Source organism: Pipistrellus hanaki (assembly GCF_964339955.1).
Source record: "Pipistrellus hanaki genome assembly, chromosome: X".
Lineage (NCBI taxonomy): Eukaryota > Metazoa > Chordata > Mammalia > Chiroptera > Vespertilionidae > Pipistrellus > Pipistrellus hanaki.
Window position 1 is genome coordinate 11,240,689 of NC_140524.1, and position 143,802 is coordinate 11,384,490.

The 143,802-nt window shown below is 46.8% G+C and overlaps 5 protein-coding genes and 1 long non-coding RNA gene across 9 annotated transcripts; 3 read left to right on the forward strand and 3 right to left on the reverse strand.

The window, feature by feature from the left end:
* Positions 1-2,599: 2,599 nt before the first annotated feature.
* On the reverse strand, positions 2,600-13,746 carry ZFP92 (ZFP92 zinc finger protein). Of its 2 annotated transcripts, XM_084870949.1 has the most exons (6): positions 13,608-13,746; positions 9,295-9,382; positions 9,092-9,142; positions 8,729-8,855; positions 7,104-7,205; positions 2,600-6,624 (listed from the first exon to the last, which is right to left on the reverse strand). In XM_084870949.1, exons 3-6 carry the CDS (start codon positions 9,122-9,124, stop codon positions 5,465-5,467), a joined length of 1,422 nt encoding a protein of 473 aa, XP_084727075.1. In that variant the 5' UTR covers positions 9,125-9,142; positions 9,295-9,382; positions 13,608-13,746; the 3' UTR covers positions 2,600-5,464. The 2 variants fall into 2 exon arrangements, with proteins under 2 accessions (XP_084727075.1, XP_084727076.1); XM_084870950.1 differs by lacking the exon at positions 13,608-13,746 and having other exon boundaries at positions 9,295-9,537.
* Positions 13,747-25,729: 11,983 nt separating this feature from the next.
* Positions 25,730-27,467, forward strand: PNMA6E (PNMA family member 6E; the record flags this gene model as incomplete). The annotated part of the gene is made up of 3 exons (XM_084870823.1): positions 25,730-25,879; positions 26,819-27,313; positions 27,423-27,467. 3 exons carry the CDS (start codon positions 25,730-25,732, stop codon positions 27,465-27,467), a joined length of 690 nt encoding a protein of 229 aa, XP_084726949.1.
* Positions 27,468-27,862: 395 nt separating this feature from the next.
* LOC311615759 lies at positions 27,863-111,726 on the forward strand. The gene is made up of 2 exons (XR_014793800.1): positions 27,863-28,372; positions 110,586-111,726. It is a non-coding gene; the product is annotated as an uncharacterized lncRNA (long non-coding RNA).
* ZNF275 (zinc finger protein 275) lies at positions 80,999-98,704 on the reverse strand. 2 transcript variants are annotated; one of them, XM_084871119.1, is made up of 4 exons: positions 98,555-98,704; positions 88,369-88,446; positions 87,599-87,695; positions 80,999-86,973 (listed from the first exon to the last, which is right to left on the reverse strand). In XM_084871119.1, the coding sequence occupies exon 4, from the start codon at positions 86,942-86,944 to the stop codon at positions 85,817-85,819; it is 1,128 nt and encodes a 375-aa protein (XP_084727245.1). In that variant the 5' UTR covers positions 86,945-86,973; positions 87,599-87,695; positions 88,369-88,446; positions 98,555-98,704; the 3' UTR covers positions 80,999-85,816. The 2 variants fall into 2 exon arrangements, with proteins under 2 accessions (XP_084727245.1, XP_084727244.1); XM_084871118.1 differs by having other exon boundaries at positions 88,365-88,446.
* Positions 98,831-111,726, forward strand: LOC311615671 (paraneoplastic antigen Ma6E-like). 2 transcript variants are annotated; one of them, XM_084871054.1, is made up of 2 exons: positions 98,831-98,961; positions 107,755-111,726. In XM_084871054.1, exon 2 carries the CDS (start codon positions 107,835-107,837, stop codon positions 110,415-110,417), a length of 2,583 nt encoding a protein of 860 aa, XP_084727180.1. In that variant the 5' UTR covers positions 98,831-98,961; positions 107,755-107,834; the 3' UTR covers positions 110,418-111,726. The 2 variants fall into 2 exon arrangements, with proteins under 2 accessions (XP_084727180.1, XP_084727179.1); XM_084871053.1 differs by lacking the exon at positions 98,831-98,961 and adding an exon at positions 106,793-107,031.
* Positions 111,727-133,015: 21,289 nt separating this feature from the next.
* LOC311615386 (PWWP domain-containing DNA repair factor 3B-like) lies at positions 133,016-135,019 on the reverse strand (the record flags this gene model as incomplete). The annotated part of the gene is made up of 1 exon (XM_084870824.1): positions 133,016-135,019. The coding sequence occupies one exon, from the start codon at positions 135,017-135,019 to the stop codon at positions 133,016-133,018; it is 2,004 nt and encodes a 667-aa protein (XP_084726950.1).
* Positions 135,020-143,802: the final 8,783 nt, after the last annotated feature.

Below are 143,802 nucleotides of genomic sequence, written 5' to 3' on the forward strand. Positions count from 1 at the left end.
AATTTAATCCATAATATTACGCAATATCCATTCCAACCTTCTTCTCTGGAGATAAGACTCCCAATTTTGTTCAGCGCCTCCATGGGCTTACCCTCAGGTAACAGGTTAAGACAATTCTGTCCTCTGCTTTCCTAGCCTTTCTTACAGGTAAAGGTGGCCATCTGACCCAGTTCTGGCTGAGACTTAAGTGAAAGTCTGCTGGGTAAGCTTCTGGGATTTGGTTGCTTTCTTGATAAAAGGGAACTGATGTGAAACAATTGCTCTTGCTCCTTGCTGCTTCAGTGCTTGGATGCGTATGTGATGACTGGAGCTTTGGCAACCCTTTTGTGATCAAGAAGCAAAACGAAGCTAGTTAGAGAGATGCCAGTGCTCTCTCTAACCAGTGCCAGCAAGCTACCTCCAGCTTTCTTATGTGAGAAAATTAAACCATATTTAATCCACCATAGTCAGGCTTTCTATTACTTGTGGCCACTTTCCTAGCTAATACTCTATTTGTTGATTCCTCTATTCTGTCCCCACAACCTGAGGAGATAACCGAGGTGTCTTCCACCCAAGTGTGCAAGCATTGCACAGCTATCTTTCCTCTTTTCTCCTTTGTCCTTCTCTCCTCACCCCTTCTCTGCCTACTGGCTTGCTCTCCATCTAACTCCTTTCACCTCTTTCCCACGTTAACTAGCCAGAATATGGAAGGAAAGTACATTATATATTATGTGAGGAATATTCTGGAAAAAAATACAATTACTTTACTCTCTACTTCCTTATTTCAATTTAATTTTATTTTTCTGTTAAAAATTCTTTGCTAGATGCCCTAACCCAGTGGTTGGCAAAATGCGGCTCACGTGCCACATGCAGCTCAAGAGCCAGGGTTTGCCACTATGTTGGACTAATGAGTTTGCCGACCACTACTAAAGCATTACCCTTACCCAGAAGTTTTGACTTCAGGTTAAAGACATGAGCACATTATTAAAATGATTTTTAAGTGTTTTTGCCTAGCAGTGGTTGGCAAACTCATGTGGCTTGTGAGCCGCAGATTGCTAACCACTGCCCTAATTGGTTTGGCTCAGTGGATAGAGTGTCGGCCTGTGGACTGGGGGATCCCAAGTTCAATTCTGGTCAAGGGTATGTACTTGGTTGCGAGCACAGTGGGGGATGTGCAGGAGGCAGCTGATCGATGTTTCTCTCTCATCGATGTTTCTAACTATCCCTCTCCCTTTCTGTAAAAAATCAATAAAGTATACACTGAGTGGCCAGGTTATGATCTCTGAATGCATAATAATTTGGCCTCTCTCTCTCTCTCTCTCTCTCTCTCTCTCTCTCTCTCTATATATATATATATATATATATATATACACTATATATATACTATATATATATATATATATATATATATATATATATATATATATATATATATATATATAATTTGTTTAATTAGAGGCCCAGTGTATGAATTTGTGCATGGGTGGGGTCCGGCCAGCCTGGCCAGGGGGAGGGGACATGGGCAGTTGGCCGGCCTGCCTGCTGGTCGAACTCCTGGTCGAGGGGACAATTTACATATTAGCCTTTTATTATATAGGATATACACTGAGTGGCCAGATTATTATGTGTTCAGAGATCATAATAATCTGACCACTCACTGTATACTGTATAAAAGAAATCTTTGCCAAAAAAAGTTTAAAAAATATATTTATTTATTGACTTGAGAAAGAGCGAGAGAGAGCGAGAGCGAGAGCGAGAGCGAGAGAGAGAGAGAGATATGTTTGTTCCATATATTCATGCATTCATTGTCTTGTATGTGCCCTGACTGGGGATTGGACCACAACCTTGGCATATCAGGACAATTCTCTGACCAACTGAGCTACCCGACCATGGCAAGACAAAAGTTTTTTAAAAATCTTGGAACAGCGGTAAGTTTTCAGAATAATGAACAAAGGCCTCATAGCAACAGATAGAAGCTCCTGATTGTGAATGGAGGCAAGATATATGCCTTACTTACTCTCACATCCCAGCACGCACTTAAATGTGCAGTGTGTGTGTCTGGGAAGCAAGGACTGCAGGGCAACCAAGGATGATCGAAGCAATAAGATCCAAATCCATCACTGACCCAGCAACTCCCCACCCAGGCATATGTATACCCAAGAGAAGCGATCACATATGTCCACACAGACACTGGTACACAAATGTGCATAGGAGCTTTATTAGTCATGGCCAACACCTGGAAACAACACAAGTACTGTGGTCCGTGCATACAGTGGCACAATACTCAGCAAAGAAAACGAAGGCCTGCTACAACTACCTGGATGCACTTCAAGATCATTATGCAGAGTAAAAGAGGCCAGACAAGGAAGAGTGCACACAGCAGGGTTCCATTTACATAGAACTGCAGGAAATACAAAGTGATGAACAGTGACAGAAAGTAGACCATTGGTTGTGAGTTGGGGGGGAGGGAGGGACAAAAAGGTAGCTTATCCAGTAGAATCAATGGGATGACATTATCCTGGGAGGAGGCAACTCTTTCTTTTATTTTCTTCTCTCTTTTCTTTTCTTTTCTTTTCTTTTCTTTTCTTTTCTTTTTTCTTTTCTTTTCTCTTTTCCCTTCCCTCCCTCTCTCCCTCCTTCCCTCCCTTCCTTCCTTCCTTCTTTCCTGTTAGTTCTCATCTGAGGATATTTTTCCCCATTGATTTTTAGAGGGAGTGCAAGGGATCAGAACAGACACACAGAGAGAAACATCGATGTGAGAGATGCATTGACCCATTGCCTCCCATATGCACCAGAATGAAACCTGTGACCCTTCAGTCCGTGGGCCGATGCTCTATCCACGGAGCCAAAACGGCTAGGGTCCAGCTCTTCTTTATTAAAAGCTGGTTACTGACAGGCCTGTAAGAGCTAAACTGTTCGCTTACACCACGATTCCCACCACGTGACAGCTGTTGCCCCAATCCTGGTCAGGCCATGGTTAAAGGCGACTGGAGCCCAAGCACAAGGCCACTGGCCACTGTCCCCTGCACTGTGTGGGGATTGGGTTCTTGAATCCAAAAATTGCCTGCATCTCAGAAAAAACACACATCTCCCAAGGACTTCTCCATGGACTCTAGACACTGTTCCTAATCCTTATTTTTCTACAGGAAAACCCAAAAGTTGCAGAAACTTTCAACCACCTCCAGGCTATGCTGGGGCTGACTGTGGTCTAGAACCTGGGTTCAATGTGCTAAGGGGGCCGATATTCATTTCACAAGCATTTACTGTTAGGTTTGATCAAGCAATTGAATTGCTACTCCTCCCCCTAGGAGCTGGATTTCCAGGTCATTTCACTATGGACATTCCCTTTTCTGAGACCACATTTCACTTGCTGTCACCACATTCCATTCTCTCCCCTCAGGGAATGCATAAAGAAGTCTCATCCCAGAAAAAAGCCCGCCAAAAGTCCTTTGAAAGCCGCTGACTCCAGTCACTGGGTGCTGGAGCCACCCAGGCTCAGCCACCTGGTGTGCGGATGATCGAATAAATTCAAAATCCTTTGGCGGACCTAATATTTACTAAGTGCCAAGCCCAGCGCTGGGGCACAATGATGAATGTGATGCGCAGAGCAGGAGGAGGTTATGAGATAAGAGCAAGTTACAAGCACTTTCCATAAGTCAAAGATGAGTAAAATCTTTTAAATAAATCTCTATAAAACATCTACAGCTACATCTACACCTACATCTACACCTATACCTATATTTCTCACTCCTGGAGTCGTCCTAGCAATTGCAGTCCTAAACAGCACGTGCAGAAGGAATCCTGGACTTCCAGGTCCTCCCACACTCTCCTGATGGGTCTTTGACCCTCCCCTGTCTTGCAGGGAAAGCGCATGCTCCTTGGAGGCCCAGAGGGGGACTCCGGCATATCCACCACCTGCCTGCCCCCAGGTGCTCTGTGTGACCCACCCGAGCCCCTGGGAGTGAAGGGGGCTGCAAGGAGGTGGCAAGCGAATCAGGGTGCTGAGCTGAGAGCATCAAGGGGCATAACTCCTGGGCCCAGCTCTGGGAACAGCATAGGTGGCACAGGACAGAGCCAGCCAGCAGCTGACCCCCTGGCCAGCACGAGCTTGAGATCCTCGCCTGGCCTGCAATAAAGTGCCATTTGCAGGGTCTGCCCTGTTTCCACGGGGCTGAGGGGGAGGAGGGAAAAGAGTAGCCAGGCTTGCTACCACATGCCAGGGCTGGGGGCGGGGGGAGAGGGGGAACCCTTTCTCCTGCCTGAGTACTTCTCAGAGGGCTGGAGGTGGGGTGGGATTCTTATTTCAGGGGCGAGTCCCTGACACTCTCATATGGCAGAAATCTCCAACTTCACCTTACATTGTCCTGAACGCAAAAACATTCAAAGCAACCGAGCCGCCAATATTTTCAGAAATGTCCTATGAAGACAGATCTGACGAGAGAACCACGGCTGGGTACCCTCTGTGCAAATTCCTAACCCGTCTGGCTTTCCTCCTGATGTGTGCAAACCACAGGGGTGCTGATTGGGTGTGGGGAGTGGGGGCAGCTTTAGGCACTGAGGGTGGGGAGGAGGGACAGAGAAGCCAGGGTGGCCTTTGCTGGCAGGCTCTGCCGGGGGGTGGGGGGTGGGGGGGGCAGAAAAGCAGCAAAGGGGGCAAACTTGAGGGCCTGATTGGGCAGGGAGGAGACCAAAGGTAGCAGGGCAGCTGGTGGCAAATATTGCCATACTGCCATGTCTTGCCTGGAGCCTTCTGCTTCGAGGGACCAATGCAAAAAGGCTACTCTCTGGCGGAGGAGAAGCTGAGCCCTCGGGCCTCATCCTCTCCATGGGGCCCTGGCCCTCCAATTCCCCAGAGTTCCCCCTTCCCCCAAGCTCTGAGCTCTCAGAAGATGGCGCCTGGCGCTGCTCCTCTGAGAAGAGGCAGCTGGAAACAGCCGTCGAAGGCTGCAGTCTTCAGGCACCAAGACAAATGGCCTGGAAAAAGGACAGGTCAGCACCGTAGCAGAGTGTCCAGTGCCTTCCCACGGAGCCGAGGCTGCCAATGCAGGCACGGGCAGTGTGTAAGAGCATCTGCCTGTGTCCATTTTCAGACCATTTCTTGATGAATTCGGGAGGATGTCACAATCAAGCCACAGCCTACTTACAGAGCTCAAGAGTTTTAACGTCCTCAAGTCCCTTCCATATATAAGCTCTTCAAGGATTAAAGTGCTTTTTGTGTTTTCTACCTGGAAACACTAACAAGTCTTGGGGTCCAGTGAATGACCCGATGAGAGAAAATAGACCATCTTTACTGAACTCAAGGTTCCTGTGCCCTGGGGGTGGCCCCATAAACAGGTGTCTTCCTACAGCACACAATCCCGATAGGTGTGCAAGAGCTCACATCCACTCCACACATACACACACACACACACACACACACACACACACACACACACTCCTGTGCTCACACATGGCACCCTGTCATCAGCCCAGGGCTCAGGCTGCATCAACGACAGGATGGAAGGGAGCAGGACGCTAAGCCCTCCGGAGACAACCCTGTCATGTGGGCAGCCTTGCATTCAGAGTCTGTCTCCTGTTTCTCATCCTCAGGGGGGCTTTTGAGGGCCAAGGAGGCTGGCTTTTTTTCATCGTCGCTGTCCTCCAAAGTCTTCTTTCCATGGCGAGTTTTCTGCAATTTCCCCTTAAAGGCCTTGTCACATTTGCCACACTCACCACATGTGCAAGGCTTCTCATCGCTCTTGCTGCGGGCCTTCCGGCATGCGTGCGCCTGCCGGTGCTCCAGGAGGTCTAAGCTGCCCCGGAACACCTTCTTACAGTCCTGACACTGGTGGGGCCTCTCCTCCCTGTGAACCACCTGGTGCTTGAAGAGGTTGGATCGTCGGCCGAAGGTCTTCCCACAGTCGCTGCATTCGTAGGGCTTCTCACCACTGTGCACCCGGCGATGCTGACTGAGGCCCGAACGACCCCGGAAGGCCTTCCCACACTCCTTGCACTGGAATGACTTGTCCCTGCTGTGGATGCGCTGGTGGTGAATGAGCTGGGAGATGCCCTTGAAAGCTTTTGGACACTTGCTGCACTTGTAGGGCTTCTCGCCACTGTGGGTCCGCTGGTGCTCGATGAGGTTAGAGCTCCTGCTGAAGGACTTTCCGCACTCATTGCACTCGTAGGGCCTCTCGCCACTGTGGATGCGTTCATGCTCCAGGAGGGCAAAGTTGCGCCGGAAGAGTTTCCCGCACTCTGAGCACTTGAAGGGCTTCTCCCCGCTGTGGATAATTTGGTGCTTGATGAGGTTGGAGCTGCGCGTAAAGGTCTTCCCGCACTCATTGCACTCAAAGGGCTTCTCGCCACTGTGTATGCGCTGGTGCTCCAGGAGGGCGAAGCTGCGCCGGAAGAGTTTCCCGCACTCCGAGCACTCGTAGGGCTTCTCCCCGCTATGGATGATGCGGTGTTTGATGAGGTTGGAGCTCCGGCTGAAGGATTTCCCACACTGTTGACACAGGAAGCGCTTCTCTGTGCCTTTGGAACTCTGTGGCCTTGGCACTGAATCCTGCCTGATGCTGTGGTTCTTTCTCTGCACCGGCTCTCTTCTCTCTCCAGAGGAGCTGCCGTGGCCTTTCTCCCTGTGATGGTCATCCCTGCTGGAACCTGTCTCAGGAGAATAAACAGAATAAACATGTTTCTGTGTCTGCTCAGGTGTCTCCTCCAGCAGCCTGGTTCCCTGGCCCTTGCTGCCACCTGTGCATTCTTTTGGACAATGTTTGTGCTTGAAACTCAATGTCTTGCTCTTGATCCTTTTATCTGTAAAGACAGAGGGCACCAAGCGGTATTGCTCCTTCCCTAGGTCTCTATTGAGGGTTTTTTCTTCACCCTCACCCTCATGCCAAGGCTGAGAGGAGATGAACCAGGAGATGATCTTGGGCAGACAGGAGAGTGAGAAGGGAGGAAGTGGGGTGAGATAGAAGGAGGTGCTCCCTTTATCTGGTGCCTCCATGGAGGGGGGCACCTTGGGGTATTTAAATCTACCACAAAAGAGAGTTCCCCACCCAAAGTGACTGTGTCACCCTCCACTGACGGCTGCTCTATGCGAATAGCTCAGGCAAGCTGTCCAAGCACCTTTTACTCACCTGCCTGTGTTCCTACGGCAGCCCTTGTCTGGCTGTCTGCTACCCAGGGCCACTTCCCTTTCTCCAGCAGGGAGACCAGGTGGGGCTTGGAGGATGAAAATCCTGTGCACGGAAATGAAGTGAATCAGTATCTTCAGGAACAGAGAACAAAGAACTCTCCAAAAATTGCTACTGGAAGGGTCCAGAGAAAAGGGCAAAGTCCCTCTCACGAAGCAAGGGGCTCTAACCCTACAGGGGCCAGGTAGGCCCAGGGGATCTGTAGTAGATAGCGATTTGGGCCACGAGGATAAAGATGCTATTATTTGGCCACTTGGAAGGCAGCAAGCTTGTGGGATACCCCGAGGCATAGCCAAAGGGCTAGAGCAGGGATCCACTGGGGGCAAGGCAGTAGGGAGTATCAGGAAGTGAACAGAGCTGAGGGGCTGCCTGCACCCCAAAAGCCGAAGACCTCTGAATCACCAGCACACAGAGCAGCTGTCTCAGTTGTGCCTTATGCCAAACTCAGCCTAGGATTCCTGGACTCCCCTGGGAAACCCATATCTTCCTGGGGAGGGTCAGAAAGAACCCAGGGGAAGTAGCTAGTCTTTCTCAATGCGGGGGTGGGGGTGGGGTAAAATCACAGAGATGAAATCTGTTGACTCTAAAAGGAAAATTGGAGCAAGAGGGTCCACTGCAGCCCCCAAAGGCAGCGGGATGTAGCACGGGAGTTTGCCCCAGCTCCCATCCGGCTTCTGCCTGCCTTGGCCTGGGCCTCCATGACCTGGGCCCTCTGTGGCTTGATGCTGTTAAATTCTAACAAGAAACAAATGTGAAATGCAGCCTTGGTAAAAGTGAATTAAGTCTCCAATAGGGCATAGAGTATTTGCACTATCTTTTGGGTAGCAGAAGTTTCGTTAACCTATGAGTTTATATTGCAAAATACGTTTGCTGAGGGAGGGCACACATTTACCTAAAACATTTACAGGTCCAAACCACTGAGCTAAAAACTGCCCTGTTGAGACAAAAGCTGGGCTGCAATGGATCTACTGGGGAAACGCCTTTATTCTTGGCCTTCCAGTAACCAACCAGCAAAGGAACTCACAAATAAACTGAGTTCAGCCTGGCTGGCATGTTTGGTCATGGTTCAATTCCAGGTCAGGGCAGATGCCCGGGTTGCGGGCTCGATTCCCAGTGTGGGGCATGCAGGAGGCAGCAGACCAATAATTCTCTCTCATCATTGATGTTTCTATCTCTCTCCCTCTACCTTCCTCTCTGAAATCAATTAAAATATGCTGAAAGAAAGAAAGAGCCGAAACCGGTTTGGCTCAGTGGATAGAGCATCAGCCTGTGGACTGAAAGGTCCCGGGTTTGATTCCGGTCAAGGGCATGTACCTTGGTTGTGGGCACATCCCCAGTAGGAGCTGGGCAAGAGGCAGCTGATCAATGATTCTCTCTCATCGATGTTTCTAACTCTCTATCCATCTCTCTTCCTCTCTGTAAAAAAAAAAAATCAATAAAATGTATCTTTAAAAAAAGAAGGAAAGAAAGAGAAAGAAAGAGAAAGAAAGAAAGGAAGAAAGAAAGAAAGAAAGAAAGAAAAGAGTTGAGATTGAGTAGGAGGCACTGGGTGTGTGTGGGGTCCTTACCCAGTGACACTAAATGGCGGTAGTTCTCCAGCATCACTTGCTTGTAGAGGATCCTTTGATTGAGATCCAGAAGCTTCCATTCTGACTTGCTGAAGTTCACAGACACGTCCTCAAAAGATACTGGCACCTAAAACGAGCCATTCCTGTGACTGCAGGAAAATTCACCCTCTTGGGCCCCAAGATGAGGTAGGTGGGGGCAACTAAAGATGGGGCAAGGGCCGTACTGGGGAGCACAGCAGCCAGGGGAGGCTCGGAGTTGCAACAGTTGTGAGGCTGGGACACAAGGGGGGGGGGTGGCAGGTGGAGACCATTAAGGGGAGATGCTGAGGCGAGGGGCAGCCCGTAGCTGGGAGTCCCACTCACCTTGGCTCTGGTCTTTAGGAGAATGGCTGCCATGGCAGAGGCACGGAGAAGCTAAGGGAAGTGGAAAGAGGCAGGTGTGACAGGAGCCCCACTCTACTCCAGTACAGCCCATCCATTCACAGCCCCTGGGGACAAGACTTTTTAGGGGACACAATTCAACCCATAACACTTAACCAAACGGAGTTTCTGTCCCCTCTCCTCACCTGTGCAGTGAGACCAAGGACACAGGTTTACTCCCTCCTCTTGCCAGCAGCACCTAACAGGCTTTCAAGGAAGTGTGTTTCTTCTTTCCTGTTTTTTTTTTTTAAATATATATTTTATTGATTTTCTATAGAGAGGAAGAGAGAGGGATAGAGAGTTAGAAACATCGATGAGAGAGAATCATTGATCAGTTGCCTCTTGCACACCCCCTACTGGGGATGTGCCCGCAACCAAGGTACATGCCCTTGACCGGAATCGAACCTGAGACCTTTCGGTCCGACGCTGTATCCACTGAGCCAAACCGGTTTCGGCTCTTCCCTGTTTTTTTTTTTTTTTTTAAATTTTAAAAATATACTTTGATTTTTTATAGAGAAGAAGGGAGAGGGTGAGAGAGAGCCAGAAACTTCAATGAGAGAGAAACATCAATCAGCTGCCTCCTGCACACTCCCCACTGGGTATATGCCTGCAACCAAGGTACATGCCCTTGATCAGAATCAAACCTGGGACCCGCAAGCCGACGCTCTATCCACTGAGCCAAACCAGTCAGGGCTAAAAAGAAATATATTTTTATTGATTTCAGAGAGGGAGAGGGGGAGAGAGATAGAAACATCAATAATGAGAGAGATTCACTGATGGGATGCCTCCTGCACACTCCCTACTGGGGATCAAACCCCCAAACCGGGCATGTGCCCTGATTGGGAATTGAACCCTGATCTCCTGGTTCATAGGTTGACACTCAACCACTGGGCAATGCCAGCTGGGCTCTTCTTTCCTTTCTTATTCTCATTTCCTTCTTCTCTTGGCCCTTTTCTCATGTGGGCAGTACCCATGACCCCAACTTTCCAGCCATCCCTAGAAGTTCCGTTGCCAGCCCCCTTTCCCCTCAGGTAAGGGTTCTTACAAAAAACAAACAACAACATAAAAACCAAAAAAAAAACACCCCACAACAACTCTAAACATACCGACTCCACCTGCAAACAGACTTTCTCTCAAGGGGAAGAGAAAGACCAGGCTGGTGAGCTGCACAATGAAGGGACCCACGATGGGGGGGTGGGGGGGAGAGGAGGAAAGGAGGGTACTTTCTGAAGAAGTAACATTTAGGCCAAGAAATGAAGGTTGGAGGTAAGGAGAGCAGCAGACCAAGATCATGGCCCATGTCCAGCCCTCAGATAGGCCTGAGTGCAGCGTTCATGGTGCTGAAAACTGGCTGGCTGGCAGAGGGGAGGGGGTGGCCGGGGGTGGGGGAAAGGGACAAGGGGGAGGAGTTTGCAGAAGGTGAGGCCATGCTGGGGGTCCTTTCTCCCCCCCCCCCCCAGGACAGGAAGAAACCCCAGGCTCACATTAAGGGCAGGAAGAGCGTGTCACTGACAAAGTGGACAGAACCAGATTTCCTTCTCCACAGCAGTTCTCAAAGCCAGAAGAAGGAAGTTTGCTCTAAGGATGTTTTCACCCAACTGGAGACTGACAGGGGGCAAGTCCTGGGTGGAGCAGGGGAGGAACAAGGCTGCATATGGTGGGTGGGCCTGCACCCGGAGTGTTTCTTATGCTGCTGTGGGCAAGCACGGTGTGTTTGCGCAACAGGAGAGAGGGCAAAGGGACAGGGTCCCCAGAGCATTGAAATTGGCCCCACGTCCCTTATCACCTATGATAAATTGTCAATCTACACTGGCCCTGAATAAATAAACTCAAATGTCTTTCGAAGAAGTTTCTATGAACCAGAGAGAGAATCCCTAAGGTCGAGTGGATGCTGAAAACCATTAGATGGCCCTAGCCAGTTTGGCTCAGTGGACAGAGCGTGGGCTTGCAGACCAAAGGGTCCCGGGTTTGATTCCGGTCAAGGGCACGTACCTAGGTTGCAGGCTCCTCCCTGGCCCAGGCCGGGTTGGGACTTGTGCAGGAGGCAACCAATCGATGTGTTTCTCTCACTTCGATGTTTCTCTCTGTCTTTCCCTCTGTCTTCCACTTTCCCTAAAAAAATCAGTGGAAAAATATCGTCGGGTGAAGATTAACAAACAAACAGAAAAAAGAGATCCACATTAAAGCATTTTGGGAGAAAAGGGCCTGTAAACTTAATTTAAAATGCTGGGAAGGGAACCGAAGGGAAGGGAAGGAAAGGGCAAAGTAGGAAATAAGGGGAGCTGGAGGGCACTGCCTGGGACAGTGGTCGGCAAACTCATTAGTCAACAGAGCCAAACATCAACAGAACGACGACTGAAATTTCTCTTGAGAGCCAGATTTTTTAAACCTAAACTTCTTCTAACGCCACTTCTTCAAAATTATCTCACCCAGGCCGTGGTATTTTGTGGAAGAGCCACACTCAAGGGGCTAAAGAGCCACATGTGGCTCGCGAGCCACAGTTTGCCGACCACAGGCCTGGAAGGCTGGTATCTGGGTTTCATGACACTAATCTCTCTACGTGTCTGTTGGCTCGACGGTGTTCCAAATTAAAAGGGAAAACAGTTTGATGGTTCCTCAGTAAGTAAACATAGTTATCGCATGACCCAGCCATTCCACTCCTGGACACATACTCAACAGAACTGCAAACAGGTGTGCAAATAAAAGCCTGTACATGAGTGTTCCCAGCAGCGTGATTCACCAGAGCAGAAACAGGTGGAAACAAGCCAATGTTCAGCGTCTGAAGAATGGAACCGATGAACTAAACGTGGTCCGTATACACGCACTGAAATATTACTTGGCCGGAAAGAGGAATGAGATGCCGATACATGCTACAATGCGGGCGAACCTTGGAGACGGTATGCTCAGTGACAAAAGCCAAACACACAATAGGCCACAGATGGAATGATTTCATTTAGATGAGGTAATACAATATTTCTCAAGAGCTGTCTCGACCGAGTTTGGAACTTATGACTGAAAACCCCCCTTTCTCTGCTCTTCATGGGCAGTTTGTTGAGCTCTCATCCCAGCTACCTTCCTCATCAGGGGCCGTTTCTCTGGGGCCACTAAACGTGTCCTCAACCCCCCTATTGGGCTCTCACACCCAGGGGTCAGTACAAGAAAACTAGGGAAAGCCCCTGTGCCCAGAGGAACCCTGAAGAAACTAGCACGCTACCCGGGTGCGCCCCCACATGGCAGCCTTCTCTCCTTTGAATTGTTAGAAAGAGTTCTGCCTTTCATCTCTCGACGTGTCACTGTCCTGTGACCTGCCATCAAAAAATAATCTCCTCTTTAAAAATATTACATGACCAGGGCAGCTGTGGCTCAATTGGCTGAGCACCGAAGAGTCACCCGTCCAATTTCAGGTCAGGGCACATGCCCAGGTTTCAGGATCAATTCCCGGTCTGGGTGCATAGTGGAGACAGCTGATTGATGATTCTCTCTCACATCGATGTTTTTCTCTCTTTAAAAAAAGATCAATAAAAACATATTTTAAAAAAAAACAATATAGGACACCCTAAATGGTTTGGCTCAGTGGATAGAGCATCAGCCTGTGGACTCAAGGGTCCCAGGTTTGATTCCGGTCAAGGGCATGTACCTTGGTTGTGAGCACATCCCCAGTAGGGAGTGTGCAGGAAGCAGCTGATTAATGTTTCTCGCTCATCGATGTTTCTAACTCTCTATCCCTCTCCCTTCCTCTCTGTAAAAAAAAAATCAATAAAATATATATTTAAAAAACACACACACCAATATATGACATGTCCAGAATAGGAAAATCCAGAGAGTCAGAGAGCAGATCGGCAGGCATGAAGTGTGAGGGTGTGTGTGTGGGGGGGAGGGAGGAACCTTGTGTGCATGTGCGTGTGCATGTGTGTGTGTATGTGTGTGCGTGCCCGCACATGTGACTGCTTTGTGTTTATAGGGTTTTCTCCATAGGTGATGAAAATATTCTGTAACAAGACAGCAGTGATGGTTGCACAGCATTGTTAATGTACTTAATGCAGCTGAATTATTCACTCTAAAATGGTTAATTTGATTTTGTGTGAATCTCATCTCAATAAAAAGGGGGGGGGGTCAAGAGGTGTGCCTATCGAGTATCATGCTGATGTCCACACGTCACATTTCACTCTGATGCCCCGTCAGTCACTGGGGGACATAACGGGATAAAGGTGCAAAGTAGAGACTAATAAGAACATCCAGGCTTTCCAGACCAGCAGCATTGTTTTGAACAGCTCGTGCCTCTTTTCTCTCTCCTACGGCTGTAACGCCAGGTCATGGTCCATAATGGAAAACAGAAAAGTCTAAAGGAAGAGGCTTTATCTACGGTCCCCCACTCCAAGACATACTGGGGTCCAAGCCCCCAGTGGAGAAGCAGTCATTGAGCTGTGACCGCCTGAGGGAAATAGCATAACAGGCTCACCTGTAGATAGAGACCAACACTCAAGTTCAACACCACTAGGCGCAGTGGGAGGTGCCAGCCACGATCAGTGGTCGCACGCAACAGTATCTGTGCTTGAGACCTAGTCCCCTTATGTCAGGACACTTCCAAATCCTGGAAGGAAAGATATGGCAAGCCCTTTCCTCATAGACTATAACTCCTAGTAACCCTCCAGGTGGAATGGGAAGACACTCCCTAGCACGTGCATAAAGAACAATCTAGAAGGAGCCTGTCAAGCTGGTCAGCAGCTTCACCTAAGACCCTTTGACCTTGGGCAACCAGAATAGAGAAATTGAAAGATGATTCTGGACCCCGAAGCTCAGCTTTCCTGAAACCCGGCACTGGGATGCAGGAGAGGGTCCATGGGACAGCAGTGCCCGGGCCAGAAGCCAGGGAGGCTCTGCCAGCCTCCTCCTGGGCTGGTTTGCACCCAAGAAGGGGGCAGACTCCCACCCCTTCTCTGATCCTGGCAGAGAGAAAGCTGAGAACCAGGAGCCACCAGCCCATCCCGCTGGGGGGGGGAGGGGGGGGGAGGAGTGCAGGGGGCTAAGTGAAGCAGGCTCCAAAGCCCAAAGCGGGAGGGGCGGCCAGTGGGCTTGGGCGCTGATGCCTTCGGAAGACCACGAGATGGGGCTATTTCCCCAGAAAAAAAAAGGAAACAGAAAACAAACAAACAACTGGCAAGGCAGTCAGCAGTCCCCCCCCACTCAGGCTGGATCAGGAACTGGGGGGGTAAGGGGGAGGTCATCCACAGGGAAGGTCTTCTTCTGTGCTGGTGGGACTTCCTCTGGGGTGTAGTGATTCAAGACCCAACAGCCTTCCTTGGCCCCAGCAGCCTTTCCACCTGCCTCCCACCTGCCACCCACCTGCGGGGAAAGCTGGAAGACCCAGGGCGGGGTCGGGGGTGGGGGGGTGGGGCAGCCTCAGTCGGAACCCAGGTCTAGGCTGAAAGCTGCCACAGGTCAGCCCCGGGGCCACCAGGCAGCCTGGCCCAGCAAAGCCCTCTGAGGAACAAGCGTGCAACTGGTGTCTCCAGGACCCTGGCCTCAGGGACAGAGGCTGGGCTGGACAGAAAGAGAGCCGCTTCCTAGTGAGTTTCTGCCCTTCCCTGTTTAGCACCGTCCCCTGAAGTGCCCGTGTCACTCAGAGTAAACCCGTGGCCCTTGCTGACCTCTCCCTCTCCTCCTCCCACCCCGTTGCTCCTCGCGCTCCACTCACACGGGGCCTCTGAACTCTTCCTCCTACTCACCCGGGACCCGCCTGCCTCAGGGCCTTTGCACTGGCTGTTGCCTCTGCGTGGTAGGCTCGCTCATCTCCTTTAAGTTTTTCAGAAATGTCGCCTTCTAACCACACTACTTAAACATGCAATCCCACACCTCCCCTCCCTTCCCCTGCTCTATTTTTTTCCCTTGGCACTTCCCACCATTTAGCATACTTTATAATGCTTCATTTGAAACCTTTACCTTTCATTGTGCCCTGCCACTAGAACTGGACCCACCGAGCAGGGGTTAAGCCAATTCGCTCCCAGATGTACCCCCAATGCCCGCAGCAACCTGGCCCCCCATGGGAGCTCCGGGGAATTTGAGAGAATTGGTCCTGCAGGGCAGCCCCGCACAATTCCCGCACAGTCCCCGCCGCTCAGTTCCGTCCCTCTCCTGTCCTTGCGGGGGGCCTTCTACCCTGCGGGGGCGAGGGGCTGCGCGTCGCCGCCAACCCCCAACCCCCCACTCCACCAAAGGGCACAACCCTCAGCCCCATGCCTGCAGACGCTTCGCTGGGTGCCCAGGGCAGGAGTGCTGCGACCAGGGTCGCTGTGCCAGCCTGCCCGGTGCTCCCACATGAAGAGGCGAACAGTCCAAACTTACCACCCGGCTGGGAGACTGGATGCGCTCTTGCCGGCCCCCGGATCGGTGGCGAACCGCAGGCAGTGGACACACAACTGGGAAACCCGGCTGCCTTTCTTGGGCGCCCAGGAAGGGATAGCCCCGAGGGCCGGCCGCCAGCTCTCAGAATTCGCTGCCTCCCGGGGCTTCCCGACGGCCGCCACCGCTGCAGCAGCAGCAGCTCCCTCACCCCCTCGCCACCTGCGGAGACGGGGCCCCGCCCCTACCTGGCGCCCCAGCGGGACCGAAGCCGAGGCCGCCGCCTCCGAGAAGCCCTCCGGGGCAGTCCCCAAGAGGCGGCGGGGCTCCGGGAAGGTTTGGGGCCTCGTCCTCCGTCACCGCTCCGGAGGTGCGTTCTGCACTGGCGTCATCCCTCTGTCTGTCTGTCCGTCCAGCACCAACGTTAGAACGGGTTGGGCGGGGGCGGTGGCGGCGTGGGAAAAGGGGGGGCACGGAGCATGCGCGGCGCGGCAGGAGGGCGGCCCGGCCAGCGCCCGCCCCTGCGCGCCCCGCCGGGGTTCTGTCTTAGCTCCCCGCGGACCCTGAAGCACCTCTGCTCAGAGTCCGGTCCCCATGCTTTTAGGGCTCAGGTCTCAGTGGTCGATCCACCACAGTCCCCCAAGGGGACAGGAGGGGCAACATTGGGCTTTACGTCCATCCAGTCATCAACCCTTCCATTTACCGACTCTCCCCCTCCCCTCCGCCCCACCTTGCAGGGCAGCTAGCGGCAGAGGGACCAGGGAGGGCAGAGATGAGAAAGTGAAGGGCAGTGAGAGGTTTAGGGGAGGGCCGTGTGCAGGCACGTGGAGGGGAGAGAGGATGAGAGCAGGGAGTGAAGAGCGCTGGGTTCAACTTTTTTTTCTCTCAGGTTCCCCATGTGACCCGCCAGCCTTCAAGCTGGTCTGTAGAGTAGGCATTTGGGTCCCTATTTCCCCAAAGGTCACCACCCACGCGGCAGAACTGACTAGGGACACGTGCTGTCTTGGCAATGATGAGTTCCCCGAAAGTTGGGAATCGGAAAAAGGGTGTCAGAGAAAAGCAACCAGAAATAAAAACAAACAAACAACAACAACAACAAAAAACACCAGGCACCCTGCATGGTCCGCCCCTCCCCCAGCCCCAGGCCACTGGGAACTGAGCAGGAGCTGGGCGCCTCTCATCACAAAACCAGGAGCGCCTGGGCCTCAGGGAGAAGCCTTCAGCAGCCCCCCTCGCTTAGGGGGAGATGGGAGACACCCACTTAGAGTGCTTCTAGCTGTGGGGAGCAGGGCCTGAGCGTTTCCCTAGAGTAGAGGTAGGCAGACCCCTGTGGCTCTGGGCTGTGGACCCTGCTGCCCAGTCTTGTCTTCTCACTGGGGGGCTGGCTGGGCTCTCAAAGTGTAGTGGGGAGAATGGTGGCCCCTCAGAAAATACTTGTGCACCCTAGCCCCCAAAACCTGTGAATATGACCTTTTTCAGAAAAAGAGTCTTTGCAGATGTGATGAAGTTAAGAATCTCGAGATGAAGTCATGCTGGGATTACCCAGGTGGGTCCTAAATACAATGACAAATGTCTTTAAAAGAAAGACACAGAAGAACCTGGCAGGGGTAGCTCAGTGGTTAGCGTTGACCTATGAACCTGGAGGTCACAGCTCCATTCTCGGTCAGGGCACATTCCCGGGTTGCGGGGCTTGATCCCCAGTGGGGGGTGTGCAGGAGGCAACCCGTCAATGATTCTCTCTCATCATTGATGTTTTTCTCTCTCCCTCTCCCTTTCTCTCCGAAATCAATAAAAATATATTTTAAAAAGTAAAAGAGAAGAAAGTCATAGACACGGGAGAAAGCTATGTGAAGGTGGCACCGGAAATGAGAGTGACGCGGCCACAAGCCCTGATCAGGAAGCCTGGAGCCCCAGGAAACTGGAAGAGGCAAAGAACGATCCTTTTCTGGAGCCATCGGAGGTAGTGCAGCCCTGCTGACACCTTCATTTTGGGCTTCTGGCTTCCAGAGCTGTGAGAAAATAAATTCCTGTTGTGTTAAGCTATCTGGTTTTTGGTAACTTATTGTAGCAGTCCGAGGAAACTCCTACAAGAGGGAACGGGCTGAGCTCAGATCCCTCCCAAGTTAATTTCTAGAAAGGGGCTAGGCCAGCTGTCGGCAACCTATGGCTCCAGAGCCGTATGCGGCTCTTTTGAAGCTTTACCGCGGCTCCGACAACTTGCAAGCCTGTGTGAAAATGAAGGTAACGTCTTACAGCCCTGATGTGCTGACACTGTGCACTGAGGTTCAGGAGCAAAAATCCCATTAACCAGGTAAATTAAATATTTTAATTAGCTATTAATTTGCAAAAACATATTTTACATTGTTAAGTGAAAAAGTCCTTTTTTTCTTCAGATTGACAGCTAACTGCACGATCCGGTATATAGCATTAAGGTAAGAAACAATATATGCAGTGTTATATTTGTTTTAAATGTCGCAGTGGTTTTGCGGCTCCCAGGTGTTTTTTTTTTTCCTTCGGAAACGGGTCCGAGTGGCTCTTTATGTCTTAAAGGTTGCCGACCCCTGGCCTAGGCCTTTCTAGTAATTGGATGTGTGCTGGGAGCGACCTTGGGTGAGGCAGCTCCTTTGGCCTTGGGCAATTTCTCGATAGCATTGGCATCCAAGCTTCACCAAAGGAGGGGAGTGAGAGCAGGCTGGGAGGGGTGCTCCGAAAGTGAACTCCACTTCTACTGCAGTGGGAGTGACTGTGGTTTTTTTTTTTTTTCTTTTTTTTAAAAAAAATATATTTTATTGTTTTTTTACATAGAGGAAGAGAGATAGAGAGTTAGAAACATCGATGAGAGAGAATCATCGATCAGCTGCCTCTTGCACAACCCCTACTGGGGATGTGCCCTTGACCGGAATTGAACCCGGGACCTTTCAGTCCCCAATCCGACGCTTATCCACTGAGCCAAACCGGTTTCGGCCATTTTATTTTATATATATATATATATATATATATATATATATATATATATATATTGGTTCGAGAGCCAGAAACATCGATGAGAGAGAAACATCGATCAGCTGCCTCTTGCACACCCCCTACTGGGGATGTGCCCTTGACCGGAATTGAACCCGGGACCTTTCAGTCCCCAATCCGACGCTTATCCACTGAGCCAAACCGGTTTCGGCCTTTTTTTTAAAAAAAAAAAAAAAAAAAAAAAAAAATATATATATATATATATATATATATATATATATATATATATATATATATATATATATATATGTATAGGTTAGAGAGCCAGAAACATCGATGAGAGAGAAACATCGACCAGCTGCCTCCTGCACACCTACTCCTGCACAAGCCCTTGACCAGAATTGAACCTGGGACCTTTCAGTCCATAGGCCGATGCTCTATCCACTGAGCCAAACCGGTTTCGGCGACTGTGTGCTTTGAATATGCAGTTGTATAAGGGCTATAAAAATAGAGGCAGGGAGACAGTGCATAATTGTCTTAACCGTTTGGTGGTTACCCTATGGCTGGTGGGAGCATTACTACAGTCAGCCAAAATGATAGACTGATGAAGAAATACTGACTAATCAATCCACAATTGGATCGGGAGAGAAATTTCCCTACTGGATTGCTTTCAATATTTTATTAAAAAGAATTTCAAACACATGTCCAGCCAGCCTAGACAGAGTAATATAACAGGAGTCTCGGACAAACCAGTCAGCTGCTATTCACACAGAGCCATCTCTCCCTCATCCACCTCCCTTTATTGTGGCAGAAGGCTCAGGACTTTCTTTGAGAAAAGTGGCCTCATGCTGAAGTCAGGGTCGGCTCCCTGAGGGCAGTGAGCCCAGATTCAGGCAATCTGCAGCAGGTACACCGGACCCCAGTGGAGAAAGGGCCTGGAGGAGGGGTTCCGGGACAAGCAAGCTCCTTGCTCAGGAGGGAAGCATCTGAGCCAAGTCCTTTATTGGCTCCTCTTAGCCCGTGGTCGGCAAACTGCGGCTCGCAAGCCACATGCGGCTTTTTGGCCCCTTGAGTGTGGCTCTTCCACAAAATACCACGGCCTGGGCAAGTCTATTTTAAAGAAATGGCGTTAGAAGAAGAGAAGAAGTTTAAGTTTAAAAAATGTGGCTCTCAAAAGAAATTTCAATCATTGTACTATTGATATTTGGCTCTGTTAACTAATGAGTTTGCCGACTTAGTCCATTCTGTTAACGTTAGTGTTTCTTAATAGTATGAATATTAGAGGCTTCTTACTACTTAGTGAAAGATCTATCAATCGAAATGATCCATTCTGAGAAACTGAGAGGAAAAAAGATTTCAGAACAACCAACAGAACAGAATCCCGGTGAGTTGTGGGACAATATAAAAAGGTCTGACACATGTATTGGGGATCCCAGGAGGAAAAAGAAAAACAAAAACCACACACACTAGTAATCTTGCTGACCTAAATAAATATTACATATCTACAACTCTAGTCTACATATTTAAATGCAAGAATCACCACTGGTAAACAATGTCCATCTGGGGAATGATTACCACGTAATCCCACTGCATCTCCAGCGGTAATTGGTTCTGTTGTTGATGGTGTGACTTTCTGCAGCAGTTTTAACTGGTGTGGGCCGATGTTCGGACCTGTGCTAAGCTAAGCCCCAGCTGTGTGCGTTTATTCGCTCTCGGTGACTGGTGAATGCAGGCATCTATGTACTGGACCTATTCAATATAAACGTAAAATTACAGTAATAGATATAGGAATTTTTTTGTGATATTAAACTTTTCATAAATAATTTTAATTACACAAACGTGCCTGCATAAGTAAAAACAGGTGAACAAATTTGTCAAATTTTTAACATACGCATTCGGAAAACCTACTTTATTATATAACGGACTTTCAGCTTTAATGGACACCCCGTCGCCTGAATTAATCCATTATATGGAGGTTTTACTGTATTTTGTTATAGCTGCCTATATGGACAAAGACAGTAAAAGGGTAAACCTAAATTTAACCATATGAAAATCACACTCAATGTTAATGGGTCATGAACTCCAATTAAAAGGTACAGATTGTCAGCGTGAGGAAGAGAGCAAGGATTTGGCTGTCTACAAGAGCTGCAATTTAAAAATAAAGACTCGGATGAGCTGATAGTAAGAGGATCTAAAATGATATACCTTGCAAAAAGTAAGCATAAGAAAGTGGAAATGGCTACATCAATACTAGGCAAAAGAAATTTAAAGACAAAAACTATTAAGGTAATGGGGGGGGGGGGGATGAAGGCAGGATTCCCAGTTAGGAGTCCACTTTATTTATTTATTTATTTTTATTTAAAAAAAAATATATATTTTATTGATTTTTTTACAGAGAGGAAGAGAGAGGGATAGAAAGTTAGAAACATCAATGAGAGAGAAACATCGATCAGCTGCCTTGGGGATGTGCCCGCAACCAGGGTACATCATGCCCTTGATAGGAATCGAACCCGGGACCTTTCAGTCCGCAGGCCGACGCTCTATCCGGAGCTAAACCGGTTTCAGCCGGGGTCCACTTTAAAAGGTAATAATGACATACGTATTAATCAGGAACATATCGAGTTTATAAACGTATTTGTGCTTTATAGTAATAAGCTTAAAATATATAAAATAAAAGTTCGAACCAACTAAACAAGAAGCCGGTAAAACTATGTCTTATGACATTTTCAACCACAATAGAAAACAAGCTATAACGAAAAATTTCCCCGTTCGCCACAATGGGCTCTCCACTGGCAAGCTTACGACGCTAGCTCCTCCATCTTGTTCGTAGGCCATTTTGTCCACCGAGGGCCAATGGGTGTGCTTGTTTTTAGAATCTCAATACTTGGTACCTCGTGCTTCATCCCCCCCCCCCCCCCCAACCGCCAATATGTTACTGTTATGTAAACTGTAACATATTGCCAACTCACGTGTCTCTCGGATCCAATCATTTGCTTGGAATCAGACATCTAGAACTTTCTTGGAAGCTCTCGAGGTCTTAAGTTGGGAGAACTTCCGAGATTCCGCCCTTTGGCTCCTGGCTGCCCAGGAGAGGTGAGCTCTCGAGCTCCGGAGTCGTCCATCGAGGCCTAGAGGGTAAGGCCCCCCTGAGGCAGGGAGTTCGTGGGGACTCCTCAGCTGAAACTGGGGGGTGGGCCCCTGGAAAAGGCGGTCAGGGAGAAGGGGTGCAGGAGCCAGGAGCCGCCGTAGGGCGGGCTACCGACTGAGGGGGTCCACAGGGTGGGTGCCGCAGGCTTCAAGGCGGGTAGGTGGCGGCTCTCTCGTGTGGGACGGCGGTGAGTTGGAGGACGGGGTGTGGAAGGAAGGCCTCCCCAATGTTGGGGTGGGGGGAATGACCGTGCTTTGAGGACTATGGAGTGGAGCGACTGTTGGGGGTCGGCCGTTGGGGTCTCTACCGAAGAAGGGCTGCTGGCTGCGGACGGGTGGGTGTGGGGCAGGCACATGGCTCCCGGCGCCCCGACGTGAAGGAAAGGCTAAAGGGGTGAAGAGAGAACCAAGGTGGGGCAATGGGGGGGGGGGGACATTGCGAGTGGCGGTGAAGAGAGGGCTAGTAGCCAAGGTGGGACAATGGGGTGGAACTTTGCGAGTGGGGAGCTTCCACGGTGCGTGTGAGAAGGGCAGAAGGGAGAACAATGGCCGCCTCGTGGCGAGAGCTGATCCTGCCCTCGGTGTAGAGAGCTGCCGCGGGCGGGCGGGCTTCCAGCCCCATCGCATGTAGGTGGGAAGCGGGGTGGGGGAGGGGGCGCTCCACGCTTCAGCGTGGCGAGGCGGGGAGGGTGGGGCTCCCTGGTGAGGGGAGGCTAGACGGGGCCGCGTGTCCTAGCAGGTGTAGGCCCGGATGTCGTGAACGCACATGGCGCACTGCTTCTGGGACCGCAGGAGAGGAGGACTGGCTGCCGGTATGGAGAATATGGGGGGCACGGGGACCAGTGTGAGGGCTCCCCGTCGTGAGGAGGCCAGAGGGGGAAGGCTAACGTCTAAGAAAGTGGGGGCGCTCTGCTGCTAAAGGCGAGCGCCATCACGCTGCTCCGGGCGGGGCGGGGCACAGCTTAGCTGGGCGGGAGATAGTGGCGCCCCCTACGTCCAGGGAGGGAATAGGCCGCAAGGTAGAGCCACTGGCTGAGGGCGGGAGCGGAGCCCGCTGGCTGGTGGGTTGGATATTGAAAATGGAGTCGTTGTCGGCAATGGCGGTGGGGTGGGGGGAGGGGAGCGGCTCGGAGTGGAGCTGTACGGTTGGAATCTGAAAGACCATGAGGGGGATTGCAGTGTGGAGAGGGACACTGCCTTGGCTTCCATAGAAAATGTAGATGCTTTACAAGGTTGCTTTGTACATTTACCCACATACACGGTACACCGGGCCGTAAAAGTGTCCGTAAATTTAAAAAGATTTGTGTTTTTACTTAATACATTCTCTTATTTTATTTGAAGATAATTTTATTTGAAATAATTTTGAATTTTATTTGAAATTAATTATGATAACACATCTAAATATTTGGAAATAAATATTTGGGTCAAAGACAATCATAAAGGAACTTAGAAAATATTTCATGCCTACCCTAGCCGGTTTGGCTCAGTGGATAGAGCGGGGGTCCTGCAGACTGAAGGGTCCCGGGTTCGATTTCTATCAAGGGACATGGTCCGGGCTCGTGCAGGAGGCAACCAATCAATGTGTTTCCCTCACATCTATATTTCTGTCTTTCCCTCTTTCTTCCAGTCTTTCTAAAAATAAATGGAAAATGTTCTTGGTTGAGGATTAAAAAAAAAAAAAAAAAGAAAATATTTCATGCCCAGGCAGAGAATTAATTTATATGCATATATGGTAATCCATGGACACACACAATACTGGGGTGAAAGCCTGAGGTGGAGCAGGACCAGGTTGAGGGGGGCAATGGAGGAAAACGAGGGATATCTGTCATACCATCAATAATAAAGACAAATAAATTTTAAAAATACTCAAATGCAACAGAGAAGTCAGAAACAGAGAAGGGAGAACAAAAATATGTGAGACAAATAGTAAGATGGTAAATTAAAACCAATCAACTGCATTAAATGTAAAAAGGTTAAATGACCCAGTTAAAAGACAGAGATTAATAGATTTAATAAAACCCCAATAAGAAAAAAAAACACACCTATTTTGTGCATCTTTTTGATGATTAGTGACATTGCGCATTTTTTCTTATGTTTATTGGCCTTCTGTATGTCCACTATGGAAACATATCTATTCAGATCCTTTGCCCATTTTTTTAATTGGACTGTTTGTCTTCCTGGTGTTGAGTTAGTTGTATGAATTCTTTATATATTTTGGAAATTGAACACTTATCAGATATATCATTGCTGAATATGTTGTCCCATAAATGGATTCCCTTTTCATTTGGTTGATGGCTTCTTTGGCTGTGCAGAAGCTTTTTAGTTTGATGTAGTCCCATTTGTTATTTTTTCCTTTGTTTCTCTTGCCCTAGGAGATGCATTGCTGAAAAAACTGCTATATGAGATTTTGCTGCCTATGTTTTCTTCTAGGATTTTTATGGTTTTACCCATTTTTAAAAATTTTATTGTTCAAGGTACAAATAGTAGTACATATGTCTCTTTCCCCCCCACTGACTTCCCCCTGGCCTCCCCTACCCCACCCCCCCCAGCCCTCTTCCCCCCCGCCACCAGTGTTTTGAGTGTTGGTTCTGCTTATATGCATGCATACTAGTCTTACCGACCCCCCCCCTTCCTCCCCTAACTTCCTGCTGTAGTTTAACAGTGTTTTTGATGCTTCTTGGTTTTATCCATTTTGAATATATTATTTTTAAATTATTTGTTTAATTTTTTATTGATTAAGGTTTTGCATATGTGTCCTTATCCCCCAATTAGATTTTTGAATATATTCTTGCGTATGGTGTAAGTTGGTGGTCTAATTTCAAAAAAATTTTTTTTGCATGTGCTTGTCCAATTTTCCCAGCACCATTTATTTATTTTATTTTTTAAATTTTAATTTATTTATTGATTAAGGTGTTACATATGTGTCCTTATTCCCCCATTACCCCCCAAGCCCCCCACTTATGCCCTTACCACCCTGTTGTCTGTGTCCATTGGTTAGGCTTATATGCATGTATACAAGTCCTTTGGTTGCTCTCTCCCTCTTACCCCCACCCTCCCCTACCTTCCCTCTGAGGTTTGATGGTCTGATCAATGTTTCTCTGTCTCTAGACTCTTTTTGTTCATCAGTTTATGTTCATTATATTACATAAATGAGTGAGATCATGTGATATTTATCTTTCTCTGGCTGGTTTGTTTCACTTAGCATAATGCTGTCCAGATCCATCCATGCTGTTGCAAATGGTAGGAATTCATTCTTTTTTAGCGCAGCATAGTATTTCATTGCCCAGCACCATTTATTGAAGAGGCTTTCTTGCTTCCTTTGTCAAATATTAACTTTCCATATTGGCATGGGTTGATTTCTGGGTCCTCTGTTCTGTTCCATTCATCTATATACTTGTTTTTGTGCCAGTAGTAGGCTGTTTTGATTATAATGGTTTTGCTCTAGGATTTTTATGGTTTTATCCATTTTTAAAAATTTTTATTAAGGTATTATAAAGAGTAGTACATATGTTTCTTTTCCCCCCACTGACCTCCCCCTGGCCTCCCCTAGTTGATATCCAGTATTGTGATCCTTTCAGCTTTGTTCTTCTTTCTCATTGTTGCTGAGGCTATTCGGGTTTTGGAGTATTTGTTCTAGATCTGCGAAATATGCTGCTGGTATTTTAATAGGGACTGTGTTGAATCTATAAATTGCATTGGGTAGCGTGCACAGTTTAATGATGTTAATTCTTCCAACCCATGAGCACGATATATGCTTTCTCTTGTTTGTGTCTACTGTCCTTTAGCTGAGATCCACGTCCTCTGGCATTCATCTCCAGCTCGCTCTGTGAAGAGCCTCTGAGCTCCGCTACAGTCAGCCAGCCCACCCCACTGCTCAATTTCATTTCTGGGGTACGACGAGGATTGTATCTTGTAAGTTTGTTGATTTTTTAAAAATGTTCCTTAAAATCTACAAATAGAACAGGGAGGGGAGGTGCTCTAGGTCTCCGCTGGGCGGCGCACAGGGCAGTGGGGTGGGCTGTGTAGCACAAACGTGATTCTCTTCCCTTTGACCCCGGACAAAGACCCATTGCCACATCCTGCACACTTTTGATCAGTCACTTTTCCCCACCCTTCAGATCCTCAATGCTGTCGATGGCGCTGACCATCCTGCGGGACTGGTGTGGCCTGATGGCCGTGAACGCACAGCGTTCTCTGCTCATCCTGGGCATCCCAGAGGACTGTGAGGAGGAGGAATTCCAGGAGGCGGTGGGGGCTGCACTGAGCCCCCTGGGCAGGTACCGAGTGCTGGGCAAGATCTTCAGAAGGGAGCTCCGGTCTAGAGTGGCCTTGGTTGAGTTCACTGAGTATTTAAACAGAAGTTTGATCCCCCGACAAATACCAGGCAGGGGGGGACCCTGGACTGTGGTCTTCCTGCCACAGGTTCCTGATGCTGACTCACAGGATAGACCAGATTTTCCTGCACAGCCCCCGAGGCCAGCAGTGGCTGCCAGGGCAGATGGGGCAAGAGCTGCAGTTGAGGAAGGAGATGCAGGCGAGGAAGGAGCTGCTGGTGAGGGAGAAGCTGCAGGCGAGGAAGGAGCTGCAGGTGATAAAGAAATTGCAGGCGAGGAAGGAGGTGCAGGTGATAAAGAAATTGCAGGCGAGGAAGGAGCTGCAGGTGAGGATGTGGCTGCACATGAGAATGTAGCTGTAGGTGAGGATATACCTGCAGGTGAGGATGTAGCTTCAGGTGAGGATATGGCTGTATATGAGGATGCAGCTGTAGGTGAGGATATACTTGCAGGTGACGACATGGATGCACGTGAGGATATACCTGCAGGTGAGGATGTAGCTGTAGATGAGGATATACCTGCAGGTGAGCATGTAGTTTCATGTGCGGAAATGGCTGCACGAGAGGATGTAGCTGCAGGGGAGCTTAGACATGCAGGTCATGATATAGCTGTAGGTGAGGATATAGCTATCGGTGAGCTAGGAGATGATGATGATGAAGAGGAAGATTCAGATGAAGAAGGAGCTTCAGGTGACACAGGAATTGCAGGCATGGCAGGATCTGTGAGTATGGCAGGAGCCGCAGGCGAGGCAGGGTCTTCAGATGAGGAAGCTGTAGGCATGGCAGGAGCCCCAGGACAGGCAGGAGCCTGGAATGAGCAATGGAGGCAGGCCCTGCAGCCTCTGCTGGAAAATATGGCCTACCAGGAACTGAGATCCTTTTCGGGCATGGAAGAGCCAGGCCATGAGCAGGAGTCCTTCGAGAATTGGCTGGACCACGCCAACGACATGCTGTACCTGTGGCGCCACATATCGGAAAGGGAGCGGCGGCGGCGGCTGGTGGAGAGCCTGCAAGGGCCCGCACTGGATCTCGTGAGTAGACTCATAGATGAAAATCCCGACATTGCCGTGCAGGACTGCCTGGCGACACTGATTCAGGTGTTCGGGAACAAGGACACTCGAACAACCGCGAGACTGAGATTCATGACTTGTGCCCAGCGGCCCCAGGAAACTCTCTTTGCCTACGTGATGCGCCTGGAAGGCCTGCTGCAGGCGGCCATGGAGAAGGGGGCCATCCAACCCTCCACCGCAGACCAGGTGCGTGCCAGGCAGGTGCTGATGCGGGCCCGTCCCAACGAGACTCTCTGGAACAAGCTGAGAAGAATGCGCCTGGAAAGGAGACCACCTGGCTTCCTGGGGATGCTCCGGCTCATTCGGGAGTCAGAGGCATGGGAGGCCACTCCGACTACTAGCCGGCAGCAGTTTCCAGTGGAAGAAGGGTCCTGGATAGACATTGGAGATTTGTCTGCTCCTGAGGCCGCTCTATCCTGTGAAGATGCTCAGGCCGCTCGAGCCTGTGAAGAAGCCCATGCTGCTCTAGCCCTGGGAGGTGCCCATGTCTGTCCAGTCTGTGGACGTGCCCCGGCCGCTGTAGCCTATGGAGGTGACCAGTACTTTCTAGCCTATGACGATGCCGAGGCCGCTCTTGCCCATGAACGTGCCCAGATCGCTCTAGCCTGTCAACGTGCCCAGGCCGCTCTAGCCCGTGAAGATGCCCAGGCCTCTCTAGCCTGTGGAGGTGCCCACGCGCCTCTAGCCGGTGAATATGTCCATACCTGTGTAGCCTGTGAACTTGCCCACGCCGCTGTAATCCGTGAACGTGCCCAGGCCTCTCTAGCCTGTGAAGATGACCAGGACTCTGTAGCTTTTGAAGATGTTAGCCAGGCCTCTGCAGATGCCTCCCTGACTGACATTCTCGAGGAAGATGCAGTGGCCATTGAGGCGGATCCTGCCACTGCCGATCCTGATGAGGCTGCTCCTGAAACCGGTGATGACACCGGGGCAGACCCTGCCCCTGAGGCCTCCCTTGCCGTTCAGGGAGATGAGAATGCTCTGGCTCCTGCAGGTCTAGGTCAGGCAGGGCCCTCCCTTGCCCACATGGGCATTGCTTTGGGGGTGGGCTCAGGCGGTCCTGGCTGTGACCCAGAGGGCCTGCTCCAGGAAGAAGATGAGGAGGCTGAGAAGCCTCGCCAGGAGGGGCTCATGCCCATCCCAGAGGAGTCAGGAAGTGAGGACGGGTCTGGGGAGATGAGTTCCCCCGAGCCCTCCTTCGAGTAAGCGTGGAGGGCCCGGTGGCCTCCTGTTCTCTGGGGCAGCAGAGCCCTGGAGGCAGAGGAAGGCCACCTCACCCCTCATGGGGAGCAAGGCCCAGGGAAGGGTCTGCCTTGCCCCCTGGCCCCCCCACTACTCCCAAGGGGCCCTGACCACCACCACCAGCCCTTCCAAGTCACCAAGATGACCATTTGTGATACCAAAGAGACGGGGAGAGGTGCCCCCGCATAGTATTACCACATCCAGCCCCAAACGCTGCCCACTTGGACACCTCTGGGCAGCCATCCCAGTCCAAGTAAGGGGCACTGAATACGTCTGACACCTGCACTGGACTGGGAAACGTTAGGAGCCATTAAAAGGGTGCTAGCCTCTGGTACCCCCATCTGCCATCCCCCAGGCAGCCCTCACCCTGTTTCTCTGTAGGCCCTATAGTGACCCCCCAACACACACACCAGTCATGGTGCCTGTGCAAAACCACCAGGTGTGTGTCAACCCAGGTTGGTATCCTGGCCTACCTCCCGGGGCAGCCACCCCTCAGCCCCTGCACGTGCTGTGAGCCCCACTGCCAGCCAAGGCTCTGCCAGCTCTCGTCCAGTGTCGTGAGCTCAGCCTCTGCTTTCTCAGTATAGATTTAGGCCAAACGCTGCTTGTGCTTGTGGAAATGTGTGTGTTCTTCTCTGAGCAGTTTTTCCCTCCCCACTGCCAACATCACCCACCTCGGAGACCCTGTGCCCAGGCCCAGGAGAAGGCGGGAAGGATCGGCGAAGGTGCGGCCAGTGCTCACCCAGTGACCCCTGGAAGAAGCGAACCAGGGAGTGAAGGTGGCTGCTGGAGGCTCCACGGACACTGCGCTCTGATTCTTTGTGACTCAGTTTCCTCAGCATGGTGGAGTGTCCCTTGCTGTGTTTCGCAGTGTCCTGTGTCTGTCCTGTGCTGGTCATAGGGCAGAGCTAGGCCCCAGCATGTCATCCAGAGGAGGGAGGGAGCCCTGCAGTGAGTGGACAACACCAGCGTCCATTATCCTGCAAAGACCGATCCATCGTGGGGGCCCTCAGGAAGGGAGACTGTGGTGGGAGGGCCGTGTGTGGGAGAAGCTGAGGCACCTCATCCGGGACACCAGGAGGAGGGCATGTGAACTATGTACTCTAGTGGCTGTTCGAAGTTCCCCTTTGTTATCATCCTCTTTATTCAATGGTTTCAACAAATATTTCTTTTTTTCAATAAATGTTACTCAAACTTTCATCTGAGTTTTGCTGAGGTCAGTGAGGGAAGGGTCTGCTGGGGGTGGGCTTGGGGGCCAGGAAAGGATTCCTGCTGAGCACCCTTGGGAAACCCAGGGAGAGGGGAGGGTGGGTACTTAGACTGTCAGCCTGGGACAGTGGTCGGCAAACTCGTTAGTCAACAGTACAACGATTGAAATTTCTTTTTTGAGAGGCAAATTTTTTATTTTATTTTATTTTATTTTTTAAAATATATTTTATTGATTTTATACAGAGAGGAAGGGAGAGAGATAGAGTTAGAAACATCGATGAGAGAGAGTCATCGATCAGCTGCCTCTTGCACACCCCCTACTGGGGATATGCCCGCAACCAAGGTACATGCCCTTGACCGGAATCGAACCCGGGACCCTTCAGTCCTCAAGCTGACACTCTATCCATTGAGCCAAACCGGTCCTGGCGAGAGGCAAATTTTTAAACTTAAACTTCTAACGCCACTTCTTCAGAATAGACTCACCCAGGCAGTGGTATTTGGTGGAAGAGCCACACTCAAGGGGCCAAAGAGCCACATGTGGCTCAAGAGCCGCAGTTTGCCGACCACAGGCCTAGGGTGAATTATAAAGTTTTGGGTTTCCACCCACTCATCCTTGTCTTGGGATGGTCCTGACCCTTTTGTCTGTTGAAAATGGGTACGGGAGGGAAGGAACCACTGGCCTCGAGTGCCTGGGATTCAGGGCTGCTAAGTAAGTGTGTGTGATGTGTGAGGTAGGGCCACAGAATGAAGAACTCATTCCCCATAGCATACTTGCTGAGAAACCAGGATTAGACTGCTAAGACTTTTGTAAACGCCCCAAGTGCATTTTAATTTGTACTATCCTAAAATGTGAAAATATCACCACGGAACAAAAATGATGGCACTTGCTGAGCAACTCGGAAACTCCAGACACCTTTGAGGTTTCTGGGAGAGGGGGTACTACCTTATCCATAGCACTTCCACCTGCAAAAAGACTTGCTCTGCCCGGCTGGTGTGGCTCAGTGGTTGAGCATTGACCTATGAACCAGGAGGTCACAGGTTCAATTCCTGGTCAGGGCACATGTGGGTTGTGGGTTTGATCCCCAGTGGGGGATGTGCAGGAGGCAGCTGATTCATGATTCTCATTTTTAAAAAATATATTTTATTGACTTTTTTACAGAGAGGAAGCTAGAAACATCGATGAGAGAGAAACATCGACCAGCTGCCTCCTGCACACCCTCTACCGGGGATGTGCCTATAACCAATGTACATGCCCTTGACCGGAATCGGACCTGGGACCTTTCAGTCCACAGGCCGACGCTCTATCCACTGAGCCAAAAAAGGTTTCGGCACTCTCATCATTGATGCTTCTATCTCTCCCTTCCTGAATATATATATATATATATTTTTTTTTTTAAAGAATTGCTCCCAAGGACAAGAAAAGACTAGGTTAGTGAGCTGCATAGTGGAGGGTACCCGGGAAAGGCTGCTCTCTGAAGGGGCAACATTCAGGGGAGGGAGGTCAGGGTTCATGTTAAAGGCAGTGGGAAGCTGCTGGAACATTTAGGCGTGCCCAGTGGACACTCCTTCCTTCTGGCTCCAGAAGTTGCCACTTTATGAGGTTGAACCCCACCTCCCATGAGAGGAGCAGAAAAGGCTGGGTCTGTGTTCTCCCATCTTTTCTTGCAGCTAGGACGTGGGCACGTGACCAGGTACGTCAATCAAATGCACTTGCTGCCCACTGGCCCAGAGGCCCAGAGATAGGAAGAGGCAGGACCTCCCAGGTTCCACTGGGTGGTGACTGACAGCAGGGGCAGTGAGGCTTGTTACCTGGGGAGCAGTGATAGCCACGGTTCTCCTGGCAGCACCCGAGTCCCACATTGGCGATGCAAAGCACAGTGTCTGTGTGTGTGTGCCAGTCAGGGGAGGGAGCCTGCCCAGCATTTTGCCATGATGCAGACCCTGTTCTCTAAGCCTGGCTCTCCAGCGTCCCTAAACACCCACGAGCCACCCACCATCCTTCAGCTGATTTCCCTCTGAGCTTCCAGCAGCCACAGTGAGATGTGATGGCTGAAGACTGGGGCGGTACAAGAGCGTCCCAGTAACACCTGCCAAAAGAACACATTCATACACATAAGCCCCCCAAACACGCCATACACATAAGCCTCCCCCACGCCCCTACACATAAGCCACACATACACACACACATACATAAGCGACACACATACATACACATAAGCCCCACACACACCCATATACATAAGCCACACACACACATGCATACACATAAACTCCCCCACACCATACACACAAGCCTGGGATTCGGGAATGCCGTGCCTAGTGCCTGCAGGGCAGGTCTGAGGGAAAGCAGGTCCCGGGAATGTCAGGTGTGGGGCCCTCGGGGGACAGGGTCAGGGTGGGTAGGACTTTGCCTGTTTTCTCTTGGGACTGGGTTGGAGGGGTAGCTCATCTGGTGGAGAGAGGGGAGCTCCCACTCTGGGGTGAGCAGCAGGGTACACCCTCTGCCTGAGAAGCCCTCCCAGGCACAGATAAAGTTGGTCCCTCCCTGCAGACTCCTGTGGGCTGGGTGCTCCCGGTCAGGGGGAGAGAGGAACCTGTGAGAGGGCAGGGGAGGCCCTGGGATAGGGGGAGGGTGGGTCAGGACAAAGCTTCAGTGTGTGTGTGTGTGTGTGTGTGTGTGTGTGTGGCTTATGTGTATGGGTGTGTGTGTATGTGGCTTATGTGTATGTGTGTGTGTGTGGCTTATGTGTATGCATGTGTGTGTGTCTTAACATGTATGGGTGTGTGTAGCTTATATGTATGCCTAAGTGTGTGTATGTGTCTTATGTGTATGTGTGTGTGTGTGGGGTTTATGTGTATGCCTAAGTGTGTGTGTGTGTCTTATGTGTATGGGTGTGTGTGTGTGGGCTTATGTGTATGCATGTGTGTGGCTTGTGTGTGTGTATGTGTGTGGCTTATGTGTATGCATATGTGTGTGTCTTAACGTGTACGGGTGTGTGGTGTTTATGTGTATGCATGTGTGTGTGTGTGGCTTATGTGTATGTGTGTGTGTGTGTGTGCCTTACGTGTATGGCTGTGTGTGTGTGGCTTATGTGTATGTGTGTGTGTGTGTGTGTGCGTGGCTTATGTGTATGCCTAAGTGTGTGTGTGTAGCGCGTGTGTGTGTGTGTGTGTGTGTGTGTGTGTGGCTTATGTGTATGGGTGTGTGTGTGTGTAGGGAGCTTATGTGTATGCATATGTGTGTAGCTTATGTGTGTGTGTGTGTGGCTTATGTGTATGGGTGTGTGTGTAGGGAGCTTATGTGTATGCATATGTGTGTGTAGCTTGTGTGTGTGTGTGTGTGTGTGTGTGTGGCTTGTGTGCGTGTGTGGCTTATGTGTATGCATGTGTGTGTCTTAACGTGTACAGGTGTGTGGGGTTTATGTGTATGCATGTGTGTGTGTGTGGCTTATGTGTATGTGTGTGTGTGTGTGCGTGTCTTATGTGTATGGCTGTGTGTGTGTGGCTTATGTGTGTGTGTAGCTTATGTGTATGCCTAAGTGTGTGTGTGTGGCTTATGTGTATGGGTGTGTGTGTAGGGAGCTTATGTGTATGCATATGTGTGTGTAGCTTGTGTGTGTGTGTGTGTGTGTGTGTGTGTGTGTGTGTGGCTTGTGTGCGTGTGTGGCTTATGTGTATGCATGTGTGTGTGTCTTAACGTGTACAGGTGTGTGGGGTTTATGTGTATGCATGTGTGTGTGTGGCTTATGTGTATGTGTGTGTGTGTGTGTGTGCGTGTCTTATGTGTATGGCTGTGTGTGTGTGGCTTATGTGTGTGTGTAGCTTATGTGTATGCCTAAGTGTGTGTGTGTGGCTTATGTGTATGGGTGTATGTGTGTGTGTAGGGAGCTTATGTGTATGCATATGTGTGTGTGACTTATGTGTATGTGTGTGTGTGTGACTTATATGTATGCATGTGTGCGTGTGTGGCTTGTGTGTGTATGTGTGTGTGTGTGGCTTATGTATATGTGTGAATGTGTATGTTAGAGAGGAAGTTGGGCAAGGTGGTTTCTCTCTCAGTCTGTATCTCCTCTGATCAGAGCTTGAGACCCCCAGGAGTTTCCTTCTCCCCCATGAACTGAGGAAGAGCATATACCCTGACGCTGACCAACTCGGGGGGCCGAGCAGACTGGTTGCTGGGGGAGCCGCTGTCCCGACTTTTCTCCTTGTCCCCACTCCCCGAAGCTTATGTCCCAGATGGGATGGTCAGGGACGTCCAACAGGCCTTGACGGTGCCTTTCACCTTTCCTTCTCATTCTTCCTCTTGTGTCCTCCTTCCTGCTTGCAGCCCAAGTGCACGTCACTCTAGGCCCTCCCTGTCCCTGCCTGTAGCCCAGGGCAGCTGGCAGAGCCCCGAGGAGTGGGAACCCTTCCACCCCACTTGCCATATCTTTTCCAGCCCGTGGGACCAGATTCCCAGCTGGCACAGGGAGTGGTGGCTGGGCAGGTGCATGGACCTCCCTGAAGCCTAGTGCAGATTCTGCTGGCGCCCCATCCCAGCCCCATGCCCATTCCCATCCCAGCCCAGCTCCCATCTTCAGAGGGGGACACAGTATTCACCAAATGACCGCTGGGATCCTGCTACATAGTGGCCCCTGGGAAATGAAAGGCATAAACTGATGAACAAAAATAGATCAGACAGAGACAGAGAAGCCACGAACAGACCATCAAACCTCAGAGGGAAGGCGGGGGAGTGGCGGGGGTAGGGAGGGGTAAGAGAGAAACCAAAGGATTTGTATGCATGCATATAAGCATAACCAATGGACACAGACACTAGGGGGGTAAGGGCATGCGCTGGGAGGTGGGGGTGGCTGGGGAGAGATCAATGGGAGAAAAAGGAGACATATATAATATTATATGTAAGACTTTAAACAATAAAGAATTTTTTAAAAAAGAAAAAGAAAGCAAGGCCTGTTGGCTGCTGGAGGTGGTGACACGGTGCCTGCCCCTTAGGAGGCATTGGGATTTGGCCTTCAATACTCCCCCCACAAGCACTTGCAAAGTCTTAATTCTGAGAACACATTCCATTCCAGTGCCCACACTGGACTTTGGAGGACAAGTCCCCCAGAGCAGGCTCCAGACACTCTCTCAGCTGCCAGGTCCCCAGGGAGCCAATGCCTTCTGGGTGAGCGGGGATTCGCGCTCACGTGGCCTTGAGAGAGAGTTTGGTGAACCTGTGCCCCAGTGGCCACCTCGCGGGCCCCAGAGCCCAGTCCTTCTGAAGGTTTAGGGCTGGAGAGGCAGCACAAACCCACTCACGCGATGGGCAACTTGCATAATCATTGTGTAAGTTGTCTCTTTTTCCAACTGGAGCATTCTAGACTCCTGGGACCCCGGCAGATCCTGCCAACGGGGCTGCATCAGGAGCTCGTGTTCAGCTACTGCCAATGCTGTTGCAGGGGCAGTGATGCCTGGCCATGCTCTCCAAGCTGCCAGCCTGAGAAGTTCCCCTCAGCCCTGCCTGCCAGTGCCTGGCCCTTACCTCCAGTACCCACCAGGCTGCGGGGGACTCGGGGAGCTGAGGGTACATGTGCACTTTTGAAGCGTAAGGTGAATGTCCTTATGTGCACACAGAGGGGTAGTGAGGTAGGGTGGAGGAAGCTGAGAGGCATCCCCAGATGAAGGATGGCGCATGTCAAGTGTATTGTGTCCACTGGGTTAAGCTGCAACTACTTATCCCAGAATTCCCCGCTCTTTACAATTCCAGGCTAAGGTTGATCACAGGGCAAATTTGCATGAAATTTGGAAGGGAGAAATGAAGCAGGGTCTTTATAAACTTATTTATTTATTTTTAAAAATATATATTTATTTTAGAGAGGAAGGGAGAGGAATAGAGAGAAACATCAATGATGAGAGAGAATTGTTGATCAGCTGCCTCCTGCACATTCCCTACTGGGGATCGAGCCTGCAACCCAGGCGCATGCCCTTGGCTGGAATTGAACCTGGGACCATTCAGTCCGCAGGCAGACTCTCTATCCACTAAGCCAAACCGGCTAGGGCTAAAATTATTTATTAAAAAAAAATTTTTTTTTTTATTGATTTCAGAGAGGAAGGGGGAGAAAGAGAGAGAGATAGGAACATCAAAGATTTTTAGAGAATTATTGATCAGCTGCCTCCTGCACACCCCCCACTGGGGATTGAGCCCACAACCTGGGTATGTGCCCTGACTAGGAATTGAACCCATGACCTCCTGGTTCATAGGTCAACACTCAACCACTGAGCCACTTCCTCCTGTTGTCTCCAAGTTCTGGGACTGCTCAAGTACACCTCCGAGAAGATGGACTCCCACATCCTGCAGGCCACTGCATCACCCAGATTTGAGGTGTGGGACATACATGTGGCTCCCAGTTCGTCCTTACTCACCGCTCCACTTCTTGGTGGTCTCTGCATCCCTTGCACCAGCCCTGCTGACTACAGACCCAGAAGCAGCAATTGCCCCGATCGACTGAGAGTCTGAGGGTGTCATCCCCATGGTGTGCATCGTCTACACTGAGTGGCCAGATTATTATGATCTCTGAATGCAGTGTGTGTGTGTGTGTGTGTGTGTGTGTGTGTGTGTGTGTTAGAGACCCAGTGCATGAATTCATGCATGGGTAGGGTCCGGCTAGCCTGACCAGGGGGAGGGGACATGGGCAGTTGGCCAGCCTGCCTGCTGGTCGAACTCCTGGTAGAGGGGACAATTTGCATATTAGCCTTTTATTATATAGGATATACACTGAGTGGCCAGATTATTATGTGTTCAGAGATCATTAAAATCTGGCCACTCAGTGTATATTATTCAGGGAGTGGGTTCTGCTTTGAAAGGAACCGCAATTAGCAGGCACACCACAGCCTGTGCCTGTCTTCCTCCCCACAGAGCAGCTCTCAGCTCAGATGGGCCAGGCCTTCCCAGCCTAGCCCTTGTCTGGGGTGGCCTCCCAAGCTGGGGCCCCTTTCCAGTCCCAAGCTCCCCAGTGATTGGCTTTGCCCGGGAGCAGGTGGAACTGGGGTACTCTGTGCTCTTGCTTAAATCCTAGCTGCCTGAGAAAGATACTGACTTTGAGAAATTCCTTCCAGGCCTGGAGCTCTTTTCCTCTCTCGTTATACAGAGAAACGATGGGCTGGACTGCTTTCAAACACCGCTTCAAAGAGAAAAACAGCATTGGAAACAGCTAGAACCCCAAACCACAAATTAGTTAGCTTTCCAGTCAAATGCCTCCCTGTTTGCACTGGGGTGGGGGGCCAGCCAGGGCAGCGATGCCTCCTCAGAACTGAAGCACGAATCAGACCTCCCCAAAGCCAAGGGCCACAGTCTGGAAAGCCAGAGAAAAATACAAAACAAAAAGGACACAGGCCCTGGGGGCAGTGGAATGTCACGCGGGAGGCCAGTCAGATAGTGTGGAAGTGGGAGACTCAGTGGGTAAATTGGCGAAATTAACAACTCAGTGTGGGTCCCACACACAAATTGGCAACAGTTAAACAAATGATACGATAGGGAGAAAAGAGAGGCAAACGGCAGATGAAAAGCACATTGCTAGGGGAATTAAACAGAAATACAGGAAGGCAATAGACCAGAAACAAAGCAAAACAAATAAACAAAAAAACCCTCCACAGACATGAGGAAATTCCAGAAAACACGATTTCTCAAAACAAAAGAGAATTTAAAGAAGAGATGTAGAGTTAAAAGAAGGGATTATTTTTTAAAATATATTTTATTGATTTTTTACAGAGAGGAAGAGAGAGGGATAGAGAGTTAGAAACATCGATGAGAGAGAGACATTGATCAGCTGCCTCCTGCACACCCCCCACCGGGGATGTGCCTGCAACCAATGTACATGCCCTTGACCGGAATCAAACCCAGGACCCCTCAGGCCGACGCTCCATCCACCGAGCCAAACCGGTTTCAGCAGGGATTATTTTTTTTAATAATCAGTGATCAGCCCGTGGACTGAAGGGCCCTGTGTTCAATTCCTGTCAAGGGCACATACCTTAGTTGCAGGCTCAATCCTGGCCCCAGCCAGGGCGCGTGCAGGAGGCAACTAATGGATATGTCTCTTTCACATCATTGTTTCTCTCTCTCTATCTTTCCCCCTCCCTTCCACTCTCTCTAAAAATCTATGGGGGAAAAATATACTCAGGTGAGAATTAACAAAAAAATAAAAATAAAACCCAGAAGAAAATGAACTGGAGGTAGTTGAACTCAGAAAAGAATTGGAAGAGAGAAATAAACATCACTGAGATGACAGCATCGTTTGTCGTTTCATTCTTTAACTTTTGTGGATCTTTTAGGAACTAATACCTCTTGGGAAGAAACATTTATTACTCATTCAACAATTGTGAAAGTTTTCTTCCAGTTTCTTTTTCTTTGTCAGAATCAAATAAAATGAGTGCCATACTCCAGATTAAACACAATGTATACATAATGATCCATTTTTTTTCCTGAGGTATAATGCACATACCATAAAATTCACCTTTTTAAGGTACAATTTGGTGTGTTTGGTATATTCACTGAGTTGTACAATTATTATAACTACCTCCTCCTGTGACTTTTTCATTAATTTATTTATTTATCCTTATCCTAGGATATTTTTTCCATTGACTTATTATTACTATTATTATTATTATTATTATTATTATCATTTTTAGAGAGAATGGAAGAGAGGAATGAGGATGGGGGAGAGAGAGAAACATCAATGTGAGAGACATATTGATTGGTTGCCTCCCATTCGTACCTGACCAGGAGATGGAGCCTGCAACTGAGGTATGAGCTCTTGACCGGGAATTGAACCTGCAACCTTTTGGTCTGCAAGCTGATCCCTGACCACTGAGAAAAACCGGCCAGGGCTCCTAGGACATTTTTATTGCTCCAAAAGAAGATCTCATGGCCATCTGTAGTCACTCCCCATCCTTCCTTCCCTAGCCCCTGGCAACGGTTGATCTGTTTCTGTGTCAGGATTTGCCCATTCTGCACATTTCATATGAATACACCCATAGGCTATCTAGCCTTTTGAGTCTGGCTTTTTCATGAATATACGGGATGATCCAATTTTGGAGAAATAGTTTCATCTCACGTACCCATTCCTGACTGTCTATACTTTCTATCTTCTCCCACCTAGGTTTGGGGCAATGTCAACAATGGTGGTTTCTGGGTGCTGGGATATGGGGTGGATTTAATCTTGTCTCTGGTCTTTTTTGGAATACTTGACTCACTTCCATGTGCATATATCCTCTCTTCTACTTGCTAGTTCCCTCATGGCAACCTCTCTCTCTCTCTCTCTCTCTCTCTCTCTCTCTCTCTCTCTCTCTCTCTCTCATTTATTTGAGAAGTATTTCCCATACCCCTCCTATCCTTCCACAGATAGCTGTTTAAATAGAGTGAGGGCGGGGCCTGGCCAGCAAGTAGCAGCAGGGAGAATGGAGAGGGGTGGGTGGCTAGATTCAGGTGCACTGAGAGGTTGAAATAATGAGAGTTCCTGACAGGCTGGCAAGGGGTGCGAGCTTGTGGTTGAGGAAGAGAGGGAATCAAAGATGATGTGCAGGTTTGCAGCCTGGGCAACTGGATGGGGTAGTGGATCAGGAGATGTGCCCATCCGGGGCTGCAAGACGTGCTCTGAATGTGGGCTGTTGTCGGGTTGTAAGAGGGAAGGGCCCTGGTCCATGGAGATGATGAAACCAATGGACAGGAAGTCAATGCAAGCTCGGGCCTCACTCGGTGTGCCCTGTTGGAAGCTGCCTCCCCCCGCCCCACTCTGGCATCTGGGGCCACAGGCTTGTAGGACCCCTCCTGGCTGACGCCTTCCTAGGCCAAGGCTGCTTTCATGCTGATCTGGGAAGCCCAATTGGAGGGTACACAAGATTTATGTGGCGAAGAGGTAGACCCGAACCCCAACGAACTGCTCTCGTGTCAATCTGCACTTAGTGGGTGTGTGAGAGGGAGGGAGTGCTGGGGGGAGCTTTTCATAGATGGAGCCAGGAACCCTTTTTGAGAAGACACCATTTCCCAGAGCCTGTGGGCCCTCCCCCAGGGCCACCCCCCAGCTTCCCCAGCATTGGAACTGCATTGGGTGAAAGGGACCGGGCAGGAGGCCAGTGTTGTCCTCTTCACCGCAGCCTCCCAGTCAGAAATGGGAGAGGGCGCTGCAAGCCCCTCTGCTTCCGGACAACAGCTGCAGAAGCTAGTCTGGCTTTGAAACCCCCCCCACCCTAGGGGTGCTAATGTCCCCCCCCCCCTTCTGTCTGTCTCTGTCTCCCCCCGCCTTGGTGTGTCACACACATAAACTTGAGCCGAAGCTGAGAGGCCCCTGAGGAAAGCTGAGACCCTGCCGGGTACAAGGTAAGCCTGTGTGGCTTCCAGGCAAAGCCAAGAATGATCCAGCCCTTCCTGTTCTCAGAACTGTGCTGTTGCCTAGACAACGCGTTTTGTGTAATCATGGTCAAGGCAACGTACATTTCTGCTCAGAATCAAGGTCACAGTATAATACCAATTCACCACGGCAACAGCAGACGACTCCTCTGACATGGGAGATGGGATTTGTGAGAAAAAGCACATGCCGAAGGCTCGTGCCTAGCCTGCCCAGCTCACCTTTCTGTTATTATTATTATTATTATTTTTAAAACAACCCAACTGGTTTTATTGATTTCAGAGAGGAAGGGAGAGGGAGAGAGATATAGAAACATGAATGATGAGAGAGGATCATTGATCGGCCACCTCCTGCACACCCCACACTGGAGATTGAGCCCCCAGCTCAGGCACGTGCCATGACCGTGAATTGAACTGTGACTTCCTGGTTCATAGGTCGATGCTCAATCACTGAGTCACACCAGGTGGCTCCAACTCACCTCCCCCCACCCCGCCCTTATTTTTTCACCTCACTTTTCTTGATTGAGAGGCATGGTGGTTTCTGAGCCATCAAATAGGGGGGAATCTAGTTTCCAGTCCTTAAAAGGCACCAAATCCCCCGTAAGATCAGCATAATTTTCAAGATAGAGACAGCCAGGCAGATGTTGCCCCAGGTAAATCCACATGTTACTTAGGAGCCATCTGCCTGACCTGGCTTCAGGGGTTTAATTTCAGTCTGCAAATCCATCTGAGTCATCTTGCCTTTTGTAAACAGGCCCTGAGCTGATCCAAGTGAAGCTAAGGATTTGATGAACTGTCACTGGCTCTCTCTGGGACAAAGGCCGGCGCCATTCCGGCGCCATTCCTCTTGCGGGTCTCAGACCAATGAGCTCTGATGAACAGTGCTTCTAGAACAAAACCCTGTAGCTTAAAATTTGAAAGTGTTCTGTCTTGGCTGGGGTGCTAAGTGGTTAGAGAGTTGGCCCTGAGACCGAAGGATTATGGATTCGATTCCTGACCAAATTCGTCCCTTTTTCTGACTTGAGGGATGCAGCCAATAGATGTGTGCGTCTTTTTCTCTTTCCCCCTCCTCTCTCTCCCTTCTCCTCTCTCTCTCTCTCTCTCTCTCTCTCTCTCTCTCTCTCTCTCTCTCTCTCTCTCTCTCTCAAAAAAAAAAATCAATGGAAAAAATATCCTCTGGTGCAGATTAAAAAAAAATTGATCATGTTCCTAATTCCTTGGCCCAAGGCCAATTGTCAGTCACCTCCTCTCTGGCACCTAAAATCAGTGCCCCTCTGTTTTGGGAAGTGTGGGCCTGCGGCTATTTTGCAGCCTGTGGGTCTGAGCACCATGTGGGTTTATGCCCTTCTGTGAACATCACCTGGAATGGTCTCCTCTGCATTTTCCCCACCCCCACCCCCACCCTAGTGAGGAGGCTGCAGTGGGAAAGGACAGAAAGACAAGACAAGCAGGAAGAAGGGCAAGAGGCTGCCCCAGAGAGGTCCTGAGCATGAATATGGCCACGTGAAGGAATGGCTCAGACACCGGGGTTGATGTGTGCAAGTGTGTTGTATGTTAGGCAGGCTGATGGGCATAGGGAGTGGACTTCGCACATTCTTATCGTTGTCGTTGAGATCGGAACTAAGCATGGACACTCCATGTCACTTCTGGTGTCTGTCCCAAGGTGGCATTTGAACTTGGGTAATGGAGTCCCAAAGCAGGGCCATTGCTTTTTAAAGACTTCTAGGACAAAAGGAAAGATGGGTTTTTAACATCCAGTCCAGGGTGGCTCCCCTCATCCATCTCGGCCAATGAGAATGCTAAGGTGGCCATGTCAGGTTAGTAGACCCTCAAAAATCCATGCCCAGTCCAGCCAGTGTGGCTCAGTGGTTGAGCTTTGACTTATGAACCAGGAGGTCACGTTTGATTCCCAGTCAGGGCACATGCCCGGGTTGTGGGCTAGCAAGAGACAGCTGATAAATGATCCTCTTTCATCATTGATGTTTCTAGCTCTCTCCCTTCCTCTATGATGTCAATAAAATATATATATGAAAAATGCATGCCCAGGACAGGACAACTCACAAGTGTCAGGGTGGGCCTCCTTCTGACTTGAATCAGGATGTACGGTTGGAGGGAGCTGTTTCCATGGTGCCTAAAGCATGACAGCTCCTTGAAAGCACAGACCTCATGAAGTAAGACCCAGAGGGTGGCCGGACCCCATGTTGCAATGCCCGGCAAAGCGGGGCTGTGGGAGGAGTTCTGGGCTCCTGAGGCTCTGGGTCCTACCTGAGGCCTTGAGAGCCAGTTTCAAGTCCCCCTCCTAGGGGAGGGAAGGTGATAGGGTCTCTGAGCGACTCACGGGGGCAGAAAAGTAGTGAGAAGTGCGACTGCCTTCTATGTGTGTTCCTCCTGAGTGTCCCAGTTGGGAAGAAGGGGGCCCAGAGAGACTAGGTGACATATTTTTGTAACCGGACAATCAGTGGGTCCGGTCTGCCTGTCACTGCTCTCCCAATTCGGCAGAGACAGGGGTGAATCATACATGAGCATTTATTCCAATACTGCCGGCAGTAGGGGAGAGCAGCAGGTCACCCACAAAAACCTGCTCTGTCCCCCATAAGCCAGCTGCTTATATTGGGTACAAGGATGAAGGTTACATGGGGAAGCAGGGAAAAGGGCAAATGGGCAGTTTACAGGTAAAGCAGGCTGGGAATTTCCACAGGCCTGCGGGTATACAGAGGGCTGGAGGCTCTGGTTTCTACATCAAGGCTGTTGATCTTTCCATGATAACAGGCAGCTCTCGGGTGGGGAGGATGGGCTCTGAGGCCCCGCATGCAGCTCTCAGCCAGGTTAGAATGTGCCTTCTTTCTTTATTTTTTTAAAAAGTATATTTTATTTATTAATTTATTTTTTTTACAGAGAGAAAGGGAGAAGGATATTCAGAAACATCGATGAAAGAGAAATATGGATCAGCTGCCTCCTGCACACCCTACTGGGGATGTGTCTGCAAACCAAGGTACATGCCCTTGACTGGAATTGAATCTGAGACCTTTCAGTCCGCAGGCAGATGCTCTATCCACTGAGCCAAACCGGTTAGGGCAGAATGTGCCTTCTTTAATCAGAACAAAACCATCACGGTTCACAGAGTATGATTCATATTTCTTATACTTCTAGCTGGTCCCCAATAGTCTATCTCTGCCCCTAACATTTTGTCAAAAGAATCAAATAACCCAACATGCCAGCACCCCCACTGGCTACCTTTGCTTTTCCCAGGTTTGAGGCCTTTAACTTTGAGACATTCAGACCGAGAGCCCCTCCTGCCACAGGCACCATCTCCAGGGTGACAATCCGCCACTCCAAGGGCCACCTTTGTCTCACCCGCTGGCCTGAGAGCCTCCCAGAGCCTGGCTGACCCCTTTTCCACTGAAAGGCACCATTTCCAGAACCTCCTGCCTTGGTGGCTTCTGTTTTCTTTTTTTGTTTGGTTTGTTAATCTTCACCCGAGGATATTTTTTTTCCATTGATTTAAAAAAATATATTTTATTGATTTTTTACAGAGAGGAGGAGAGAGGGATAGAGAGCTAGAAACATCGATGAGAGAGAAACATCAACCAGCTGCCTCCTGCACACCCCCTACCGGGGATGTGCCTGCAACCAAGGTACATATCCTTGACCAGAATCGAACCTGGGACCCTTCAGTCCACAGACTGACGCTCTATCCACGAGCCAAACCAGTTTGGGCTCCATTGATTTTTTATTTATTTTTTATTTTTAAAGAGAGTTGAAGGGAGAGGGACACACACACACACACACACACACACACACACACACACACACCAATTGGTTGGCTTTTGCATGCGCCCCAACCTGGGCTGGGGATCGAGCCTGCAACCGAGGTATGTGCCCTTGACCAGGAATCAAACCCAGGATCCTTTAGACTGTGGGCCGATGCTCTATCTACTGAGCCAAACTGGCTGGGGCAGTGGCTTCTATTTCAAAGCCCCAAGGCCTCACGGGTGAGAACTGGCCCTCAGTCAGCTAGTGCTGCTCCAAGAACAGGGGCTGGAGGGGCAGCCAGTGTGACAAGATCTGTCCTCGATCGGCAGCTTGGCTGATGGGAGCATGTGTTCTAACTTAGAGAGTTCCGTGACTAGGCCAGGGTCTCCCAAGAAGGGCTGGGGGCCATCTCCACAGCCACATGATCAAGTGGTTAAAGCCATCCTGCCAGGAAATGCTCTCAATTCCACCGCGTTGGTTACCAACTTTCCGAAACTTACATTCCATTCAGACCTCACGGTACAAAGAGATGCCAAGAGCACTTTGTTAGCAGATGCCGCTCTGGGCACTTTCCCACAGCTCACCTTGTTTCTTCTTCGTCACTCCTCCCTTCGCTCATTCTGCCCACGGATGTTGAGGCCTAGCCCCAGAATGGAGAAGATCCCGCCTACAAGTTAGAAAACCATGAATTGGGAGAAGTGCTCACAGATAGAGATTCACAGACGTGGGCTCAGGGAAGGGGCTCTGAGCAGGTGACCTTGACTGTGAAACCTGAAGGATGAGCAGCAGGGGCAGGAGAATGTTTCATAGAAGTGGCACATGTGCGTGCCAAAGCCTCATGTGGCACTCATGCCTGAAACTGCTGAACCCTTTAGGAAACTGAGGCTCACATTGGTGAATGGTGTGGCTAAGATGGTGCCACGAGAGAGTGGCTCTGCTGTGTTGAATTTTGTGACCAGAGTCATGCTCTGATCAGCGCTCCTGTCACCATTATTGTGAATAATGATGCTCCTGCCAGCATCATTACTTCACAATCTCGATTCTTTCCAGGTGAGAGATGCCCATTTCTCTTTATTGCAAAGGCAGGGAACCAGGGGTTGCCTGAGGCACCTTCAGATCCTAGCCCGCTGCCTGCACATAGTAGTTATCGTTCAAGAACACGGACATTCATGGAGCTCCCACTCTGGCTAGCCTGGGCTAGGGGTCCGGACCACAGACATGGAGCTCAGAGTTTGGTGAGGGAAAGGGAAGTCTCCCTGCAGCCCCTCACCCTTTCCACCTGGGGCCCTGAGAGAAAAGGGATTAGAAATAAATCAACACCTGTACCTGATGAGAATTCTTATTAAGCAAAGCCTAGAGCCAGGCCGGTGGGGCTCAGTGGTTAAGCATCGACCTATGAACCAGGAGGTTACAGTTCGATTCTGGTTCAGGGTTGCAGGCTCGATCCCCGGTGTGGGGTGTGCAGGAGGCAGCCTGTCAGGGATTCTTTCTCATCATTGATGTTTCTATCTCTCTCCCTTCCTCTCTGAAATAAAAAATATATATATTTAAAAAGGTAAAACAAAGAGTAGAAGACAACTTCTGTAACCTAATGGAGATTAGCTACCAAAAGCCCTCTAGCAGCCACCGGAATTGAGTCAGGACCCATTACCTCTGCCTGCTACCACCACCACTGCTGGCCTCTCTTTGGAAGGACGAACCAATGCAAAAGGAAATGAGCAGAATGGCGATTACAAAAAGGAGACCGAATGATCACCACTTGAGGATGATTGGATTATGCATTCTATATTACAAAAAAGAGGAGAATCAATGAGCAACTTAATAAAATTAATAAAAAGTGCACCAAGATAGCCAGAGAAATGATCTCAAAAAATGTATACACGCTGTCACAGCTGATACTCAATTTTGAAAGTGACATGTATTTTAGTAAACACTGCCTTTATGATTATTCAATTTGAAAATGAAATGTATTTTTAATAAACGCTGCCTTTATAATTATTCAATTTGAAAATTAAATGTATCTTAATAAATGCTTCTTTTATAATTAAATTTGAAAATGAAATGTATTTTAATAAACACTGCCTTTAAAATTATTCAATTTAAACATGAAATGTATTTTAATAAACACTGCCTTTAAAATTATTCAATTTAAACATGAAATGTATTTTAATAAACACTGCCTCTATAATTATTCAAAGTGTGAGCATACATTTTTTGGGACACCTGTATAAATCACTAGTATCCTTATCAATCACCAAATAGAATATGAGTTGGAGACAAAGGAGATATAATTCACTAGAATAATGACAATGAAAAGGTGTCTGGGAGTAAAACTAACAAAAATGTGCAACACCTTATGGAGATAATTATCACATTTAAGTGAAGGATATGAAGATGATATACTCTGAAAGGAGAAAAATCATTTCCAGAGGTCTTACATATGTAAATGTGAAAACAAAATTCAAATACCATGAAAATTAAATATAAGACCAATGACCTTGTAGTAGGAAATTTTCTGAAACTTTCTTAAATAAGGCACAAATGCGTAAAGACAAAGCTATATTTCACTACATCAAAATTTAAAACTACGGAGTATTATACAGCCTTGAAAAAGATTGAGACAGTTCTCTGTGAACTGATGTAGCATGATTTACAGGAGTTATTGTTAAGTAGAAAAAGCAAAGTGCAAAGAGAATATACAGTGTGGTTGGCACTTTTGAATAACGAAGAAGGGAAAATCCTATATAATAAAAGCCCAGCGACTGAATTGGCAGAATGACCAGATCAGTCGACCAGTCGCTGTGATGCGCACTAACCACCAGGGGCCAGATGCTCAACTCAGGAGCTGCCCCCTGGTGGTTAGTGCACTACCACAGTGGGAATGCAGCTTGGCTGACTAGGACGAGCGGTTGCTCCAGCTGCAAACCCGGGGCCGATAGGCAGAAACCCGGGCTGTGATCATCACCTCCTCACCCAAGGCTCCTCCTCATTCTCTGCTGACTCCTGCAGACACCCACAGGCCGTGCAGTGCCACTGCTGGGCTTGCAGAGCTGACCCTGGAGGCTGGGAGGTGGGTTCGTGGCCATTGCAAGACTGAGGTCTATTCCGTTGCCTCTCAGGGCTATTGTCCCTGGGCCCAGCCCTGGCTAGGTCCCCTGGAGAGGCGAGTGCTCTGGCTCCAGGGAAGATGCCAGACCAGGGAGCAGTCACTCAGAGGGAAGGTCCACAGCAGCTAAGTTGACTGGGATGAGTGCCTCTCCCTCAGTTGCCTCATCCCTGCAGGCCATGGTCCCCACCAGTGCACAAATCCTGTGCACCAGGCCTCTAGCCTATATAATAAAAGCCTAAGTGACTGCTAGGGCAGAATGATCAGAACAATTAGTCACTATGATATACACTGACCACCAGGGGGCAGATGCTCAACATAGGAGCTGGCCCAGGTGGTCAGTCCACTCCCACAGAGAGTGCCGTTCAGCCAGATGCCAGGCTCAAGACAGGAGCCTCTTCCACCTTTATGGTAGCGCTAAGGAGCAGCGAGTTGAGTGGTAAGGAGCAGCGAGCAGGCAGGTGGCAAGGAGCAAGGGGTCCTGGACTGTGAGAGGGTGCAGGGTGGGCTGAGGGACCCCTTCCCAGTGTATGAATTTCATGCACTGAGCCTCTACTAGGAAAATAGATGCACATGTGCTAAGCATTACAAAAAGAAACAGGAGAAGGATAACCTGGAAAACAAAGAAGCTGGCTTCCTCCAAGGAGAGAGACATTGAGCAGAAGGGGATCAGGAGGGAGCTGTATTTCTCTGAGTATTCCTTTCTGATTAGTTTAGACTTTTGGGATCAATGTCCTTCATATTCAGAAAATAAAATCAATAAGAACGGGAATGGGAAAACCTAATACTGAAAGCAAATGAGCCTAACTTTATATCAACTAAGTACCTTAACCACACTGAGGGGAAAATAAAACACCAAAGAGATCATAAACATTTTAAAAATTATTATTATTTTAATAGTAGGGGCCCAGTGCATGAATTCGTGCACCTTGAAAGGAACTGTGGGCCATGAGACTGTGGTGGGTACAGGGGTGGGTCTCTGGCCATCCTCTGTGCTCCCACCCAGACCCTTCCACCTCGCCCCCAGTTCCCTGTTTGCTGGCATCCCTGCTCCTGCCACCGCCATTCTGATGTGCTGATGGTCCAGAGTGATTGGGCAAGCGCCAGGTGCAAGAGGCGGCTGCCGGCCAGAATGCTCCTTAGGAGGAGGAGGAGGTGGAGAACCCCTGAGGGGTAATCAGGGCCCGGGCAGGGATGGCAGCAGGTGCAAGTGCTAGGCCAGACTGCGGCTCGTGGGAACAAAGAATTTTCAGTAACCAGCAGAGGCTTGCCCCGAAGACAACGAACAGCGCCCTGCCTTGGTCTGGTGCCCCCTCTCACCTGCTCCACCATCCCACTGCTGCCAACACCCCCCATGTTCCATGCTCTGCCACCTGCTGCCGATGCCCACCATGTTCTGAGCATGCCTCCTGGTGGTCAGCGCACATGATGGGTTGTTCGGTTGTTGGGTTGTTCCACTGTTCAGTCTATTTGCATATTAGGGTTTTATATACATATAGATATTTTTATTGATTTTAGAGAGGAAGAGGGAAACATCAATGATGAGAAAGAATCATTGATCGGCTGCCTCCTACATGCCCCACACTGGGTATCAAGCCCACAACCCAGGCATGTGCCCTGACCAGGAATTGAAATGTGATTTCTTGTCCATAGGTTGATGTTCAACCACTGAGCCATGCCGCCTGGGCTAAAAAGAATACATATATATATATATATATATATATATATATATATATATATATATATGCTTATTTGATTACCTAACTTCAGTCTTGGGGAAGGTTGCTGGGGGCAAGGGGCCTACCAAGAAATACCAAGCTCTTAGGTTTGTTTTTGGGAGTGGGAAGTGGGAAGCAATTTTGAAACGATCTTTGATGAACTATAGGACTGGGCCAATGAGAAAGACAAGGCCCTCACTGTGGAGGAGGGGAAGCACAAATATGGGATGGAAGAGACAAAAAAAGCCTGTGGAATGGAGGTAGAATAAAGGTATAGATGTGTATGGAGGTATATGTGCACATGGACATATGTGTGTAAATATGTATGTGTGCATACACGCCAGTACGTGCATGTATTTCTCAGCTTCTTCCACTGGAAAATCCTAGTAGCAACAAGTACATCCAGCACCCAGATCTTCGTCCATAATATCATTCCTCACTATAAGAAACCAGGTGATCTCAGAACTGGGCAGGAAGTGAGGAATGATGGTGACATGTCCAAAAGACCCTGGAGCCAGCCTGAAAGAGCTTACACTGGCCAAATCTGGGACAATTTGAGCACCAAATAGCTAAGGACAGTAGTGAATTATAAACCAATAAAAAACCCAGAAATCTGTGAATCCAAACAAAAGATAAACAATTGGGGGAGAAGAGAAGCTTGCTTCCAGCAGCAAATGGGGCAAAATGTTAATAACAGTTAAATCTGGTTCAAGTGTATAGGGATGGTGTTTGTACTATTCTTGTTCCTTTTCTGTAACTTTGAAATTATTTCCAAATGAAAACGATAAAACATTTCATTTATATCAGCATCAAGGATTATAAATATATTTTTAAATATATTTTATTGATTTTTTACAGAGAGGAAGGGAGAGGGATAGAGAGTTAGAAACATTGATGAGAGAGAATCATCGATCAGCTGCCTCCTGCACACCCCCTACTGGGTATGTGCCCGCAACCAAGGTACATTCTCTAGACCGGAATCGAACCTGGGACTCTTGAGTCTGCAGGCTGACGCTCTATCCATTGAGCCAAACTGGTTAGGGCAGATTATAAAATATTTTGATACGGCTCTCTAAAAGACAGACTCTTCATTAGCATAACTACAATGCTATTATCACACTAAATATTAATAGTAATTCTTTAGCATCAACAAATATTCAGTTAGTGTTCAAATTCTCAATTGCCACATTTTTTTTTTCTTTATAGTTTGTTTGAATTAGGCACCAATTGAGGTCCATACATAGAATGATATATTACTAAGTGTCTTTTCATCTTCCGGTTCTCCCCTTGCCCACCCCGTCCCACCCCGCCGCCTCTTGCAATTTATCGGTTGAGCACACTGTGTTGTTTGTACTAGAGCTCCTGCAGTCTGGATGCTGATGATTGCATCTCTGTGGGGTAGTTTTAATAAGCTCCTCTGAACTTCATATTTCCTGTAAATTGGTAGTTGGATCTGAAGGGCTAATGAGATTTGGATTTGAAAAAAAATTTTTTTTAGCACAAAACTAATTCACATGTGGAGTTGGGAGACAAACATACTTCTCTCGGTTTTAGGCAGATCAAGCAGACAAAACACCAGTGAAGATACAGGTCTGGGTGCGTGTAGAACATCAGCCGCAGACTGCACATTCTTTGGGGGCCACATGAAACCTTTACAACAAATGACCACATACTGGTTCTAGCGAGTTTGGCTCAGTGGATAGAGTGTCAGCCTGCTGACCAAAGGGCCCCAAGTTCTATTCCCAGTCAGGGCATAGGCCCAGGTTGGGGTCTTGATCCCCAGTGGGGGGGTGTGTGCAGGAGGCAGCCAATCAATGATTCTTTCTCATTATTGATGTTTCTGTCTCTCTCACCATTCCTCTATGAAATCAATACAAAAATATTTTTAGCCGAAACCGGTTTGGCTCAGTGGATAGAGCATTGGTCTGCGGACTGAAAGGTCCCAGGTTCAATTCTGGTCAAGGGCATGTACATTGGTTGCGGGCACATCCCCAGAAGGGGTTGTGTAGGAGGCAGCTGATCGGTGTTTCTCTCATCATCGATGTTTCTAGCTCTCTATCCCTCTCCCTTCCTCTCTGTAAAAAATCAATAAAACATATTAAAAAATATTTTTAAAGTCATGACCACAGCCCTAGCCGGCTTGGCTCAGTGGATAGAGCGTCAGCCTGTGGACCGAAGGGTCCCGGGTTCGATTCGGGTCAAGAGCATGCACCTCAGTTGCAGGCTCCTCCCCAGCCTGAAACCTGGTCAGGGGGTTGTGCAGGAGGCAACCAATAATGTGTTTCTCTCTCATCAATATTTCTCCTGTCTTTCCCTCTCTCTTCCACTTTCTCTAAAAATCAATGGAAAAATATCCTAGGGTGAGGATTAAAAAACACACCAAAAAAAACATAAACCAGAACCTAAAATAAGTCTTCACAGGTTTCAAGGGATCAGAATTATTCAGAGCATGATCTCTGACCACAGGGTAATTAAGCTAGAAACCCACGAGAAAGGATAAAAAAAAGAATGAAGCAGCAGCCCTTGGCATCTGCAAGCTGGCCTGGCGCTCACAGCTAGGCCATGATGTTCTTTTCCTGGACATAAACATTGTCACAGAACACCAACCTCAGACAAGGTTACTGTGAGACCAAGATCAAATGAAACAAAGCAAGGCCACTTCTTGATTTTTTATCTTTTTTTTTTTAAAGCAAGATAAAACCAAAGGCAATGTGTAACCTGCAAATACTAAACTAAACAGCCTTCTCTTGCTTGCCAGCCATAGCTTTAGCCTAGCAGCAGACTGCCCTCTCTCCAGAGAAGATAGATTGAGACCCTCAATCAGAGAATTGCCCTTGCTTTCTGACAGCATCTATAGCAAACCCTCACTTCCTTGGATTCTCTCCAAGATCACCCAACCACAGCCCAAATGTTACAATAAGTTCTTTCTAATTGTCTTTCTGAGGTGCTCCTTTGCTTCCCACGTATTAGTGCCAATTTTTTAAAAATATATTTTATTGATTTTTTACAGAGAGGAAGGGAGAGGAGAGAGATAGAGAGCTAGAAACATCGATGAGAGAGAGACATCGACCAGCTGCCTCCTGCACACCCCCTACTGGGGATGTGCCTGCAACCAATGTACATGCCCTTGACTGGAATCGAACCTGGGACCTTTCAGTCTGCAGACCGACGCTCTATCCATTGAGCCAAACCGGTTTCGGCTATTAGTGCCAATTTGTTCACCTACAGATGTCTTTCTGGGGGCCTTTCTTTTAAAAAAAATAATTAATTTATTTATTTAAAATATATTTTTAAATTGATTTTTTACAGAAAGGAAGGGAAAGAGATAGAGAGTTAGAAACATCAGTCAGCTGCCTCCTGCACTGGAGATATGCCCGCAACCAAGGTACATGCCCTTGACCGGGTTCAAACCCGGGACCCTTCAGTCCGAAGGCTGATGCTCTATCCACTGAACCAAACCGGTTTTGGCTTCCTGGGGGCCTTTGGCAGAAGGGTATTAACACTCACTTATAACAAAAAGATGACTAGAGAAATCTCTACATATTTAGAAATGATGAAATACACATTTAAATAACCCCTGGTTCAAAGACAATAATATGATAGAAATTGGGAAATGTTTTATTGAACGATTAAAAAAAATACTACGCATCTCAATCAGTCAGTAGGCTGACAGGAAACAGATGGTGCATGCAAACTAAGTAATTTGAGGAGAGTTAAATAAAGCCATTGACACGGCTTTGTAATATGTCAATTTAGCTAGCCTGAACTACACTTCCAGAATTCTCTTTTTTTATAGGTTTTACGTAGGGTGGACCACCTGAGAGATTCTGATGGGAGATTTGGAGAAGAGAAAGGAAACACATCCAACCAAAAATGTTCTTGTAACTAGAAAAAGGAACAAAACAACAAGCAACGGACAAATGACACAATAGAAAACTAGGCCAAAGCCTTGAACAGACAAATGGTCCACAAACATCTGAAAACACTCAATGTCACGAGATACCATTACACACCCACCAGATTGGCAGAAACCAAAAAGTGTGATGAGTCTAAGAGTTGGCAAAGCGGTGGAGCAATTGAAAAATTTAATATACCACTTATGGGGTGTGTTAGAAAACAGGTTGGCATTCTGTAGGAACATTGAAGGCATACTTCCCCTGTGGCCCAGGATTCCACTGCCAAGTATATAAACTATGGAGAAACCAGTGTAAATGGTTGCAACGTGTTCAACAGTGGTTCCTCAAATGATATGTGCACATCCTGACCCCAAGACCCTGTGAATGTGACTTTATTTGGAAAAGGGGTCTTTGCAGATGTGAATCTTGAGATGACATCATCCTGGGTGGGCCCTAAAACTAATGACAAGTGTCTGTATAAGAGACCAGCAGAGGGAGATTTGAGACCGACAGAAGAGGAGAAGGCCACGTGATCATAGAGGCAGAGTGATGTAGCCACAAGCTGGAAGAAGCAAGGTAAGATTCTCCCCCCAGAACCTTCAAAGCAAGTGTGGCCACACTGACATCTTGATCTTGAACTTCTGGCCTTCAAATTTCTGTTGTAAGCCTTCAGGTTTGTGGTTCTTCCTGATGGCAGCCACAGGACACTCATACAATGCTTCATTGCAGCATTTGGGTGCTGAAAACAAACCAGACATCCAGCAGGGATACAATAGCGAAATGCTCTGTGGTAACGTTATACAGTGGAATATCTACCAAAATAAAAAGGAATAAATGATATCTGCTACAGCATGGATGGATTTTTAAAGACATAGAGTGAAAGAATCCAAACACAGAAGAATGCATAAATTATACTTCAATCTATATAAAGTTTAAAAACAGGCAAAACTAAATCATATTATTTATGGATGGAGGGTTATTTAGGTGGTAAAACACTGATGAAAAGCAAGAAAATGATTTCCATAGAAATTAGGGAGGCATGGAGGGACGAGGAGAGCATTATGCTAAGCGAAATAAGCCAGTCAGAGAAAGACAAGTATCACATGATCTCACTCATATGTAGAACTAATGAACAAAATAAACTAATGAACAACATAGATCCAGAGACAACGAAGTAAGAACCAGGCTGACAAATCTCAGAGGGAAGGTGGGGTTGGGAGGGTGGGTGGGGAGAGATTAGTGAGGGAACTTATATGCATATAGGCATAACCCATGGATACAGACCATAGTGTGCCAAAGGCCTGGGAGGGAGGGTGTGGGTGAGGGGGTCAGTGGGGTGGGGGTGGGGCTAAAGGGGGCACATATGTAATACTTTCAACAATAAAATAAATTTTAAAAATTAGGAAGGGAGAAGGGGGTGATTGTGGGGAGCCATACGGGGGCCAAGGGGCCAGGTTCTAGCTCTTGACCTGGGGTGGTTTCAAGAGTACATTCACTTTATATAAAGTGCAGAAAATGCCTGTAAAACATATATAATTTATATCTTTCTCTGCATCTGTGCTGTATGTCACAATTTGCCAAGTTAAAACATTAGAAAGCAGAATTAAAATGGTGGCTATTTGCAGATGCTATGGCTGTATATCTGGAAAATCCAAAAGCATCTACTTCTAAAAATGTCGTGAAGAGTAGGAGAACCCAGTAAATTGACTGGGTGCAAAATCATTTAGACAAACAAGTTAGAAGACATCAGAAAAGACTTACCCTAGCTGATTTGGCTCAATGGATAGAGTGTTGGCCTGCAGACTGAAGGGTCCCATGTTCGATTCCGGCCAAGGGCATATGCCTGGGTTGTGGGCTCAATCCCCAGTGTGGGGCGTGCAGGAGGCAGCCAATTAATGATTCTCTGCCATCATTGATGTTTCTATCTTTCTTTCTCTCTCCCTTACTCTCTAAAATCAATAAAATATATTTTAAAAAAGACTCCATTGAATAAAAAGATAAAATATCTAGAAATAAACTTTATAAGAAATATCCAAGACCTGTGTAAAGAAACCTTAAAATGTTCCTCAGGGACATTAAAAAGGCCTGAATGGCCTGGTCGGTGTGGTTCAGTGGTTGAGTATTGACCTATGAACCAGGAGGTCAGGATTTGATTCCTGGTCAGGGCACATGGTTGGGTTGTCGGCTCAGTCCCCAGTGGGAAGCATGTGGGAGGCAGCTGATCAATAATTCTCTCTCATCATTGATGTTTCTATCTTTCTCCCTCTCCCTTCCTCTCTGAAATCAATAAAAATATATTTTAAAAGGACTCTCTCCCAGGCATGTCTCATTATGTAAAGGGAGCAAATTTCAGAATAAACATATGATGAGAAACTCTCCAGGGTATGTGTACATATGTGCATGTAATTGTGCAGAAAATGTTTATACATTTAAAAAAAATGCAACCCAGGATAATAATCTTAGTGGTTTGGAATATGGACCTGGCATTTATAGCATTATGTAAAAGCACTTTAACAATGGAATAGTATTTAATTGTTTGATTCCACGTAGGTTGTGTTTTCAGAAAAAACCTCCTACGGGGAAGTCTCATTTTGCAAGAATGAAATGAAACAGAACCTCCAGGAGGAAAATCTCCAAAGTTGGATGCAATTGTGTCTTTTACTTTTTGTTAATCCTCACCTGAGGCTATTTTTTCATTGATTTTTTTTAGAGAGAATGAATGGGAGGGGGAGGAATAGAGAGAGAGAAACATCGATGTGAGAGAGACACATGATTGGTTTCCTCCCGCGTGTGCCCCCACCAGGGCCTAGTGCCTGGACGGAGCTTGCAATTGAGGTACTAAAAAGTGCTTTTGACCAGAATCAAACCTGGGACTCTTCCATCTGTGTGTCAATGCTCTATCCACTGAGCCAATCTGGATAGGACACAACTGTGTCTTTTAGAAGTCATTTCTTATCATGAAATAATAATGTGAACATCTGAAGAAACGAGTCAAGTTTCAGAGAAAAGTGAGGTTCTAAAAACACATTTTGATCTCCCCTAAACTAACCTCAAACCGGACTTTACAAACTGCTTTAGGAAAACAGTTGCTGAGAAATGCAAAGGAAATCCTCACAGGGAACACTATAGTGCCCATGTGTTTTCAGAAACAGAGGACAAAGGGGTTTTGTGAGCTGACCAAGCTGTGAATCCGGGGTACAAAGTTCCTTCTGGACAACCAGCTACTGAAACCTTTCTTCAGAAATACAGTGGGCTTCCTGCAGAGCCTCAATCTTTCTCACACGGCACCTGTGAAATGGGAGTGAGCAGCACAGGGGCCCAGGGACCCAGGGAGTCAGCTGCAGGCTGAGACCACGGGTCCTGCCCCAGAAGGCCAGCCCTGAGTGGGGGGGTGACAGTGGAAAACAAAATTATAATAACAATGGGATTTACGCTTTGGCCCTGATGTCTAGCACTGGCCATATGTGTCTTCCGTGCTCTTCGTTGCCATTCAGCTGCTGGCTTGGTGCTGTGAAGCTTCTTGAAGTTCAGGGTCAACAGCCCCCACCCATCAGGCCCCTCCCAGGCAGCCGCCCAGTGTGTAGGCAGCTCCTGGCCTTGTGGGGCCTTGTGAGTCCAGGTTGCTGCTGCACCCCATCCTCCAGGCACCTGCCACCTCCAACCAGGAGATCCTGCCACTGCCACCCAAGTGGCTCTCCGGGAACACACAGAGGCCTGAAAGCACTTGAGTCTGGATTTCCTGCTCTCCGCCTTGCCTGGCAGCCTCCCTCCTGCCCCCCTGCCCTTGGCTCCACCCAGTTCCCTGGACCCTCCACCTTCCTGGGGGTCTTGGGGCTCACCTCTCCCTGGCAAAGCTCTGAGTCTCCCTAACTGTGAAGGGGACCAGCAGTGCCCAGGTGGAGTGTGGTGTGGGCAGAGGAGGAGCATGAAGGGTGGGGTGGCAGTGACCCTATCCTCCAGCGCCCAGGCCCCGTCTGGCAGCTGGCATCAGCCTCCAGTCCCACACGGTTGCCCTCCGAGGCCGGGGCCCCTGGGAGCCAGGGCCGGCCCAAGTCCTGCTGGATCTTTCCGCACCCAGTGTATGATCTGATCCATCATCTCCATGGCTTTGCTCTGGGTGAGGGGAGGCCCAGGCTGAGGCTGCATCCCATCCAGCCCACCAATCACAGGCCACCTTTCTCCACCAGGGCCCGCCCCGGGCCTGGCCCCTCATTGTGTGGATCTGCCCCACCCTGACTCAGAGGTCCCAGTGGGGGGCATAGGAGGAGGGAGAGGCCTCCTCCTAGCCAGGGCAGAGCATGGTGGTCCTTGGCATGTAAACTTAGCAGGACCTGGGCATGGAGGGAGGGGGATTGGTTTGCTAGAGTTGTGTGTGTTTGGCTCTGTAGTTTTAAAATAAAGTGTAACCGGCACCCACTAAAGTGCACCAATCATAGGGGTCCAACTTGGTGAGAATGTAGGTCCCACTGTTGGTGACATTTTCACCACTTATCTGCCTTGCTCTGGCATTCTGTGCTTGAGGGCAAGGATTATGTCAAATTTTTTTGGTGCTTGGCATACACCAGGTACTCAATAAATGTTTGTGGAGCATGGCATACAGAAAGTAATACATGAATTCTTATGAGCCTGGCATATAGCAGGTAGTCAATAAATGCCTATGCAGTTTGGCATATACCAGGTACTTAATAAAAGCTTGTGGCATACTTAGCATACAGCAGGTACTCATTATATGCTTGTGGAGCTTGGCATATAGCAGGGCGTCAATAAATACTTGGGGAGCATGGCATACAGAAGTTAATAAATAAATGATTGTGGATCTTGGCATAAAACAGGTACTCAATAAATGCTTGTGGAGCTTGTCAATAAGCATGTACTCAATAAATGCTTTTGGGACTGGCAATACTAAATGTACTCTATAATGCTTATGGATCTTGGCAGGTACTTAATAAATGCTTGTGTAGCTAGGCCTATAGCAGTTAATCAATAAATGTTTTTGGAGCATGGCATACAGTAGGTAAAAATAATTGCTTGTCCAGCTGAGCATTCAGCAGGTATTCAATAAATGGCATACATCAGGTACTCAATAAATCTTTGTGGAGTTTGGCATACAGCAGCACTCCATAAATGTTTGTGGAGCTTCACGTACCAAGTACTCAATAAATGTTTGTGGATCTGGTCATATTAAAGGTACTCAATAATGCTTATGGAGCTAGGCATTCAGCAGGTACTCAATATATGCTTGTGGAGCTTGGCATACAGCAAGTGCTGAATATATGCTATGGAGCATGGCATACAGCAGTTACTCAATAGATTCTTTTGGAGCTTGGCATACAGCAAGGGCTGAATATATGCTTATGGAGCATGGCTTACAGCAGGTAATAAATGATTGCAGAGTTTTGCATACAGCTGGTACTCAATAAAAGCTTGTGGAGCATGGCATACAGAAGGTAATAAATGAAAGGTTGTGGAGATTGGCATACAACAGGTACTTAATAAATGCTTGAGGAGCTTGGCATACAGCAGGTACTCAAAAATGCTCGTGGAGCTGGTCATATAGCAGGTACTCAATAAAGTGTATAGAGCTAGGTATACAGCCAGTACTCAATAAATGCTTGTGGAGCTTGGTATTCATCAGTTACTCTATAAAAACTTGTGGAGTAAGGCATACAGCAGGCACTCAATATATACTTGTGGAGCATGGCATACAGCAGGTAATAAATAAATGCTTGTGAGCTTGGCACATAGCAGGTAGTCAATAAGTGCTCATGCAGTTTGGCATATAATACGTACTCAATAAAAGATTATGGAACTTGGCATAAAGCAGATACCCAATAAATGCTTGTGGAGCTTGGCATATATGAGTTACTCAATAAATGCTTGTCAGCCTGGCATATAGCAGGTACTCAATAAAAGCTGTGGATCTTGGCATACAGCAGGTACTCAATAAATGCTTGTGGAGCTAGGCATATAGCAATAATCAATAAATGTATGTGGAGCTTACAGCAGGTAATAAATGCATGTTTGTACAACATGGCATATAGGAGCTAGTCAATAAAGACTTGTGGAGCTTGGCATACATTTGGTACTCAATAAATCTTTGTGGAATTTGGCATATAGCAGGTACTGAATAAATGCTTGAGGAGCTTGCCTTACAGCAGATACTCAATATATGCTTGTGGAGCTGGCCATACTGAATTTAGTCAATAAAGCTTATCGAGGTAGGCATACATCAGGCACTCAGTAAATGCTTGTGGAGCTTGGCATATTGCAGGTACTCAGTAAATGCTTGTGTAACATGGTATTCAATAGTTACTCTATAAGTGCTCTTGGTGTTTGCTGTTGGGAGCCAGCAGAGTTGAGGCAAGCAACTCAGTCTTAAGAAAATAGAATTAAGTTCCTTCTAGCAGAAGTTATGCGGTGCCCTGAGGGCTTGGCATACTGCACGTCCTCAATAAATGCTTGTGGAGCTTGGCATACTGCAGGTGCTCAATAAATGCTTGTGGAGCTTGACATTCAGCACTTACTTTATAAATGGTTGTGGTGTTTGGTGAATAGAAGGTATTCAAAAATGGTTGTGGAGCTGGGCATACTGCAGGTAGTCAATAAATGCCTGTGGAATTCTGCATACAACTGGTACTCAATAAATGCTTGTGCAGTTTGGCATACAGGATGTAGTCAATAAATGCTTGTGGAGCTGGTAGTACTGAAGGTCCTCAATAATGCTATGTATCTTGTCATACAGCAGGTAACCAATAAATGGTGGTGGAGCTTTGCATACAGCAAGCACTGAGTAAATGCTTATGGACCTTGGCCTACAGCAGGTATGCAGTATTTCCTAGTGGAGTTTGGCATTCAGCAGGTACTCAGTTAATGCTTGTGTAGCTTGGCATACAGCAGGTACTCAATAAAAGTTTGTGGATATTGCCTTACAGCAGCTACTCAATATATGCATGCCTGTAGAACTGGCTATATTGAATTCTTGTGGAGTTTGCATACAGCAGGTACTCAGTAAGTGCTTGTGGAGCTGGCCATACTGAATGTACTCCATAAAGCTTATGGAGCTTGAAACATAGCAGGTACTCAATTAATGCTTGTGGAGCGGGCCTTACTGAATATACTCAATAAAGATTCTGGATCTAGGCATATAGCAGGTAAACAATAAATGCTTGTGGAGCTTGGCATACTGCAGGTGCTCAATAAGTGTTTGTGGAGCTTGACATTCAGCTGCTACTTTATGAATGCTTGTGGTGTTTGGTGAATAGCAGGTACTCAAAAAATGGTTGTCAAGAAATGCTTGTGGAGTTCCGTATACAACTGATACTCAGTAAATGCTTATGTATCTTGTCATACAGCAGGTACTCAATAAATGCTTGTGGAGCTTGGAATTCAGAAGTTACTTTATAAATGCTTGTGGTGTTTGGCATATAGTAGGTACTCAAAAAATGGTTGCGGAGATGGCTATACTGCAGGTAGTCAATAAATACTTATGGAGTCAGTATACAGCAGATACTCAATAAATGCTTTTGGGGCTTGGCTTACAGGAGGTAATTAATAAATGCTTGTGAGCTTGGCATACAGCCTTTGCATTTTGGACATACCAGGTACTCAATATGTGCTTGAGGAGCTTGGTATAAAGGAGGTATCAATAAATGCTTTTGGAGCTTAACATATAGCAGGTACTCAATAAATGCTTGTGGAGCTTAAATACAGCAGGTAATAAATGCTTGTGTAGCTTGGCATACAGCAAGTACTCAATAAATGCTTGTGGAACTGGTAATACTGAAGGTACTCAATAATGTTGATGGATCTTGTCATACAGCAGGTGCTCAATAAATGCTTGTGGAGGTAGATAGAGCAGGAGACAATAATTGCTTGTGGTGCTTGGCATATATCAGGTACTCAATAAATGCTTATGCAGCTGGCAATACTGAAGGTAATCAATAATGCTTATGGATCTTGTCATACAGGTGGTACTCAATAAATGCTTATGGAGCTAGTCATATAGCAGGTAATCAATAAATGTTTGTGAAGCATGGCATACAGCAGTTAATAAATAAATGCTTGCACAGCTTGGCATACTGGAGATATTTAATAAATACCTGTGGATCTTTGCATACAGCCGGTACTCAATAAATATTTGTAGAGTTTGGCGTACAACAGCACTCAATGAATTCTTGTGGATCTTCACGTACAGCAGATACTCAATAAATGCTCTTGAAGCTGGCCATACAGAAGGTACTCAATATTGCTTATGGGCTTAGGCATAGAGCAGGTACTGAATATATGCTTGTGGAATTGGCATACTGCAGGTAACAAATAAATGCTTGCAAAAATTTGCTTACAGCAGGTACTCAATAATTGCTTATGGACCTTGGCCTAAAGCAGGTACTCAGGATATCCTGGTTCAGTTTGGCACACAGCAGGTACTCTTTAAATGCTTGTGGAGTTTGGCACACAGCAGGTACTTAATAAATGTTTGTAGTGATTGCCTTATTGCAGTTACTCAATATATGCTTGTGGATCTGGCCACGCTGAACGTACTCAATAAAGCTTATGGAGCTTGGCACATAGCAGGTACTCAATAAATTCTTGTGGAGCTTGGCATACAGCAGGTATTAAAAAATGCTTGTGGAGCTGGCCATACTGAAAGTACTCAATAAAGCTTATGGAGATAGGAATACAGCAGGTAATCAATAAATGCCTGTGGAGCTTGGCATATGTTAAGTACTCAATAAATGCTTGTGGATCTGGTAATAATGAAGGTACTCAATAATACTAATGAATCTTGTCATACAGCAGGTAATCAATAAATGCTTGTTGAACTAGGTATACAGCAGGTACTCAATAAATGCTTGTGGAGCTTGCTATACTGGAGATATTCAATAAATACTTGAGGGGCTTTGCATATAGCAGGTACTCAATAAACTTTTGTGGAGTTTGGCATACAGCAGCACTCAATAAATGCTTGTGGAGCTTCATGTACAGCAGATACTCAATAAATGCTTGTGAAGCTGGTCATACTGAAGAGACTCAATAATGCTTATGGAGCTAGGCATACAGCACGTACTGAGTATATGCTTGTGGAGTTTGGCTTACAACAGGTACTCAATAACTGTTTGTGGAGCTTGGTATTCAGCAGTTACTCTGTAAATGCTTGGTGTGTTTGGCATATAGCAGGTAATCAAAAAATGGTTGTGAAACTGGTTATACTCCAGGTAGTCAATAAACACTTCTGGAGTTTGGCATATAGCAGGTACTCAATAAATGCTTATGGAGCTTGGCATACAGCTAGTAAAAAATAAATGCTTGTGAGCTTGGCATACAGCTGGTAGTCTAAAAATGACTGTGCAGTTTGGTATATACCAGGTTCTTAATAAATGCTTGTGAAGCTTGGCATAAAACAGGTACTCAATAAATGTTAGTGGTGCTTGATATATAGCAGGTACTCAATAAATGCTTGTGGAGATTTGTGTATAGCCCAATACTTAATAATTGCAAGAGGAGCTTGCCATACTGAAGGTACTCAATATTGCTTATGGAGCTAGGCATACAACAAGTACTCAATGAATGCTTGTGGAGCTTGGCATACAGCAGATATTGAATAAATGTTTGTGGAGCTTGCCATACAACTGGTATTGAATATATGCTTGTGGAGCTTGGCATACAGTAGGTAATAAATAAATGCTTTCAGATCTTTGCATACAGCAGGTAATATATAAATGCTTATGAAGCTTGGCATATATCAGGCAATCAATATATCCTATTGGAGTTTGGCATAGAGCAGGTATTCAGTAAATTCTTGTGGATCTTGGCCTAGAGCAGGTAATAAATAAATGTTTGTGGAGTTTGGGTTACAGCAGGTACTCAATATATGCTTGTGGAGTTGGCCATACTGAATATACTCAATAAAGCTTATGGAGTTAGGCATAAAGCTGGTACTCAATAAATCTTTTTTGAGCTTTGCATACTGCAGGTACTCAATATATGCTTGTGGAGTTTGGCATTCAGCAGTTACTCTATAAATGCTTGGGTGTTTGGCATATAGCAGGTACTCAAAAATTGGTTGTTGAGCTGGCCATAGAGCAGGTTGTCAATAAATGCTTGTGGAGTTCAGCATACAGCAGGTAGTCAATAAATACTTTTGGAAGTGGCATGCAGAAAATACTTAATATATGCTTGTGGAGCTTGGCATACAGCAGGTAATAGATAAATGCTTATGGAGCTTGGGATACATCAGGTAATCAATATATTTTAGTGGAGTTTGGCATACAGCAGGTACTCAATAAATACTTGTGGAGCTTGGCATAGAGCAGGTAATAAATGTTTGTGGAGTTTGGGTTACAACAGGTACTCAATATATGGCCATATTGAATATACTCAATAAAGCTTATGGGGCTAGGCATACAGCAGGCACTCAGTAAATCCTTGTTGAGCCTGGCATACTATAGGTTCTCAATATAAGAACATATAAGAATCATTTATTATCTGCTGTATGCCAACCTCCACAAGCATTTATTGACTACCTGCCATATGCCAAGCTCAGAAGCATTTATTTATAACCTGTATGCCATGCTACACAAGCATTTATTGTGTACCTACTGTATACATAGCTCCATAAGCATGTTGATTACATTCAGTATGGCCAGCTCCACAAGAATTTTTTCAGTACCTGCTGTACACGAAACTCCAAATTATTTATTCAGTGCTGGTATATTCCAACCTCCACAAAGATTTATTGAGTACCTACTGTATGCCTAGCTCCACAAGCATTTATTGAATACCTCCAGTATGCCAAGATCCACAAGCATTTATTTGTTATCTGCTGTTTGCCATGCTTCACAAACATTTATTGAGTATCTGCTTTTATGCCAACATCCATAAGCATTTATTATGTACCTGCTGTATGCCAAGATTGATAAGCATTATTTAGTATCTTCAGTATTGCTAGCTCCACAAGCATTTATTGAGTACTTGCTGTATACCAAGCTGCACAATAATTTATTTTTACCTGCAGTATGCCATGTTCCACAAGCATTTATTGACTTCCTACTATATGCAAAGATCCATAGCATATATTGACTACCTGCTATATGCCAAGCACACGAACATTCTTTATTACATGCTGTATGCCATGCTGCACCAGCATTTAACTAGTACCTGCTATATGCCAAGCTCTACAAGCATTTATTGAGTACCTGCTGTATGCCAATATCCATTATCATTATTGAGTACCTTCAGTATTGCCAGCTTCACAAGCATTTATTGAGTACCTGCTGTATGCCAACATCCATTATCGAGTACATTCAGTATTGCCAGCTTCACAAGCTTGTTGACTTCACAAGCTGGTGTCTGGCAAGCTCCTCAAACATTTATTGACTACCTGCTGAATTTTAAGCACCACAATAATTTATTTATTATCTGCTGTATGCCAACCTCCATAAGCATTTATTGACTATCTGCTATATGGCAATTTCACAAGTATTTATTTATAACCTGTTGTATGCCATGCTCCACAAGTATTTATTGTGTACCTGCTATATGCCTAGCTCCATAAGCATTGTTGATTAGATTCAATATGGCCAGCTCCACAAGCATTTATGGAATACCTCCAGTATGCAAAGATCCACAAACATTTGTTACCTGCTCTTTGCGAAGCTCCACAAACATATATTGAGTATCTGCTATATGCCAACATCGATAAGCATTAATTGCATACCTGCAGTATGCCAAGATCCATAAGCTTTATTAATTACCTTCAGTATTGCCAATTCACAAGCATTTATTGAGTACTTGCTGTAAGAAACAGTCCGCAAGCATGTATTGACTACCTGTAGTATGGCCAACTCCACAACCAGTTTTTGAGTACCTGCTATATGCCAAGCATGACAAGTATTTATAAAGTATTTGCTAAATGACAAGCTCCACAAGAATTTATTGAGTACCTACAGCAGGCCAAGCTCCACAAGCGCCTATTGAGAACCTGCTGTACGTGAAACTCCAGAGTATTTATTTAGTGTTGCTGTATATTATAACAACCTCCACAAAAAAATCTTTAGTACCCACAGTATGCCTAGCTCCAAAAGCATTTATTGAATACCTCCAGTATGCCCAAATCCACAAGCATTCATTTGTTACCTGCTGCATTTCATGGTCCACAAACATTTATTGCCTACCTGTTATATGCCAAGATCCATAGCTTTATTAATTACCTTCATTATTGCCAGCTCCACAAGCATTTATTGAGTACTTGCTGTATGCCAAGCTGCACAATACTTAATTTTTACATGCAGCATGCCACGTTCCACAAGCATTTATTGGCTCCCTACTATATACAAAGATCCATAGCATTTATTGACTACCTGCTATATGCCAAGCACACAAATATTCTTTATTATGGGTTGTATGCCATGCTCCACCAGCATTTTTTGAGTACCTGCTGTATGCCAAAATCTACAAGCATTTATTGAGTACCTGCTGTATGCCAAGATCCATAAGCTTTATTGAGTACATTCAGTATTGCCAGCTCCACAAGCATTTATTGAGTACCTGCTGTATGCCAAGCTGAACAATAATTTATTTTCCCTGAAGTATGCGATGTTCTACAAGCATTTATTGGCTCCCTACTATATACAAAGATCCATAGCATTTAGTGACTGACTGCCATATGCAAAGCACACAAACATCATTTATTACATGCTGTATGCCATGCTTCACCAGCATTTATTGAGTACCTGCTGTATGCAAAGCTCCGCAAGCATTTATGAGTGTTGCTCTATGCCAAACTACAGAAAGATTTATTGAGTACCTGTTTTATGCCAAACTCCACAAGCACTTATTGAGTACCTGCTGTATGCCAAGATCCATAAGCATTATTTAGTACCTTCAGTATTATTAGATTCAAAAGAATTTATTGAGTACCTTCTGTATACCAAACACCGCAAGCATTTATTGAGTACCAGCTGTATGCCAAGCTCTGCAATCATTTATTCATTACCTGCTGTATTCCATGCTCCACAGCATTTATTGAGTGCTGCTTTATGCTAAACTACTCAAAGATTTATTGAGTACCTACTATATGGCAAACTCCACAAGCATTTACTGAGTACCTGCTGTATGCCAAGATACATAAGCATTTATTGAGTATCTGCTGTATGCCAAGATACATAAGCATTATTGAGTACCTTCAGTATTGCCAGTTTCAAAAGAATTTATTGAGTACCTGCTTTCTGGCAAGCTCCTCAAGCATTTATTGACTACCTGCTGAATTTATGCTCCACAATCATTTATTTATTATCTGCTATATGCCAACCTCCACCAGCATTTATTGACTCCCTGACAAATGCCAAGTTCACAAGCATTTATTTATAACCTGCTGTATTCCATGATCCACAGGCATTTATTTTGCCCCTGCTGTATGCCTAGCTCCATAAGCATTATTGATTACCTTCAGTATGGCCAGCTTCACATGCATTTTGCGTGCTTGTGTACGCAAAACTCTAAAGTATTTATTTAGTGCTGCTGTACAACAACCTCCACAAAAAAATCTTTAGTCCCTACTGTATGCCTAGCTCCACAAGCATTTATTGAATACCTCCAGTATGCCCAAATCCACAAGCATTCATTTGTTACCTGCCGTATTTCATGGACCATAAACATTTATTGCCTACCTGCTGTATGCCAAGATCCATAAGCTTTATTGAGTACATTCAGTATTGCCAGTTCCACAGGCATTTATTGAGTACCTGCTGTATGCCAAGCTGCACAATAATTTATTTTTACCTGCAGTACGCCATGTTCCACTAGGATTTATTGACTCCCTACTATATTCCAAGATTCATAAGCATTTATTGACTACCTGATATATGCCAAGAAAACAAACATTATTTATTATGGGTTGTATGCCATGCTCCACCAGCATTTATTGAGTACAAGCTGTATGCCAAGCTCTACAAGCATTTATTCAGTACCTGTTGTGTGCCTAGCTCCATAAGTTTTACTGAGTACATTCAGTATGAACAGCTCCACAAGCATATATTGAGTACCTGCTGAAAGCCAAGCTCCACTAACATTTATTGAGTACCTGCTGTATGCATACGCCACAAGCATTTATGCATACTGCTGCATGTCAAACCACACAAAGATTTATTGAGTATTTGCTTTACTCCACAAGAACTTATTGAGTACCTGCTGTATGCCAAGATACATAAGCATTTATTGAGTACTTGCTGTATGCCAAGATACATAAGCATTTATTAAGTACCTGCTGTATGCCAAGATACATAGCATTATTGAGTACCTTTAGTATTGCCAGCTTCACAAGAATTTATTGAGTACCTGCTTTCTGGCAAGCTCCTCAAGCATTTATTCATTACCTGCTGAATTTAATGCCCCATAATAATTTATTTTTTATCTGGTGTATGCCAACTTCCACCAGCATTTATTGACTCCCTGACAAATGAAAGCTCACAAGCATTTATTTATAACCTGCTGCATTCCATGATCCACAGGCATTTATTTTGCCCCTGCTGTATGCCTAGCTCCATAAGCATTATTGATTACCTTCAGTATGGCCAGCTCCACATGCATTGCATGGTTGTGTACGCAAAACTCCAAAGTATTTATTTAGTGCTGCTGTATGACAACCTCCACAAAAAAATCTTTAGTATCTACTGTATGCCTAGCTCCACAAGCATTTATTGAATACCTCCAGTATGCCCAAATCCAGAAGCATTCATTTGTTACCTGCCGTATTTCATGGTCCACAAACATTTATTGTGTATCTGCTGTATGCCAAGCTCTGCAATCATTTATTCATTACCTGCTGTGTTCCATGCTCCACAGCATTTATTGAGTGCTGCTTTATTCTAAACTTCTGAAAGATTTACTGAGTACCTGCTGTATGCCAAGATACATAAGCATTTATTGAGTACCCGCTGTATGACAAGATACATAAGCATTTATTGAATACCTGCTGTATGCCAAATTACATAAGCATTATTGAGTACCTTAAGTATTGCCAGCTTCACAAGAATTTATTGAGTACCTGCTTTCTGGCAAGCTCCTCAAGCATTTATTGACTACCTGCTGAATTTAATGCTCCACAAACATTTATTTATTATCTGCTGTATGCCAACTTCCACCAGCATTTATTGACTCCCTGACAAATGCCAAGCTCACAAGCATTTATTTATAACCTGCTGTATTCCATGATCCACAGGATTTATTTTGCCCCTGCTGTATGCCTAGCTCCATAAGCATTATTGATTACCTTCAGTATGGCCAGCTCCACATGCATTTTGCGTGCTTGTGTACGCAAAACTCCAAAGTATTTATTTAGTGCTGCTGTATAACAATGTCCACAAAAAAATCTTTAGTACTTACTGTATGCGTAGCTCTAAAGGAATTTAATGAATACCTCCAGTATGCACAAATCCACAAGCATTCATTTGTTACCTGCTGTATTTCATGGACCACAAACATTTATTGCGTACCTGCTATATGCCAAGATCCATAAGCTTTATTGAGTACATTCAGTATTGCCAGCTCCAAAAGCATTTATTGAGTACCTGCTGTATGCAAAGCTCCACAAAAATTTAGGAGTACTGCTGTATGCCAAACTACACAAAGATTTATTGAGTACTTGCTTTGTGCCATACTCCACAAGCACTTATTGAGTACCTGCTGTATGCCAAGATCCATAAGCATTATTTAATACCTTTAGTATTATTAGATTTAAAAGCATTTATTGAGTACCTTCTGTATACCAAGCACCGCATGCATTTATTGAGAACCTGCTGTATACCAAGCTCTGCAATCATTTATTCATTACCTGCTGTATTCCATGCTCCACAGCATTTCTTGAGTGCTGCTTTATGCTAAACTACTCAAAGATTTATAGAGTACCTGCTATATGCCAAACTCCACAAGCATTTATTGAGTACCTGCTGTTTGCCGAGATACATAAGCATTTATTGAATACCTGTTGTATGCCAAGATCCATAGCTTTTTTAATTCCTTCAGTATTGCCAGCTCCACCAGCATTTATTGAGTACCTGTTGTATGCCAATCTGCACAATAATTTATTTTCCCTGCAGTATGCCACATTCCACTAGGATTTATTGACTCCCTACTATATTCCAAGATTTATAAGCATTTATTGATTACCTGATATATGCCAAGAAAACAAACATTGTTTATTATGGGTTGTATGCCATGCTCCACCAGCATTTATTGAGTACCAGCTGTATGCCAAGCTCTACAAGCATTTATTCAGTACCTGTTGTGTGCCTAGCTCCATAAGTTTTATTGAGTACATTCAGTAAGAACAGCTCCACAAGCATATATTGAGTACCTGCTGAAAGCCAAGCCCCACTAACATTTATTGAGTACCTGCTGTATGCATACGCCATAAGCATTTATGCATACTGCTGCATGCCAAACTACACAAAGATTTATTGAGTACTTGCTTTATGCCATACTCCACAAGCACTTATTGAGTACCTGCTGTATGCCAAGATACATAAGCATTTATTGAGTACTTGCTGTATGCCAAATTACATAAGCATTATTGAGTACCTTCAGTATTGCCAGCTTCACAAGAATTTATTGAGTACCTGCTTTCTGGCAAGCTCCTCAAGCATTTATTGACTACCTGCTGAATTTAATGCTCCACAAACATTTATTTATTATCTGCTGTATGCCAACTTCCACCAGCATTTATTGACTCCCTGACAAATGCCAAGCTCACAAGCATTTATTTATAACCTGCTGTATTCCATGATCCACAGGCATTTATTTTGCCCCTGCTGTATGCCTAGCTCCATAAGCATTATTGATTACCTTCAGTATGGCCAGCTCCACATGCATTTTGCGTGCTTGTGTACGCAAAACTCTAAAGTATTTATTTAGTGCTGCTGTATAACAATGTCCACAAAAAAATCTTTAGTACTTACTGTATGCGTAGCTCTAAAGGAATTTAATGAATACCTCCAGTATGCACAAATCCACAAGCATTCATTTGTTACCTGCTGTATTTCATGGACCACAAACATTTATTGCGTACCTGCTATATGCCAAGATCCATAAGCTTTATTGAGTACATTCAGTATTGCCAGCTCCAAAAGCATTTATTGAGTACCTGCTGTATGCAAAGCTCCACAAAAATTTAGGCGTACTGCTGTATGCCAAACTACACAAAGATTTATTGAGTACTTGCTTTGTGCCATACTCCACAAGCATTTATTGAGTACTTGCTGTATGCCAAGATATATATAAGCAATTATTGAGTACCTGCTGTATGCCAAGATACATAAGCATTTATTGAGTACCTGCTGTTTGCCGAGAAACATAAGCATTTATTGAATACCTGTTGTATGCCAAGATCCATAGCTTTTTTAATTACCTTCAGTATTGCCAGCTCCACCAGCATTTATTGAGTACCTGTTGTATGCCAAGCTGCACAATAATTTATTTTCCCTGCAGTATGCCATATTCCACTAGGATTTATTGACTCCCTACTATATTCCAAGATTTATAAGCATTTATTGATTACCTGATATATGCCAAGAAAACAAACATTATTTATTATGGGTTGTATGCCATGCTCCACCAGCATTTAAAGAGTACCAGCTGTATGCCAAGCTCTACAAGCATTTATTCAGTACCTGTTGTGTGCCTAGCTCCATAAGTTTTATTGAGTACATTCAGTAAGAACAGCTCCACAAGCATATATTGAGTACCTGTTGAAAGCCAAGCTCCACTAACATTTATTGAGTACCTGCTGTATGCACACGCCACAAGCATTTATGCATACTGCTGCATGCCAAACTACACAAAGATTTATTGAGTACTTGCTTTATGCCATACTCCACAAGCACTTATTGAGTACCTGCTGTATGCCAAGATACATAAGCATTATTGAGTACCTTCAATATTGCCAGCTTCACAAGAATTTATTGATTACCTGCTTTCTGGCAAGCTCCTCAAGCATTTATTGACTACCTGCTGAATTTAATGCTCCATAATCATTTATTTATTATCTGCCGTATGCCAACTTCCACCAGCATTTATTGACTCCCTGACAAATGCCAAGCTCACAAGAATTTATTTATATCCTGCTGTATTCCATGATCCACAGGCATTTATTTTGCCCCTGCTGTATGCCTAGCTCCATAAGCATTATTGATTACCCTCAGTATGGCCAGCTTCACATGCATTTTGCGTGCTTGTGTACGCAAAACTCCAAAGTATTTATTTAGTGCTGCTGTATAACAATTTCCACAAAAAAATCTTTAGTACCTACTGTATGCCTAGCTCCACAAACATTTATTGAGTACCTCCAGAATGCCCAAATCCACAAGCATTCATTTGTTACATGCTGTATTTCATGGTCCACAAACATTTATTGCGTACCTTCTGTATGCCAAGATCTATAAGCTTTATTGAGTACATTCAGTATTGCCAGCTCCACAAGCATTTATTGAGTACCTGTTTTATGCAAAGCGCCATAAGCATTTATGCATACTGCTGTATGCCAAACTATACAAAGATTTATTGAGTACTTGCTTTATGCCATACTCCACAAGCATTTATTGAGTACATGCTCTGTGCCAAGATCCATAAGCATTATTTAGTACCTTCAGTATTATAGATTCAAAAGCATTTATTGAGTACCTGCTGTATACCAAACACTGCAAGCATTTATTGAGTACCTGCTGTATACCAAGCTCTGCAATCATTTATTCATTACCTGCTGTATTCCATGCTCCACAGCATTTCTTGAGTGCTGCTTTATGCTAAACTACTCAAAGATTTATAGAGTACCTGCTATATGCCAAACTCCACAAGCATTTATTGAGTACCTACTGTATGCCATGATGCATAAGCATTTATTGAGTACCTGCTGTATGCCAATATACATAAGCATTACTGAGTACCTTCAGTATTGCCAGCTTCACAAGAATTTATTTAGTACCTGCTTTCTGGCAAGCTCCTCAAGCATTTATTGACTATCTGCTGAATTTAATGCTCCACAATCATTTATTTATTATCTGCTGTATGCCAACCTCCACCAGCATTTATTGACTCCCTGACAAATGCCAAGCTCACAAGCATTTATTTATAACCTGCTGTATTCCACGATCCACAGGCATTTATTTTGCCCCTGCTGTATGCCTAGCTCCATAAGCATTATTGATTACCTTCAGTATGGCCAGCTCCACATGCATTTTGCGTGCTTGTGTACGCAAAACTCCAAAGTATTTATTTAGTGCTGCTGTATAACAACCTCCACGAAAAAAATCTTTAGTACATACTGTATGCCTAGCTCCACAAGCATTTATTGAATACCTCCAGTATGCACCAATCCACAAGCATTTATTTGTTATCTGCTGTTTGCCATGGTCCACAAACATTTATTGAGTATCTGCTATATGCCAACATATATAGCATTTATTGTGTACCTGCTGTATGCTAAGATCTATAAGCATTATTTAGTACCTTCAATATTTCCAGCTCCACAAGCATTTATTGAGTACTTGCTGTATGCCAAACTGCACAATAATTTATTTTTACCTGCATTATGCCATGTTCCACAAGCATTTATTGAGTCTCTACTATATGCAAAGATCTATAAGAATTTATTGACTACCTGCTATATGCCAAGCACACAAACATTCTTTATTATATGCTGTATGCCATGCTTCACCAGCATTTATTGAGTACCTGCTGTATGCCAATATCCATTACCGTTATTGAGTACCTTCAGTATTGCCAGCTTCACAAGCATTTATTGAGTACCTGGTGTCTGGCAAGCTCCTCAAGCATTTATTGACTACCTGCTGAATTTGAAGCTCCACAATCATTTTTTTTTATTATCTGCCGTATGCCAACCTCCATAAGCATTTATTTATAACCTGTTGTATGCCATGCTCCACAAGTATTTATTGTGTACCTGCTGTATACCTAGCTCCATGAGCATTGTTGATTACATTCAATATGGCCAGCTCCACAAGCATTTATTGAATACCTCCAGTATGCCAAAATCCACAAGCATTCATTTGTTACCTGCTGTATTTCATGGTCCACAAACATTTATTGTGTATCTGCTGTATGCCAGGATCCATAGCTTTATTAATTACCTTAAGTATTTCCAGGTCCACAGCATTTATTGAGAACTTGCTGTATGCCAAGCTGCACAATAATTTATTTTCCCTGCAGTATGTGATGTTCCACAAGCATTTATTGACTCCCTACGATATGCAAAGACCCATAAGCATTTATTGACTAATTGCCATATTCAAAGCACACAAACATCATTTATTACATGCTGTATGCCATGCTCGACCAGCATTTATTGAGTACCTGCTGTATGCCTAGCTCCATAACCTTTATTGACTACATTCAGTATGGCCAACTCCACAAGCATATATTGAGTACCTGCTCTATGCCAAGCTCCACAAGCACTAATTGAGTACCTGCTTTATGCCAAGATCCATAAGCATTATTTAGTACCTTCAGTATTATTAGATTCAAAAGCATTTATTGAGTACTTGCTGTATACCAAACAGCGTAAGCATTTATTGAGTACCTGCTATATGCCAAGCTCTGCAATCATTTATTCATTACCTGCTGTATTCCATGCTCCACAGCATTTATTGAGTGCTGCTTTTTGCTAAACTACTCAAAGATTTATAGAGTACCTGCAGTATGACCAGGTCCACAACCATTTTTTGAGTACCTGCTTTATGCCAAACTCCACAAGCACTTATTGAGTACCTGCTGTATGCCAAGATACATAAGCATTATTGAGTACCTTCAGTATTGCTAGCTTCACAAGAATTTATTGAGTACCTGCTTTCTGGCAAGCTCCTCAAGCATTTATTGACTATTTGCTGAATTTAATGCTCCACAATCATTTATTTATTATCTGCTGTATGCCAACCGCCACAAGCATTTATTGACTCCCTGACAAATGCCAAGCTCACAAGCATTTATATATAACCTGCTGTATTCCATGATCCACAAGCATTTATTGTGTACCTACTCTATGCCTAGCTCCATAAGCATTATTGATCACCTTCAGTATGGGCAGCTCCACATGCATTTATTGAGTACTTGCTGTATGCAAAACTCCAAAGTATTTAGTGCTGCTGTATAACAACCTCCACAAAAAATTATTGAGTACCTACTGTATGACTAGCACCACAAGCATTTATTGAATACCTCCAGTATGCCAAGATCCACAAGCATTTATTTTTTACCTGCTCTTTGCCATGCTCCACAAACATTTATTGAGTATCTGCTATATATCAACATCCATGAGCATTTATTGCATACCTGCGGTATGCCAAGATCTAGAGCTTTATTAATTACATTCAGTATTGCCAGCTCCACAAGCATTTATTGAGTACTTGCTGTATGACAAGCTGCACAATAATTTATTTTTACCGGTAGTATGTCATGTTCCACAAGCATTTATTGACTCCCTACTATATTCCAAGATCCATAAGCATTTATTGACTACCTGCTATATGCCAAGCACACAAACATACTTTATTATATGTTGTATACCATGCTACACCAGCATTTATTGAGTACCAGCTGTATGCCTAGCTCTACAAGCATTTATTGAGTACCTGCTATATGCCTAGCTCCACTAGTTTTATTGAGTACATTCAGTATGACCAGCTCCACAAGCATACATTGAGTACCTGCTGTATGCCAATATCCACAAGCACTTATTGAGTACCTGCTGTATGCTGAGATCCAGTAACATTATTGAGTACCTTCAGCATTGCCAGCTTCACAAGCATTTATTGAGTACCTGCTGCAGAGCTTGTGGAGCTGGCCATACTGAATGTAATCAACAATCCTTATGGAGCTAGGCATACAACAGATACACAATAAATGCTGGTGGAGCATGCCATACAGCAGCACTCAATAAATACTTTGGAGTTTCTTGTACAGCAGGTACTCAATAAACGCTTGTGGAGCTGGCCATACTGAATATAATCAGCAATGCTTATGGAGCTAGGCACACAGCAGGTACACCATAAATGCTTGTGGAGCATGGCATACAAAAGGTTATAAATAAATGCTTGTGAGCTTGGCATATAGCAGGTAGTTAATAAATTCTTGCGGGGTTTGGCATATAGCAGATAATAAATAAATTATTGTGGAGTTTGAAATTCAGCAGGTATTCAAAAATGTTTGTAGTGTTTGGCATACAGAAGGTACTCAATAAATGCTTTTGAAGCTAGTAATACTTAAGGTATTAAATAATGCTTGTGGATCTTGGCATACAGCAGGTACTCAATTAGTGCTTGTGAATCTTGGCATAAAGCAGGTACTCAATAAATCTTTGTGTAGTTAGGCATACAACAGCACTCATAAATGCTTGTAGAGCTTTGCATATAGCAAATAATAAATAAATACCCTGCAGAGCTTTGCATACTTAATAAATGATTGAGGATCTTGCCTTACAGCAGGTACTCAATATATGCCTGTGGAGCTGCCAATATTGAATGTAGTCAATAAAGGTTATGGATCTTGGCATTCTGCAGGTATGCAATAAATGCTTATGAATGTTGGCATATAGCAGATACTCAATAAATGTTTGTAGAGCATGGCAAAGAGCAGGTAACAAGTAAATGCTTGTGGATCTTGGCATTCTGGAGGTATTCAATAAATGCTTTTGGAGCTATACATGCAGTATTTACTCAATAAATCTTTGTGGAGGTTGGAATACAGCAGCACTTTGCAATTTCTCATATAGCAGGTACTCAATAAATGTTTGTGGAGCTAGCATTACTGAAGGTAATTAATAAAGCTTATGGATCTTGGCATACAGCAGGTACTCAATAAATGCTTGTGGAGCTTGGCATATATCAGGTACTCCATAAATCTATTGAGTTTGGTATACAGCAGCACTCATTAAATACTTTGGAGTTTTGCGTACAGCAGGTACTCAATAAATGTTTGTGGCTCTTGCTATACTGAAGGTAATCAATAATGCTTATGGCTAGACATACAGTAGGTACTGAATATATGCTTGTGGGTCTTGGCATACAGTAGGTAAATAAATGTTTTAGAGCTTTGCATACAGCAGGTACTCAATAAATGCTTATGGGTCTTGGCATATAGCAGATACTCAATAAATGTTTGCAGATCATGGCATACAGCAGGTAACAAATAAATGCTTGTGGATCTTGGCATACAGTAGGTAATAAGAAAACGCTTGTGGTTCTTTTCATACAGCAGGTACTCAATAAATGTTTATGAAGCTTGGCATACTGAAAATACTCAATGAATCCTTGTGTAGTTTTGCATACAGCAGGTTGTCAATAAATGCTTGGGGAGCTTGACTTACAGTAGGTACTCAATAAAGCTTGTGGAACTAGGCATACACTAGGTACTCAATAAATGCTTGTGGAACTTGGCATACAGCAGATACTCAATAAATGCTTGTGGAGCCTGGCAACAAGCAGTTACTCTATAAATGCTTGTGGTGTTTGGCATATAGCAGGTACTCAAAAAATGGTTGTGGACCTGGTCATACTGCAGGTAGTCAATAAATGCTTGTGTAGTTCCGAATACAGCAGGTACTCAGTAAATACTTGTGGAGCTTGGCATACAGTAAGTACTAAATAAATCCTTTTTGCATGAATTTCAAGAAATGGTTAAGAGTGAGTAACCCAGAGTTATTTTTGATTAATATTGTGTGTGGGGGGGGGTTGTATTTTTTTATTATATAAATATATTTTAATTAAATGAATAATAGGTGTCAGCGGGGATAAATTTCAAAGAGCTCACCAATGTGTAATTCCTAAGTGCCCAAATCCAGAAGACGTCCTAGTACCCTCACTTCTGTTAACGGTGGGCAGGGTACCTTTGCCCACATGTTTCTCTTCTTTCCCTCATCACCAGTGTGATGCTGTTAGGCCAAAAGCGTATGTAAAATAATTTTTGTTGTTGTTAATTAATCTTTACTGGGGATATATTTCCCCCCATTGATTTTTAGAGAGTGAAAGGAAGGGATAGGGACAGAGAAAAACTTGATGTAAGAGAGACATGGACAGGTTGTAGTGCCAGTGCCCTGACTGGGGGCTGGAGCCTGCAACTGAGGTACATGTACATGCCCTTGCCAGGAATTGCACCTGGGATCTTTGAGTCCTCAGGCTGAGGCTCAATAAATGCTTGTGGAGCTTGGCATACAACAGGGACTCAATAAATGCTTGTGGAGCTTGGTATACAGCAGGTACTCAATAAATGAATGTTGATGTTGGCATATAGCAGGTACTGAATAAATGCTTGTGGAGGTTTGCATTCATTAGGTACTCAATTAATGCTTGTGGAGCTGGCCATACTTCAGGCATTCAATAAATGCTGTGTTCTGCATACAGCAGGTATTCAATAAATGCTTGTGGAGCTTGACATGCAGTAGGTACTCAATAAATCCTTGTTGCTTGAATTTCATAAAATGGATAAGGATTTCAAACATAGGGTTATTTGTGACCCATCTTCTCTGAAAAAAAGTGTGGGGGAGATTATTTTTTATTATTCTACCTAATAAAGAGGGAATATGCTAATCCACCATCACTCAGTCACAAAGATGGCTGCACTCACAGCTTGGCAAGTTCCCATAAGGAGTCTTAACCAGCAATCGCAGGGACCTGAGATTACACCCTCTCCTCTGCCCCCCTCCCCTGTGTTGCTAAGGGACCTCAGCCCCCGCCTCCCACCTGGCAGGGATTGACAATGGACCTCATTGTGCACTTCCTATCCTGGTGCTGTCTACAGGACCTCAGGCTGCTCCTCCCACCCCATCGCCAGGCTGGGGGCCTCATGTCATGCCCCTCAGCCCGGCTGGGCTTGACAGGGGACTTCAGGCCACCCCCTCCTCCCAGCATCGGGCCAGGGGATCTGAGGCTGCACCCCCCTGCCTGGCTTGGCTTGACAGGGCACCTCAGGCCATGCCTCCACCCAGCGGGGTTTGACAGGGGATCTCAGGCCATATCCCCACCTGGCGGGGCTTGATGGAGGACCTCAAGGCATGCCCCCTGCCCCAGTCTGGGCTGGGGGACCTCAGGTCATGCTCCCCCCCCCTAAGCCCCCCGTCCTGGCTCTGCAACAAGGGACCTGAGGCTATGGCCCTGCCCGATAGGACTTGACAAGGGTGGAACTGGCCAAGTCTGTATGTAGCCCAATGTGGGGGGGGGGCAGCTGGGACTGGGTCTCACATGATTTTGAGGTGCATGTGGGTGGGCGGGACTTGACTTTGGGTCCTGTTTTGAGCCCCAGACTCTGACAGGAGGAAGGTTTTCATATACATTTTACTAATTTTCTTTCATCTCTGACACTTCTACTATAGAGAAAGGGCAAGTAGCAATCAATATTAAATTATTTCCTCTTAGTAATCCCCCTTTAATGTGCACGAATTTCTTGCACTGGGTCACTAGTATAAATATATTTTAATTAAAGGAATAATAGGAGCTCAGTGGGGACAAAATTATAACAGCTCACCAATGTGTAAGTCCTCTGTGCCCAAATCCAGAAGAAGTCCGAGTACCCTCACCTCTGTTAACGGTGGGCAGGGCACCCTTGCCCCCACGTTACTCTTCTTTCCCTCATCACCAGTGTGATGTTATTAGGCCAAAAGCGTATGCAAAAATATTTTGTTAATTAATCTCTACTGGGGATATATTTTTCCCCATTGATTTTTAGAGAGTGGAAGGGAGGGAGAGAGACAGAGAGAAATGTTCATGTAAGAGACAGGGATTGGTTGCAGTGCCAGCGCCCTGACCTGGGGATGGAGCCTGCAACTGAGGTACATGTACATGTCCTTTACTGGAATTGAACCGCGGGCCCTTCAGTCCGCAGGCTGATGCTCTAACCACCCAGTCAGAGCCGCTAGGATGGCCAAAGGAGTATTTCCATGTGAGGAATAACAGGCCATTGGAATGAAATGCATTTCAGCCCAGGATGCCAATCATGAACTGGGCCCCAGCAGCAGCTCTTGAAGGGGCTGGGGATGGTGGAATGGTGAGGCTAATGGGTTGAGAGGATCCTAAGGTAAAATGAAGGGACCTTCAAACAGAAGCCCCCCTTCTATCTGCATGCCTGTCCTGGACTGAATGTTCCACCCTGAAGTACATACACTGGCATCCTAGTGTAACAGGTTCACTTGGGGATACATTTCAGACTTATTGAATCTCAAATTCATTTCCTGGTAGTGGGATTTACGATTTGGCCTTGATGTTCCATGCTTTTCACTGCCATTCAGCTGCTGGCTTGGTGCTGTAAAGCTTCTTGAAGTTCAGGGTCAACAGGGGACCCATCAGGCCCCTCCCAGGCAGCCGCCCAGTGTGTAGGCAGCTCCTGGCCTTGAGGGGCCCTGTGAGTCCAGGCTGACGCTGCACCCCATCCTCCAGGCACCTGCCACCTCCAACCAGGAGATCCTGCCACTGCCACCCAAGTGGCTCTCCGGGGACACACAGAGGCCTGAAAGCACTTGAGTCTGGATTTCCTGCTCTCCGCCTTGCCTGGCAGCCTCCCTCCTGCCCCCCTGCCCTTGGCTCCACCCAGTTCCCTGGACCCTCCACCTTCCTGGGGGTCTTGGGGCTCACCTCTCCCTGGCGAAGCTCTGAGTCTCCCTAACTGTGAAGGGGACCAGCAGTGCCCAGGTGGAGTGTGGTGTGGGCAGAGGAGGAGCATTAAACGTGGGGTGGCAGTGACCCTGCCTCTCAGTGCCCAGGCCCATCTGGCAGCTGACATCAGCCTCTTGCCCCGTTCCCCCAACCTGGACATGCTACATTTCAGCCCAGGACTCCAATCATGAACTGGGCCCCAGCAGCAGCTCTTGAAGGGGCTGGGGCTGGTGGAATCATGAGGCTAATGGGTTGGGAGGATCCTAAGCTAAAGTGCAGGGAGCTTCAAAGCAGAAGCCCCCATTTCTATCTGCACCCCTATCATGGACTGAAATTGTCACCCTGAAGTTCATACATTGACATCCTAATCCCCAAGGTGGTGGTTTTGGGACATAGCCCTTTGGGAGGTGATTATGTCACGAGTGTGGAGCCCCTATAAAATAAATTTGTAAAGAGACTCCAACCTCAATCAATAAAGAAATGTAAAAAAAAGAGAGAGAGAGATTGCAGACAGCTCCCATGTCAGTTCCCTGTGAGCACACCACAAAATGGCAGCCATCTATGAATCAGGAAATAGGTCCTCACCCGACACCGACTTTGTCAGCAACTTGATCTTGGACTTCTAGCCTCCAGAACTGCGCAATACATGTCTGTTGTTTATAAACCATCTGACTTATGGTATTTTCATTATAGCAGCCTGAACAGATTAAGACAATGCCAATGTCCCTCCAAAGTGGGCCACAAGCTGGACAGAAGTGGGTTCGGACAGAGGGTCGTGCTTGGGAGAATGGACTAGGACAACAAGGTGGGGTTCTGGGGATTATGAACCCCCAGGCAGCAAGAATTGGGGCAGGGGAGGACTCAGAGGAGGGTGACGTTGGAGAAGCTACTGGGCTCCAGAAGGCAGTGGGCACTAGAATATTCTCAAACCCCTAGTAGAGGCCCACAGGGGTCCGGAGAGAAAAGCTCAGGCTGTCCCCTCCGCTGGGGTCTGGTATTAGGTGTAAACTTAACTTCTGTAAAATCAAAGCTTGCCAGAACAGAGTTTGCATGTTTTAAGGAAAAAAATGGGTAGAATTTTCAGGAACAAGCATATCATGAAATCGGCAAAGCAAATGATTATTTTCAAACATGTGGTTTGCAAGCAGAGCTGGCTGGGCTGCAAATGGGGCAAAGAGCTATTACTTCTCTTGCCTAGAAGTTGGCAATTGACAGCGTGATGAGGATGGGGCCCTGGAGGAATGATGGCATGATCCTTGCCTGGGAGCCTCCAGGGAGACTGGGGGAAGGGGAAGTCATGCTCTATTCCAGTGTTGCTCTCTCCTGCTGGGGTACATTGTGGACCACAAGGGTCCAACTCAAGCACTTTTAGAGCCTACTCTGTGCTTGTCCTTCCAGGAGCAGATAACCGACTCCACAGCTGAGCTATTTGTATTTAGAAGGGCCAGGAAGCCAGGATCCTCTCCTTATTACCTGCCTTTTATGAGCTAACTAGAGGCCTGGTGCATGAAATTTGTGCACGTTGCGGGGGGGGGGGTCCCTTATTCCAGCCTGCACCCTCTCTAACCTGGGACCCCCTCAAAGGATGTCCGACTGCCCGTTCAGGCCTGATCCTTATTACCTGCCTTTTATGAGATAATGGTCATTGGAGAGAGGGCCAGCCATTGGCTACCAAGAGGACTGACCTCCCCAACTGCTGTCCTCTCCCAGCCCAGAGAGGCTGACGGAATCTCAAGTCCCAGAAGTGATGTTACTCCATTCCTTATGGGAGGAGCTCATGGTCCAGCCTGGTCTTCTGCTCCCAGAATTGACTAGAGGGGGAAGGCACGAGGCTGAATGACAGGCCCCTTATGCCAAGGGGGGGCCCAAATTTCCAAGCAAACCAGCCCTCCCTCATCAGGGCATCTCCTCTCCCCTCTGCGTGTCCAGCAAGTGGAAGCCAATACAGCACCAGGACCCCTGGACGGGGGAGAACTCCAGAGTGTGGAGAAAGGCCAGGGGAGGACTGATAAACTAAGCTCTGACAAAATAAGTTCAGGAGACCAAAGCCATTTAACATATATTTATTGAAATCTACTTGATGCAAGGCACTGTGCTAGGTCTGGTAGGGGAATAAGACATGAAAGACCACCCCTGTCTTCTAAGAGCGCACAATCTAACGGGTGGGGGAGGGCAGGGACCGCGAAGCTCTAGTGCAAGGCTGGTTATAGTCAAGTGTTTTAAAACAGACAAGTTATGGAGATTGGGAGGAAGGGGGAAAAAGTGCCAACAACCAAAATATGAACTGGGGTGGGAGATAGCTACTGATCTTAGATATGCAAATACTGCTGAAGGCCAAGTTTAAAGAGATCATTTCTACTTTTGAAAGTAAATACCCAAACCGATGCAACAACAGTTACAGAATTGTAAGTATACATAGTCATAGAGAAGTTATCCATTCATTGTCTGATGGATTTGCTGGAAGTAGGGAGACACTTCCAAAAACAGGAACACGGTGGGTGGGGCAAATTTGGGGTCAGTACAGGAATGATAACCAAACAGAAAAGCATTAGTCAAATTTACTGATACTAGAAGGTATAGATTTTTTAACCCATCTCAGCAAACAGAAAACAGTGCCACAAATTTAAAGGGGTGTTTACTATAGTCAGGGGGGACTTGGGCCAGGAACTCGGGCCAGGGGAACACAAGGAAAGCCAGCCACCTGATGCTTCTCAAGAAACAGCCAAAATGATACATTGGCTCTTAGCAGATTGCAAAAAGCAGAGACCCATTCAGGCTGGCTCGGCTAAGGAAGTCTATCGCAGAGGGCAGTCCTCAGAAATCCAAGAACATGAGACCAGGCTTTCCCTGGGGTGCTGAGATTGAAACATTTCTGGGGCACCTAACAGGAACCCATAGATCTTCAAGCCAGTGCTGCCCAACTCCTCTAAATGTGGAGTGCTCCCTCTTTCTTCCAACACCAACTAAAAACTTCTTAGTTTCCTTGTTTGCAAAACCTGAAAGGCCTGGCCCATCATTCCCAGCCAGCTCTGATGACCAGCTGCTGTCCATGGGTCACGTGGTTCGTTGTGGTTGAAGGAATGTGGCCTACAAGGGGGGTGGGAGTCACGTGGCACACAACAGGGCCCAAGTCAGGGGCACTGGGAATGTAACACCACATGAGAAGGATGCCCACTGTGATCGGGTGGGGCTCATTGTGGAAATCTGAGAGTGGGTCTGACACAACTAATCAACAGTTAATCTCAAGCAGCAAAAACGGTAAGCAATCGCTTTTTTGGAAAGTTTCAGCAAGTATTCAAAAGTTGAATAAAAGCAATGGAGGCTTTCTTTCAGACTATAACAAAAGGGTAGATTTCTAATGAGAGCTAGCGTTCTAGGTAACCCAACTGCTCTTCGTTTCCCTTGCAAAAGGTCTGTGTGATTAGAAAGAAAAGTGAAATGAGGTAGATACCCAAATGCAGAGATAAGCACACACGACAGAAAGCTCGATCACATTTTGCATCTGCTGTAGCAGTATGCCTAGAGAATCCCAGGAAATCCGCCCCCTAGTTGCCAGAGGCAAAAACGGAAGGCGCAACTACAGGACATACATGAAAGCCACAAATTGATTGTTTTGAGCCAACGCAGCGATGGAGAAGAAGCGGTCTTTAGTGTTAACTCTGGGAAAGGGTTTCTTTGAGAGGAAATTATAGAACCAGGAATGGAAAAAAGTAAAGGAGGGCATGACGGGATGGCAGGACTCCATGTCCCGGCTGGGGGAAACGAGGCAGTGTGGATGATGCTAAGTTCCGAGTGAATACTGCATCAGGATCCTTCAGGAAACCCAACAAATGCCTAGTGAATGGGTAAGAAATGGCAGAGTACTTGCAGGTACAGGTGCCAGATTGTCTCCCCTGCCCATGACGTCACCATTCCTTACCAAAGGACACTTGTATCAAACATGTCAGAACAGCTGGAAAAGAGACAAACTGCTGAGAGAAGGAAGTAGCGATCTCAGACACAGATTCACGACTATTGCGAGAACTGAAGCCCACAGAGCAAAAGGAATCGCTATGTAACAAGTGCTGTCGGCGGCTTTCCAGCCTGGGGCTCAGGATGGAGCTGTCGCAGATAGCCACTGGGGTGGCCTGGCGGCCATTCCAGACTACTTTCTGGCTAAGGTCACAGGGGTCACTGTGGGACCCCGCTTCCCAGGATGGGAGCTTTTGGGAAGTTCCGCCAGAGCCTTGGTGGGCCCATCAGAAGGGCACACTTCCTCTCCGGGCCTTCTAGTGCTCCTCCTGCTGCCTGTGACCCCAGGCACAGCTGCTGGGAAGCCACAGCCTGTGTGGCTGGCTTCTCCCTGTGGGCTCTGCAGGAGGGGCCAGGCTGCTGGCCAGCCCTTGCTGCTCTTCCTCCTGGGGAGGCTGCTGGAAGTAACAGCCCAGTCCCAGAAGGACCAGCTTTTATTTCTAGGCCACATGGGCCATCAGAAGGGCATCATTGCCCTCCAAACCCTTGTTTTATTGGCCCTTCTGGGCGCACCTGCTGTAAGTCACAGCCCAGGCCTGTGTGGCCAAATTCAATCACGATGACATGCAGGCCACCAGAGGGGCCTGGTTTCTCTCTGAGACTTTGCTCCGTTGCTCCTCTCAGGTGTGGCTGCAGGTGACATGAGAACACTTGGGTGAATGTCCCCCCGGTTGCTCAAAGTGGAAGCCACCAAACTGACTTCTTTCTTGTCCCAGAGTCACTTCCTAAGAGGAGGATGCAATTCACATGACATTGTCGTCAGGTAAGTCTTCTTGTGTTTGGAGAAGATGTCTCTTGGGTGGATCTGCTGCTCAGGCATTGAATCCACATCGCACATGGCTAAGGCTCCCAGGAGCCCAAAGAATGGCCAGCTGTTGCCAAGGCCAAGTTGGGACCCCCCCATCGGTCGGGTGAGGCCCAGCCCTACTGCTGATGGCTAGGGCTATACTGAGGAACAGTCAGTGTTCTGGCCAAGCTGTGATGGAAGTTTCTCTCCCATGCCTGAGTGGCCAGTTTGGATAGTCAAGTACTGCCTGCAGACATGCAGAGTCTGCGTCTTGGATGAGGAGCGAGCCTGCTTCTCCGGCCCATTCCCATCCAGCCTGCCCGCTTGGCACATTCGCCTTCTGGTGGGGCAGGGCTTTCAACTTTTCATTTGTAGTTAAAATTCGAGAACGGAATGTCCTATCTAACTACTCAACCAATGAAAATTATGACTTAACGGACAATGAGTGCTTGGATATGTAAAAATTAAAAGCTTACATAACAAAAAGTATAATAAAATTGCTACAAGAACAAAGCAATAAAATCGAAAGAGAGATCCTCACAATTGATGTAGAAAGAACTTCTATATAAAGTCAATATATCCAAAGGTAACTTGATAACTGGTCAAAGGAGATGAACGTACAGTTTGCGTGCAAGAAAACGGAAACAGCATTGAAGTCACTGCGTGAGAAAGATGAGACTAGGAGTCAGAAGGCCTGGGTCCATCCCCAGTTCTGGTATTAATGAGCCAAAGAATGACAGCAATAACTATGACGATGACAGCAGATGCTCTTCACTGAGTGTCCCTCCATGCAGGACGTAGTGTCACATGTCACGGTCCTCACCATAACCCCAGGAGGTAGTCCTGTGATCACCCCTGTTTTAGAGCCAGAACTGAGGGTTGAGAAGTAACATCTAGGTCCCATTCGATGAGAGGCAATGGTTCTCTGAGAGGCAATTATTCTTGAAAAGGAGGTGTCACACTTGTGTCCATGATGTCCCTGTTACTATGGAGATGCTCTCTCAACTACTTGATTTTGAACAAGATAGTGCCACTAAGGACGACTCATTAGCCTGAAGCAAAGTCCAATAGATGCTAGTTTTGTGTATTGGCAGACAGAATTGGTTTCAGAAAAACCTTTTTTTCTGAAAAAGAAGCTGAACCTAGGAGGTATGACATCACAATGACAAGCTGTAGATACTTAAAAGACTTTGAAAGGTCATTTAAAAAGCAACACCTTGAGTGGTTATATTGTAAAGCTATGGGACCATTTTTAAAAGCAACTGTCCTAATCTTACATGGACACGTACTTATGGCTTGGGAGGAAATTTCTAGTGAGAGCCCTGTCAGGATGCTACATAGCACATGGCTTGAATGGTTGGAAAACCATTCGATGTGCTTTGAAACCGACGATTCAAAAGTGGCTCCCAGGCTGGTGAAGATGGTGAGGTCACAAATGCACGTGAGGAGTTAGAACAAAATGATAGGGAGTGGAGTCGGGGGGGGGGGGGGAAATATTTTCTAAATTAATATATTATTCTATATAATATGTTATTTATAATATGTACGTATAACTAAATAAGTTAAACACTCTATCACATTTAAATATTCTATTTCTATCCCTAAAAATTTATAGATTCAAGTAGGCCAAAAGACTGTGGGGTTCTTTACTTCGGGAAAGTCGGGCTCACTTTACCTGGACACCTCGCTGAATAGCTGTGTCCATTTCTCTGAGGTGGGAGCTCAGAGGGGAGGACCAACAAGCCGCCCTCGAGCCCCACATCCAGGTTTCTCTTCTCTCATTCTCAGATTCAAGGCCTGCAGATATAAATACCTTGAAGATATTGGATGCGAGGTGAACTCGCTGAAATAAGTTAAAATGGACAAAGCTACTCTTGAGAGGCAAAATGGGAAATGCACACTTATAAATTGCTGGTGGCAGTATAAATTGCTTTCAACCTTTCTGACAAGAAAATATATAAGCGCTACAAAACTGTTCATCTCCTTTGACTCTGCCATCCCACTCCAGGGTGGGGGGACTGGGGGAGGGGGGAGGCAGGGACCCATTGACAGATAAGGATCCGCAGGCCTCATCTACTCATGATGGGTTGGCTGATGCTTCAGCAGCGAAGACCACCTCTTGAACACGCGGCCACACTCACTGCACTCACAGCGTCTGGCTCCAGTATGGGTTCTCCGATGGCGACTCAGGCCCGAGCTTCTCCGGAAGGCCTTCCCGCACTTGTCACACTCATAGGGCTTCAGTCCACTGTGGATCCGCCGGTGTTTGATCAGGTCGGAGGGCCCCCGGAAGGCCTTGCCGCAGTCGCCACACGCGTAGGGCCGCTCGCCCGTGTGGATGCGCTGGTGCTCCAGGAGGCTGGAGCTCTGCCGGAAGGCCTTCCCGCACTGGCCGCACTCGTATGGCTTCTCGCCTGTGTGAATCCGACGATGCTTGGTGAGCTCCGAGCTCCTCCGGAACAGCTTGCCGCAGTGGGCACAGCCATAGGGCTTCGCACCGCTGTGGATGCGCTGGTGCTCAGCCAGGCCATTGACCGCTCGGAAGGACTTGCCGCAGTCGTCACAGTCGAAGGGCAGTTGGCCGTTGTGCACTCGCTGGTGCTTGAGAAGCTCCTGGCGATCCAGGAAATCCCGGCTACAGACCTTGCAGGCAAAGGGCTTTTCCGAAATATGCAGCCTCTGATGGCGAAAGAAGTGGGTGTCCACTTTGAAGGACCGCCCACACTCCTCGCAGTCGAAGGGCTTCTCTCTGCTGTGCACGCGCAGATGTTGACTAAGGCCTGCGTTCTTCTTAAACCTCTTCCCACACTCCTCACACTCGAAGGGCTTTGCCTCCTCCTCCATTTGCTCCCTCTTCTCGGTGGCATCATCCAGGGCCTGGCTTGGGCCGGGCCGGGGCTCTACAGCCACGTGGCTCTTCCGGTGCTCATTGAACTCAAAGACCCACCTGAAGACCTGCCCACAATCCCCACACTCCCAGCCCTTCTCCTCACTGTGAATTCTCTGGTGCTGCACAAGGAGGACCTTGAGCCTAAACGCATCCCCACACTCTTTACACGCAAAGTGAGGCTCTACGGGCAGATTCTGAGGGATCCCTCTCCTCCCCTTAGAGTTCCCATTCTGATTGACCTCAGGTTTGGGCTCGCTGGCCCTCGGGGAGCTCCTAAATGCCATCTCCTGTGGTTGGGCGTCTTCACCCATCGTCTGGTGTTGGGTCGCCAAGATGCTTTCTGAAATGAGAACCACAAGTCACTGCTGTCTGCAAAGGAGGGAGGAAGGAGGTTATTCTTTGTCAAGAATCGCTTTCCTGCCCAGCCAGCGTGGCTTGGTGGTTGAGCGTCGACCTATGAACCAGGAAGTCATGGCTTGATTCCTAGTCAGAGCACATGCCTGGGGTTATGGGCTTGATCACCAGTGGGGGGTGTACAGGAAGCAGCCAATCAGTGATCCTCTCTCACCATTGATATTTCTCTCTCTCTCTTTCCCTTTCTCTCTGAAATCAATAAAAGTGTGTGTGTGTGTGTGTTTGTGTGTGTGTGTGTGTGTGTGTATATATATATATATATATATATATATATATATATATATATATATATATATTTTAAAGAATCGCTTCCCTCATGAGACAGCTGCAGAGCACTAGGCCACTGGGTCAGAACAGCAGGTATTCATCCAACCGGAAGTAAGGAACATAGAGGGAAAGGGCCTGATTGATTGTGCTTCCTACCAACATGGACCCAGGGAGGTCTCCCCTTCTGTGACTGAGCAGCAGCCAAACCACACCCTCTCCCCAAAGGCTCAGCTGGGCTTTCCCCACCATTTTCTCACATTTCTTTAGGATTCTTTTTCACTCACCAGAATACGTAGCTTGATCCGTGTTAAGGGTCTTATACCAATAGTGCGTGTGCTGGCACCCAGTGAGAGACCAAGGCAGGATTCAGAACAGGAACTCCTGCTCATGAGAAAGGAAACGGATTATGGCGGTGGTGGCTAGAGATGGCAAAGGAAGAGCATAGAACAAGCAGGGACTTCAAAGGGGAACCTCCTTCAATTCTCAAAGTCTAGCTTGGCTGTGACATTTGGAAGTCATTCGTCTATTTTAAATGCCTTCCCCAGTGGGTAACTCCTGCCAGGGGCTGGATGAGATGGCTCTGGGCCTGCTCCATTAGAGTAGGAGGTAGTCGTCCTGGGGAGCGGGGACTCCTTTTCTCTATATCCACCCCTCGGTGGATACTGAACTCCATGCTCTTCCACAATCCACATGTGACCCCGGCGTCTCTCTTCTAAAAACCCTGGCCACTTTACACATCAGCATGATGGCGAGAAGAAGCTTGCTGGTGCCAACCTTTCTCTCGACAGTCAACTATAATAAAATGGCCATGCAATTTGTATCATGTGTGGGATTAATTCATTCTAGATTACAGTGGCACATTTATTTTAACTTCTTTTCTAAAAAAAAAAAAAAAAAAATTGGGGGGTGTCTTTCCGTGCCATTAGAAGTTGGGGTGTGGCAGACCCTTGTATTTTCTTACAGCCCATCCCTAGGGGGCACAAGCACCCTCCATCCCACTCCTGCTGCTTAGCATCATGAAGCTGGTGGAAGGGCTAGGGGTGTCCTTACCCACAAGAAGTCACGTTGCCGTAATATGCCGGCGTCCTCGACCACTCCTTTTTTGTGCCACGCAACAAAATGTCAGTGAATCCTGAAAGAATTAAAAAGGATCATCAGTTCTTCCATCCATTCTACAATGAGGTAGAGGCAGTCCCAGTAACACCAGGGACATGAAGTGGGGGGTCTGGAGTGGGTGTGCCCTGCTAACATGGAGATCTACCCGCAAATGTCAAGAAGTCCTGAGAAGACAACAGGAGACCATGTGCCAGGAGACCTGGGCCACTGGCCTGCCAAGGACCTTGGTTCAGTCCCTTTCCTGGATTAAAATTTAGCTCCTCCAGTGGTATGATGGGGATTACAAGCCCAATGGGCATCCATTCCTTGGCAGAGTCCAGGGAGAGAAGCGGAAGGAGGGAGAAATGAAGGGAGGGAAGGCAGTAGCTGAGGTCCAGGCCCTACCTTGTGTCATGCTGGGGCAAGAGATGAGGCTGAGGCCAGAACAGGGAGGAGTGACGGGCAGAAGAGATGTCTCCAGCATCTCAAGATGGCCTGCCAGAACCTGTTTCCCCCAACTCTATCCCGGGGAAGGGCAAGACCCTGGCGGGAGGCAGGAGCAGGCAGAGTTAAGGGAAGTGTAAAGAGCTGTGAGTGACAGCAGCCTTGGGATGTGACTGGCAATTTCCTTTTCCCTGATTTTATATCTTGTCGAGTCTTCTCTGGCGCAGCCGCTGAATGACAAGCCAGAGCCTGGGTGGGCCTAAGAAAACATACCCCAAGCAGTGGGGGAAGTGGACTGGCAAAGAATGAATGCAGGCAGGCCAGAGGGAGCCCTGACGAGACAAATGAATGATAGCCCAGGCACAGCCGGGAGAAGACACAGGTGGAGGGCTGATGGCGGGGAGACTGGATCTCAGAGAGAGGCCAGCCACGGGCCTCCCAGCAGCGAGCCTTGAAGAGATCAGTGCCCACTTATACCGCACAGGAAGAAAGCGTTCCCCGAAGAATATCAGAAGAAATAATTAGGAAGTGAGAGATTCTTCCCAACTGCATAGGGGCAACAAAAAAAACCCAGATCGGGCCACTGGAGAGAAGAGAGGCAACAAAGGGTAGGAGGCAGGGCTTTCTGCCCAGCGGCAAGGTCTTTCATAGTCACCTCCCACCCACTGAAACTGCGCCAGGTGACCATGAGTCAGCCGCAGACAAGAACACTTGTGTGATACATTGGACAAAAGGAAGATCTGAAAGAAAGAAAGAAAGAAAAAACAGCTGGAAAAAGAAGCATCAAAGAAAATATCTTCAAGCACTAACTTGCTAAATAAATGAAAGTCCTGAATAATATCTATGTTACCTTATGCTTCCAGGTTGCAGAATAGGTGAAAAATTACAAGAGACTACCACAGACATGCGCATCACAGGCCTCCCACTCAGTGAGTTCAAAGAAACAGGAGCACAGTGTTTGTTCTGATGCCAGGTCAATTCAATCCCATTTATAATTCAATGAAAAGGAAGCATTTTTTACACCAGCTCAAGGAGTACAAAACTCAGAGACTCCAGCGGAAAGACTTACATAAAATTTGATGCTATGTTAAAAGGATGGATGGAGATTTCCATTTGTGGTTGTGATGGAGTAACAAGGATAGACTTCATGGCCTGCCATAAACAAGCAGAAAACTGTATAGAATAGATGTTTTTATAGTTGTGAATCCTCACCTGAGGATATTTTCTCATTAATTTTTAGAGAGAGTAGAAGGGAGAGGGAGAGACACTGAGAGAGAAACATCGATTAAGTTGCCTCTTGCACATGCCCTGACCAGGGCCAGGAGTAAGCCTGCCCTTGACCAGAATTGAACCCGAGACCCTTCAGTCGGAGGGCTGGTGCTCTAACCACTGAGAAAACTGGCTAGGGCAAAGCAACAGTTTTTAGACATTGGAAAGCAGACAGCAAAATGAGATGAGCCTTATCGCTGTCCAGGTTCTCTCTCTGGAAGCAATTTCCAGATTGAGAGTGTAGAGAAGGAGAACCCAAATAGAGCTTGGTGGCTTCAAGGCACAGATGGATGTTCAAGGCAGCCGGAAGTTCCAGAAAGGAGGGAGCTATGCAGAAAAAAAGTGCTCCAGAAAAGGTCTCAATAAGACTCCCTCGAGTCTTTACTGACTCCCCAGCCATGCATACACACAGTGAAACTCCAAGACTGGGGAAAGCAGGACCAGGAAGCTGTAAGCAGAATAATTTCCAAGACACACAAAGGAAGAGATGTTCAGGGTCCAAACAACCAGTAGAGAGTCCTCCTCAGTGGTCAGCTGGAGCATTCAGTAGACAGTAGTGCAGTGAAGGCCTGGGCAAGGGGTGGGAGAGAGGTTGGGGGAGCCAATGGGGGAAAAAAGGGGACATCTGTAATACTTTCAACAATAAAGATAAACAAAAAAAGATAAAGGGAAAAAGAACACATGAGACAGATAGAAACCATCAGCCAGACAGTAAATATAATTCCAACCATATAATTAAGTAAAATGCAAATGGAGTCACAAAGGGTAGGATTTCCTTCTTTTTTAGAGCTAAGTAGTATTCCATTGCATAAACGCACCAAACTTTTTGGGGGGGTGGGGAGAGCATTATGCTAAGTGAAATAAGCCAGTCAGAGAAAGACAAATGCTATATGATTTCACTCATAGGTAGAATCGAATGAACGAAATAAACTAACAAACAAAATAGAAACAGACTCATAGATAGAGAACAGATTGGTAGCAGAGGGTTGGAGGCTGGGTGAAGGTATTAAGCAAAAAAACAAAAAACCCCTCATAGGTACAGGCAACAGTATGATGATTACCAGAGGGAAAAAGGGAGTTAGAAGCGAGTAAAGGGGGGATAAATGGTGATGGAAGGAGACTTGACTTGGGGTAGTGAACACACAATACAGTGTACAGATGATGTGTTGTAGAATTGTGTGCCTGAAATCTGTAATATTTTGTTAACCAGTATCCCCCCAATAAATTCAATAAAAAGGGAAAAAAAAGAACAAATGGACCACACACTTCAAATAAAAGGCAGAAATTATCAGACTGTATTTAAAAAAGAGACTCAACTACACTGAGTGGCCAGATTATATGTAATCTCTGAACTCATAATAATCTGGCCACTCAGTGTGCATTCCATGTAATAAAAGGCTAATATGCAAATTGTCCCCTCGACCAGGAGTTCGACCTGCAGGCAGGCTGGCCAACTGCCATGGCCAGGCTGGCTGGACCCCACCCATGCACAAATTCATGTCCCTGGCCTCTATTATGTATAATATACAGAGTGGCCAGATTATTATGCGTTCAGAGATGATAATAATCTGGCCACTCAGTGTATATGCTGTCTACAAGAAACCTTAAATTTACATAAAGACTTTAAATGTAAAGACCTGGGCAGGTTAAAAGTAAAAGGATGGAAAACAATATATTATCACCAACAGGAAGGGTCTAAGTTATCCCCTTGTCATAAAAAATGAGAGAGAGATAGAGATGGGAGAGAGAGAGAGAGAGAGAGAGAGAGAGAGAGAGAGAGAGAGAGAGAATTGTGAATGCAGCTCAGAGCTCTGGAGACTGTACTGAAGGATACTAGAACTCAGAGCAGGCATGAAAACTGAAGAGCTTAGGTATCAAATCAACAGGTGGAAGAAAACCAATAAACAAACAAACAAACCAAAACAAACAAACAAACAAACAAACAAACAAAAAGAAATCAACAGGTGGCTGATGCAGGATGACATGCAGATTATAAAAATGCAAATCCTTCGCAGAAGATGTAGACAGACCTATTTGTTAAATCATCACAAAAAGGTAGGTAAAAGGGAGAGGATGGCTTATTATAGATTTGCTTTTTATGAGGTGAAAAGAATACACGGAGAGCGGCTTGTAGCTATACCTATACTGCAGTGAGTGCTACCCTGGGGTGGGGTCTGGGTCTAGAACGGTCTTTCTTTCTTTTAAAAAATATTTTATTGATTTTTTTTAAGAGAGGAAGGGAGAGGGACAGAAAGTCAGAAACATTGATCAGAGAGAAACATCGACCAGCTGCCTCCTGCACACCCTCCACTAAGGATGTGCCCATAACATGCCCCTGACCGGAATCAAACCTGGGACCTTTCAGTCCGCAGGCCAAAGCTCTATCCATTGAGCCAAACCGGTTCTGGCAGGTCTGCTTTCTGTTTCTGTAATGTGTGAATTACTGATAACCAAACTGCATTGCTTTGGTAATCAGAAAAGAATAATTTTAAAAGGTGTAGGTGGATTTTTTATTAAAAAGATGCTCAGATGCAAGAGGACAGGGTTGAGGGGCCTAGGAGACAACAGGGAAACACCCTCCAATCTGGGCAACATTCTGAAGGGCCCACGTGGGCAAGGTAGGCACAGGGAAGAGGGGGCTGGGAGGAATGTGGTTAGTCCCAGAAAACTTAAGAGGCAACACCTTTCAGGGCCTGTCTCCCCCGAACCCCCATGCTGTCAGCACCACGGACAGGTGTGTGGAGGCCTTCCTTGGCCCCAGCATCCACAGGAGCCCCGTTCCCATCTCTAGCCAGCTGCCCAGCACAGGCGATTTCCCGGTGTGTGGATTAAGCCCCAAGTGCCCAGCAGCCAAGCCCTCTGTGTCCCGCTATCACCTGGGCAGGGCCCACTCTGAGCAGTTGGATTCTTCCTGGGATACATTTGATGCCTGGTTTGACCTCCAACTCGAAGCGAATTGGTCCTAGATTACTTACACGATTCATTTATGAAGATGTACTTTCAATTGGCACTGAGGTTTTGCTGCCAAGTGTAAGGGTGGGGGGAGGACACCTTGCACTCACCTTCTGAGAAAGATGGCCTGTGACAAGCCCTCAGGCCAGAGACCCAAGGAATCCCTTAACCCCCGACAGGGCCCTGGCTGAGCCCCCCAGACCCCTCTTCTGCACCCCCAATCTCAGTCATTCCTTCCAGACACTGTGACCTTCATCCTTCCTAGATATTCCAAGGCAATGCCTTTCAGGGGCTCTGACCATTCATTACACAGGTGGCTTCTTCTAGGAATTCAGATCTCACTCGAGTGTTTTCATTCTCTAGCCCCATCAGGGTATACTAATAATACTAGCAACACTTTTTACTACCTAAAAATTATCCTCTGAAATTGCTCGTTTCTACCTGACTCTCCACAGAAGAAGTGTCACCTCCCACAGGACAGGGGTCTTTTCTTTCTTAGTCGCCCCGACCCCCAACATCTGTAGCAACTCCTGGCCTTGAGTGGACAGTGATAAACGGAGGGGGGGGGCATGTGAAACAGCGCAAACTGCCATTTATGGGTTTGGCAATGCGTTCCCTTCCCCGGATTTAATTTGTCTAGCTGTCACAACCTGTACTTATTACGCCTCCATTTTACAGAGAAGGAAGCCATGGATCCGAGAAGTTAAGTAGCTTGCCTAAGGTCCAGCTTCTAATATTGTAGACTTTTCGAACCACAATAGAGGAGAGAAATAATACCCAACCCTCTATCACCAGAAGATAGGCAGTCACAGAGAGTCCCTGAAGCCTGATGGTATACGTGAATTAGGGGGGCTGGCTTCAAATTGTCCTATCAATAGGCCATCATAGACCCTTACTGCGCTCTCTCTCTCTCTCTCTCTCTCTCTCTCTCTCTCTCTCTCAGGCTCACACAGTTCTTCCGAGCTACCCACATTTAACTGAGCACATCCTTTTGAAGTGTTCCATTTAATGGAGCAGATCCCACCCGAGTGTATTTATTTAAGTGGCCTGATTAACTGTTGAAATCCTGGAGCCACAACTCCCAAGCGAATCGTTGGTTATTCTTTCCCAGGTAGCAAAAGGAGCGGTCCTTCCTGTACCAGGCTTGCCCAGGGACTTCGCCTGAGGCCACTTCACATCACCGCCCGCAGCAACAGAGCACACAGACACAGAAATCATTTAGAAGGTGCTCGCAAACACGGGAGGGAAAATGAGAGCCCTGATTTCACAAAAGGAAGCTAACCTCTGTGTAATGAACCACGTGTGTCGGGTAAAAGCTTTCAGCGAAGCAAAGCCAGATTGTTAAAAGAGATACACATTAACCCCCCCCCCTCCCACTGCAGTTAAAAAATAAAATTATCATCCATCTTGGAGACAACCCGATCATGTTGAAGCCATGTTGCACAGTGGCTCCGCTTTAAAATGGTGGAACTAATCTGGAAAAGCTGGACGCCGCGACCGAAGCGACAAAAACAGGTGTCTGCTGCCTTCCGAAAGTGGACCTTGGGGGACCAAGGTCAAAGCAGTTCCAGGCAGAATACAAAAGCCCTTGTGGTGTACCCAATGGATACAGAGTGTGAGGCTGACCTTCAAAATGAAGTCACTGTGGATAAGCGCCCCCCAAACCTTACACAGTGCACTCCTACAACCAGCCGGGAAATGTAACTTCAGAGAAAGATACAGGAAGACACATTTCTGCCTCCTAATAGAAATCATATTATCTTCCTTTGTTCAGTGAGATGTGAAGTTGTGGCTAATGACTAGATGCTCGTAGAGACCCAGAGCTCTCAAGTTGACTTCAGATTTCACCTTGAACCTAGTCGAGTGCCATGACCACTGCGGCTGTTTCATAAACACAGGGAGATTATGTCCATGCTAACCTACTGCCTGAAAGTCCGAAAAGCCATGCATTGTAAAGCACGAGAGCTCGTTGTGTTCCTGATAGTGCTTTACACTGAGTGGCCAGATTATGATGATCTCTGAACACATAATAATCTGGCCACTCAGTATATATCCTATTGATATATAATAAAAGGCTAATATGCATATTGTCCCCTCAACCAGGAGTTTGACCATCAGGCAGGCAGGCCAACCACCCATGTCCCGTCCCTCTGGCCAGGCTGGCTGGACCCCACCCAGGCCCCATGCACAGGGCCTCTAATATATATATACACTGAGTGGCCAGATTATTATGCGCTCAACGATCATAATAATCTGGCTACTCAGTGTAGATGGTGATGTGAATTTCAACCAACTCATTTAAATAGACTTTTGTGCAGGGAATCAGAAACATTAAGAGAAACAAAATAATAATTCCACTTTGATCAGAGAGAACAGAAAGTAAGAGTTGAATTCAATGGAGACAAAAACCAATGCATCATCACAAAAAGAATTAGGTATATTCTGGTCAACTTTGAGGTGAGGACCCCTCCTCTGGATATCTGGCTGCCAGTAAAGATTGATTTGGAGCCTAAAAGATCAGGTTTTTTGACCAATCACATGGCACAAATAGCCAAGCAACCACCTCCACACCCGTCAGTCCCTGGGCAGTGGGGCAGGGGACAAGCAGTAAGGCCACCCAAACTAGATCATTCTGGCAGCTTCTGGAAATTTCCAAGGATGCCAGAAACACTTGGACTCCCTGGAGTATCTAGATAAGGACTGTAGCAGAATGTTCACAGGCCCCAAAAGACAACAGGCAGCTCGTGATGTTCAGTTTGGTTCTGGGCTGGAGCAAAAATGTCCTGGGATGTGTGTGTGTGTGTGTGTGTGTGTGTGCCTCTTTGGTCACACAAGACCTCTTTTTTCAGCATCTAATTCAGATAGGTGCCTTCAGCCCCTGCTCCCATCCAAATGATCACATGGATTCCTAATTCTCCTGACTGGATACCTGTTCTTCCTTGAGTTGGGTCTCTTACACGGAGAGAACTGTGTCTGGGCAAAGACAGTGTGGCAATACCGGCTTATATGAAAACATAGTCGCTTCCACAACGGAAACAATACTTCTCACCATCTGGCCTCTCCACCGTGGGGTCTTCTAACAGCAAGGCCAGCTTTAAGGCCACCAGATAAGTCTGGAAACACCCAGACTTACCCCAAAGGGACACACAGGGATAACTCATCATATCTTGGAATGATTCTGAGTGATTAATCAACCCGATAAATGGCCTACATGTTGGGTCAAAATAATTTGAAACGGCAGAAGCAGACTTGGGAACATGTCTTTTTGGGTCGTGAATGCTCAACCAAAGGACAGGCTGAGACTGAACATACTCTGCAGGATCTGGATCTCTGCACCCCGCCCTCCCGCCCCTGGAAAGGCCAGGTCTGGCTCTTTACCTGCCTGGCCAGGACGGGGTCCCCAAAGCCTCATTTGGGCCCACTCTATACTGTACAAATGCACTGCTACTAGAAGTGGCAGAATCCTAAAGGGCCAAGAGAGAGGGTGTTTCACCAGGAAAAGGCTGTTTCTCTCAGGATGTTTTTGTCTGTGTGTGTGTCTTTTTTGGTGTGTGTGGGTGGGAGGCATCTGTCTCTGTCTTCCTCAGTTTTTCTCTCTCACTCTGCCTGGGCACCTGTCCCTCGCTGCTGAGGTTTCCATTTTCCTTCCCTTCTATAAAAAGCCAGAAGGTAGACCAGAAGGCGAGTGTGTAGTGTTTGCTGTACATACTTGAGGCAAGGTTTCTGTTCCAATTTCTCCCAGAACATGCATGCCATTTTAGTACAAATCAAAATAAATTGTAAGCATAGCTTCATGTAGGTTATACTGCCCTGGATAGGAGAGAATCTAAATGAGGGGGAGAGGGTGCTGTGCAAGTCCCAAGGGGTCCCTGGGCCAGTTGAGGAGCTCAGGTAAGTTAGGGCTAGCGCTGGATCAGTGGGTTAGAATCTTGGTTTGGGTTTTGCTAAGAATTCCAGGGGCAGAGTAGCAGCTGTGGGTGGGGACCAAGGAATCTGCATTTCTAACCATACAGAGCTGGCATACAGAGCTGCTGCTCCTCCTTAGCACTGGGCCGTCTAGATCTGGAGGCATCCTCTCCTCTGCTCAGCGGACAGGATTCTAGCCCATGAGCCTCCTGAGTGGAACCCTACTATGTCCTGTCCGACTTCTGGAAGAGAATTCACATTTTCTGGTGATTTTTCCAAGGGGTCTTTCACCCAAAGAAGGCTGGAGATCACTGCTCAATAGGATTCTAAATATAGCTCCGGGGATGTTTTTTTTGGGAATGGATGGTCTGTGCCAGACACTGTACAAGCTGCTTCTACTTAAAGGCCCAATGGGAGAGAGGGGCTGGTGGATCTGGGCATTAGTGCCCAGAGGAGGTACTGCTCTAGCAATCCCATCTGAAACCCTTTGGTAAAGGAAAACTGTCGGGTCTGAGGTTGAAGAAATATTTCACTGACCAAGGAGACTAGAGGGGGCTGGAGGCTGGGCCAGGCAAACGCTGGCTGAAGGGCTTCAGTTGGAACAGGGTGAGACCTCCGGGAAGAGGGCCAGGATTTTTTTTGGGGGGTGGTGATTGAAAGGGACCATGGGCTTTGGGCAGCAGGGGAGTGTGTGTGTGTGTGGGGGGGGGGGGAGAAGGATGGAAAAAGACATGTAATTAATCACCCAAATATAGACCAAAGGAGGCAGCGAAGGAGTTGTACTGGAGCAGGAGATGGTGGCCCCCAGAAGGGCAACAGCTAAAGCCCTGTTCAGACCAAGGGCCTTGAGCAAGGGCTGCCTCTCTCCCTCCCTCACAGACCTTGGGCTCTAGTCTACCGGGCTCCAGCCTCCCCACCAAGATGAGGCTCGACCCCCACCCAAAAGCAAAGGAAGGACTCCACTAGCAGGAACCTTCCCAGCTTACTTACCAGGCGCCCAGCACTTCGGCTCAGCCCCCGCCCTCTACCCCCCAGACTGGGGAAATGCCCTTTAAACACCTACCTAACACCCCCTCCGCCTCGGCCTCCATTACGTTTGGGGAGGGGGTCAGTTCCTTCCCACACTGATTCGTTCCCACGCCTTAACATCTTCCCAAAAAGCAGCGTAGGCCTCCACACGTCCGCGAATCCCGGCCCTGACCACCGTCCCCTGCTCGCGCTGGGAAGGCCTTCGGTCCTCCTCCTACCCTTCACCCTGGACCCAGTCCCCCCTCCGGCTGGTCCCAAGGCCAAACAGCCTACTGCAGGCCCAAAGATGCCCCTCTCCCTCCGCCCAGGCTTGACAGTCCCCTCTAACCTCACACTCCCCAAAGAAGCACTCATCCCAAACCCCCCCATTCTCCCGGGTCATCCCCCTGCGCATCCTACCGCGGCCCAAAGGTTCACCTCAGTCCTGCACATTAGCCCGCGGCCCGCGTACTGTCCCGGCCCCCCCAGGACATCCTCTCGCGTCCCAAAAGATCACCCGTCTAAGGACACCTCCGCGAACATCCTCCCGTGGCCCGCATGCTCACCGCAGCCCGGCGGTAGTCGACGCGCGGCCCTTGGCTGAGCAGCGCTGGACCAGCCCCCGCAGGCCCGGCGTGGCAGGAAGCGCCACGGAGCCACCCGCGCCCGGCTGAGCCCACAGCCCCACGGTGCGTTTCCGGAGCCGCGGGAGCCGCCTGGGGTAGTGTGGGGCGAGACCCCGCCCAGACCCTGGCCCCGCCCTATCTTCCGGCCGCGATTGGCCCAGAAAGGGGGCGGGGCGGGGCGGGGGCGGGACTGAGGCCGGCGGGAGAGGGCGGTCCAGCTTGAGTCCTTGGAGTCTTGTGCCCGCTGACGATGCCTGGGTGGAGGTGGGGGGAGTGAATCGTGGATCGAATGTACTAGTGAATTAATGAATGAACGAGTGAACGAACCTACCAGCCCACGAATAAAGGTAACGAAGGAATAAAAAGAACCCCTCCCCCCGCGCCTTCTGGACGAGGGTGAGGGGTGGGGAGAGAAGAGGAGAATGTCAGAAGTAGCGCAAAATCAGGCCTCACTGGAGGGGTCAAAGTGAATCACTGATTCACCAAAGAAGTGAGCTATGGTTGCACTGGGGACTGAGAATACATCTGTGAGCAAAACCGGGCCACATCCCTGCCCTGAGGGGGCTCGTATTTGGCGTCCAAGAATTCGTGTGTGTGTGTGTGTGTGTGTGTGTGTGTGTGTGTGTCCTGCAGGGGTGCGGGGATGCAGGGGAGGGGGTCGAGGAGTACCGGTGGAAGGGAAACGCACTTGAATTAATTTCAAAATAACATATTATAAAGGAAAAGAATAGGATTCTTGGATTCGGGGTGCTGCTAGTAGTGACAGCTAGCTGCAGATGAATTCGCTGCCAATAAACCAAAATCTAGGAAACTGCAGTAGCCCTGCAGTAAGCCCATCTATGCTTTCCTGAAGATGCCTGTTTCGAAAGGAAGCCGGTAATCAACAAGGATCAATGTATAACACAGAAGAGTTAGAATTGTGAAGACCATCAGTTAGAGTGATGGCTGGGGGACTTAGGTGAGGCTACGGTTGAGATGAGACTTGAATAACAAGGAGGGCTCAACCAGGTAAAGGTTGTTGAAGACAGGAAAGTGTCCACAGGTAAAAGGAAAAGCAAACTGGACGTGCTCCAGGATTCAATAGAAAATGCTGGAGTGCAGTAAGTCAGCCAAGGGAATGAAGAATTAGGCGCTGGGCACTGAAATTGAGTCTGAAGGATATGGCCAACTTTTTTTTTTTTCATTTTAAAATGAATAAGCATTGAATGATTTATTCATAACAATATAACCAACTTCTTAAATAGTCTCTTAACAATTTTATCCATTTGATGCTAACAACTTTATTCTTATTCTCCCTCCACATTTTATTATGAAAACTTGGCAACATACAGCTCAATTGAAATATTTGTATCCCTGTACCAATATGCTCTACTTGCTTGATTGCATGGTCATCCTTATGTTAATGATCCATTTCAGACAAGATCAGGCATGTTCAGGGTGCTATGGCCGTAGACTGACTGATCCATTTCAATCAATACACTTCATCCCTAAATACTTCAACATACACAGCATTAGCTAGAGATCAATACCTGTTTATAGTTATTTTTGTTTTGTGGAGTTAAAAGTTCATACAGCAAAACACACATTTTAAGAGTCCATGCATTGACTTTGATAAATGTGTACTCCAAGTCCCTGTCAAGATACAGAACACTATCAACATTCCAGAAATTTCCCCTGTGTCTATTCCCAGTCAGTCCCCACCACAATCCCACATGGAGGCAACCACTATTCTAATGTTTCCCCACCACAGATTACTGTTGCCTACTTGAGAACTTTGTAAGAATGGAATCAGATAGTAGTTTGTGTCCGGATTCTTTCATTCATTCATTCATTCATTCATTCATTCATTATAATGATTTTGAGATTTATCTATATTGTTGAATGTTATGACTTCTTTACTTTTATTACTGAGTAGCATTCCATTGTCTGGACATATCTGAGTTGGCTTATTCACTCACCATTTTATGATCTGTGTTGTTTTCACTTTGGACTACTATAAATAAAGCTACTATGATCATCTGTGTGCACATTCATGTAGATATGTGCTTTCATTTTACTTGGGTAAGTACCTAGAAAGGAAATTGCCATGATAGTTGTTTTATAAGAAACTGCCAGAATATTCTCCAAAGTGATTGTACAATGTATGTTCTCACCAGAAATATATGAGAGTTCCTTTTATTCCCAATCCTCCTCAACATTTGGGGTTGTCAGCCTTTATTTTTAACCATTTAAGTGGGTGCAAAGTGGTAACTTAGTTTGATTTGGATTATCTTCTCCCTGATGACTAATCACATCAAGCATGATGTTTTTATGTGCTCACTGGCCATTTCTCCATCCCCCTTTATAAAGTGTCAGTTCAAAAGCTTGACCACTTTTATGGGATTATTTGTCTTTTTATTGCTTACTTGTAAGTGCATTTGTTTAAAAAAGATCTTTTGAGGTATATTTAACATATGATAACCTGGACATGTTTAAACTGTACAATCTGATAAGGTTTGACATGATACCATGACCACAACTAAGGCAACAAACATTCATTATTCTCAAAGTTTGTAGTCCCTTTGTAGTCCCTCTCTCCTCTCTCTTCTTGCTTCTCTCTTTCTCAAGCAACCATTGATCTACCTTCTGTCACTATAGGGTAGTTTGCATTTTCTAGAGTTTTATATATAAACTAGAAACCTGGTGCACAAATTCATGCACGGGTGGGGTCCGGACAGCCTGCTCCAATGGAGGCTGATCAGACAGGTCAGGCAGGGGGTGGGGAGGGAGGGAGGGGATGCAAGAGGTTGGCCAGTCCCATCCTGATAGGGGTGGGGGGCCGCTTAGGGGTGGGGCTGGTGGGAGGGGGCCTCAGGAGGTTGATCTGCTAGTCTTGCCTCTCATCAGAGTAGGGGGCGGCGATCAGGGGCCAGGCTGGCTGGGGGGAGGGGCTGTGGGAGGTTGGGGGGGAGGTAATTGGGGCTCCAATAGGGCTGGTTGGCCATCATAGTGTGCATCATAGCAACCAGTCATTCCGGTCACTTGGCTTTTATATATATAGCTGGAATAATATTATAAGTGCTTTTTAAAAATCTGGCTTTCACTCAAAATTATTTTGAGATTCATCCACATTGTTGCATGTACCAACAGCTCACTCATTTCTATTGCTGAATAATATTTCATTGCATGAATGTACCACAATGGGTTTATTTATTCATTTGCTAATGGACATTTGGGATATCTCCAGTTTGGAACAACTGTGAATAAAGCTGCTATGAATATTTGTGTACAAGCCTTTATAGGGACATATATTGCCTTTTATCTTGGGTAAGTATTGAGGAATGGTATGGCTGATAGTATAGAAGTATGTTTAACTTTTTAAAATGACCAAATTATTTTTGCAAAGTGGGTGTGCCATTTTACATTCCCACCAGCAGTGTAAGAGAGTTCCAGTTGTTCCACATTTTTGTCAATACTTGGTATGGTCAGGCTTTTTAATTTTAGCCTCTAATAGGTGTGTAGTATAACCTCATTATGGTTTTAATATGGATTTCCTTGACTAGTGATGTTGAGCATATTTTCATATCCTCATTAGCTGTCTTTAGTGAAGTATCTGCTTAACCATTTTGCCCATTTTATTATTATTGAGTTGCTTGTCTTATTAAGTTATAAGAACTCTCTATTAATCCTTAAAACAAGAGATTTTTCAGGTATTTGCTTTGCAAACACTTTCTCCCAGTTGGTGGCATGTCTTTTTATTCTCTAATAAAAAGTTTTATTCTCTAAGTTTTGATGAAGCTAAATTTATCAAGCTGTTCTTTTATGCATCATATTTTTTGGTGTCATACCCAAGACATCTTTGTCTAATTCAAGGTCACAAGGATCTTCTTTGCTTTTAGAAGTTTTATGGTTTTAGGCTTTATGTTTATTTAGATTTCTGATCCATTTTGAGTCCATTTTTTAATGTAGTGGGAGATATGAGTCAAAGTTCATTTTTGTGCATGTGAATATCCAGTTATTCCAGCATCATTTGTTGAAACGACTATCATTCCCCACTGTACTGTTCTGTGCCTTTGTCAATGTTCAGTTGTTCATAAATGTTTGTATTTAGGGCTCTATGCTGTTCTGTTGATGTATTGTCTATCTTTGCACCAATAATAGGCAGTTTTTTATTACTGTAGATTTAGAATAATTGTTGAAATCAATTTGTGTAAGTTCTATAGCTTTTGCTATTTTCAGCGCTGTTTTAACCAGTTTAGGTTTTTTGAATTCCCATATAAATTTTAGAATCATCTTAGTTTCCAGAAAAAAATGTCTGATGGGATTTTGAGTGGGACTGGATTATATTCTGTAGATCCATTTGGGGAGTATTGACATCTTAACAATATTAAGTCTTTTGACCCAGAAATGAGGTCTCTCTCTCCATTTATTTTGTCCTTTAATTTCTCTCAGCAATGTCTTGTAGTTTTCAATGTACAAGTCTTTCATATCTTTTATCAGATCTATTCTTAAATGTTGCATATTTTGATGGTATCGTGAGTGGTATTGTTTTAAATTTTTAAAAAAATATCTAGAATTGTTCATTTCTAGTATATAGAGATGCAATTGATTTTTGTATATAGAACTTAAGTCCTGCAACCTGCTAAACTCACATATTAGTTATAGGAACTGTTCTGTAGATTCCAATGTATTTTCTACATAGACAATCTTGTCATTTGTGAATAAAGACAGTTTACTTCTTCCTTTCTGATCTGCATGATGTTTCTTTTCTTTGCCTAATTTCTCAGGCTTGAACCTCCAGTAGAGTGTTGAATACAAAGTGAAAGAGTGGACATCCTTTTCTTGTTTTGACTTGGGGTCGGGGAGGGGTCACTCAGCCTTTCACTGCTAAGGATGATGTTAGCTGTAGGTTTTTTGTAGATGTGTTTTATCGGGTTGAGGGAGTTCTTTTCTATTCCTAGTTTTCTGTGATTTTTAAAAAATCAGGAATGGATGTCAGATTCTGCTTTTTCTACATCTATTGAGAAGATTGCTACTGTCTGAGTGTGTCCCTCCCTAAAATTTATATGTTGAAATCCTAACCTCCAAAGGCATTAGAAGGTGAGATCTTTGGGAAGTAATGAGGTCTCAGGAGGATTGATGTCCTTATAAAGAGGCTCCAGAGATGCTTCACCATGTAAGGACATGCACAGACAGGCTCTGGCTATGAACCAGGAAGCGACCCCTCACCAGAACTCAACCATACTGGCACCTCGATCTTGAACTTCCAGCCTCCAGAACTGCAGAATCAGTTTCTGTTCTTTATAAGCCACCAAGTCAGTGATATTTTGTTATACCAGCACAGATGGACTAAGGTAGAGATTAGAGGGGTTTTATTTTTTAGTTTGTTAGTATGCTGAATTGCATCGATAAAATTTCAAATGTTTAAAATGAAACTTGCATTCTCATGGTGAACTACTCAGTCATGTTATGCTGTCATTTTTGTATCTTGTTGAACTCAATTGGCTAAAATTTAGTTTAGAATTTTTTGCGTGGATGCTCATGAAGCATTTAGGTCTGGACTTTTCTTGTCATATGACTTTGTATAGAGTCGATAATAAAGGTAATGCTGACCTCATTGACTAAGTTGGAAATAGTCTTTCCTCTTCATTTTTCTAGAAGAGTTTGCATAGTGTTGCCATTATTTCTTCCTCAAATAATTGGTAGAATTTGAGTTTCCTGTCTGCATATTTGTTCATGTGTGAGGGCGGGCTACAGAGGATGCCATATTGGGTGCCAAAAACCCAGAGACCCAGAGGGCAGAGTGCAGGGTGACCAGGGCAGAGAGAAAGCAAGAGGGAATATCCTGAAGAGGGAGAACCACAAATAGGAAACCTACGTTTGGCGTATACACTCTGCCCAAATATCTGGAAGCCCTGGGTTGGGTACGGTATGTACTCCAAGAAAAGAGTTGAGCAGAGATTTCAGTTGGTGCCTAATACAGGGGAGACTGAATCTGGAGTCTGAGTTTAGCTAACTGTCTGCTAGTCAGAAACACATAGAATTCATAAATGTCAATGCACCCAATAACAGAATTTCAAGCTATCCTATATAATAAAAGGCTAATTTGCAAATCAACTGAAAGGTGGAAAGACCGGTCACTCTGATGCGCACTGACCACCAGGGGCAGATGCTCAATGCAGGAGTTGCCCCCTGGTAGTCAGTGGGTTTCCACAAGGGGAGCGCCACTCAGCCAGGAGCCGGGCTCACAGCTGGGCAGCAGCAGTGGCGGAAGCCTCTCCCACCTCTGTGGTAGTGCTAAAGACCCCTGGGGGATGTCTGCCTGCCAGCTTAGCCCACAGGTGGACAACCCCCAAGGAGTCCCAGACTGTGAGAGGGTGCAGGCTGGACTGAGGGAACCCCTCCCCTGCCCCAGTGCACAAATGTCACACACCAGGCATCTAGTAGGAAATAAAACTTAACAGAATAAAGGGAGAGATAGATATTTCCACAATTATAGCCAGATATTTTAACACCGTTGCCTCAGCAATTGATAAAATTAGACAAAAAACAAAACAAAACAGTAAATATACAGAAGATCTGTATGACATTATCAACAATCTTTACTTCATTTATATTTACAGAACACGATAGCCAGCAACTGCAGACTATAGATTCATTACAAGGGCATTCATCTGGATAGATCAAATACTGGGCCATAAAATCAAGTCTCAACACATTTAGAAAAGGTGAAGGCTTACATAATAAGTTATCTGAGTTCACAGTGGTGTTTCATTACAAATTAGTAACAATAATGTGCCCCTAAATGTTTGGAAATTCAACATCACACTTTCTTCTTTGTATTAAAGAAGAAAACACAAAGAAACTTTGCAAGTATTTGAAATTGAATGATAATAAAAACAAAATATCAAAATTAGTGGGAGGCTGCCAAAGAAATGATTAGAGGAAGATTTATCGCTTTAAATCGTATCAGAAAGAAAAAAGGCATAAAATCAATGTCCTAATAGTCCATCTAAAGAAGCGAGAAAAAGAAAAGCAAAGTAAACCCAAAATAAGTAGAAAAAAAGAATAACAGAGATAATAGCAGAACAAAATGCAATAGCAAACGAACTATGGAGAAAATGAACAAAGCCATATATTTTTAGAAGAGAAATGAAATGTACAACCCCCAGCAAGACTAATCAAGAAGAGAAAGTACACTAATCATCAGCATCAAGCATGAAAGAGGGCTATCACTATAGATCATGTATTGTAGATACTAAAAGAATAATGAGGGGCTCTTGTGGGCATCCTTACACCAATAATTTTGATAAATTAAATTGAAAAATTCCTTGTTAACAAAACAATTGATCAAAACTGACAACAGGTTAAATATAAAATAGGAATAGCCCTATTTCTTAGAAGTGAATTTAATTTAATTATATATATATATATATATATATATATATATATATATATATATATATACACACACACACACACACAAAAGAACAATCCAGGCCCAGATGACTTTATGGGTAAATTCCAGGAATGAAACTTGCCGAATCTCACACACTTTCAGGAAATAAGGGAGCAGGGGACAATTCCTAATTTGTTTTGCAAAGCTAGGATAAACCTGGAAATAAATCTTGATTTTAAAAGTGATGGTTAAGAAAAAAGAGAAAATTATAGGAAAATGTCCCTCATGAATAGTTAGCAAAAATCTTTAGCTATCAGCCAGTGAAATCCAGCAATGTATGGTAAGGAAAGTTTTTCTATTGTCTATTCACAGGTGCAGGGCACAGATGCTCAGTGACTTGTATGGCTTCTGTGTTGGGCTCACATAAGCCCACAGACCTTCCACTGCAATGGCTGCCTGCCTGGTTAAGAGCTGGCTTCACAGTATAGAGAGGTGTGATCAGGATGCTGGCTTGGGAACCAGTAGCCTGTGTCTCTTGTCTCTTGTGGAGATTCCAGGCTTAATGAGGGCAGGCTGTGAGAGCAGAGGGGCATTGGGGACCTGTTCTTAGGTTCCTCTGGCCCCTGCCGCCTGGTTTTCAGCCTCCACTGCACCCCCATTTTTGCTGCAGTTATTGATGGAGGCCATTTTGCGGCTGGAGGACCAATGGGTGTAGTCTCCAGGCCTTGCCTCATGAATCCATTGCCATGGCAACACTGACGCCTCCTCACGTGTTCTCCGGAGCCAGTCATTTGCCCTGCATCCTGACGCAGAGATCAGTCTGCCTCATCTACCAGGGGCTTCTAGAAGCTCTGGGAAGCTCACCTGCCCTTAACTCCGAGGGTGCTACCGGGGAGACCCCTGGACTGCGCAGCCCTAGGCCATGATCTTCTGACTCTCTGGCTTCAGGGCTCTGCAGTGGGCTCTGCAGCCTGCAGGCGGTACTCCCCCGTCCCCCCACCACTGCGGCAGCGCTTTCAGAGGAGGAGAGAGTCAGCAGGTGACTGGGGGCTTCTCTGGGGCTGGACCCCAGAATTACCTCGGGCCAGCGCCCTGGGTAGGGGGCGCCCTGGGTAGGGGTGGAATCTCAGCCGGGGCTGGGAAGGCAGTGGGGTTGGAGGGGAGGTCTCTGGGCGGGTGCCGATGGGGAGGGGATGGGAGGTGGGATAGCGGACTGCAGGGGTTTGGGGAGGAGAGGGCTCCTGGCTTCGGAGGGGCTGGTTCTGGCGGGTGGGGGAGGGGGTCTGGACTTGGTTGCGGGGGCGCTGCGTCTGGCGGGTGTGTGTGTGTGGGGGGGTCTGGACTTGGCTGCAGGGGCGCTGCGTCTGGCGGATGGGGGGTCTGGACTTGGCTGCGGGGGCGCTGCGTCTGGCGGGTGGGGGAGGGGGTCTGGACTTGGCTGCTGGGGCTCTGCGGCAGCAGGCTTACAGGTTGCATGAGTCAGAGTAGAGAGCGCAAGAGCTCTAGCTCCGCTCTAGGAAAGAGAGGGTAGGAGCACTCCTGGCTGCGGGGTTTGCAGATGATGGAAGGAGGGGCTCCAGCTGCTGGGGCTGGATCAGGAGTTTAAGCCCAGACCAAAGGGAGTCTTCTTGCTGCGGAGGTGAGAGGTGCAGTGGGGAATTATGCGGCAGTGGGGGGTGGGGGCGCGAACTGGACTGGGAGGCGGTGGGTGGGCTGTGTGGCACCAACATTCTTCTCTCCCCTCCCCAATTTGCATTCCCAGGCTGCCTCAGCAGAGACTGCAACAGTCTGCGCCCCTTTCCTCTCGCGCCTGCTCTCCCCACCCCCACCCAGGTCTGGGAGATGGCGCTGACGGTGCTGCGGGACTGGTGCACCTGGCTGGGCGTGGATTCACAACGCTCGGTGCTAGTCGTGGGCATCCCTCTGGACTGCAATGTGGAAGAAATCCAGGTGATCCTGCAGGATTCCCTGTGGCCCCTGGGCAGGTACCGAGTGCTGGGCCATGTGTTCAGACAGGAGGTACAGTGCAAGGTCGCCTTGGTTGAGTTTTATGACAATATAACCCGAAAAATGATCCCCCGACAAATACCAGGCAAGCATCGAGAGGCATGGGTTTTGCTCTTCCTACCTCAGGCCTTTGACTTTGATTCAGAGGATAGACCTGATTTCCCTGCACAGCCCCAGAGGCGAGAGGTGGCTGGCCTGGCTGGTGAGGCAAGAGCCCCACAGAGGCTTGAAGGTGCAGGTGAAGCAGGAGCCCTGGGTGAGGAGGGAGCTGCAGATGTGGCAGGAGCTGCAGATGAGGCAGGAGCTGCAGATGAGGCAGGAGCTGCAGGTGTGGCAGGAGCTGCAGATGAGGCAGGAGCTGCAGATGAGGCAGGAGCTGCAGATGAGGCAGGAGCTGCAGATGAGGCAGGAGCTGCAGATGAGGCAGGAGCTGCAGATGAGGCAGGAGCTGAAGATATGGTGCGAGTTCCAGGTGAGGCAGGATTGGCAGGGGAAGCAAGGGCTCCAGGTGGGGCAAGTTCTCCAGATAGGAAAGGATCTGCAAATGAGGCAGGAGCCTCAGGGGAGAAGGAAGTTGCAGGAGAGGAAGGAGCTGCAGCTGTGGCCTCAGTTGAAGATGTGGCAGAAGCTCCAGATGAGAAAGAAGCTGCAGGCAAGGCAGGAGCTGCAGGTGAGGCAGGAGCTGCAGATGAGGCAGGAGCTACAGGTGAGCAGGAAGCTGAAGGAGAGGCAAAGCCAGCAGATGAGGCAAAGGCTGAAGATGTGTTAGAAGCTCCAGGTGAAGAATTAGCTGCAGCTGAGGCAGAAGGTGCAGCTGAGGCAGGAGGTGCAGCCGAGGCAGGAGGTGCAGCCGAGGCAGGAGGTGCAGCAGAAGCAGGAGGTGAAGCCGAGGCAGGAGGTGCAGCAGAAGCAGGAGGTGCAGCCGAGGCAGGAGGTGCAGCCGAGGCAGGAGGTGCAGCAGAGGCAGGAGGTGCAGCCGAAGCAGGAGGTGCAGCCGAGGCAGGAGGTGCAGCCGAGGCAGGAGGTGCAGCCGAGGCAGGAGATGCAGCCGAGGCAGGAGATGCAGCCGAGGATGTCTGGATCGACCAATGGAATCAGGCCGTGAAGCCTTTGCTGGAAAATCTAGCCTACCTGCGACTGAAAGATTGTCCTGACAACAAAAAGCCAAGCTACGTGCAGGTGAACTTTGAGAACTGGTATGACGAGGCCAATGACATGATGTACCTGTGGCGCCACATATCGGAAAGGGAGCGGCGGCGGCGGCTGATGGAGAGCCTGCACGGCCCCGTACAGAATTTCATAGAAGGCTTCATGAATGAAAGACCTAAGCTCACTGCTCACGAATACCTGGCAGCGGTAAATCTTGCATTTAAAAACAGGATACCCGGGACGATTCTGAGGCTGAAGTTTGTGACTTGTGTCCAGAAGCCCGAGGAGACTCTCCTTGATTTTGCGATTCGCCTGGAAGACTTGTTGCACACAGCCATGGACAAGGAGGGCATCCACCCAGGCTTGGTGGATGAGGCACGGGTCCATCAGCTGCTGATGGAGGGCCGCCTCAGTAAGGAGCTCCGGAGCAAGCTGCAGAGGATGCAAAAGGAGGATAAAGCACCTAGCTTCTTGGAGCTGCTTCGGCTCATTCGGCTGTCAGAGGCATGCGAGGCCACTCCGACTATGAGTCAGCAGTTTCAAGTGGAAGAACCCGTCCGGGTGGACGTTAGAGAACTGGTTAATGCCAAGGCCACCCTAGCCCATAAAGGTGCTGCCCAGGCTGCCCCAGCCCATGAAGATGCTGGCCAGGTCGCCCCAGCCCATGAAGATAGAGCCCAGACCGCTACAAGCCATGAAGATGCAGCCCAGACCGCCACAACCCACGAAGATGCTGTCCAGGCCTCTCCAGCCCATGAAAATGTTGGCCAGGCCGCCCCAGCCAATGAAGATGCAGCTCAGGATGCTCTAGCCAATGAAGATGTTGGCCAGGCCCCCACAGCCAATGAAGATGCAGCCCAGGCTGCCCTTTCCAAGGAAGATAGTGCCGAGGCCACTCTGGCCAAGGAAGTGGACATTGAGGCAAGTCCTGCCACTGCCAATCCTGATGAGGCTGCTCCTGAAACCAGTGATGCCACCAGGGCAGACCCTTCCCCTGAGGACACCACCAAGACCTCCCCTACCGTTCAGGGAGATGAGAATGCTCTGGCTCCTGCAGGTCTAGGTCAGGCAGGGCCCTCCCTTGCCCACATGGGCAATGCTTTGGGGGTGGGCTCAGGTGGTCCTGGCTGTGACTCAGAGGGCCTGCTCCAGGAAAAAGAGGAGGAGGCCAAGGAGCCCCATGAGGAGGGGCTCATTCTCTTACCGGAGGAGTCAAGAAGTGAGGATGGGTCTGGGGAGATGATTCCCTCTGAGCCCTCCTTCGAGTAAGCGTGGAGGGCCCGGTGGCCTCCTGTTCTCTGGGGCAGCAGAGCCCTGGAGACAGAGGAAGGCCACCTCACCCCTCATGGGGAGCAAGGCCCAGGGAAGGGTCTGCGTTGTCCCCTGGCCCCCCACTACTCCCAAGGGGCCCTGACCACCTCCATCAGCCCTTCCAAGTCACCAAGATGACCATGTTTGACACCCAATGGGATGGGGAGAGGTGCCCACACAAGGGAGTGCCACGCCTGGCCTCAGCCCCTGCCCAGCCTCTGCCAACTTGGGCAGCTGGCCTGGGAGCACCGCTGAGCAGCCCATCTCAGCCTAGGAGAGGGGCACCTCAAGACATCTGCCACCCGCGTGGAACTGGGAGACTTTAGAGCCCATCTCGGGTGCCACTCTTGGGGACCCCCATCCTCCATCCGCTGAGGGGCCCCAACTCATTTCTCTATAGCCCCATAGTGACCCACGTGTCAAGTAATCATCCTCCCACCACCCCACAAACAGACCATGAGTCTGCAGTACCACTTGGTGTGTGTGAACCCAAGTGGGTGTCCTGGCCTTCCCCCCGACCCTGCCCGGGGCAGCCACCTCTCAGCCCCGGCACGTGCTGTGAGCCCCACTGCCAGCCAAGGCTCTGCCAGCTCTCGTCCAGTGTCGTGAGCTCAGCCTCTGCTTTCTCAGTATAGATTTAGGCCAAACGCTGCTTGTGCTTGTGATGTGTGTGTTCTTCTCTGAGCAGCTTTTCCCTCCCCACCGCCAACATCACCCACCTCGGAGACCCCGAGCCCGAGCCCAGAAGAACGGATGAGAAGGGTGGACCAGGGCGCGTCTGGCGCTCACCCGGTGACCTGTGGCAGGAAAAAATGGACCAGGGACAGAAGGCGGCTCCTGGAGGCTCCACGGGGACTGTGCTCTGATATGCCACCCTGTTGTTCCCTGTGACTCAGTTTCCTCAGCATGCTCGAGTGTCCCCTGCTGTGTTTTCCAGTATCTTGTGTCTGTTCAGTGCAGGCCACAGGGTAGGGCCAGGTCCCAACATGTCGTCCAGAGCGAGGGGGGGGGGCGGGGAGCCCTGCAGTGAGTGGACATCACCTGTGTCCATGGTCCTACAAAGTCCAACCAAAGGGCCCTCAGCGAGGGGGACTATGGAAGGAGGGCCACAGTGTGGGGGACATTTAAGGCTCCTCGTTAGGGACCCCAGGAGCAGGGGGTGTGACCTATGGGCTCTAGTGGCCGTTGAAGTTCCTCTCTGTGTTGTAATTCCCCTTCTTCAATGGATTCAGTAAATGTTTCTCTTCAATAAACATCATTGAATGTTTCAGCTGAGTTTCGTCTCTTCTGTGGGCAATTGAGGGAAGGGTCTGCTGGGAACAGGGTTGGGGAAGAACAATGGGATTCCAAGTCAACATTGGGGTAGGGTAGGGGCAGGGTCCATGGGGGCTATGAAATCCTCTGGGCTGGTTGGCACGAATAATGGTTGGTTGGTTCTGCAGGAAACTCTGGGACCCCCTAGCAATAATTGGGTTAAACATTGAAGATAGTGGGCTGGGCAGCAGGCAGGATTGAAGGCCCTGGGTTCTCTGGCAGCATGGTGGGGACTCGGGGTCAGGGAAGTCACCTGGGTAGTCCCAGAGACCAGTGGGCCATAGAAGAGTCTGAGAGTGAGGTCAGATGCCCCTGCCAGAAGCTCAGTACAGAACTCTTGGGTGACTTGGGGTGACTGCCCACCCCTCTGTGATCAGGCTAACCCTGGCAGCTGACAACTGGCCAGCATTGGTATAGCCATTAAGAGATACTGGAGGGATGGAGAGCAGGCCAGGTGGGTTTCACAGGGCTTATCCCTTGCCAGTGGGGAAGAGAGGCTAAGGTGGTTTTATCACTCCTGGGTCTTGCCCTTTCAGCCCCGGGGACCACAAGCCCACCACAAATTGAGGACAGCCCTTAATAGGTCATTGAATTGATTCCAGGTCTTTGGGAGGCAGACAGAAGGAGGGACTAGGTCCTTCTTGCATGTATTGGAGGAGGGGAAAATACTGTTGACCCAGACATGGTGAGAGATGCATTGGGGCTCCCTTAGTCTGTGCCCAGAGCTGTCCTCCAGCTATTCTGATGGGATAGTCTCTTACCACCCCCACAGCACAGATGAAGGGCACAGTCCCCAGAGCAGCTGAAGAGCCAGGGCTCTGAGGGCTGGGGTCTGCAGGAACCATGCATCTGGGGAAACTTGGGCCCTGTGGTGAGGGCTGAGGACAGTGGGGCCGCAGGGATGGAGTGGCCTCTGGAAGTGCTGGGCACACAGGCAAAGAGGGGCAGTTGCAGTGGGGCGTGTTGGGAAGGAGTCAGAAGGGCCATATTCGCTCTGCCTTCTGAGGTTTCCCCACCAAAGCTCAAAGCTGTCATTTAGCACCTTCCCCTCCTCAAGACCACCATTCTCCTGTAGGCCCCACTGCTGTCTTCTGGAGCCTGGATCAGGGCCTACCTCCTGAGCCACTGTCCCTGCACATGGGAATTCTTACTTTTAACACTTAATTTATTATTATTTTAAAATCCTCATTCGAGGATATGTTTTTATTGATTTTAGAGAGAAAGTGAGGCAGAGAGAGAGAGAGAGATAACAGTGTGAGAGAGAAACATGGATCAGTTGCCTCCTGTGCATACCCCTGAATGGGGGAAGGAATCCAGATCAAACCTGAAACCTGGGTATATGCCCTGACCAGGAATCAAATCCTAGACCCCTCATGCGTGGGATGACGCTCCAACCAAATGAGCCACACCCACCAGAGTGTTCCCTTGAACACTTTAGCTGCTTATACCTCTGGCTGTCCTGCTACTTCCCCAGCTGCCCATCTGGGCTGGAACTCAGGGCTCCCATTCTCACACTAGAAAGCCTAGGTCCCTATCTCCTTAGCACCTCTTGGGAGCCATGATCTCCATCACAAAGAGGGAAGATCAGCCCCCTAAGCAGATTCCTTTCTTATTCCAGGATGTGGCTGGGCACTTTTCTCTCCAGCAGGGCTGCCAGCCAAACCAGATTACCTCTGAGTACCTTTGGGGCCTATGGTCCTGTTCCAGGGCACCTGGTGCTGCATAAGACTTGGCCCTAACCTTCCTGAGCTCAGTCAGACCCAGGTGTCCTAACACATGTGCACCTGGGCTCTGCAATGGCTCATCCCAGGCTTATCCCTATGCTGCCTGCCCTCTATGCTGGGTTTCCTGTGGCGCTGCTTGTGGCAATGTCTCCCATAACCCCCCGCACCTTGCTTCCAGTTCTGCATGGCAGTCAGAGCCATAGTCCCACCTGGCCAAATAAGGCACAGCGGACCTGGGACTGCAACATCAGCTGTGTACCCAAAAGGTGTGAAGGTTAGGGTCCTGGAAGAAGAGTGAGTACCTCCTTAAGAACTTCCATCTCTGGATGTTGACTGCCCACCAGGCAGTGGGCTGAGCAACTGGCCCTGCATCTCTCTGGGAGTCCTCAGAGGAGCCCTGGGGAAGGTGGACAGTATTGGGACCCCTCTGCTACAGATGAGGAGCCTGGGTACAGGAAGGCTCAGGGACTTGCCCAATGCCCCGCAGAGCCTCAGTGGTGTTGGGATTCCAGGCCAGGCCAGTGGACCTCTCAGGCTGAAGGACACTATCAGTGACAGTCCCAGAAACACAGAGGAGGTAGTGCATGTGGATGCCAAGGCCAGAAGGACCGGAAGGGAGAGTAGGAGAGGAAGAGGGAGGGAGGGAGCAACTGAGAAGCAAGCATCATCCTGCCCTCCTTCAGGTGACTCAGGGACCCAGCAGACCTAGATAAAACCACCTTCCACCTCTGTAGGGCACATCTGCTCAGAGGAAGGGCCAAAGACACATCTGGAGGTCTGTCGCTTTTATTTTTTACCAAGAAGGGCTCCAGGCTCTCTGCATTCCCCTCCAGGAGATGGGCCCTGGGGGCAGGGGGCATTCCGTGGAGTTTGTTGCCAGTTTGTTTATTCACAATTTGGGATGGCTGTCCTGTTTGCAAGACTCAGTTCCTGTGCCAGCAGCTGGGCACACAGAGGGCGAGGGACCAATGGCAGAGGAGAGGGGCACCCTGATGTAGGTGGTGGTGGCAGGGACGAAAACAGCCCTCATGAAGGACTCATTAAATGCTGGGTGCTACCTTAGGACTTTGTTGCATGGACGCTGCTTTACCTGTGGAGTCTCATGTCCTGTTTTGGAGTGACACAGGCTGAGTACTTGGCATGAGGTATGTGCAATGGCCAAGGGTAATCGACTTTGATAACATGGAACTCAGCCTGGGATTCACAGGGGCTCCCTGAGGGAGATGTGTTCTGAGCTCAGGCTTTTTAAAAAATATATATTTTTATTGATTTCAGAGAGGATGGGAGAGGGAAAGAGAGATAGAAACATCAATGATGAGATAGAAAGATTGATCGCTGCATCCCGCAAGCCTCCCACTGGGGATGAAGCTCGCAACCAGGCATGTGCCCTGACCAAGAATTGAACCTTGTCCTCCTGATTCATAGATTAAAGCTCAACCACTGAGCCCTACTTGCTGGGCCCCAGTTCTGAGGTAGAGGGAAAACTGGGAGAAAGTGTGGTTTGTTCTATCAGAGAGGAGGGGCATGAGTGCCATGATGCATGTGTGCCTGGAGTGCCAGGGATGCCGAGAGAGAGGACAGAGGTGAAGCATGAGCTGGAGAAGCAAAGAGGAATCCATAGTGAGGTTTTTCATAACAGGTAGATAACTCTCTCTTCCTCCTCCCTCTCTTAAATTAAAATTGTTCCATTACCTTTTATTCCCTCTACCAGCTCCACCCATGCTCCTCCACCCCCACAATGGCCACACTGTTGTCCATGTCCATGAGCTATCTCTCTTTTCTCTCAATCCCTTCACCCCCCGCAACCTATCCCCTCCCTAAGAGCTGTCTGCCTGCTCTCTATCTACGAGTCTGTCTCTCTCTCTTGATGTTGCTATGGGCAGCACTCTGTGGAAAAATACTGGAGTGGTCTGCATCAGAAAGAGGTTGGCCAGCTCCAGTTGTTGCTAAGGAAACCGCTGCAATTATAAGTCAAGAGTGGCTAGAAAGCAATTTGGAAGGAGGGCAAGATTTTGATAAAACAGAAATAATCCTTTGATGGATGAAAAATAGTCACAGAAGATAGCTTTCCTGAGATGCAGGCTGGCTGGCCCTCCTGTGCTAGGAAAGCTTTTGGTCTCAGGACCTTTGCCTCCTGGTGTTATGACCTTGAATATGTAAAATTACATGGCAGATGCAATTATGGCTACTAATCGTTGCTCTTACAATAGGGAGGTTATCTTGGATTATCTGGTAGGTTCTTTACAAGCAGAGTCCCCCTCTCCCCCCAAGAAAGGCAACAAGGGGAAGTCACAAAGGTTTGAAGCTTGTTTGCAGAGGGAGGGTGTAGGGTGCAGCTATAGGGCTAAGCCTCGGACTGATGGGTGGCAGGGCCACAAACAAGTCCCAGCTTGGAGGGCAGAGCCTTCTTAGCACAATTAAGCTTGACCTTATAGCCTTCCCTTGCTCCTTCCTAGGTAGCTAATGGGTTGTGGGAGGTGCAGCAAGTGCTGCCAAAACAAGGTGAAACTCACAAGAACATTGTAAACATGTTGAGCACTACCCTTGTTTTGATTTCACTATAAAATAAGCTTTGGCTAGCAGGCTGGGTCTTTCTGTGTCCTCATCTACGCATCCCCGAGCCCCAGCTGTATTCTCCTGCCTGTCTTTAATCTTTCACCGCCCCTCCTCAGGTTCACCCTTGGCCATGCTGGCACGGCACAGGAGGGGGGATGGATATGAGAGGGAATGTACCGTGTTTCCCTGAAAATAAGACATCCTCCGAAAATAAGACCCCCCTAGGCTAAACATGAGAGATTTGGTCCACTGATTCTGAAAGAAATGGAGTCACAAGAAATTCACCAGGAAATTCAGGAATTGGATTGTTATGATGATGTTCCAGAAGATGATGACATGATTGTCATTGAATAAATGAGTAAATTCTTGATACTGCAGGATTCACAGTTTTTCTGGTTTGTGTTGACAACTACTGTACTACCGTACCGTATACAGGTAATAAATTTCCTTTATTTTCATTTAACAATAAATGTGTACCGTATTCTTCTTCATGGAAAAATAAGACATCCCCTGAAAATAAGACCTAGCGCATCTTTGGGAGCAAAAATTAATATAAGACACTGTCTTATTTTCGGGGAAACAGGGTAGGTGTTAGTGGCCCCTAGGATCAGAGAGTGGCCCCCCGAGGACAGCCAACAAAGGAAGGGGGACCCCAGACTGACAGCTGCCTGGAACTGGATTCTGCAGACGGACTACTGTGGTGATCCTGAAAGATTCTGCTCCAAACCTCCAGAGAAAACCCTGGCAGGCCAACACTGATTGTAGCTTCTGGAGCTCGGTGATGCCTGGACCTTGGACCCAGGGCAACTGTGTGTACTAGCTGGCCATTATTGTAAGCTGATAAATTGGTAGCCAGCAAGCCCAGCCAGTGTAGCTCAGTGGTTGAGCATTGATCTATGAACCAGGAGGTCACAGTTTGATTCCCAGTCAGAGCACATGCCCGGGTTGTGGCTTCCATCCCTAGTAGAGGGCATGCAGGAGGCAGCTGATCAATGATTCTCTCTCATCTCCCTCTCTGAAATAAATAAAATTATTTTAAAAAACGTAACCAGCATAACACTCCCCCAGTAAGTGCAGCTTCTTCCTATTGGTGTGGCCGGTGAGTGTGGCTTTCTCCTCACTGCCCAGGCCCCAAGGCATCGTAGGTGTTGGGCCCAATGTTTCTCAGTCTCCTTTCTCCCTTTGGTCAACTTCCAACTGTTTTCCTAGCTCAAATGACTACTGTGGTTTCAACAATACAATGTTTTCTTGTGGCACTTGTCTTTCTTTACAAGGTGTCCCTCTCTAAATTCACTAACCAAGCTCATTTCATTCATATCCACATTTCTCATCATCATAAACTGCATCCTTAAATGTCTGTGAGGCACCAAATTTTAGAAGATTTTAGAATTATAGAGGATTCCACTTTTCTTCTTCCTCTTTTTTTTTGTTTGTGTTTTTTTGTTAATCTTCACTCAAAGATATTTTTACTTTTTTTTTTTTTTTTTTTTTTTTTTTTTTTAGAGTGGAAGGGAGAGGTCAGATACAGAAAGAGAGAGAGAAACATTGATGTGAGAGAGACACATCAATTGGTTTCCTCTTGCACATGCCCTGCCTGGGCCAAAGATTGAGCCTGCAACAGAGGTACATACATACGGAATCGATCCCAGGACCATTTAGTCCTCGGGTGGATGTTCTATATACTGAGCCAAACTGGTCAGGGCTTTCTTCTTTTTTGTCCTCCGTACTCCCTCTTCTCTTGAATTTTAGAATTGGTTCTAAAACTTGCAGGTCCAGATTGTTCTTTCCACTTGCATCATCTGAACACGACTGACTTATAGGGATGTGAACTTACTCCTCCAGCCCAGCAAGAAACTTAACAATAGAAGACCCAGTTCTCCAAGTAACATTTCCCTGTACTTGGCGATAAATAGCAACAATGCAATGATAAGATTTTAGATTTGGTCCTGGGAACTTCCTTGGTTCTTTATTGCCATGGATTAAAATATGGAATTGGCTTCCTTGCTTTGACCCCATGGTTTTAAATCATGCCTCTTTCCCTTATGATTTCTCTAACTTGTCATTGTCCATTGTTACCAGTTGAATTGCGTCTCCTTAAGAGGATGTGTTGGAGTCCTAAGCCTCAGTGCTTCAGAATGTGACCTTATTTGAGGACAGGATCATCACAGAGATAACTGAGTTGTCATGAGACATTGGCAAGGGGGGGAGGGGGCTAATTCAATAGGTCGGGTGGAAATTTGGATACACACACATGCATACCCATGGAAAATACTCTGTGAAGATTGGAGTGATGCTGCCACAAGTCAAGGAAGTCCCAGAAACTAGGAGAGCAGATCCTCCCTTAGCACCCTTAGAGGCTCATGGCCTTGTTGACACCTCAATCTTCAGACTGTGGGACAAGAAACATCTGTTGTTTGAGCCACTCAGTCTTTGATAAGTTGTTACAGCAGCCCTGGAAAACTAATACAACACATTTCTTTCTTTTTTAAACTGGGGCTTATTTATTTATTTATTTTATTGATTTCAGAGAGGAAGGAAGTGGGAGAGAGAGATAGAAACATCAATGATGAGAAAGAATCATTGATCAGCTGCCTCTTGCATGAGGATCAAGCTCACAACAACCCAGACATGTATCCTGACCAGGAATCAAACTATGACCTCCTGGTTCATAGGTCGATGCTCAACTACTGTGCCATGCTGGCCAGACTACAACCCATTTTCTTTTTTTTATCTTTATATGGCAGTTTTTAAGCTAAAGCCATAATTCCTTATTTATAGTGTCACTAGAGGCCCGGTGCATGAAAATTTGTTTACTGGGAGAGTGGATCCCTCAGCCTGATCTGCCTCCTCTCATAGTCCAGGAGCCCTCAGGGGATGTCCTACTGATTGAGGTGTCAACAAGGCCATGCACTTCTAAGGGCACTAAGGGAGGATTTGCTCTCCTAACTTCCGGGACTTCTTGGCTTGTGGCAGCATCACTCTAATTTCCACAGAGTGTTTTCCTTAGGTATGCATGTGTGTGTTTCCAAATTTCCACCTGACTTATTGAATTAGGGGCCCCCCTAATGTCTCATGACAACTCGATTATCTTTGTGAAGATCCTGTCCCCCGGGGAGCGGGAGGCAACCAGCCAATCAGGAGAAGGCACCGCTGCTGCCACAGCTGCCTGACCTTGGCCCTTGCTGCCACAGTGGCTTTGTCGGGAAGGATATTTGGTTGTCTGGAAGGACGTTTAGCTGTCCAGGTCTAATTAGCATATTATGCTTTTATTATTATAGATTTGCTGCTTAATAACAGGAAAATGTTCTGAGAAATTCATAGTTGGTGATTTTGACATTGTGAAAACATCAGAATGCACTTACACAAACCTAGATGGTATAGCCCAGTGGTCGGCAAATAGCAGCTCACAAGCCACATGAGGCTCTTTGGCCCCTTGAGTGTGGCTCTTCCACAAAATACTACTTGTAGGCGCACACATACAGTGCGATTGAAACTTCGTGGCCCATGCGCAGAAGTCGGTTTTCGGTCTGGGCGAGTCTATTTTGAAGAAGTGGTTCTAACGCTGAGCCACACTCAAGGGGCCAAAGAGCTGCATGTGGCTTGTGAGCCGCGGTTTGCCGACCACTGGTATAGCCTACTATACTCCTATTGTGTGGTGTAGCCTATTGGTATTAGGCTACAAGCCTGTACAGCGTGTCGCTGTAGAAAACAACATGAGATTAAGTCAAGAGCAGGCAAAAACAATGCAATGTGAGATTACATCAAACACAAAATTAAACTATGCAATCAAGGGACGAGCTAAACACCAGACGGATGAGGCTGCTGCTGGTATAACGGTCGTGCTGTCTTACAGCAAACTGTTTTATAATGAGAAAGAGTACACCCTAAAATTACAATAAAAAGTTTAGTATAGTAAATACAGAAGCCAGTAGCATGGTTCTTTATTATCATTATCAAGTAGCATGTACTGTACATGATTGTATGCACTAGACTTTTATATGACTGCCAGCGCAGTAGGTTTGGCTACACCAGCATCACCACAAACACATGACAAATGGGTTTCACTATGGCATTATGAAATCTATGATGTCACTAGGTGATGGGAATTTTTCAGCTCCTTTATAATCTCATGGGACCACTGCTGTATATGCGGTGCATCATTGACCAAAACATCATTATGCGGTGCACAACTGTGTTCCATGTATATGCCCTTCCCATATAAAAAAACAAGCAAAGAGGATTTTAAAAGTAAGGCATAGACATTGTTGGCCAAATATCTGGTGTTTTGCATGGATCACAAAAGTCTTCCATGATTGCCCTCCTAAATTTGCATTCTGTGGTGCCTACACCATCATCAAGAAAAAAAAGAGTTACCTTTAAAAGAGGAGGGACCCCACCCCATAACTTAATATACCATGGAAGATTCTCACTTTCTTCCTCTGTGGAGCATCAAATTAAATAGGTCTTTAAGCGTTTTGGCCTCAGGATCCCTTTGCACACTTAAAATTCATTGAGGACTCCAAAGAGCCTTTTTTTTTTTTAATGTAGATTACACATTTCAGCATTCACTGTCTTGAAATGTAAAATGAGAAATTTAAAAAATATATATTTTTCTTTCATTTAAAGATGACAGTAATAAAATCCTTCCCTGATAACATGAAAATCATATTTCATGAAAATAATCTATACTTTACAAAACAAATAAGAATTAGTGGGAAAAGTGGCATCGTTTTATACTTTCGCAACTCTCTTTGATGCCTGGATTAATAGGAGATTATACTAGTATGTCTGGCTCAGTAATCATATCTGTTTCTGACTTAGGTCTGCCATGATATCATACTTAAGTGAGCTCTGAAAAACTCCACGTGGCCCTTAGGAATGAGAGTGTAAAAGGTATAAACATCTTAGTATTATCTGATCTTGTGGATCCCTGATTAAAATATTTTCAAGGACAATCCCCCACCCCACCCCCTGCCCCCCACCGCCATAGGGTTTCCCAGTGTCTGCTCTGAGAATTGCGGTGTTATTCTGTACTTCTTGGGTCCAGGGGATATATTTATTGCACTGACCCTGGCCACCGCTAGTATTAATCATACAGTTTATGTACAGTTTATGTTTATGGATGCTTGTGGCTCCACCATCATCCTGTCTCCTGCTGATACTAAATGGAAAGCAAGCTGGAACAGCTTTGATGAGCCAAAAGATAAGAATGAAAGAATGGTCAGGCCAGGGCTATGGAGGGATCAGAAACTTGGGTGGGATGGAGTCATGCATTTATCAACAAGCATTTCTTTGAGCCTGTACTTACTTCTGAGTATAACAAGATAAATCGAACAAGGTCATTTTCCTAGAAAAAGTAAAGCCCGCAGCACAGGGAACAGATAAAGATGAAAGTATCACAGTACCATGAGATCATTGCTACATGGAATAGCAGCAGAACAGGCAGATTATTGTAGGGAGGATGAGTCAGAGAATGCCATTTCCTAGGGCAGATCTGGAGGATTTTCTTAGGGCGATTTGGAAGGGAGACATTCCAGATAGAGCAAGGATGTGCCATAGAGCACGCAGGCAGGACTGTAGCTCCACTATTGAGGGCACTGTAAGCATGGGGTGGACTGTGAGATGAGGTGGAGGCCTGGAAGCTTTCAGAAATGCAAATGCTCAGGGCCAACCCCACTCCAGACACTGGGGAGTGGAGCCCAGTACTCTGAGTTTTAATAAGCTCTTTAAGTAGTTCTGACAAGGAAGAAAGTTCTAGAATCCTTGTAACCCAGCATTGGGTGAAGACCACACATTTTTGTGTGGCTGTCTGGATTCTAAGCCCAGTTTCAACGCTTAGCAGCCTTGTTCTCTGCAGAAATACTTAACCTTTTTAATGTAATTTTAAAAATATATCTTCATTGTTGCAGGTATTACATATGTCCCCTTTCCTCCCCATTAACTCCCTCCAGCCTTCCCCTGCCCTCTGCTCCAGGCCTTCACCGCCCTATTGTCTCATTACTCAACCTCTTTGAAGCTCAGTTTCTGCAACTATGAAATGACCATAATAAAGATCTTTTCCTGATAAGTGTGCAGGATGGGACGTGCATTCAGGCTTGTCTCAGACGTAGCCCTCAGCAGATGCCACTGACTGCTTCCAGGAGCACAGTTGGTCAGTGTGTAAGCTGACGCCCAGTGGGTAGCCCACCTTGCTCACCCTTGGCCATATGACTGCTTTGGATATGAAACTGGGAGCACTCAAGCATGTCCCATTGCTCAGTTGACTTGCTTGTTGGCCATTACCCGCTTCATCCCAATAAACACTATGGCCTTTCTCTCTTAGGGCCTCGGCTTCCTCATCTGTAGAATGGAGATCATGAAATGCACTGTGTGGAATGCGGGAGAGAGTTTTCTTCCTTGGTTGCTGGGATTGTCCTTCCTCAGCATTATCCCTCAGCAGAGGCGCTCTTGTGGGCAGGGCACTGTGCTCACCCTTCCTTGGCACCCTGCACCATGCCAGCAACACTGTTGTGGAAAGAAGCCCTGAGGTTCTCCCAGAGGGGCTGCTGAAGACTTGCCCCTCCTGCCTAGTTTCTGGACATGCTGCCTCCGTACAGCTTTCTGCCGCCCCTCCAGCTCCTGTGATTGTGGGTCAGTACCCAGGAGGACCTGAGGGGCTGGCTGGGTTATTGCCACTTGGGTGAAAAGGTGAAGTTTGGAGCCTTGGAGCAGTACAACCTAAGGTGTTTGTTGTTTTTTAATTCTCACCTGAGGACATTTTTATTTTAAAATATATTTTTATTGATTTCAGAGAGGAAGGGAGAGGGAGAGAGAGATAGAAACATCAATGAGATGGAATCATTGACCGGCTGCCTCCTGCTCGCTCCCAACTCGGGATTGAGCCCACAACCTGGACATGTAACCTTGATGGTAATCGAACCTGGGACCCTTCAGTCCACAGGCCAATGCACTATCCACTGAGCTAAACTGGCTAGGGCCCATGATGTTTTGGAGGCCTGGTGAGCTCCCTGAGCCTTGCCAGTGCCAAGGCTCTGATGCAGGACAGGGCTAGCTAGATTCCCACGGAGCAGGGTTGCAGCCCATATCCTCAAATCAGACTCGCAGGGATGGGGCTTTGGAGTCTGTATTTTAGTCACAAGGGTTGGGGGGGAATGCTGAGAAACACCGTGGAACCCCGCACAGGTCAGCACTGGCAGACTTTTCCAGCAAGCTGCCATTCCAAAGTCATGGGGCAGCACACACAAGGTTAAGTCCTTGGAAGAAGGCCTTTGAAAGCTCCAGACAGCTTTGGAATTGACACCAAACTCCTGAGTATAATTTTAGAGCATAATTTTGCTGTTTGATCAGTTTTAAATCCTTTAGAATAACAAGTCTGTAAGTGAGGTGTTCAGTAGCCAGGTAACTGGAAGCCATTCTTGGTAACTAGGTGAGCAGAACCCCTGGTGTGGATGTGTAGAGTGTAGCATTGGAATTGAATGACATGTATCTAGAATGGACAGGTAAATAAATATTCATGTGCTAAGGAGAAACGGAGGGGGGTGGAGGGAGTCACTGGATGATAAGACTCATTGCTACTGAGTATGTGAGGTAACATAGTTCGATAAGGGAAGGTCGACTGGGCCAGGATGAGGCTGAACTCCATGACCAAACTGCACAAGAATTATAATAACGGTGAGCACTGACTAATCGTGAAGCAACAGGCAACTTGTGAAATGTTCTCTGCAGGGTAATTTGGCCAACACCTCACAAGAACCAGCATGGCCATTATTTTTTTTCAGATGAAAAAATGGAGACAGACAGTTTGGGTCATTTCCAAGGGTCACACAGCTGGCCTCTGGTAGGGTCAGGAATTCACTCACGTCCTCTTCCTCCTTACCTGTGCTATGCGACAATTTTCCTGTGTAGACACATTACTTCTTGAGGTTATTTGCACTGGCATCATTTTAGAATATGTATGATTGAAAAATTCAACTTCATGAGTATCTACTCAGTGAGTTCATATTCCGGTGCTCAGAATATGGGAGATCTAAAAATGTTGCCTGCTCACTCTTTCATTTATCAGCAAGAATTGATCATTGAGCTCCTCCTGTGTGCGAGGCAGTGTTGTGTTAGGCTCTGAAGACATTGCAGTGAGCACAAATCCACACAGTCTCTGGTCTCTCTGGATCTGCAGGCTAAAACCCCCCAAATTCGCCAAAACCGGTTTGGCTCAGTGGTAGAGCGTCGGTTTGTGGACTGAAAGGTCCCGGGTTCGATTCCGGTCAAGGGCATGTACCTTGGTTGCGGGCACATCCCCAGTGGGGGGTGTGCAAGAGGCAGCTGGTCGATGTTTCTCTCTCATCGATGTTTCTAGCTCTCTATCTTTCTCCTTTCCTCTCTGTAAAAAATCAATAAAAATATATTTAAACCCCCCCAAATTCAATGTACAGTTATAGCCCTGAAGTGTGGATGCTCTCGGCAATGGAGGTGCATGAAGGGGAACGGGTCTAGAAGGCTCCCCCAGGGCAGATGTGTACACATGCAGAAACAGTATGTGCACATAAAATTGAGGGACCAACTGGCAGAAACTGGTTCCACAGGCCCTCTTGGCGTCACAGCAGGACTCAACTGATAACCCCTCCCCCAAATGTGCATACATAGTTATTTTTAAATCGCATGCATGTTACTACTGTAATATAGTATGTCATGCACTAGACAGACTTGACATTTAAAAATGATGTAAGAACAATAGACATATGCTATTTCCCCTTCTTCAGCCCCCACCAATCTGGGGCCTGCCATCTGGTTTGTGGACTGTTGACCTTGAGGACTGGCCATAGACCGACCGAATGAGTGGCATTTGGAGCTGGGGAAGTATGTTGAGAAAAGCAGGCCAAGGAAGGAAGCCTGGGTGTAGAAAGGGCTCCTCTCTGCCCAGTACCTCATTCATTCATTCATTCATTCATTCATTCATTCATTCTCCAGCCTTGGCCCTACATGTGGGTCTATGGTACCAACTCCAGAACCTTTGTCCTGCTTTCTGAGCTGCTGTTAACAATGACTTAGATTGATTCTCTCCTCATTGGCTTTCTTACTTAGGTTAAACATTTATTTGAGCATTTATTTGGTGCATTATCCTTTTCCTGGGCCTGGATCACTCCTACTTATTATGTCCATTTTGGTTTAAAGAGGTCCCAGGCCCAGCCAGCGTGGCTCAGTGGTTATGGGCCTGATCCCCAGTGGGGGGCATGCAGGAGACAGCCTATCAATGATTCTCTCTCATCATGGATATTTCTATTTTTCTCTCTCTCCTTTTCTCTCTGAAATCAATAAAAATATGTTTTTGAAAACATAATGAGTTCCCAGGAGGCCTCCCTTATCTGCTGAGCAAGGGGAGGTGCCCTTGCTGTCTTCCCTCCTATAATCCCCTGGTTTACCCTATCTTGAATCTTTGCAACACACATCCTGTGATTTCCTTGGCCTGGGTAACTCCTACTTATTTGTGCCAATTTCAGTTTAAAGAGTTCCCAAGAGAGCTGAAACCGGTTTGGCTCAGTGGATAAAGCGTCAGCCTGCGGATTGAAGGGTCCCAGGTTCGGTTCCAATCAAGGGCATGTACCTCAGTTGTGGGCACATCCCCAGTGGGGGGTGTGCAGGAGGCGGCTGATCATTGTTTCTCTCTCGTCAATGTTTCTAACTATCTCTCTCCCTTCCTCTGTAAAAAATCAATAAAATATATTTAAAAAAAAAAGAGTTCCCAGGAGGCCTTCCCTAAGTGCTGAATAAGGGGAGGTGCCCATGCTATCCGCCCCCCTATAATTCCCTGGCCTGCCCTATCTGGAAACTTAACAACACACGTCCTGTGATTTTCACACGCATAATGTAAGTGTTCTGAAAATGCTTATTGAATGAATAAATGTGTCTCTATGCTGAAAGAAATAAACAAATAGGCCTTCCTTTACAAAAACACCAGAACTCAGTTTGGTGACCGACTGGAATAACTTGGTTTACATTCCCACTTCTTCACAGGCTGGAAAAGAAATACCAATACTCCCACTGATTGGAACCCTGCTTTTTTCCCAATCCAAAAAACCAAAACTGTGGTTTTCTTCTCTCCGTGCATAGAGCACTGATGAGGGGATTTGTTAATGCTCCCTGGCCATTTGAAGAAGAGAGAGGGGTCCATGGAGGCACACTCAAGTGAGCAGGGGTGGGAGGCAGGGGGTTGATAGTGGGCTTGTGAGCTGAGGCTGCTAAAGGAGCCAGTCTCTGGAGGTTCTCAGTCCACGCTCTGCGGCTGGATACTGGCCCACCACAACAGGTCAGGCTGCTTGGGATAAGCATTTCTGGGTGCACTAGACGAAAAGACTTTTCTTTCAGTAATTGCCAAGGACTATATTTGCATAAGTGACTTCTAGCAGGGCAGGGAAGTGACTGTTTATAAAACAGCAGTAGCTGAGCCATTCAGGCTTCTTTGCCTTGTTCTGGACCTTCTTTCCATGGTTTCAGGATTCTGTCATGGGGCTGCAGGCCCAGCTGGTACTTCTTCCATAGAACCGTTACATATTGAGAGCCTTGCCTCCAAGATGGCTGCTGATCAGAAATGTGGGCACAGGTGGTTTTAACGGGCTGTCAGTGGCATCAGAGTTTCTCAAATCCCTGTGGTTGGAATCCCTCCTTTTGACTTGTAACATGGAGTGTTAGTGATCTGAGATTCAAATGCTTAGCTAGTTTTTCTTGTTCTTTTTAAAACATTTTTAAAAATTTTAATTTTAAATACATAGAGGAAGGGAGAGGGAGAGAGAGAGAAATACCAATGATGAGAGAGAATCATTGATTGGCTGCCCCAAGCTGGGGATTAAGCCCACAACCCAGGCATATGCCCTGATAGGGAATCAAACCCTGACCTCCTGGTTCAAAGATTGACACTCAACCACTGAGCCATGCTGGCTGGGCTAAAATATTTTTAAAAAAATATATTTTATTGATTTTGTACAGAGAGGAAGGGAGAGAGATAGAGAGCTAGAAACATCGATGAGAGAGAGTCATCGATCAGCTGCCTCTTGCACACCCCCTACTGGGGATATGCCCGCAACCAAGGTACATGCCCTTGACCGGAATTGAACCTGGGACCCTTCAATCCCCAAGCCGACGCTCTATCCATTGAGCCAAACCGGTTTCCGCAGGGCTAAAACATTTTTAATGGTGGTAAAATACACATAAAATTTACCACCTTAAGCATTTTAAGAGGCAGTTTAGTAGTGTTAAGTACATTCACAGTGTTGTATAACAAAACTCTAGACCTTTTTCATCTTACATGGCTGAAACTCTTGTCCTCATTAAATACTATTCATCCCTCTATTCATCCCCTAGTATCTACCATTCTACTTTCTGTCTCTATGAGTTTGACTACCCTAGGGACCTCATAGAGGTGAAATCACATACTGTTTGTTCTTTTGTGACTGCTTATTTCACTTAGCACAATGTCCACAAGGTTCATCCATGTTATAGTATGTGCCAGTTGTCTTTTTTGTTTTGTTTTGTTTTGTTTGTTTTTTGTTAATCCTCACCTGAGGACATTTTCGCATTGATTTTCAAAGGGAGTGGAAGGGAGTGGGGAGACACACAGAGAGAAAAACATCAATGTGAGAGAGATACTTTGATTGGTTGCCACCGCACCCACCCCGACCAGGGCTGGGGATTGAGCCTGCAACTGAGGTACGTGCCCTTGACTGAAATCAAACCCAGGCCCCTACAGTCTGTGGGCCAATGCTCTATCCACTGAGACAAACTGGCTAGGATAGGAAAGTTTTCTTGAATTACACACTTTAGTAATTTGTTCTTCCCTTTGCTTTGGTTTTAATCTTTGGGGACTCTCATTATATGTATTCAATTTTTTGGGCCTGTCTTCTGTATTAGTCATTTTCTCTCAAATCCTTTTCATTTCTTTACTTATCTTTCTTCCTTACAGATTTCCTAATTTTCCTTCTCTTTCTCTTAACCCACTATCTGCTGTATTTATTCACTACTGGACTCCTTTTAAATTAGTCTTAATTTCAGAAATTAAAAAAAAATCTTTTTAATCTTTTATCTTTAACTACTTTGAGTCTATCATCTCCCAATTTTGAGTTTTTCTAATTCTGATGTATGTTGTTCTTTCACATCTTCTATAATTTTCTTAATGCCTTCAGCTTGCTTTACAAATGAAGGATTGTATTCCCATGTGTTTTGTGCATATATCTTTCTGTGTCTAGAGGGACATTATTCTGCTTTGTATTCTTTTATTTTAATGACTTTGTATGAGATTTGCCTTTGATCTTCTTCTGTTACTCATTTTCATCCAAAATTAGTTTTCCTGCACTTGTAGAAAGAAAAGGCTAGATGTTCAAATTTTACATATGAAGCCCGCCCTCTTCTGTTGATTTTGAGAACTGTTAAACTATCTCAGCTTACTTGTGATTTTCTCAATTTGTTCTCTTCCCTCATGTTGATCTGGAACTTCTCTCTTTGCTTCTAGTGTTCCTGTCTTGCTTCACCTATATTCTATGTCTAGTAGTTTCTTCTCGATGGGAGTCTTTGTCCTGGAAATGGGTTTTGAGGGATAATTGGGCCCGGTCTGTCCCAGCCTCTTTAGACCTTCATGGTGATGACAAGCCCTCCCTTGCTTCTGCCTTCTGGGACACTGTGGGTTCCTGGAACACAGGCCATCTGCCCTCCCCCTTCTCTGTGTGCCCAGTTGCTGACACATGGGCTGGCCTCACAGAAAAGAACAGCTACCCTAGGTGAGAATGAATAGGTCAGCAGTAAACCCTGCACAATGCCCCCCAGGACCCATCTCCTGGAGGGGAATGCACTAGGCCTGAGGCCCTTCTTAGTAAATAATGAAAGCGACAGACCTTCAGATGTGTCCTTGGCCCTTCTGCTGAGCAGGTGTGCCCTACAGAGGTGAAAGGTGGTTTCATCTAGGTCTGCTGGGGCCCTGAGTCACCTGAAGGAGGGCAGGATGATGCTTGCTTGCCTCTCAGTCACTGCCTCCTTCCTTCCCTCTCCTTCTCCCTCCCTCTCACCTGCTATCCCTTCAGGTCCTTCTGGACTTGGCAGCTCCACTGGCCCCCAGGCATCTCCCCATCTATGGGGGTCGCCTAGAGACCTGCATCATCAGGCACTTTTCCATGGTCAGAGCCCAGGGCTCTGAGGTATGTGGGGGGCACGCCTTCAGTCCCCAGGAACCAGGGGTCTTTGCCCCTCCCAGGTGTGGCTTGGCTCTTCCCCACATGTTCCCATTATTGCCCCTGCTGGAGTCCCCTCCCCTCCAGAGGCCACTTGGGCTTCTTGTACTACTCTACCTGGGCTTCTTGTACTCCAGGGGATTTGTTTGGTGCAGCTGGTTGGGAGGAGGGGCAGAGAGAAAGGCATACATATCTCTGGCTCCTCTCAGGGGCCCCCTTTTCACTTGACTAAGCTGCTCCTCCATGCACTTTCTCTTCCCTCCTAACACAGTTCCCCTCTGGGAAGATCAGGACCCGATCCTGGAACTGGAGTCCCCACCATGGGCAGTCTCCTTGTCAGTCAGACCTGGGAGTGCAGGGACACAGATGAATACATGCGTGCCCAGCCCAATGTCCCCAGGGAAAAAGTCTGCTAAGGTGATGGAGCAACAGGTCAGCCTGCCCTTTCTCTGGCGCCATCTCAACCCCAGGCAGCCCTCCAGACTCGGTGCCTTACAGCAATTCTGCAACTCCTGGGTGTGATCCTCACTACTGATATGTGACCTTTCTGGCATCTTGATTGGGTATCTAGGTTTAACGAGGTATCCAGGCAGATCTTACATCATTTCTGCATTCAGCCTGTTCTGCTCTCAATCACGGCTACTCTTCCTAGAGGCTGCTGTCCCCTTGCACATGCAGCATTGCCTCAGGCAAGAGCCTCATGAAGAACCTCCTTAGAGACTTCCCTGGTCCTGCCTAGCTCCTTCCTCCTTCCCTGCCCTGCACATTCCAGGGCCTTCTAAAACAGAAGATCCCCGCAATGGTGGCCTGCAATGTGGGCTACTGATTCCAATGGGGAAAGCAGCCATTTCAGCTCCTTGGTCCCACTTTAATTTTTTTTTTTAATTTAATGATTTCAGAGAGGAAAAGAGATAGAACACCAATGATGAGAGAGAATCATTGATCAGCTGCCTCCTGTATGCCCCACACTGGGGATCAAGCCCAAAACCTGGGCATGCGCCCTGACCGGGAATTGAACTGTAACCTCCTGATTAATAGGTCGGTGCTCAACCACTGAACCACACTGGTAGGGCCTTGGTTCCATTTTATAGTGTTAGGTGATGGGAGGACTAACCACCCTGTAAGGGATGGAAGTGAAGTCTAGCTCTCCTCTTTTGAGCCATAGCCACCCAGCATCTTCTCTCCCAGATTAGACATCCCATCCTCTCTTGGCTTTGCTTTGTGACTCCAGTGGGTGCCCCTTTGCCAATCTGGTCATTCTTTTATAGGAAATATTTTTTGGAGTCCTGATTCCTTTTAAAATGTACCTGAGGCAAGATGTGACACTCCAGGGCTGGTTCAACCATAGTCAAGGAGAGTGGAACAATGCCCTTCCTCCTCGCCTATGGCCTGTGCTTCCAAGGGTACTAATGCCCAGGTGAGGGTTCAGGGGATTTTGGTTATTTGATATTCTCATGCTCATCACCTTACCAGGTCTCAGGGGCCCACTATTTATTTGTGAGACCCACACACAGATTTGGATACCTGTGAATGCTGTCATGCCTTCTCTATGCAACCAGGTCCTCTCTCCTCACCCCAAATCCGACACCCATGAGCTCACAAATATGGGGAATCCTGAGGTTCTGGTGTCACAGATAAGCCATCAGTCCATGATACTGATGAACGTTTCTCACCAAGAAGATGAAGTAGCACATCTTAAGTCATCTTAGACATTAGAGTGTCACCTGGAGCATAAGACTGGTCTCTTTTCTATGGCACTTGAAATTTATCCTCAGAGCAGAGTCCTAAGCCATATCATCTTTGTTCTACTGGCTTACAATGCTATGAACTAGTGAGTGAGTGAGAGAATGAATGAATGCATGAAGTAGGGAAGAAAAGATTAGAATGCAGAGATAGATATGGCTCTATGAGAAAGCTGAAGTTCAGTGATGCATTTGACAGCAGAGCTAAAGTGTGCTGTTCCAGTGTATAAGGTCAACATAGAACATAGAGGTGGTGTGTTTCCAAGTACTTCCTGTGATCATGAAGATGTCATGTGGATTGGCCCGGCAGAAAGCCCCAGCAGTCTTGGTGTCTCTTAGGCAGTGTCCTAAAGGGTTCTGTTGGGCCTGAAGCTTCTGTAATCTGAAAGGCCTACTTGGAAAAATATAAAAATAAGCATGAAAGCAAATGTTTCTTTAGAATCAAAAGAAATTCATAATGAACTTTAAAAGATGATAGCTAAACCACCAAAGTACATACGTGTGTGTATTTCAGACAAACTATGTAGTTGTATAGCCTGAAATAGGATGAAGCAGAGGCTCTAGGTGAAAGATACAGTGATTTTTATGGCGAATTTCACCCCCCAAAAATTCACCTGGTCATGGGAACACATAGCATGGGCCCGTGAATGACAGTTGACTTCCCCTAAGAATAAAAATGCACTCAGACTCATGTTAAACTTTCACTGTTTATTTTCATAACAAAATTTAAAAGTAAACTACATTGTCTAATATTTTTTTTTCTAAAAGAAATATCATAACAAGTTAATATAACATTTAATGGATTTCAGAATTGATCTTTTAATGCTTCCTTGTATCATGACAACAGCCACATTTAGGTAGAATCTTTTGTGAAACCCTTTCCCCAGTTTCCACATCTTGGTGCGCTTATTCCTTGAGCAGCCTGGACTGACTTAACCAGTCTGCATCTTACACTGTTGGAACTTGTCAGAGCTAGTCCATGAAAAAATCAAAAGATAAAGCTTGCTTGCTTTAAGACAAATGACTGCTTTTTCAGGAGACAGTTCCAGAACAAAGTGCTTGCTTTCCTCTAATTTCTGCTAACAAGATGAGCTCCTCATAGTCCTAGGTCTAGAGCAGCTGGATGATATATATAATGACTCTAGTTGCCTTCCATGTGGGAAGAGACAGCTTATATAGAGAGGCTCAGGTAAGTCACTGTCAGTGAGAAAGGCAGCCAGACAGCCTGTCTGTTTCAGGAAAACATTCAGCCATTGAAAAGCTACTCCCATAAGTGAATATCATGGAAACGAAGAGTTAACAGTGTTGCACAGGTGGACCAAGTAGTGATCCACATGTGGGCTATAGGCAGATGATCCATTCATTTGGTCTGGATTTCAGATTGCTTTTCCAAGAACAATATGACGGTAGTGACAATTTACAGAAAACAACTCTGTCATTGGTTTCAGCTCTCAGGGCTGTTCTCCCCAACTGTCAAACAAATAAACACAGCAGGGAAGACTCAGGAATTATCTTAGAAAGGAATTCAGTTGTTTATAGGAATGTATCACAAAAAGACTGAGCAGCTCATACGATGTTTCTGTAAAATACATCTCAGATTTGTAAAATTTATGCTTAAAACCTGCTACTAGCGCTCTTCCATATAATGCAAGAGCATGTGTCATATATTAAAATATGAACTATATACAGTAAAAAATAATTTTATGAAAATGTCTGGAGTTACACATTTGAGTAAGCAGAGAGAAGTACAACAGTTGGCAATATTTTACCAAATTAATTTGTGAAGAGTTTAGGAATGAGAAACGGTCATTTAGGAATGAGAAACGGTCATTTAGGCCAACTACAAATGCCAGAGATGGACTCAAAAAGAATTCAGCACCTTTCAGAATTTCCAGAATGACTTTTGCGCTACAGAGAATGGAGGGATCATAGGTTTTGTGCATCCACGGTTCCTAACTAATGATACAAATGAGAGTCTGTCTCTCTGCGGAGGTATGGAAGCCAGGGAAGAGCTATCTAGCCCTGCCCCTGATTGACCGTCTCTTCTTTATTTTCTTCAAGATATTTTCATCAAAGAGATCTTTTTCCCGGTAACGCACGGGCGGCCCTCGACGGTACTTTTCTTCTGCCTCCTTGTAATCTATCCCATCAAGTGCAGCGATGGAACAGATGATGGCTTCTGGCAGAAGGACTTCCAGGACAAAACTCACTTTGTCGTCTCTGGTCAGAATCAACTTCTTCTTGTCTATGTGCTTGTAGATCTCCATTAGATGATCCATCACGATATCCAACTGGTCTTCATCCTCCAGGTAGGTTTCCACGCAGATCACATACCTACTTGAATTGAGAAAGGACACCAGCCACCTGGACTGCTTCCTGCCTTTGACGATGTCCAGAAGGTGGTGGTCGGCCCCCTTCCTTTTCACGATGAAGTCCACGAGCCTCTGGTTGTCTCGGTCCCGAGCGGCCTTCATGCGGTCGGGGAGGATCTTCTTCTTGGCCCGGGAGCTCTCCTCCTCAGAATCTTCCAGGTCTGCGTAATTCACCTTGGGGAAGACAATGAACAGCTCCCCCTCTTGGACGGCTCTCCTCATGGGGTAGCTGATGTCCGCAGCATAGTAGTCCAGGAAAGAGCCCGAGAAAGATCCCTGAGTGAGCCTTTCCCTGTAGTGGGAAATCAGGGAGAAGCACCAGTCCACGCTCTGCGGGTACACCTTCCTGGCTCTCTTCAGCAGCTTCTCCTTCGCTTTGCATTCCAGGTGCTTCAGTCTCCGAAGAGGCACTCGAAGGCCGCGCTGGTCACGGTGCAAGTCTGCCTCAAGCGGAAGCACCCTGGCCGTCCGCTCCGTGTGGTTCACACTCTTGACCACTGCTGGCCAAAACGGGAGGTTTTGGAATTTAAACCAGACCATCATTCCTGTTTCAATGGGACACGGCTCCTGCGGGAAGGCCATGCTTGTGGGTTGTCCTGCTCCCTTGGCACCCTTCTTCTTCTTAACAGCGGTGGTTGGGTGAGGAGCCTTAGAGGCAGCTGAAGGCTGGCGTTTTTTCCGTTCTCTCAAAAGCACGGGCCCCCAATGCCTCCTTACTTTGCAGGCCAAACGGGGTGAAGAACGCGGACTGAGGTTAAGATCACTGGAGGATGCTGCTGACCCTCGTGAGCCTGGCACCTGGGCACCTTCTGCAGGATCCTGGATGTTCCCAGAGAAGGGAGGGCCCTCAGAGGAGACGGCCATGGTCTTCGAGCAGGTGCCACGTGGTGCCTTTTTTTTCCGGGCCTTGGACACAGTGACTCCGGAACTGGATGGCTGAGGTGGAAGGCTGCCTCCCTCTTTGGCACCTGCAGCCTCCTGCTTGGCTGAGAGAGGCCGGGAAGGAACTCTCGAGGTGCCTGTCTTTGCCAGGCCCTCTGCCTCACGCTCATCTTCTGAACGTGATGGGAGGTTGGAGCACATGCTGCAGCATTGTGGGGGCCTTCTTCGCCTTCTCTTTGGAGAGGAAGCCAGGGGAGTGTGCACCTGGGATTTGTCACCTTCGGGGGCATCCTCACCCTGGACACCTACTAACAATGACTTGGGGCTTTTACTTTTCCTGAGACTTCTCGGTGAGCTCCCTTTGGGCTTTGGAAACTTTTTATGAGATCGCTTCTGGGGTCCCTTTTGAGACACCATAGGGGTCTCTGGATCATCGGATGCCCTGGCTGCACCCAGGTTTGCTCTCTCTCTCAGAATATCCAGGGCCAGAGTGAGAGCGCTTTTATAGGCCTCTCCTTCCCCTGGTGGGACTCTGGCTGTGGACTGGGCCCCTAGCGAGGAGGTAATAGATTCGATTTGAGACTCATCAAGGATCTTTATGTCTTTGTTTTTCACTTTCATCTTTTTACCCACTGAGAGTATTTGAACTTCGAGAGAACATACCTTTTCCCCCTTATTTTTCGGTGGCGTTTCAGATCTGGACAAAACCCTTGCTGGCCAAAAGCGGCCTTTCCAATTGCATAAGATGTACTCAGAGTCCATTATGACGGGCCGTGGGTGCTGAGAGGTAATGAACAGAGGTAGAGGGGCCCGGCTGTATATGCACAGCTACAGCAGGTGTCCCCTAAGACAGTGTTCTTCACCACAGCTTTCTGCCTAGGACGACAGAGGGTTTACCGCTTGTGTGGCCTGTGCTCCACCTGACTCTGCCAGGAATGCTGGAACTGTGTTTTGACAGACCACACTGGAGGATACTGGAATATGGAAAAGGAAAAGAAGAGGAGTATCAGAAAGCTCTTTTCTGGAGGTACAAGAAGTTGGTCATTGAGAATTAATCCTCTATAATAAAACCCTAATGTGCAAGTCAACTGAATGGAGGAATGACAGGTCACTATGACCGCACTGAAGACCAGGGGGCAGACGCTCAACACAGGAGCTGCCCCTGGTGGTCAGTGTACTCCCACAGGGGGAGCGCTGTTCAGCCAGAATCCGGACTCAAGACTGGTGAGTGCTGTGTTGGTGGCGGAAACCTCTCCTGCCTCCACTGTACGTAGGCAGTAAGGAGGGAGGAATCCCAGACTGGGAGAGCCCCAGGGGGATTGGCCTTAAATAGTCAGATGTACATCTCCTGAAGGGTACGGGACTGTAAGAGGGCATAGGCCAGTTTGAGGGACCCCCCTCCCCTGGTGCACAAATATTGCTCTCTCTCTCTCAGAATATCCAGGGCCAGAGTGAGAGCGCTTTTATGGGCCTCTCCCTCCCCTGGTGGGACTCTGGCTGTGGACTGGGCCCCTAGCGAGGAGGTAATAGATTCGATTTGAGACTCATCAAGGATCTTTATGTCTTTGTTTTTCACTTTTCATCAAATATTGGGCAACAGGTCTCTAGTAAGAAATAAATATAAAAAAGATGTTAACAGACTGGATTTGGGGGAGGGGAGTAGAGACAGCATACAAGCCCACTATCTCAGGGAAAATATACAGAAGATACCAGGAGAGCTTATAGCCTTCTGAACCCAACTCTATGCCCTCTTTGTTGCTACTGCATATTAAAGGGCACGTGTGTGGGGAGGTGGGTGTCATGTCCTGGATTGAATTTGTGTTATAGGACATCCTGGGCCTTTTGTGCTCCTTGGGGCTCATGCTAGGGGAATGCTTCAGTGTTTCTTTTCTGGTGTGCTAGTGCCCCCATGTGCACCCAAGGGAGCCAGATAGGATCTCTGTCCCACAGACAGTAGATGTCAGCACAAGATCATGTTCAAGAGCATGAGCTTAGAATCCAGAGGTTCATGAAGTTCATATGGTGGTTAGAGGTGTTCCCCTTCATAAGGACTGCTGCTGTCCCAAGCCATTGGCTGGGACCTGCACCTCTTCATTTCTCTATGGTGCTGCAAATAGCTCCCCCACCCCACCACCCCAGCACAAAATCAGTGTGAAGTAGTGATTATAGAGGGAGGGGCAACATAAACCACACCTCTAATGTCAACATGAAATCAATGATCACAATGAATCCTGTAGTAAAATGAGAAAGGCTTACCAATCTCCGTGGTGTGTGTGGTTCTGTGAGCAGGAGCTGTTGATCTGCAAACTCCAACTGCTGGGCTTCTGAAGGGCACTGCCCTTCCAGGGATCCAATGGCACCAAATGCCGACACTCAGGACCAGCACGCCTCTATGTCAACCTAGAAAATGCAAGAGAGATAGGGAGTTAAGCCAAAGGAATGGGGATTGACTCATCACATTCCCTTCTCCAACTCTGGAATGCATGCTATTCTTAAAGATATATGTTAGTTACATCTCACGTATAATATAGATGTCATTTTTCTTTTCTTCCTTCCTTTCCACTTTAAAACATTTACACCTTAAACTACTTAGTTTATGGTAATCTCTCCTTTTTCACAACAGAGCGAATTACTACTTTCATAATATTGTTCAACTGTCTTGGACACTGGGATTATTTTAAAGTAGTAGCATGAGTGTGTGTGAGTGTGAGATACAAACATGGCTGCTGTAATGTTAGTGTATGTATTGTTTTGTTCATCTAAAGAAACATTAAATGGGCTTTTGGAGAATATAAAATGAGCGAGTGATAAATGCAGAAGACAACATATTATAAATATATGTATATTTGATTCTTCACCCAAGGATATGTTTTTATTGATTTTTAGAGAGAGGGAGGAAGGAAGGGAGAGAGAGAGAAACATGGTGTGAGAGAGAAATACCTGGCTCATAGGTTCTACTTTTCTGTATACATGGTACAGGTGTGCATTATACATTTCAGCTCATCCATTATCAGCCTCAACTAATGTGCTTCATAAGAGGAAATGCTGTTTCTGCCATACGTGCTGCGTGTTCAGCTTTGGTCACACACAGGCACAGAGAGAACACGAACTGCACCAGTACTATATGTACAGAACATGGAGACAACCTGTGCAGCCTTTGTCTTGGATCAGGGTGAGCAATCCTGCAGGCGTCAGGCTCCTTTCTCAGAGGATTTGGTGCACCTGCTCTCAGAGCACGTGTGTCACATGGAGACTGAACAGAACAGGGAAGGAAAACAGGTGACTCAGTCACTGCAGTGTCCCTGCAGTAAGACCTGCCAGCCTGTCACAGAACAGAGGGTGCCTGCGTCACCTCAGCGCCACCACAGAGCAACCGACATCCCAAAACGCACGTACACACACACACACACACACACACACACACACACACACACACAGACTCAGAGTGTCTATAGAGACACAGATGCCTGATACTGACGCATGTAATCCACGCTTTCTGCCTCCACACACGCATATGCAAATGGTTCTGCTTGTACTTCTGGATGCTATTTTCAGCTCCTCTTAGTTCATTATTTTAAAATACACGTGAAAATCCTAAAACGATGTTTATTTTTCACTGTTGGCACTGTCATAAATTTTCCCCCATGAAAAATACGAAGCATCAGTAATCAAATACCTAGGAATGCTTACTGCAAATATATACTGCACAGACTGTGGAATTTATATTCTGTTTATACACAAACAGCTTTTATTCTATAACATATTGATATCGGGGAGACCGGTCTCAGGAGGTAAGGCGCCCAGGTTGAGATCTCAAAAGTTTAAGAGTCCTTGGAGGGCTGGACGCGGCTTAACCTCCAGGCTCTGGCCGGAGGACACGACGGTGTCCTCGGCCTGGGAGGACACTATGGTGTGTGTCCTCGGCCCCAGGTGTCCTGACTGGTTGTCTTATGTTTTTGTCATGTTTGTGTCAGGCCTATTTGTTTTGTGTTTTGTGTTTTGGTCTCCGTCAAAATGGATCAAGTCTGTCACTGTCTCTGTGTTCCCCTTTACAGTGTTTTTTGAAAAATTTCCAGGACTTTAAGAACTGGGTGGACGACTACGGCTCTGATGTTAATGATTTTGATTTAACCACTCTTTTTCCCAGGTCAACGCCGGTCTGTAGGATAACTTTCCCCTCACAGGTCCTAGAGTATTAGTCTTATTTCCTTTGTCCAACATGAGTGCCATTTCTGTTTTGCTGAAACATTGTAATAGTACTTGTTTACTGAAAGGGTATAAGTACAGACATTTGTTTGATATTTTGTTTGTCTGCTTGGGTATAATTATTTGTTCATATAAGTATGAAAATCTGTGAAAAAGAAAAAAAAGAGAAAGAAAGAAACCTTTAATTTGTTTAAAGCTGAGTGCTCTGACGGCTAGCAAACTGCCCTGAGTGGCCACTGGGATTCCTTTTTCCCAGGGGTGCTTTGCTTTCTGTCAGAGGAGAATCGGCCCACCTAACAGGATTTATATGTTTATTAATTTGAAGGTATGAAGTTGTAACAATTGTGGTACAAAAAAAAGTTAAAAGCAGAGACCAAATTCTAAAGTTAACTTTTTGCAAGAAGGAAGCTTGAGCTGGCAAAGTCACCAAATCTGCCCAGCAAGCTCGAAAAAACTAAATGAATCTTATTTCTGCCGCCACCCAGTCTTGATCAGTGGTGGAGGAACTGTTTGTTTCAATTGATCAATTTAAGTTCGATGTGATTAATGATTACAATACATTGTAAAATCTTTAGAAAAAAGGAAAATATTTTGAAGGAAACTTGGTCCTTGTGTGTATGTATCAACTCTTAAGTTATAGTTTTAAAATCAGTAATATTAATGGAAACACATGCAGAGGAGCTTTTCAAAAAGTTCAGGGAGTTTGATTACAGTGTAGGGGTCACTGGTTCCCCCAGGGCACCTTCGCTAGCAGGAGACAAGTGGCGAACCGCCAGATGAAAACGCCCTGGTGGGAGAACTTCCTTCACCACCTGGGACCCTTGCGCTCCCTGCTTCCACCCATCTGGTGTCTATTCCCTCCAGGGGTTGTTTAGAGTAGCTGGAGGCAGCAGTGGGCAGTGGCGTGGAGAGAAATTCCTTTGTGACCCCGTGCACCCCAATGAGACCCCCCCCCCATGACTCCTTGGACACTTTTCACTGTGTTCTGTTAGGGGTCTTAAAGGCACAGTTAGAAATTCTCCCATTCCTCTTTTTCAGGCTTATCAGAATCTGAGATCCTCATCTGTAGGAAAAAATGTGGCAGTTTAAATTTCAAGTGGCTAGAGGCCTGGGAACAGAGTGCTGAGCCTGCTCCCTCCTCCCTCTGCCTTTTCTAAATATTTTAAAATAATGAGAGATTTGAGGCATGGTTATGCATTTTTGAAGAACATAGAAGGTTTAAAGGCTAATATAAAATAGTGAAAGTTTTTTTTAAAAAATATTTTATTGATTTTACACAGAGAGGAATTGAGAGGGACAGAGAGTTAGAAACGTCGATGAGAGAGAAACACCGACCAGCTGCCTCTTGCACACCCCCCACTGGGGATGTGCCCGCAACCAAGGTACATGCCCTTGACCGGAATCGAACCCGGGACCTTTCAGTCCGCAGGCCGACGCTCTACCGCTGAGCCAAACCGGTCCCGGCTAAATAGTGAAAGTTTTTATGAAGGTTATACATGTGAGGAGAAGGAGAAACAGCGAGAGAAGGAAACAACAGAAGTAGAGGTATAGAGAGAAAGAGAGGGAGAGAGGGAAAGAATGAGACAGAGACTTAAGAAAGAGACTCTGGGAGTCCGAGAGGAAATAATTTAGACAGAAACAAAAACAAAGATTGGGAGAGAAAGTGATATGAGTGTATAAGTATGAGTGTGTATGTGAGAAAGGGAGGGAGAGAGACATGAGCAAGAGATGGGAAGGGACAGAGATTAGAGAGGGAGAGAGACAGAAGGTGAGGCCAGAAGAGACAGACGGTCTGAAAGAAAGGGAGACTTAGACTCCAAGGGGTTTTTTAACTTAGAGGAAGAAGACTGATAGGACCTGGGCTCCTTTCCATTAAGCCCCAAGGGTAACCTTACAAGTGGAGGGCAAACCTGTTATACTGGAGCAGTCTATTCAGTCTTGACAGAGCTGATGGGACCTATACATCAGTCCAGGGAGCCACCGGACAAACTGCCTATTTTCCTTGGACATCATCAAGGACTGTGGACCTAGGAAGAAACATGTTCTAGGGGAACGCAGCTGCTGGACTGGACCAAAGTGGAACAACAGGCCTTTGAGGAGCTAAAGAAGGCTCTTGTCTCAGCACCTGCCCTAGCCTTGCCAGATGTCACGAAGCCCTTCCACCTCTACTTGAGTGAGGTAAGGGGCATTGCCAAAGGGGTTCTCACTCAGACTCTAGGTCCCTGGAAGAGACCTGTTGCCTATCTGTCTAAGAGGCTAGACCCTGTGGCAGCAGAGTGGCCAGTGTGCCTCTGGGCAGCGGCCACCACTGCATTGCTGGTGAAGGAGGCAGATAAGCAGACTCTGGGCCAGGAGCTAGCCCTGACAACACCCCATGCCATTGAGGCCCTCCTTCGAGGTACTCCAGAGAGATGGATATCAAACACCAGAATAACCCAGTGCCAACCTCTTCTCCTGGACCAGCCCTGCATCTGGTTCCATAAGACACTGGCCATCAACCCTGCCAGCCTGCTTCCAGATGATCCAGAGGAACCCATTCATGACTACATAGAGGTAACAGATGCAATACTGACAGATGTCCTGCTGTCATCACCAGATTCATTACTGATTCATTACACATTGATAGGAGCAGTTACGTTCAGGATGGGATCTGATATACAGGGGCAGCAGTAGTCACCCAGGACCACACCATTTGGGCACAGTTCCTGAACTTTTGGCCTTAATCCAGGCCCTTTGATGGGGACACAGTGCCATCCCCCAGGAAAGAGGGTTACCAACTTCAGGCAGAAAGGAGAGGCCATCTGGCTCCTAAAGGCAGTTGCAATAGTGCACTGCAAAGGACATCAGAAAGGGGAGACAACTGAAGCCAGAGGAAATAGAGCCACAGATCAAACTACTAAGGAAGATGCCCCAAAACCAATGGGGCCTTTACAAGTCTTAGTAACCCTGCTGGACCCCAACCTACACCAAACAAGAGAAGGAATTGGCTGAACAGAAGCAAACCAACAAAGGACCAGATGGTTGGTGGCTCCTACCAGATGACAGACTGTTGGTCCCAGAGGCTCTAGGTTGGACGTTAGTTGCCCAGTTACACCAGGTTATCCACTTAGGTGTCACCAAGACTTTTGAACTTCTGTAAAGCAGATACTACCAAGCTTAAATAAGATAATTAAAAGCCTAGTTGCTAGAAGTACTGTCTATATACAGGTAAATACTGAGGTAGGAGGGTCTCCCTGGGAATTCGGGCCCCATAGAAATTCCCCAGGAGAGCATTGGGAGGTGGATTTTGCAGAGATTAAGCCACTAGCATTGAGGTACAAGTACATACTAGTTTTTATAGACGCCTTCTCAGGTTAGGTTGAAGCATAGGACAGAAACTACCTCTATAGTAGTCAAGAAATTACTCCAGACAGACATGAGCAGGGCTCTAAAAAGTTTAATTAAATTTGTCCTGGAAACCGGTGAAAACTGGACCAACCTCCTGCCCTTCACCCTCTTATGGGCCAAGTGTACCCTCTACCGGGAGAGGTCCTCCCACCCCCCTTGTTGAGATAATACATCTTTCCCAGGGTCAGGAAGAAACTGAAAGCTGGAATTCATAACCATTCCCTTGCTCAAGTCCTTACAGGCTCTGCAGTTTACCCAGAGAGCCACCCATAAGCTTGTTCCAGATGCACTGCCAGAGCCACCATGGACCCTGTATACCCCTTCCAGCCCAGAGACTCTATATAGGTAAAGAAATTCACTTCCCAAGGACTCACCCCAACCTGAAAGGGATGCTACACTGTTACCCTGAGCACGCCTATGGATGTTGAAGTAGATGGCATCCAGACCTGATTACACCACTCCCAGCTCCTGCACAGAAAACAACCTGAATCCTAGCAACCAGCGACTTCACCCATGAGATCCCTAGCCTGGGCTCCACACAGGCCAGGAGGAGACTTGATACCTACAGGAGGGGATCTGGGCTTCAATGAGGACAGTACTGATGGGAACTGTGGTACTAGGGGTCTTGGTAACTGTAAGAACATTTCTCTTAACCAGTGAGAAAGTCTGGGGCTAAGTAAGGCTAAATATGCTAGGGGACTGGGGAGCAAGAACCAAACAAAGAATACCCTTAAAGGAAATAGGATGAGCCAATGATTTGACTCATACACATAAAACCAGTGGGGAATGACATATAGTAGCAATCATACTTGGGTAAAAACTGCTGTTTGAATTTTTACCCTACTATTATGAATTCAAATTCTAAGCAAGGTTACAGGCAGAACTTCCTTTTTTTTTTTTTAATTAAAGAGCCAGCCCTATGTGCACTTAGTGGTTATCTCTATGCTGGCCTTGAAAAACAATGCTGTTCTATCCAATTAAAAAAAAGTGCATCTGGCATGGTATTGAGATTGTGGGCATATCTGGTCTCTGGCCTGCAAGGTCAGACAGCTAAGTTTATCTTCATCATTCTTCATGCGGGCTGGGGCAGACTAGAAAGCAACATTTTGTATAGGAAGAACAGCAGAAAATTACAAACAACAGTTTGTTGCAGAATGGGGGTTTTCCTTCACAGAACCTTTAAAAAGAACTACCTGCCTCTAAAGACTCGCAGTCGTGTAGGGTCCGCCTGCGTGTGGTACTCTTGCGGCTGCTCTGGCCAGATATTTCAATAAATTTTTGCCTGCTTTTTAAAATTAATCATCAGCCTCCGGTGGTCTTATTTTGAACCCAGGGTTCCACCCCACAACATAAAACACACGTGAAAATCCTAAAATGATGTTTATTTTTCACTGTTGACACTGTTATATATTTTTCCCCCATGAAAAATACGAAGCATCAGCATTCAAATATCTAGGAATGCTTACTGCAAATATATACTGCACAGACTGTGGAATTTATATTCTGTTTATACACATATTCTATAACATATAAAACAGCTTTTAAATTGTAATAACATTTTCAATATTTTCTTTCATTCACATTTTGCACATCTGTTCAACTATCACTTTAATCGACCACTTTCAAGAGACAACAAAATATCAACTACAGTTATTTTTCCAATTACTAAAGCAATACATCCTTATAAGAGACAAATGAATGAAAAGAGTAAGTAGTCCTCCTGTCTTATACTTGGTCCATGGTCCAAACATCTTCCCTGAAGGGTTGGTGCATATTCTTGCAGATGATTTCTTTTAATATTTTATACTAAGAGGATTTAAATATTTTACACTGTCTCCTCTCCTTTTAAAGATGTGTACAGGTAGGTGGATAGATACATGACAGATGGCTGGATGAATAGACAGATAGATGATAAATAGATAGATGGCAGATAGAATACTATGTAAATACCT

Bases quoted from the DNA above. Each gene is read 5' to 3' on its own strand.
- ZFP92 (XM_084870949.1), bottom strand. From the start codon at position 9,124: ATGGCAGCCATTCTCCTAAAGACCAGAGCCAAG. The intron at 8,856-9,091 runs GTGAGTGGGACT...GGCTCGTTTTAG, and splicing joins TCCTAAAGACCAGAGCCAAG to GTGCCAGTATCTTTTGAGGA. The intron at 7,206-8,728 runs GTAAGGACCCCA...TTCCGTGCACAG, and splicing joins CCGCCATTTAGTGTCACTGG to GATTTTCATCCTCCAAGCCC.
- ZNF275 (XM_084871119.1), bottom strand. From the start codon at position 86,944: ATGGGTGAAGACGCCCAACCACAGGAGATGGCATTTAGGAGCTCCCCG.
- LOC311615671 (XM_084871054.1), top strand. From the start codon at position 107,835: ATGGCGCTGACGGTGCTGCGGGACTGGTGCACCTGGCTGGGCGTGGAT.